The sequence below is a fragment of the Sipha flava genome, unplaced genomic scaffold (assembly GCF_003268045.1).
Source record: "Sipha flava isolate LNK unplaced genomic scaffold, YSA_version1 74_pilon_pilon, whole genome shotgun sequence".
Classification (NCBI taxonomy): Eukaryota; Metazoa; Arthropoda; class Insecta; order Hemiptera; family Aphididae; genus Sipha; species Sipha flava.
The window spans coordinates 579,749-717,891 of record NW_020273614.1 but is presented as its reverse complement, the minus strand read 5'-3'; the positions used below and the strand labels follow the sequence as shown (position 1 = coordinate 717,891).

Here is a 138,143-nt window from a genome sequence, read left to right as displayed (position 1 = left end):
GGGGGGGGGGGGGTAACCCCTTACAAGTTCCCCATAACTACGCCACTGTTTATAGTAAGTGGGCCCAAATTGTATCCAGTTTCCCGGTAGAGAAAATAGACCTAGTACGCGCCTGGTCACAAACTAATAACAATTATAACTTGTATATCTATTGTTAATATCTCCAAAGTGATGTTCTATAACTCTTTTAATTTTTATATTAATCTTCCAACACGATTTTATGGATCTTTAATGTACATGACAAGAAATTAATTAATGATAAATACATTTTTTAATTAATGTACCTATATACTTTTTTGTCTTATTTTTTCTCGGGTATGTTGAACTGTTGAAGGTCATGTTTTAATAAACTATAGTAAATAAATTATGGTCCATAAAATTAACTATTATGTAATACTTTTATCAAAGTAACGTAAAGATAAAATTAATTTGTGTATGTTTTGATATAAAATGAGTAATTTAAATATTTAAAAATAATAATACTTGTAATTTACTTTACTATACTTAGATTAAAGAACTCAAAAAATTGTATTGAAAAAGATTTTCGGTACATTATATAAAATAAATATTATATTACCTATAGGTAATATAATAATTTAATAAATAAACTCAATTCTAAAAATTTAAAAACATCCAAACATTATGTAATAAAAAGTATTTTTAATATTTTAAAAATATTTAAAAAGCTATTTTTTGATTCAAAAAACCTTCGGTGATAGAAATTTAGAATTATTTTTCCTCATCTAGAAATTGCGTTCTTAAAACAATCGAAAAAATCCCTAGAATCCTTTTTTTTTTTTTGTCTATATACTCGTACATATAAAAATGTATAAATTGTAATGGTCCAACTCTGGGCGTCAAGATCGACCCATTTGTACATGCATGCATAAGTATTATAGGTATATATGTACCTCAGGCGAAAATAAGGTTGATCAATCTTATTGGCTATAAAAATTTGTGATGCAACCAGTGTATTGCTATACATATCCATGGCCATAATTATAAGTATTATTATTCAGGAATTTATCCAAGAGAAACTTGAATTAATTTTCATTAAAAAGTTATAAGATCTCGGAGGCATCACATCATCTTAGTTATATCCCATTATTTGTTCTCCCTGGCTCGGTGTGTATATTATATACGCACATACCTACACATAGGTAACTTTTTTTATACTCGTGTATTATAAATGTATACCGCGTAAACAGTATATATAAATAAAATTTAAGGAATAAACATAACATAATTTTAAAATATATAATGACTTTAATATGTATACTTGTATATTTTTATGTGCCACCGTCACGGACCCACTCACTTCTATATAAAATACAGATAAGTTAACCGAACCACTTACCAAAAATAAACAAGGTTAACAATAGTAAACGGCAACAATATTGAGTGAGAAATATATAAAAAAATATAGTTATAATATAATTCATAATATAATATAAATATTTATTCCATGCAGTGAATTTATTTTTATTTATACTTTATCAACGATGTTCTGAGCAGTATTTGATGAGAGCTGTGTATACTTATTCGAATGTAATTGTCAATAGCGATTACATTATGTTATTGTCATTTTATGATATAAAATATTCAAATTCTCTGATTTAATAAATGTTATACCTTTTTTTTTATATATAATTTTTGTAGAATACTATTTTACTCTAAATACAATGAAATAGACCCTGGTCTCACGTGTCTTACGATAGTTACGTCACTGATAATAAGTAATATGATACCGATTGGTTATCAAATTGAAGACTCGATCTGCCGGAAGAGCTGTTAAGCCCTGTTAATCAGACAATATTTATGATAAAGATAAACGATTAATTGGGTGCGATTATAAAAATCATAGCATACTAGTTCGATCCGACCACTACGACAATAAAACCAGTAACTTACAAGTATTGATACACTTAATAATATTAAAAAATTAATAGATTTGAATTTGTAAAATAACTAGGACAATTTTTTAATCTAGAGTTATATCTCAGATATTATTTAGAGTAATATTTATACACACACCAGAATCAAAGAAAAAAAATATCTGTATAATATTAATTAATTTTTATGAAGTCATAATAAAAAAAAAATTATGATTAAGAAATTCTAAAGCCACGCGTAATGTACATGTGTGAGTCGAACCTACCAGGAACCACTACCGACAACGAATCAACTTACATCAGGTTTGCATTGTGTTCTTCGAAGAAACCTACTCTTTACGGAATGGCGCTATCGGCTCACAGGATGTTCGACACGTCGTCCAAATAATTGTCGCTATCGGTTCGCGGTAGGTTCGGCACGCACGGTTCCGTATTTTATAACGCAGTGGCGTAGCCAAGGGGGGCTAAAGGAGCTATATCCCCGCCCCTTATAGGTCGTGTTTATGTGTGTGTACTAAACTAGTGTACTACTACTATTTAGTATTTAAATATTTTAAAATTTTGGTACTACCTAACCGAATGTTGACGAATGACGGTTGTTGGTCATTACTAAATATATATATATATATAAACGTATTACTCTTACCATGATTATAACTATCTTTTTGGTGGTTTGGTGGCTCTTATCTAAAGGTATGGTTTCCAAGCTGCTAATCAGCGGCCCGGTTGCAATGACGGTAGTGGTTTCCTACATACGACCGAATGCTGCGGCTGGTATTTATTTTCACTTTAAGCTAGTTAGTTTAGTTGAACTCGATATTTCGTGGTGCACTCACGTGTATTTTTAAGAATTATATAGTGTATTATTTTTGTTGTGCAAACGCGTATTTTTTTTTTCAATTTGTCATTACAAAAAGCTTAGGGACTTCTAGCATTTGCATACTTTTTTTAATTATTGTTAAATATAGCAGAGTGCGAAATAAATTCGTTTCTCAGTGTCATGATATCAGATCTAAAATTGGAATGTGCATATTTTTGCATGTTTAATAGATTTTGCAAGAGAGTGCATATTTTAACATTTTTATGCTTGTTTTGCATATTCTGACAAATTTTTCAAATTTTATTATTTAAAATTAAAAACTAACGATACATATAACTACATATTTCAATCGATCGAAAAAAAATATACTAAGAGGACTTAATACTTCCAGTAATATGCTATTTGCAAACTACCTCTCATATCTCGTTATAATTTTTGTGTAATTATTAATAATACTCTAAACCCGTATCGACCGTATAACCCGATGGATATCCATTGGATGTCGATAAAGATAATAGTCCATTTAGAACAGTGGTTCCCAACCCGTACACCACGGTGCCCTAGGGGCACCACGAGCACTTCCTAAGGGCACCGTGGCCTACGGTCAGACTTGGGTAGTATTCCGAATACAATATTCGGAATACTGTATTTAGAATAGAATATTTTTTAAATAATTTTTTTAAAAGTATTCAATAAAGTATTTTGAATACTTATAAAGAGTATTCTGAATACTGTATTCCGAATGCCGTCAAATCACCTCTTTTTTTAATTGATTTTATTACTTCTCCGTCGTATCTTGTATAAGCTAATATCAGGTATTTATTATTATTGTAAACCATAAACTATAACAGTTATGTAATATAAAATTACAATAAAATAACATATATTTAGTCTACAATTTCAAATATTTCTGTTGAATGGACACCTATTATTTTTATATTATGAAAACTAGAAGTAGTTTAAAAGTATTCGGAATACTTTTGAAGTGTTCTAAATAATGTATTCGGAATACAAATTGTATAGAGTATTTGAATACATATTTGGAATACAATATTTGGTAAGTATTCAAGTATTTATTTTAAATACTTTTAAAAAGTATTTTACCCAAGTCTGCCTACGGTTTATAACAAATAGTTTAAAATGTATAGAATATTTTTTCCTTATTATTCTCGTAAAAACGTTATAGCGAATAATGTAATATTTTCTATCGTATATTCGGACATTTTCATTTTAACCTTATAATTTTATGTAATAATTGTGATCATAATAACAATAATTTTTATTTATTTATTTTTTAAGTTTAAAAATCCATTAATTTATAATTTAGTTAAATTTTAATAAAATTAATAAAATTGGTTATCTGTGAGTATTTTTGTTTTGTTCTGTCTTTCACGTTATTCAAAGCAGGGCACCGTGGCTAAATTGGTCCTAAAAAGACATCGCGGAAAAAAAAGTTTGTCCATATAGTGTAATAAAAAGTAATTTTTACTAAATGGATAAATTTCATGAAGTGGACGTCCACTTCATGAAATGGGCGATTTCATTAAGTGGATGCGATATATATATATAAACATTATAGAGTATGCATCCGTTATTTGGGATCCGTACACGACAGCTGACTCCTCACATCTAGAGCAAGTCCAGAGACGTTTCTTATCATCTGCCGCCAATATTTTGGGAATACAGCACAATAAGCACGATTACCTTCCTGTCTCTAATAAGCTTGGTTTGATTTCCCTGGTTGATAGACGTATGACAGCTAATTTGATGTTTTTGAGTAAGCTAATTAATGGCAGTATTGATGCTCCCTCCTTACTCTCCCAAGTTAACTTTAGAGTTCCCCCTCGCTCTTCAAGATCATGTTTTCCTTTTTTAATTCCTTTCCATCATACAAACTATGGTAAAAATAACCCAATTGATCGAATGATGCGTTTGGCCAATGAGCACCCTACCCTATTCAGTTTATAATACTAAATTCATTATGTGTTTTTTTAATTAATAATTACTTTATGTCATCAAAATACTGTATTATTTAAGTTATATTAACCAATACTTGTAATTACTTTCTGTTACCAAGTACTAGATTATATAAATGTATGTAAAATGTAATATTGCACTTTTGGGCCTTGTGCCCGTTGTATAATAATAAATAAATAAATAAATAAATAAATAGATATAAATGAAAATTTATAACTAAAAGTTAAATATTTCTGTTTACGAGGAAAAAATGTAAACACATGTCATTTTTAATATGAATCCCTTAGTTCCGGCGCTGACCGCACTGTACGAGTGTGAAATACAATTGTGCATCGTGTACACCTACACCGGTGCACCGGTGATCCCACTCGCGCACAAAACGAACCCCGTGCGCGGTTCGCACACCGCGACGCGATTTCCGTGGGAACCCGACACCGAGCGTTATTTAGTAGTACCGACACGCGCGCGCGCGCAACTCTGGCTCGTCGGCGGCGGCGGTGCTCGGGTTGTTATTATTATTCCGACCGTATCTGCGGCGGCGCGTGTTGCATGAAATGGTCATCCACCTTGTTGTTTGGTAACGATAATTCGCGGCGGCGACGAGTATTGTACCTTGTCCAGACGGACGCCGTTTGTTGTACGTTCGCCGGCGGGAAAAACCGACCCGTACGGCATTTCCGCGACGAAATAATAACATGTTGAACGTTATGACGCGATGCGCGTAAGAAACTGGTACACCGTAACACCGCGTTGCATACAGCTGTACCAAACGACAGATCCCCCCCCCCCCCCCTCCCCACCGTAGAGTCTCATAATGCACTCGCGCGCATACGATTATAATTCGCGTTGCCGGTGACGGACGGGTTAATTTTGCACACGTACTCCGGTTACGGATAACACGTCGCTGTAACAGGGCTCTCTGCAGACTTCGAGACACCGCGATGTACGGTTTAAAGAATAAAAAATATTTGATTTTTATGATATATTTGATCTAAGTTTATTCCTACTTGTTTTCTGCATAATGCTCGTCAGTTCCTGTACACTATATGCATTAAGAATAAACGTTCGACCGTAAATGTGTATTTATGCACGTGTGTAACATTCTTCAGTAACGCTTGGTCGGTTCGGCTTTGAGGTATATTTATAATAGAAGATTAAACAAGATTCGATATAAATGTCCAACGTCAACAGTTTCATAATTTTTAATACGATGAATAAATCAAAATAATTAAAATCCTTTATCGGTGAAAAGAGCTAACTTTGTTTATTTCATTCCGCGTATGATACGCGGCGTATCAGAATTATGTGGAACAAAGATAATATTTGCCTATATATATACTATATATGTACATTAATAGTTTATTGGTTTTAATAAATTATTATTATTATTATTTTCCTTTCAGCCGTTATTATTTTAAATTATTCAAAAATTCATCATGAAGTACGATTGATATCAACCAACTAATTTTTAAAGCTACCTGGTCTTATTTAAATGTTCGTCCCAGTGACCAAGAAAGTTGCAATGCGGTCATTACTTTTTTGAGGAAAACGAGTTTTGAAAACCATTTCTTTCTTTTTTTTTTACTGACAGTATAGTCTATCCAGCGACAGAAACGTTCTGCTCATGTTTCCTTTTTTTTTTTTTTTTTTTTTATTTAAAAGGGCTGAATTACATTCGTCAAATAGTTAGAGATGTGATCTGCAAATCTTATTGCGAATTAAAAGGGAAAGCGGAGGAACGTCAAGATTGGAAATTTGCTACAAATCAACCTTTGGGCAGTTGATAATATAAAATAATTTGCACATACATATATTACATACATGCTATTTAGCAATGACATTAGTGGTACACATAAAATGGTAAACTATTTTTACTCACATCCGGATCGTGAATATGATTTTACTCACATCAAACCGTAACCAAACTACTCACAACTTAATGTGTTCCACTGTTGATGATTATTTTGCACATAAATATCTAACATTTTTTGGTCTGCCAAAAATAGTATAAATATCGAAAATTCAGATATAGGACACAAGGACTGGTCTGTGATTAACAAATATCAACTAAATGATCATTATAATATACTAACTCGTACAAAACAAGGGCGTATTTGAGTTGAGACTGGGGAAGGTGGGGGATGAAACAAATTTTTCTTCAATACTAACTTAAAAATAATTTACAGTTCATTACTTACAGCTCATGTTCCTGTTGCTTATTTGAATGAATAAATTAAAATACAAGTAACGAATTGAATTAAATATTTATTTAACAAATATATTAAAACCTACTGCATATAAAATAAGTATAATAACAACACAAATAGTTCTTATATTAAAATCGTACCTTCAGTCTGAATCCTGTGTAAAAAAAACAACAAATAATCTGTACCTATTACTAGGTAGTACCTATTAATTATTTTTTAAAAAAACTTTAAAAAACAATTAAGATAGGTAACTTAATTTAACAAATATCTAAGTAGAAAACATAAAGTTGGTAAGTAATCAAATAACAAATTCCAAATTTTTTTTTTTCATTTTGGCGACTTTGTTGATTGTTTCATCAATGGATACAATAATATTTGTATGTAAATGCAGCAAAGCCAAATCTGTTAGTCTCTGCTGGCCTATTCTTGATCTTAAACATGTTTTCAATTTACAAAAATATATTTTTGGCCATTATTTGCAAGTTAAAGAATATGGAAACAAATATTGTCAGTTATTATGATTATTATTTAGGTTAGGGGCTTCTAACTCTATAAAATACACAAATATGCATGCATTTGTGCAAAAAAAAAATAACTAAATACCTATGCACAAAAAAAAGTACCAGATATTATGTTGCAAAAAAAAAAATAGACGAGTAAAATTATTAAAGAATAATATTAGCTCTAATAAATACAAAAATATACAATATGCATAAATGCACCAAAAAATGACTAACTAGTAAATATGTGGTAAAAAGTTTTACTTTAAATTACTTTATATTATTTGATAAATACTTCGGTTATGGTTATAAATGTCTATAACCATAGCAATATCTGTGGAAGATAACCACTATTCGTGGTATAAGACATTTGAATTCAATCACAAAAGTAAATATTTTTTAATTTAAAGTAATATTTTTTTATTTTAAATAATTTTCAAATAATTATATCTATAAACTTATACAATCATTTTTTTCTTAATGTAGTTTAAAACGAGTATAAAAAAGTGATTTTTTAAATACTTAATGTTATTTGGACTAATATAATAAATCATATGTATGCATCTAATTTTAGGATTCTGTCAGAAGAACTAAAATTATTTATGTTGTCAAACTATGATTTATATAGCAGCAAAAAAAATTTTGATGGTTATAGGAGCTATATGATGGGTAAACAAATTATGAATATTTAATAAAAAAATGATGTAGTTATTTATAAGAAAAGTGTGGGAACGTGACGCCACAGTTACTATAACATTATCGCTTGTGCTATTATTATCACTCTAAATTGTTATAACAATTTTTTCATGACTATCGATGATACTTAACACATATACTCGTATTACTATAAAATCCCAATCACTGAATAAATCTCATTTCTAATAATTAATACTAAAATTTACATTATGTGATCTATAAACGCTGAAAATCATATTTTTAGTAGGGCTTTTACTATAAATGTAATATATCATCCACTGATGTATACATTGTGTAGTAAAAGCTTATTAATAAACAACTAAAAATTAAACATTGATGTAAAAATTATTTGGTACCTTTGTTCATTTGGATTTTAAGTAATAGATCAATCGATTTGTATATAATGTAGTGTGTATCTTAAATTGTGAATAGTTTATATAATTTCTTAATTTTTTGAAATATTTTTTTTTTTTCAATTTAAGCTTGATTAATGTTGAAATATTTTATGTAAGGAATAAAACAACTTATCAATTATATATTAATTTTTTTTTTGTCGTGAATGTTTCAGTTTTCACTAACATAGTTTGTGCATTATAGAATATACATAACGGTGTTAATAAAAGCATGATTAAAAATTATTATTTTAGCTTTTACTACATATAAACAGTATATCCTATTATTAACCAATAAAACCTAAACTTTTATACATACAATACATATACATTAACCTCATACCATTCTTTTAAAAAATAAGTGTAAAATGATCAACAAATATAAAATACCTACAGAGAGTCAACGTTCTTAAAACCTTATAATAAACAAACTGAATTACCTGATATCGTCTGGAAGATATATTACTATTTTAGATTAGAAAAATTACGCGAATCCCTAACCCAAAAATTCTAGATTAAAAAAAAAACTAAAAATATTTGTATAATCGAATGTTATTAATTTTTATTGATTTATACTGAAAATAAAGAAAAAAACACAGTAGAAAAATATATGAGACTGATAGAAACGAATGCAATAATAGACTGGACTTTGGACAGAGAAAAATGGAAAGGCTAAATAATTATTTATTAAATAAAAGGTAAATAATTATTTATTAATAATTTTATAATAATTACTAGCTGAATAATCCGGCTTTACACGAAATAGTCTTGCGTATGTTATTATATGTCTTTTCAATTTTATTTAAAGTTTTCAGAGTGAATAATTTAATAAATTATTTTTTTTACACAATTAAACTTCGAGACTAGATAATGATTGATTACGACCTTATGATGGTCGAATTAAATATTATGGATTAAAATTTTAGTGAATAAATATGACAGTAAAACCAATACACTTTTAGTTAAATAATAGTTAATCGTTATTAGATAAGTTACATTAAATAAATTATTATTACGTGATAATTTTAAGATAATTTATTTAGTAATAATTAATTAGAATTAGAATTATTTCGCTGTAATTAACTGAAGTTAATATTAATTATCACTAAGCATTGCCACATCTAGAAAATTTAACGTTTAAGCTAATAAAAATGCGGTACCTTTACGTAAGTGGAAGTTCGAGATATTTTCATGACTTTTTTATTTTTCATAACCTTAAGAGCCCCGTTATAACAATAACGCCTGGGTCAAATATGCCCACTTGCCCCTTATAGATCCGGTGCTGATACTAAGTAGTAATTTAATCATAGAATTAAATGTTATGATGAGCGTAGAAGTACGTCAGTAGGTACTTTTTCGTGTTAATCTTATTTGAATGAATTTTTATGCATACGTCAACAATATGTATATTCTGGAGATGAATATAAGACTGAAGATACCCGTAAGGTCCAACAGTAAACAAAGTAAAAATTAAGATAAATTACTTCAATATATCATATATTATATCAGCTTGATTAAAATAAAATTATTGTACTACTAAAAGACTACTATAAGTCATTATGAGCAGTAAATTAACATGTGTATTCAGGGCCGCAGCTAAGGGGGGGCTAGGGGGGTCTTTTGCCCCGGGCGGCAAATTTTTAGGGGCGGCAAAATATAAAAACATTTTTTTTTTCTAACACTTTGAAATGCTACGATAATTATACGCGCGTACCGCCGACTTATTTATACCACAATAACGACGGTCGACGTCGGGTATCCGCAAGCCGCAATTTTTGATATGGCAAAATAACAATACAATTAATATTTGTCACTGTAATTCATTTATTCTGTAGTATAGGTAATAATATAATGTTATCGGAAGTTTTGCAGCTATCGTCGTATTCTGGGAAAAATTAGTACATTAATGTTATCTTTGATCGTGCGGTTGTTTGTGAACATAGATCTATGTTCATGAGTTTTGATTATCATTTTATATTTTTAATGTACTAGCGCGATCACACTATAATCATTTATTTTTATGATTCGTGATTCGACGACTGACGTGTAACGTGAAAGTGTACAAAGTGTCTACATATTCAACATCTTGGAGTTGTAAATACGGTAAGAAAATTTTTAATAATTAAAATTTATTTACGGTAAAAAAATTCGTAAGTGTGTTGTAAAACGTGGCTTGAGCCATGCGTTAAACCAACCGTTTATATAGTTACATATCGTGGGCTTGGAATCAAAGAGTTCTATGTGACAATATCTAAATTGTTCAGTAGAGCGTTTTTAAGGTTCAATAATTGAAATATCGTATTTTCGATTTTGAAATATTTGGAATCAAAAAATGCAGATTTGATGCATTGAAAGATGTTAATAGTAAATTTGGTTTTTTGAGTGGTTCTCAAATAAACGAAATAGATTCTACAACTTTACAAGTTAGAGCTAAAACATTAGCTGACAGTTACCCGGATGATCTAAATAAAGAAGAGCTTGTTAGTGAAATAGAAAGTTTTAAATTCCATGCCTTTGAAATTGACAAAAGTCTGAGAAATGCGACAGCGCAGTCTACTTTTAAAGTTATTTATGAGCAACATCTAGAAGAGATCTACCCAAATATTACGATAGCCCTACAAATATTTCTAACACTTCCAGTCTCTGTTGCTTCGGCGGAAAGAAGCTTCAGTAAACTGAAACTTATAAAAAATTATTTAAGGAACACTATGAAACAACAAAGATTAAACAATTTAAGTATAATATCAATTGAACATCAAAGAGCATCATCAATCTCATTTGAAGAAATAATTAAAACATTTGCAGCCAAAAAATCAAGAAAAATCAAATTTTTATAAATATTTAATATACACTTTTAGTTTTTAAGAATAGCTTTGTTATGTATATTTTGCCTGAAATACAAATAAAAGTTTTAGCATGCATTTTTATGTCTTAATTTTTCAGAAAACCTAACTTATCATTCAACAACAGTATAATAGCATATTTGTCACTTAACATCCAAATAAATATTAAATATTTTAGAATTTTCTCAAACTTATATTGTAATAACAACACTGAAATTTATTTGTTAATTATTGGGGCTGAGTGATGGAAAGAGGGGCGGCAAAATTAGAGCTTGCCCTTCCTAGAATAATGTGTGGCTGCGGCCCTGTGTGTATTATAGATGGATAAAAATGTTTTAAATTACCTTGAATATTTTATTTTCTAGACTAAGAGATGCTCGTTAACTGATAACACAATTCACGCTTTATAATCAAATATCGCTAATTTATATCCTTGGAGCTTATGGCTAAATACAATTACCGTATATTTTAAGTTATAATAGTATTCACACAATTAAGAGAACAATTCTTGAAAAAATTCTAGTCCTCGCCAAAAATATAATGTTTTGAGTACTAACTATACTTAGTAGTCAATTTATCATAAAATTAAATGTTATGATAATTTTAGAAGAGCGTAATTATTTTTGGCGGTAATTCAGACCTAATACTTTATAAAACTGTTTTTAGAAGAAATTAAGACTTAATTTTCATTTTTTATATTTGATTCCGTTTAATTTAAATCATATGTTTACGAAAATACCCAAATATATTTCAACTAAGCTATTTATCACAATTTTATATTCGATTTAATAAGACTTATAATACATTGAGTGTTATGTGGATTTTCTTAGGAAATAAGAAAAAATTTGAGTTGTCAAGTTTTTCGAGTTACCGAGATTTGAGTTATTACGATTCAACTGTACTATGAGTGCAATTTACTATACTATTATCCATCTCTTCAATATGGGTGCGATTTATAATCACGCATATAAAACATTTAGTGGTGATTTTACCGAATCTTTAGTTATTCTAGGTATTTCTCAAATTCTGTTCTCTATGGACCTAGGTATTCTTTAAATAGATATTCTGCACTTATTGTACTCTGATATAAGTTCCGTAGTAAGATTTCTTAGATAATCTTTACGGTGCAGAAAAATATTTATATATCTTGCATGTTTAATTTGACTATTTATACAAAAAATATCAAGCAAAGAACAAAAAATGGTGAGTGGCCAACGTCGAGATAGATGGATGAGTACATTTGTATAATTTTTAAAAATATGCTGCGAATTCTCTGATCAGTTTTAACTTTTTAATTGTATTTTTACCAAAATTTAAATACTTGTATTGAAATACCATAAAAACGGTTTCAAAAAAAAATTGATATCAATAAAAATAATAAAAATAAATCGTTGAAAACTAATATTATGTTTTTGTATAATAAAAGTAGGTAATAACAATATTACCACACTAAATACCACATTCAATTTTATATAGTTTCTGTATTGGAATTTTTTAAGAAAACTGAAAATCTAATAATTTTAAAATAGTTCCATATAAGTATTTTAATACCAATTTTTATTTTATTTTTTTCATTAAAATTTAATCAATATTAGTTTAAATATATTTGAATACAGAATGAAATATGTGAACATGTATAAATCTCTAAATAGTCAGACATGTTATATTAATTGTTAAAACCTATGGAAAGTAGTAACATTATAGGTACCTATACTGGTGTACAATATACATATATACAGTGCTAAAGTGGGGGATATGGAGGGATGGTATCCCTCTACTTTTGCGTAATTACAGTTTTCATCCCTCAACTTGTTTTGTCAAGAATAACGCATTTCTCCTAAGACTTAATTTTAAAACGTTTCGCAACCTGTATTATACCCATATTTAACCCGGACTAAGATAATATACCTTATATGAACTATAAAAAAAAAAAAATGTTTAAGGTACACAAGGTATAAAGAATGTTATAATGATATCATGAAATCTGAATTGAAAAATCATCTCTCCACTTATCTTGAGCCATTTCGACCACTGCATATATATTATATAGCATAAAATTAAAAAAAAATACTTGTATTTGTATTCAAATACTTTATGAATATTCGTAAAATACATTTTTATAATAGTATATTAAAAGTATTTTTAATACTTTTTTATTCGAATACAAGTATTAGTATCTTAATACTTTTTCAAAAGTATTTTTTACAAGACTATTATGTGTGAGTTCCATGCAAATCATTATCCGTTATTGTTATAATATTATCATCGGACGTCGCGACAATCCATGGCCCGACGATCGCACAGGGTCAATATAAAAAATTAATATGACGTCGATCTATAAATAAACATGTTTGTGATAAAATAAGAAGTTTTATTTATGTTAGTGCAATAATTTTCAATACACAATAGACTATTAATATTTAAAGCTTGATGAATTTTAGGAAAAATTATAAAACATTTATAACTAGAATTTATTAACTTTAGATAAAATGAGGAGGCTACAGAAATGTCTATGGGGGGTACAGCCCCCACAGCCCCATGCATATTGGTGCCCATGCGTTCCAGTTGCACCACCTTTACGCCAGCCCTGACTGAAACCGACGAGTTCATCACGCGTCGGCTCAAAAAAATACGACTAGGTGCGGATACAAAAGGTGGTATGGGGACGATGCCCCTCCTTTCAAACTAAAAAGTTTTCTTTTTAATGTACCTACTTACTTTTTCATCTTTTTTGCCCACCGTTGGAACGGGGGCTGGCGACACGGACGTCGAATCAAACGCATTGAAGGCGGCTGACTGTATATACGTATAACTATTTGTAAAACTAATTTGTTATTGCTGAAAAGGCCGTATTTGGGGGGTCCAGAGGTCCGCCCCCCCCCCCGAAATTTTCAAAAGTAGAAACATTTTATCGGTAAATATAGTTTATTAAATATAAATTGTATTAAATAATAATGTTAGATCCCTCCCCCCCAAAAATTTTTTCCAGTTACTGCCTTGATTGCTGATACTCGTATATTATAAACATTGATTTGCTTGATACCCATGCAGCATGCATGAAATAATATTATACAAATTACACAAATAACTTAAAATTTATTTTGATTATTTTTCCTATGCATTTTTTTCTAAATTAAACTCATCTTACGGGGAGGGGAGAGTGCTTTTGGAACTTGACGTTATAAAAATAGCTAAGGTTAGTGCCGCAATAACCGGATGTGTTACGTGTGTCAAACACACGTGCCCATGACACTAGCCTATAATAGGGCCCAGTTCCTATTTTTCATAAAAAATCGTACTACACATACTTAATATACAATGATATGATACAGAACCTCCTTCCATATGATTATAATTTTTAGTATAATGTCAGTAATAATTTTTAGTTAGAGCTATTTTTTATTAATCAAATTGCATATTAAAATTAGGTTACTACCAATCTGTTATTATTTTTTAAGCTGAAAATATACTTTTGTCTGGTATAAATCTGAAAACTATCTACAAATTATTTATTTTATTAAGGGATATATAACTTAATTTTTAATAGATATATTTAAGTCCTCGTCAACTGTCTTACTTAAACTGGCTTCCTAAAACACATCTTCATAGTAGTTTTATTTGTAAGTAATTAATAGGTACACATTTCACGAATCCAGCACACTTCCAGTTTCGGACTACACTCTTTGTGTTGGGGTTCTCCAAAAAATAGGGGGGGGGGGGGTGCTAAAAATAATTCTTGGAACTGGATGCTAATTATGCTAGACATGGCACTGCATCCACCTATATTACTCGTATATTATGTTGTTATAATGTTTTTACGCTTTGCTTAAACGTGTTAAACAATATATATATATATAAAAACTAATAAATCATTATACTTATATATTATAGCACCATTGAATAGAAATAAAAAAAATGTGTCATGGTTTTAAGTGCAATGTACACGAGTGTAGTGTATCGTGTCGTGGGCGTACAATGTTGTGAAAGGATATAATACTATTTGTATTATCTATTCTTAATATCTGAACTCATAAAACACGGTTTCGGGCTATTCAAATATCTTACCCGAAAAACATACATGCAATATGTATATAAATATATGTTTACAATTTAATATCTACGCACGCTCACAGTATTGTGTATATAGAAACCGCGTGTGTATAATATACCTAGTTAAGACCGTAATATAAATGCATATAAAATATGACACACGAACACAGTAGGTACACGTCATATCGTCAAGCACCCAAAGATAATCCAAACATTTTCATAAGTCTATCGCGATACCGTACTATGTACACGCAGCGTATATCGAAGCGCCCGTTCGATACGTCCGTACACGAAATAAATCAATTTGTTATGATTTACTACATCTGAAACTGCCATATTATTGAAACCGGGGTTAAATACAATTTGTTCATACTTGCGACTTATGCCTTAAATCATAATAAGTACGTACGGGTGTGTATTTTAATCATTAAAATCGTTTATTGTGAGTACACTTTATAGGTACGCATATATAGGTACTGCATGTATGTGCGCTATTTAAAATGTTTTGTCGTATATGTAAAAAACCGTTTACTCCGAAATATTTTAATGGTTACATAGTGTGCACAAATGAGTACGAGTCTTTAAAATAATTGTAATAACGATTCAAATTACCTATCGTTAAAATAATTATTATACCCGTCTATAGTGGATATTCCAAATAAATGCAGATACCTCCTTAATAGATGCATTATGGACCTATGACATTTACTAAAACGTATTATTATACTAATTTTATAACGATGGAATAAGTATTTGCAAAACAATTTGCTTAAGGGCACGAAAATACGATTTGATAAACAAAAATAATTATAGATTCGATGCTAATAGTTTTAACTGTGCTGCATAAAAACTTAATGCATTATTGTTGTCCGTGGCAGTACAAAAAATGCCGTAACTTATTTCATCGAGAGGATTAGTTCTTGCGAAACAGGCATTTTAAATAATGACTGACTGCAATTGTAAATAGTCCACATATTAATTTCTTATTGGTTATTTGACAAAAAAAAGACATTATTTCACTCCATGTTTGTCTTTGATTCTATTTTCACCAAAACATTTCCAACACTTTATTTGGTTTACTTGGTTCGGGCTTTCTAATGAAAACATGCAACTTAAAATATAACCATCAAATATTGACTTTCCCTTCGCGTACTACATTAGAACTTCTTTTTTTTTTTTTTTCAAAGAATATTTTTCAATTATAATTTTTCTATTATATTTTATGAATGCTTAAAATCCTTAAAAGTGTACGTAAATAATATTTTATCCTTATATCGTTTATCTTTATTGAATTTCGTTATGACTGTAAGTCTGTGCATTCCCTTCATAGGAAAAATTCTAAACACGCCATAGCCGTGAACAACCCAACGTTTCGATACATGGAAAAAAAAGTATATGTTTATACTGTATATAAATATAAATGTGTACTTGTGGCTATGTATATTAGAGGTCTTAAACGTTTTTATGCATCATTTTTTTTTTTTTTTTTTAAGAATCTCGCAGGCTAAATACTGATACCGTAAACAATTATAACGCAGTGCGAACACGCGACCGTTGTGCCCGAGGACCATGCGCTCTCGTTGTTTTCTATTAATCATCACGTGTACGTCCACCGTACGGCGAGAACCGTGTACCTCTTCCGCGACGTGCCCGCTGCTATTTGATACTCGGCGAAGGTGGTTTTGTTTTTAACAGGACTTCTGGACGTTGTACAAACACAACCTTGTCCCGGGCGGACTTCGGGAGCTACCGCTGCTGCTGCTTCTGCTATCCTACGCCGCCATCACCGCGGCAGCAGCTGCTCCTGCGGCCGATCCTTCCTCTCACTGCTTCTGCGTCTGCTCGTCCGTCCTTATCCCGTTGAAGCCGATGTAATCATGCGCGTCCGGACGATTCTTGTATAATCGTTTTCTTATTATGAACACACGCGCGTTGTTCTCGTTGTTTATGTATGTATATATAATATATACTACGTATTATGGTCTTTGTCGTTATTATTATTGTTGTTATTATTATCATTTCAACAGTTGAAAGCGAATAATCGGACAGATGTTGTGTATTATGTGTATACGATGAACCATCCTCGGGGTCTGTAGGTGTTCATTTACAGATATATACGTTGCAACTTACAACAATATCGTTGTATATGTACATATTGTTATATGTATCTACACACACGTCATTATAATTTCACGCGCGCACATGCACACACTCATGTCCGCTCATGTAACTAGCGTAACTTGGTGGTTCGCAATAGGAAGAGTAGGCAGTACCTAATGATATAAACAGAGGTGTAACAAAAAAATATAGCCTCCCCCCCCCCGCAAAAATAAAAAATGAGCCCCTAAAATATTGTTGATACGAAAAAAAATAAGAATATTTATTTAATATTACACAATTATTACTTAATGTATAAATACGAGTAATTAATTTTACTGAATTATTTTATTTAAATTTCTGCGATCTTTTAGCATTTTTTTTTTTTTTTTTGGCAAACTTATCAGCTAACATGTTTATATATAATCTACGCTTTCTCTCATTTTCAATACTCAATACACTTAAATCTAATAAACGTTGTTATACCATAGTACTTCTTAAATAATTCTTAATTAGTTTTAATTTAGAGAACGAATGTTTTGCTGTAGCTGATGTTACTAGTATAGTAAGAAATAATTTTAAAATTATGGTTACTTCCGGAACACTTGGTAACATGCAATTATTTTGAACAATCAATAATTCAGCTAATTCTTTAACGTTAGAAACTTTTTTTATATTTTTAAATAACACCCTTCTAAATAAAAGTATTTGCTTTACAAATGATATAGATAAATCGTTTGAATACTGTTCCACTAAAATTTTAACAAAATGAGTCAGTTCTATATCTGAATAAAATACTAAATTTTTGGCAAAAAAATATTTAGTATTTTATTCACAATATTATTCATACCAATAAAACGTGTGCGTAGTTGTTAAATTATAATGTCTATATTTGTGTAAAATACTTTGATTTTGAAATTATTTTCGGGATCAGTTAATTGTTGGTCAATACAAAGTTCGTCAAAAAACTGTTTTGATTTTCTGTTCCTTTTTTTCGAAAGCGATGTATTTATACCACAGTTTTTTGCAATTGTGATTGCTTCAGATTTTATATAATATGTATATATTTCATTAAACTAATTTCTCAAATTTTCTAAATTACATAATGAATTATCAAGTAGTTCACTCTCTTTTTCGATATTTATATTAATGTTTTGTAAATTTTTTGAAACATTATCAATTTTGTTAAATGTTTTATTCTGTATTATTACATTATTTAGAATAAATTCGAAAGTTTCCATGTACTTTTTCTATGAATTTGCTACATAACGTTCATCTTTAGATTTGCTCATAAGTATTGAACGGTTTAACGCTTTCATGATATCTGTATATTTAAAATAAACAGCAAATAATGCCAAGAAGACCATCTAGTTGGACAAAGCCGTTTTAGCATAGGACTTTTTGCTATTTTGCTATTACTACTTCTATTATTATGACTAGAAAATTAATTTACATTTAAAAGAAGATCCCACCTTTTTATACTTGAACTAAAAAATGTATAAATATTTTGTATATTATCAAAAAATAACTGAACCGGATACCTGAACTAACTATACCTTTAAGTACTAAATTTACATTGTGGGCGGCACTATGAACATAAACATTCTCTTTCATAAATTTGTTTTTGCTAGCCAACTCTATATGCCATTTATTACGCTTGGCCCATCATATCCTTGACCTTTAAATTTATTAATTTATAATAACTTCATTATTACATTTTCCATTTCTTTAGCACTCTAGTCTGTTATGTTAGTGAATCTTAGAAAACTCTCGTTTATGTTCAAACTACAAGGAATACCATTTGAATCCAATTCCTCCGTCACATATCGAATAACTTGTTGATCCTGCTTAATAATATCTTGTGTGGTACTTCAAATCATCGAAAAAAAAGGACATTTTAATATTTCCAAAATTATATGATTTTTTACTGAAAACGACAATAACTCAATAATTTCATTTTAAATGTTGGGACTTAAATATTTGATTTTTAAACTGTTATTTTATCAATTAGTTTTGATAAAATCGGATCATATCTACTTAAAAGTTCCACAATTGATAAATAATTATTGTTATTAGTTTTTCCAATAATTTTCTAATGATCTCAAAAGTCATATTTGACGATGTTAATGTAAATATTATATCAATAAGTCTTTTAAGTACTTTTTTCCAAAAATTAACACTTTCTTTAAAATCATTATTCAACGTCAAGTCTATACTTTTATTTTGCTTCCATTTACTTTATATTGCATACGCATGCATATGATTGTACAATATTTTATAATTTTTAATTTTTTTTAAAAGCCCCTGCTAATCACAAATTTCATATTTCCAATAACTATTAGTATTTTGGTATGAAAAAAGGCAACATGGTTCACAATAGTCCCTATTTAATTTCATGGACTAGCATAACCAAGTTCTTGGGAGGTTTTTTAAACTATTGTCAATAAAATAAAAGGAGTAGAAAAACAGCGCCCTTTAATATCACGAAAAAATAGGCCTTTGGGTTTGCAATAATCAAATTTCAAAATATTTATTTTTAATTCATTTTTTTATTATCTACAGGCAATATCGTCTTGTCGCTTCAACCAATCCTTTGTATTATCCGCTAGTCTCTTAATTTCTATACAGCTCTTTAGAGATAATAGTTTCTTCATATTTCCCAGATTGGTTTCTCTCGGCCGTCCTCTTCCTCTTTACCCATTTATCTTCCCTTCCATAATATTTGTAATTAACGTGTTATGTCACATAATGTTTCCAAGTTTCCGAAAAACTTAATTTTTCTTATTTTCATCATTCTGATAATTTGTCTTGATTCTTCTATCATATTTAACACTTCCCTGTTCGATTTCTTTTCCCTCCAGTCGATCTTCATCATTTTCCTCCATATCCACAACCCTAATACTTCCATTCTTCTTTTATCTAGAGTGCTTAAGTTTAATGACTTATTACCATATAACGCTACACTCCAAACATACATTTTAATAAAAAGCTTTCTAATTTTAATCGATAAGTGTCTGCTTGTTAAACTATTTTGTTTCTTAGTAAAAGCTTGCTTAGCCAAAGCTATTCTTTTCTTTATTTCTATCATGTTTTTATTATCTTGCGTGATATGGTTACCTAAGTAGCAAAATTATTTAACTTCCTCAATAGGTGTGCCATGTAAACTGATGGTTCTCTGCATTTCTTTTCCACGTTTGTCTACTATTAGGATTGTTTTTTTGGCATTTATTTTTAGTTAAACTAGTTTTAGTGCTACTGATAAATTTGTCAACATATTACTCAAATTGTATTCTAATTCATTAGAAATATTAATTAAAAAATTCCACGATCGGTAGGATAAGGTTCACTCAAATTTAATTAATCACTATTAATTGCGTTTTGAGCTTGATAATTTCATATATATTATAATTCATATATATCATATATATTTCAATAATTTCATCATTTTGAACCTTTAAATTAAAAATATATAATTATACTTAATTTTGAAAATTGTATTATATTTTTAATAATTTACGTACAGGATTTTTTTAATTTAATTTAATTTTGTACATAATAGTTTAAGATATTAAATTAGGTGTATTATTTTCAATTTGCTCAACATAACTGTATAAATATTACTAATCTTAGATTCGGAGATATCAACTAATAACGGATCCTAATATTAAAAAGTCAAGAAAAATTATTTATAATAATTATTAATTTAAAACATTTTAGGTTTTAGTATTATAAACAAACTGTTATATTATTATGTTTTATGTAAAAATTTATATAATACATAATTTTTAGATTTTACTATTTATTATATATATTGTAAATATTGCATTTGTTTAATAACAATTATAAGATAAAAAAGCATTTTAATTATTCTTATTTACCTGATCTTCCTGTCTTTGAAACACAAATATAATTTTTGGAAATTTTGAAATTATTTTATTTTTTCCTTCTTTTAAATTCCTTTTTTGAGAACCAGATAAAACTTTATTTTTATTCATATTGTTAATATACTCGTATAGTATAATATTATAAAAAAAATGTAAAGTATATATTTTTTGAATTAAGCAATTTTTAAAATATTTAAATATATAATGTATAAAATCTATAATCAATGGTAAAAATATACACATTACACATGACACGTATACTGTCACACTACATAACTTTGTAGGGGTGCACGTTAACTCCGCCACAAGTATCTTTTTTTACTGATAACTCCACCAGAAAAATAAAACAGATAAAATTGAGTTCATGTAAACTCCGTCACTGAAAAATATGAAGTAATGTCATGTATGTAAACTAAAATAATGTGATACAATTTGTAAATATTCTAAGTCTTGTATTACTCCATTTATGTAACTATTTATAGCATCCTGTAACACTGTTATTTTTTTTTATTTCGAATTTTTTAGCTTATTTACTTGAGATATGCCATTTAGTTTTATATAAGTATAGGTTTGAAATTCGGTAAGTACTTTACTAAAAATATGAACATTCGGTTGACTTTTATCAAATGAATTTTTTAGATGACTATGAAAGGATTCACATGCGAAACACAAAAAAAAATGGCGGAGTTTACATATACCCATTACAGGTAATAAAAAAAAAAATTGATGGAATTAGACTTTCTATTACCTTTTTATCTTAAAGCGGTTGAAAGCTGGTCGTTTTTTCGTATATTTAGACCAATAAGCAAAAGAAAAAAAATACACTTCCAGAAGTTCAATTTTCATTTTGAAAAAATGTTTGAATTTGTTTACTCCTTGTCTGTGTTATGTAGGAAATTAATTTTTTATTTTATGTTTTTTTATTAACAATAAAGTAAAAGCGAATTTTGGAAAAAAAGAAAATTAATTTGGTACTATAATAATTAAACAATAGAAAAATCAATATTCTGTCGGAGTTTACAATCGCCCGGGTATAACATATATTACTTAGTTTTTGTATTTATTACTTTTAGTAAAAAACATTAGTGACGTGGAATATAGTTAACGCAATAAACGTAAAAAATATATTTACACCTAGTTAAGTCGTTAATACACGAAATTTGAAATATTTCCAACAAATAATATATAAAATAAAATAACAAGATAAGTGTAATTTTGTTAATATTTTACCTATTTTTACCTACTTTAGAGTCATATTAAGGGGGAAAAAATTGGGTACCTATCTACTTCTTTATTTTTTTTTTTATATATTATATTTTATTATATATTATATTTTTTAAATGTACACATTATCAAATTATTTAGTATCTTCTTTCATCTTTAATTTCCGAATATCTTCGAATAATATTGAATTCTAAGTAACTCATATTTACATTAGTCGTCAATTTAAGCCACTCATTCATGCAAAACAGACAAGTCTGGTCTAAATTTATTTTTTGATTTTCATGAATATGAATATAAATTATTGTGACCTTGAACGTAATGAAATCAGTATATTAATAATAAAGCACAATATTCTACAACTTAGTTCAGAATAAAAAATGCATAAAAAAAATCCTGTATCAGAAAATCAAATGGTCTTTCTACCTCCTCAAATTACTAAAGCCTATGGACTATGTAGGTGTATTACGATATATACATACTCTTGGCATGCAAGAATTCAAAACTGAAAAATGAAAGGGTCGATTTCAAAAACAAGAAACAAGTTCAAAAATAACAATTCAAAGTGCAAGTACAAAAACCTTGAAGTAAAAATAAAAAAATGCATGTACCCTAAGTCAGTTTTAAAATAAAATTAAAAATATCCAAGATTAAAGTTTTTAAGAACCTCAAATCCCCAACCATCATATTATTATTAAGATCATCCTAAGAGGGCAAGGATCAATTGTTTAACTATACACTCGTCGAAATAAAATCTGTATTAAGCATAAAGCTTAGCAGTGGCGAATTTAAGGGAGGAGGGCCGAAGGCCCCTCCCCCCATTGGCTTAAGTTAAGTTTTATTAATTCAATAGTGTCAAGTTTTTATTGTAATCTTTACAATTTTATCTTTTTTATTTTTTCGCTCAAAATAATTATATAAATGATATAATAATATAATGCTATAATGATATGAGAATTTCCAAACATTCGTCAACTTTTACTAATTTTGACAATATTACCTGTAACAACATCGACAAGTGAGCGTTCTTTCTCAATGCTAAAAAGCATAAAAACTTATTTAAGAACAACAATGGGGGAAAACCATTTAAACGGGTTAGCTTAATATCCATAAACAAGTTAATATAATACCTGAAAAAATATTAGACATGTTTTCAAAATCTAATCCTAGGAGATTACAATTATCTTTATCGTTATACATTTCTTACAATATTATTATAATTTAAATAGAATCTTTAACAAATAAAAAAATAAACTAACCCCCCCTCCCCAAAATAAAAAAATAATTAAATCCTGGATCCGCTACTGAAGCTTAGAAATTGTAGTAATTTTTTTTACTTACTAATGATTGGATTTGATAAATTTTATTGTTATTACTTTTAAAACTGTAGTTTTAAAGATTAAATTAGTTTCAGATGATGCTAAATGAATTATACAAACCAATGTAACAATATTGCATTACAAATAAAGAAAATAATGAAATTATAAAATTTCTAACTACATTTTTAAAAATAAACAAAATACAACTAAAATTTCGATAATGCCTTAAACAGGGCTCCTTTGAAGTTTTAATTTTAGTAATGTTTGACTTAATTTGTCAAATAATGTTCACTGCATAAATATATTCTTCACAGACCTCAATTGTTCTTAAAAAAATAATATAATAAGTACACTTACTAACTTCATTGTATTTTACTATACAAAGTGGAATAATTATCATTAATTAAGTTAAACTATAGATGAAAATATTCTATTATCTGTAAAAAAAAGTTTAAACAGAATCTATCAAATCCATAATGATTCAAAATTATAAGATTTTTCATTTTAAAAATAAAAATAAGGTATATGCGCGTGTGCCTGCATATTTAAATCATTATAACTTGCAAATATGCAGTTTTAGTGCACAATTGTATAATTATATCTATTCCTAAATAAATTATATAATTACAAATTAAACTGTTGACTACACAAGTATAAAATATAGAAAAAACTAAAAATATATTAATAGACATAAAAAATACTTGTATTCCTTTAACCAATACTTATTTTTATTATTACTACTTCATTTTTTAATTCTGAAAATGAATGAAAATAATTTTCTATTTACTAATAGAAGAAATATTCTTATATCTACTAACTTTAAGTATAAAATCAAAATATACTAATAAAATATAGTAGTATAAATTATAATCTCTTTTACAAAAGTATTACATTATAAGTATACAACTTATAACTATTTTGTAAAAACATTTTTGAGCATTATACATTGAATAATATACTAGTTTCTTAAATTTACTTATGGATATTCAAAAAAATAAAATAAACAAATTCTAACATTTTTAAAACTATTCCCAAACTAAAATAGGTGAAACAATAAAAACAACAAAAATGTTAATTTTAAAAAGAAAATTAAATAATTTGTTTAGCCTATAAATAAACCCAAATTCAAAAATAACAATAATAAAATAACAAATTATTTTACACCTTATTCATTTTCAGGAGTAACATTACCTCGATCAGCTCCATTGTAATTAAATTTTTCATTTAACAAATCTAAATTCCTGAAACAATTATATAGTTAATTTATATTTTATTTATTATTATTTATATTAATATAAGATCAAACTATCCAAGTGTTTGTTTTAGACTCTAAGAGAGTTTGAAATGTTTGCAAGGAATACTTGAATGATTTACCATCATAAATTACATTTTAAGTTTTAAACATTTTACAATCTGTACAATGTCTTACAGGTGAAGATTGGATTTATTTAAGAAAAAAAATATGCTACAGTGAAAATTCAATATCTCGAAATCACAAGAGACCAAAAAAAAAAAAAAAATTCGACATACCTAAACTTCAAGTTACCGAGGAACTATGAAAGTAGAAAATATGTAATTTTTGATTGTTTTGTTTAGTAGGTAGGTATTAGAAGTATTTTCAATAAACTACTCAAACCATTTAGTGTAGAAAAAATGTTGTCAGAAATTTCTGACTGTTGTTGGACATATTTTCGATGTTTATTAATCAAGTCCGTGTAACATTAATGTCGTTATCAGCCACTAGCTAAACTATAATTAAATATCAACGTTATTACAACGTTGTGTGTACAAGCTCAATGTCATTTACTTATAATTTATAGTCTGAGAATTTTATACTTTATTTAATCTGTTATATATTCGATTTAGGAAATCGCAATAGGCGGTGGGTACCGGATATTGAATTCAAATTATAGAAAAATTTGACTTATGAAAATTCGATATACTAAAATAACTTAACACGTAGTCCAATACTGAATGATCGGGACTAAAAAAAAAATTCAACATACAGAAATTTCGAGAAACCGGAGTTAGAGTTATCGAGGTTCTATTGTATTTAAATGCACATTTACCTGTCATTAACAGCTTTCAATAATTCTGGAAGTTCTTCCATTGAAATAGCTAAACGTAATGTACTCCAAATAGTATCTGATAAAGCAGGCGTTTGAAACTTTGCACTTATAGCTGATGCTTGTTGGTTTAGTGCTTCTAACAAATGCTCTATAGCTTCTCTGTTATATATAAATGCATATTTTTAATACAAATTATAATTTAAAAACTAAATTTCAGTAAGTATCATTAATTTATGACCCTTTTTTAAGAGAGTAAATATAAAACAAAATGAAAATAATATTACCTAATAAAAAAGATATTATAAAATATAAAGAAAAAAAAATAAGAAGAATAAAAGATCTTTTAAGACCCCAAACAAGATGGAAGAATGTAGGAGAAAAAGATCTTAAAATGATTCATGAAACCATATGGAAGATGTGAATAATAGGATCCAATAGAATGATGATGGCAGCGATGGACCTACATGGACTGCTAAGCTGTTGAGAAGAAGAAGAATATCACCTCATTTATAGTCATGTAACTGTATAATTTAATTTATATCATACAACTGAACATTAGGTAAATATTATTAGTAAAATGAATTTACAAGTGCCACATAAACACTCTCCACTAGGTCTATATAATAGAGCTATTTATACCATATTTTTACCATAATATTCCATACTCTAATATTATTTTATTAATTTGTGAATGAACCATGTACCATAGTACAATATTATCATAAGAATCTATATCAAAATTAATAAAATTATTGACACAGGTTATTACATTTGTTCTGCAATATAATGATTATAGATACCAAATTAATTGTGTGCTAAAAAATTAACAAACAATTCCAGTCATAAGAAATTTTCTGAGCAACAGAAATAAATATATTCGCTTATTTATTTGGTTCAGTAACCAAAAAGAATAATGCTATTTAAAAGCTATAGAAATTTTGTCCAGATGCATTTATTGTACATATTTTATTTTATATTTACTTAAAAATGCGTAATTTCATTAGTCTAATTATTACTACTTTTATTAGTAGTATGGTACTTTTATTAATTAAATAGTACCTACATAATATGTGATCTAATAAAATAGAATAATAACCTGTATGTATCAAGATGTATACAAGTAATTCCTAAATTATAACGAGCCCTTACAAAACCTGGGCATAGCTGCAAAGCATTGTGGTATGCTTCTATAGCTTCTTCACACCGACCACCATTGGCCAAAGTGGCACCCAAACGATTCCACAAACGCGCATCCTGAAAAATTTATCAATTACGTTTTATAGAGAACATATATATTACTATATTATTATTATTTACTCAATTAATTACCTCAGGTCTTATTTGTAGAGCAGCTTTAAAACAATCAACTGCTTTATCATTCTCGTTATTAAGATTTAGTAATACGCCCAATCCATTTTGAACATCAGCATCAACATTCCCAGTTTCCAAACTCCTTTGAGCAGCTTCTATATACATTTCTTTTACGTTATCATAGAAGCTCCTAAAAAAATTTAAAATAATATAGTTTTACAAATGTAACAAGACACTGTATTGTTAACATTTTAAATAAGACTTATGATTAAACAAATACTTGATATTTGTTTTTTTCCTAAAACTAAAGAATAAAATATACAATACTACAATAATAAAACATCGATACATACGAGGAGAGCAAATAAGGTGTGATTTTAGGTATTGGTTTTGATTCCACTATATCTCTGTACTTAGGATTTTGATATAACCAATCCTAATTAACAAATATTTATATATTTAATTAATACAACGCCAGGTTTCAATAAACATTACTTTTAAATATTTTAAATAAATTATATTTTTACTTTAAGCGTTTGGCAAGCTAATGTATGAGAACTTTCATTTGTGTAACAAGCCGCCAAACAAAGCATAGCATTCAAATTTTCTGGTTGCAATTCTATGCATTTTTTTAATGCTTGTATAGCATAATGATCCTAAAAAATAATTTTACTTATATTTAAGTAAGTAAAAATTGTACAACCATAAATCATTATTTATTTAATAAACTCCATATTACATTTTTTCAATAACCTCTAACAATACATTTGGTTTATTCAAGAAAACAAGAAGAAGTATTTTATACTTCTCATAATTTCAGTAATGTCTTCTTTGAACATTTTTTTTCTTATTCAATTTTATCTAACAAATTGTAACTTTCAAGTCCGACATGGTTTAGCATTTTTATATATTTCTACAATTAATGCCGAAGTACTATAAGGTTCCCATATTATTAAATGCTTTCGCCTCAGATCAGTCTATTCTAAATAATATTTAAGTAGGGGATTATGCTAAAAATAAGCCACAATCTCGACGGATTACCCAATAACAGATTCAGCTGTTCTACAGTTCCATCTAAATTGAATAGTTAACTGGAATAATAAACTGAGTTAAAATAAATAGTTCTGAATCATTCCACACTATTTTTACATCAAGACTATAATAATGCCTACAAGGTTTTATAAATAATATTCCTATTCCAACCTTTGACAACAATAGATATTTAGGACTTAATCTTGATAAAATATTAATGCTTAATGCACACTCTTGTATGCTCAAAATAATCATTTCAAGTAATAAATTCAGAAATATGAAAACAAAAATGTATAAATTACTTCTAAAATCCACAAAACGTGCAGCCGAAAAATCAAATACCAAGAAAATTAAAACTTTTAAAAACATTTCATTCTAAAACATCACAAATGACCTTAAATATTTCAAATTATACACTCGGCAAAGATTTCGATATAAAAACAACGAAAAAGCCAAAACAATTTAGAATCTATGATATTTTACTCCAAACCACTGTACCAATAAAAACCTACTCATAAGACATTTGTTTATTCCAACTATTCCTTAAAATTTCCGTCGTAAATGGTAATGAATATGGTAGCGTAAGATCCTACAGTTTTACTGTACCTATTTAATAATAAATTTAAATCTAATTTTCAACTACTGAAGTATTTTTAATGCCCCCCCCCCTTAAGTAACAGCTTTTTTAATCATGACTTTCACGTTCATTGTATTCAATTCTCAAATAAACTTATTGTGCTTTTTTTGTATAATGAATTTAATTTATAGTTATAATCAAAAAATAAATAAAAACTATTTAAGAGCATTAATAAACTTATAATATTTCATACGCTTTAGAATTTAGAAACAAATAATTCTTAAAATTATTTTGATTGATATTGAATATATGCTTTTTATTAACTACTTTCAAAAATATTTATAATTTTAAAAACATAAAATGTGACCAACAACACTTATAAAATATAAAGAACCAACTTGTTCATTTTCAGCTTGGGTGGTTCCTAAAAGCTGCCACGCTTCAGCATTAGAAGGATCTTGCTTAACAGCTGCTTCAAAGCATAATACGGCCGTTGGCAACTCACCATTTTCCAACCGTCTTTTTCCTTCAGCTAAAGGATTTTCTATTGATTCCATCTCGTTGCCCGGCGTAAATGAATAGTTCTATACAAAAATAAAATCCACCAATATAATTCAACATTTGAACAGAGGATACAAATGGTTTTATATAAAATGAAATAAATGTACCGATGGCGAATCAAATCTGATATCAATATCTCTCGAGGTATTACCATACACCGGATTATAATTAAAATACTCGTTTTTCATTGAACTAGGGTCCACATTTTCAATAGTTCGATCCAATTGCTTAAATTGTTCAAACTGATCTCTAACCAATATATTTTCTATTCCTGGAGTACTTGGTGACATTGTACTCGACGCATTATTTGTTTCTGTTGATTGAAATGTATTTTCAAATGCCATAATATCATGCCGATACTCTTGATTGTCCGCAAGTATTGGATTATGAAATAATCCAATTCCCAAATTGTTTATTGGTAAATGAAAATTATTCTCATAAGATACTTTTCTATTAACATCCTGAAATAAATAGATGTTACATTATAAATATTATTTAAAAAATTATAAGTACCTATTAAAATGAGAATCCAAAAATATTTCTTACTTTAACGATTTAATTCATATTAAATATTAAAATATAATACAATATTTTACCAAAACTAAAATAATATTATTGTGAATCCCATAATGATAAATATTGTTTTAAACAAATATGAATGATTCACCACTGTTTATTATTTAAAAATTTACCATAAAATCATCACGTGTAATAGATTCAAAATCATCAAACTCTAAAACCTTTTCTTTATTTCTATCAAAGTCAAATCGTGATTTGTTTACGTTGTTCCTAAAATGAATAACAATTTATAACTTACAATAGATAAGTAATGATTAAAATATATATATAGCATAGTTTCAACAAATAACTTACTTTTGATTCTCATAGGATTGCTCTATTTCTTGTACCCATTCAGGAGTATAGCCTAAATCATAAACTTCGTCTTTTACTAGCATTTTATTTTCTGAAGAGCTCCATATATTTGGATCAAACTGCTGATCCTGATGAAATAAAACCATAACATTTTTTTTAAAAAATAGCATAATTAGTGCCTCTCACGTCAAAACATAATACTCCTGTATTTTATAAGAAATATCATCCAAATAAAAAACCCAATAGAAAAAAAATTAATTTTAAAATAGCCTATAATAATTAGAAAAAATGTATAAAGACTAAATCTAATATATCAGATGTATTAGAAGCATTAAAATATATTTAAATTAAATAAAACATATTACTGTAGAAAAAAAATGATTCATTAATAATTACAATTATACCCCGGTGTATTAAATCATCACATTTTTATCTATTAAAAAATAAATTATAATAATATCAATCACAATGTTATGAACTAAATTATAAATAATTTTTTTATAAAACACTATAAAAATCCCGAAAACAAAATATTCACTAACAAGTTCACACAAACGTTTGATCATGACGACATATTTAATATACAGTGCTGTACTCGTATATGAAAATTTGCTCCACTAAGCTATTAACTATCGTCGTCATTGATATTGAATTAGAAAAAAATCATATAGGTACCTAATTTTTTTTAATTTCAATTATGAACAAGTTAAAAAAACTTAATCTCCGAGTGTGCTAAATGTTTGGTTTTTAAACCTATTTTAAACAATTAACTATGATTTCCATACACAGTTTAAAAATAATTTGGTAACTTGTAAGAGTGTATTATTCTTATGATTAGAAACCTAAATAATCAAAATATCTTAATTCATAAATAAAGCATTTATACTTTGGTTATATAGATTATATAGAAGTACTGGCTTGTATAAATTTATTAATAGTAATAAATATATATATAGAAAATACTCTCTTACTTTCCTCTCAACTATTTAAAGTCAGCTACCTTTATCCAAAGTCTCCAATCGTTTCGAATTATTACATCTCCTATGCACACACCCAGTGGCGGTTTTACGGGGAGGGGCAGGGAGTCTGCCCCCCATATCACGCGTTTAGGTTGTGATATATTTTATTTTATATATTTTGTCTTGTAACTAAAATGCTATGCACTATGTTTTTTTTGTAATTGTAAGAATTACATTTTAAGACTTTAAGTAATAAATTATTAATGGATTAAACATTTTTTTTATCTACATATATAATAGGGTAATGTCAAAGGAACTCCCCCCCCAGAAAAAATTGAAAAAAAAACCACCACTGCACACACCAACAGCCCTGACATCATTTTCAATAGTATCCAACCATCTCCTTTTTGGTCTTTCTCTTCCTCTTTTCCATTCAACGTTAATTGTCCACATTTAATTTTAATTTTAATTTTTCATTATCATTTAACCACTCTTATTGCTTTTGTTTTATCTCACCTCATCATCTCAGATATCTGCGCTCATCTTGTCCACTATCGACGCAACACCAATACTACCTCTCACATATTCGTTCCTTTTCTATCTTCTCTTGTCACTCCACTCATCCATCAAAGCATTCTCATTTCCGCAACACTTATACTCTGTTAAATTCTCCTGACGACCACCCAACACTCCGAATCACATGATTTCACTACACTCCTGTACAATTGACCTTTCAGCTATTAATTTTAATTTATTTTTATTTTTTCAACTATTATTAAATTTAAGCTTATTTGAATATTATTCGTTAAACTTAAATGAATAGACCGAAACTGAAAATAATTATTTTCATATGAAGATAACAAGTATATTAACAAGTATATTAATTATAATTTTAATAAATACATATAAAATATAAAAAAATTTTTTTTTAATTTTTAATATTTGCTAAAATTGAAAAATTACCATTCCGATGTAGTATTACCTATATAATTTTATTATGATTATTATTACCAATAAAATAATGTTGATTAAATAGGTACTAACATGTTTATCGATTTTTTTCGCAAACTCTGTTGGCCAAGCTTCTTCACTACTACCCAAATCGGCTTCAACACTTCTCATTTCAGCTAAAATGTTATCCATTTTGAATGTTTCTGTTTCGACGGAACTAAAAAATTGATCCGCCAACTAAAAAAAACATGAACAAATTACTATACAATATTATTCCATATAATTAGATTTACCTCTCTTGTATTAGTTTGCAAAAAAATTTGATCATTATTTTCGTTATGTGTTGATTGTATAAGATCTTGGTCCTTAAACGCATGATCTTGGACTAAATGTGTCGATAATTTAACCAATGAATTGCTACCTCCACAATCACTTTCAACTAAATCACGCAAAGACATTTTGAACTGAAACACAATGTTTCTATAGATATTATGGAAAAATGGAAATATTGACTTGAAGCGCATGCGTAATAAAGTTAAAATTGGAATTTTAATAATAAAAATTCCACCAACATTTTTTTTCTTTTTTCAATTCTTAATCACAAACATTATAATATTTATGTATACCATAATCATCTATAGTATAGATTCTATACCTAATGCAACTACAAGGGCGAATTTGTGGGAGGGAGCGAAGGGGCATTCGCCCCCATGGCTCGTATTTTTTTTTGAATATAATACATTAATTCATTTAAAAAATGTAATGTATAAATAACTAAGAATATAAATTACTAGTCTATCATTATAATTTGATAATAAATTCAATGATATATCAATTTGACCACGGGTATAAATTGTTGTTTATCTTCATATATCATACCATTTTTGGTTGTGGAACGAATAGTGGTATTATCTTCCACAGATATTGCTAAGGTTATAGACATTTACAACCACAACCGAGATATTTATGAGATAATATAAAGTAATTTAAAGTAACCCTTTCTTTACCACATATTTACTAGTTAGTCATTTTTTGGTGCATTTATGCATATTGTATATTTTTGTATTTATTAGAGCTTTATAAGTCCTTAATAATTTTACTCGCCTATTTTTTTTTTTTTTTTTACAACATCTGGTACTTTTTTTTTTTTGCATAGGTATTTAGTCATTTTTTTGTGCACAAATGCATGCATATTTGTGTATTTTATAGAGCTAGAAGCCCCTAATTCAAATAATAATCATAATAACTGACAATATCTGTTTCCATATTCATTTACTTGAAAATATTGGCCAAAAATGTATTTTTGTAAATTGAAAACATGTTTAAGATCAAGAATAGGCCAGCAGAGACTAACAGATTTTGCTTTGCTGCATTTACATACAAATATTATTGTATCCATTGATGAAACAATCAACAAAGTCGCCAAAATGAAAAAAAAAAAATTTGGAATTTGTTATTTGATTACTTACCAACTTTATGTTTTCTACTTAGATATTTGTTAAATTAAGTTACCTATCTTAATTGTTTTTTAAAGTTTTTTTAAAAAATAATTAATAGGTACTACCTAGTAATAGGTACAGATTATTTGTTGTTTTTTTTACACAGGATTCAGACTGAAGGTACGATTTTAATATAAGAACTATTTGTGTTGTTATTATACTTATTTTATATGCAGTAGGTTTTAATATATTTGTTAAATAAATATTTAATTCAATTTGGCACTTGTATTTTTATCCGGATTTGCTGAAGTATCCGGGTTTATGAATTTGTTTTTTATATAACTTATAAATATTCTTAATTTCTAGTAAAATAAATCATTTTATTTTATTGTCACAAAAAATTAATATTATATTTTATAAATTTCAATTTACTTATGATGATTTCAACAGTTTTTATAATGTATTATTAGTAACCAAAATTACAATTTATTTAATTGCTGGGTTCACTTTATACCTCTATGACTTACAGTGCTATCATGACTGAACACCCAATTACCTTATCTTAACTTCATTATCTTTGAATGGTTATTGGATACAATTTTCTGAAGATAAATAGAATTTATATTACAATACAATATAAGAATGATACAATAATAATTGTTATCGATGTAATTATTTACACGGACAAGATTTCTTACAATTAACAAATAAAAATTATTTTTAAGTATTAAAAAGCATAATTTGGAGATATATTGTAGAAATGGTATTTGTAATTCAACAGAAAAATTGAATTGAATAATCCGGATAGTTCGGGTAATCCATCAAATCCAGATATGCCCATCACTAGTTCATACATATTCATACACATCCTACCATCTGATCACAAAGGGTTTGTTGAGCACATTTTTTTTTGAAATTACAATTTACTTAACATGATATTATTCTATGTCTATGTACCGAGTCAGAGGTTCAGTAAGGAGTAACATTTCCAGAAATTTGTGGTTAATAGTTTTAGTTATTTAATATTTAACACTCGAAAATGTTATATATATATGTATAGATCATACAGTAACAGTGAAAGGTTTTTTGAAATTATACTACATTATTCGAATGAAATGTATTACAATCGCTAAAAAGTCGACATACCTCTATTATTTCCTAAATAAAAAAAAAAAATTGATCCTAACTCTTCGATAACTACATTACATATATATATTACATAATACACGTATATTACATTTATTCAGGGCCGGACTGGCCCACTGTACTACTGTGCTGTAGCACAGTAGACCGCGGCCCTGAAAAAATCTTTAACTGAAATTACAGAACATTGAACAAATTATCTGTTTATAGCCCCTTGGTACCTAATTATATTTTTTAAATGATCTCAAGGGATGATTATAGAAAATCCTAAGTACATTATAAATTATGTTATACTGAAATCTAGTCTGAATCAGCTTTTCGGCAGTAAATCTAGTATTTACTGTGCTTAATGCATATCATATATTGTGTATATTGTATATATTTATACACGTGTTATAATAATTAACGTTATCACAGATGACAGAATAAATAAATTGATAACTAAACCCGTGACAGTATTTTTAATTATATCCTGTGGTTTTGTTCTATCGTGATACCTATTTTTGGCTTTTATTTATCAAAATAATGTTGTTTGAGTTTTTCTAATGGCGGCCACGAGAAAGGCGTGTATAATAAGATGATAATGTAAAAATGACATGATTAATCATGTTTGTTGATTATAAAGGTTATAAGAAAGTGTCCCTTTCTAACCTCTTTAAATCCTACCAAATATCAATTTGTGAGACAAACACATTTAAAGATTTCCGAAATAATACATTGTGGATTCTAGAATCTTATCTAGAATAGTAGGCCGGTGCCCACCCAGTCCGAGCCTGCATTTATCCTCAGAGTAGCGTAAATCCCTTCTATCCAACGCCTGGCTCCCGTTCTTTAAACCTATATTTTATAATTTGATATTTATTATTGAAAATTAGTGATGGGCCGAACTGTTCGAATGTCGAACAAAACTGAACCTAACATTAGATGATCGGTTCAGTTCGTAATCCGAACTCAAAATGAAAGAAAATCTAACCGAAATATTTACCATTTAGATATTTTCTTAATTTGAACTAGAAAATATTCTTAATCAATTTAAAATTAATTTTCTATACTTTATAGTTTGTAGTAAGTATCATATTAACATTAAAAATGTTTTTTATATTATTACAATTAGATATGATGAAATAAAATAATTCCATGTTGAAGCATGTAATTTTGTAAATATCTATAGGTAATATTATCATAGATTATTTGTCATACGATGCGTGATGATATGATCAAAACCACAAATCTATTTTTAGTAAAGTGAAAAGGAAAAATATAAATATTGTTTGTACTCTTTATTTTTAAAAATGTTATCAAAATAATAGAATTTAATGTTAATAAATAATTATAATAATATATTTTTAGATATATTAAATTGTGTACAATGTGAGTAAAAATTTTATAATATCGGTATATTTATAAAAGGAAAAAAATGATGAGTTCCAATTTTAGTTCAATAAAAAATATTAATAGTTCAGTTCGATTCGGGTTCGTAATATTGACAATGTTTGGTTCGAGTACGGTTTGACACCGGAAAATCAGGTTTGACCCATCACTATTGGAAATCCAATATAGGTACTCTATTTTATTGACCTAAAATTGTCAGGTATTACGAAAAATTTAAAAATTATTACAAAAAAAATGTTAAAGAGATACATATACCATTACAATTCTAAATAGAACACCAAAGCTCATTGTAACGATCACACACATATGCTACCGTCCGCTACGCCGCGCCACCCGTATCACGCACGTCGACACGTCGATCTCGCGCTACGACGGTAAGAGATAGCGCTGACGCGACATAATATTAAAAATCTAAATTTCGCACCGCAATTCATCAACTTTCACTCACTCATAGCAGTAAAGGGATAATATAATTCAGAAGCACCCTCAATGCACAATAAATTAATACCTCCAGAAGCTATATATATTACTCTGTGAAAAACTTATTAAGTAAAACATGTACTTTTTACTCACCCGGGGAATCAAATCAATAACCACCGAATATGGTATATATATGTTACCGGAAATGTTAAAGCTTTAGAAATGATGAAAATATCTAGGATGGAAATGATATCGTTACCTAAATACTTTCAACATTTCGGCAATTTATTAGGAAATCTTATCAAGCATTACTTACTTACACGAAAGCATAAGAACTCGTGATGCAGCAAGTCATGTGGGAACCGCCTTTACAATATAACTATAAGAACGATAACTAACTCGTAACGGCGACATACTGAAACCCGTAATCGTCACCCGTCGATGATTAAATGGTTGAGTAGTAAGTGCCTATCGCATATATCTATCGCAATCTTTATGTGTTTTATTAAAAGTGTCCCTAACATGTACATGTCGTATACCACCTTTAGTAGTGTGTTCTTCTTAGTACAGTAGCAATAGTATTTGTTATTTACACATTCAGTGCACTTGTTAAAAATGGATCTCAATGAAATGCGAAATATTGGTTTACCAATAGATAAAATCGGCTCTTTGAAATATGAGGAAGATATAGAAAGTATTTTAAAGTCAAGTGAAGACGAAAAAGTCGAAGAAAATGAATCGGTTACTAGTGACTTTGAACTTGGTAAAAAAAAACGTAATAGTTTAATATATTTAAATATAATTTACTAACTATAATATTATTATTTAGTTTATCAACAAAAACAAAATATACTGAATGCACGTTCAATCATCTCCGCAAAATTTAGAAAAACAGGCTCAAAAAAATGATTAAAACATCGAATAAAAAATATGATGAACTTAGTGTTGGAACTACAGTACACCTGAGCATTCCTGATGTAGACCGCGTTCGTGGATCGCTGAGAAATATACTAGCGGTTATAACTGAAGTTAAAGAAGATTTATACAAGTTATATTAGAATTAATTTAGTATTTTTATAGCATATTAATCATCGTCGTATTTAAACGCATAATAGAGATTCATTATAATTATTTTTTTTTTTTTTTGTTAATTATAGGCACTGAAAAAGGATTTTTAAAACATATGTACACGAGACTGGAAATAAATCCTTGCAAGGCAAATTTATTGAATCTAACTACTGTTTTAGAGTTAGCAGGTCACGCAGAAAAACAGATATCACTTCGGGAGACAGCTACTGTAAATAGTATTTCAGGGACACAATGATATACCCGATGTCAATGTAAAACAAAATGCAAGACGAACAGGTGTACTTGCAGATCGGCATCTAGAATTTGTCATTCTAAATGTCATGGAGGTTTGCCATGTGAAAATAAAACTGAGTAACTATGAAAAATAAAATGTAAAATATAAAAATTCTGAAATTATACAAATCAAATTGATAAAAAAAAGTTAAAAAAAAACTACTCTATTTTATTATAATATTAGTAATTAACATTTATGTATAATAAAATAATTATTTTAAGTCTAATTAAAAACCAAATTAAAAAAAAAAAAAAATGGTATCACATGTATGAAAAAATATGGCATCATTGCCTGGAATTGTAAGGAAATGATAACATATACTAGGCAATGACATCATTTCCTTCCGCTACTAGGAATTGTCATACTTTCCTAAATGTCAACATTTCCGGTAACATATATATATATAGTTGAGCTCGACGGATTAACTCGATACCTATTCTGATCAAATTTCGGTTGCGAGGTATAACTATTGGTTTCGGAGTCCAGGGTGCAGCCTTAACACCCCGTCTGGTGGACTATCAGGTCTAAAACATATTTCCCCGCCGATATCAGCGTTTCCCACATAATCCCAGTTCTCTTTTATACAACACGTTCGGCGTATAGACCACGTTTTAGTCTTAAAACAAAACCCGGCGTGAGTATGGTGATAGTCTGGTGTGACCGTAAAACCCTACACCTTTGACTATTTTACCACCCAGTGAAGTAAGTTCACAATGCCAAGTTCCGTGACCCGTATCCTTTTTTCACGCCGCGACATTCAGTATTGTAAATTTTACAAATAACCGTTCGACTTCAAAACGCTATAAAGCCGTAAGTTATAAACATGTTAAATTTTCACCTTGTCAAGCATATTTGGTTTTATATTATATTCATTTTATTTTGTTCTCATATAATTATGTATTTATATATATTCTTATGCATTTATTGTAAAACAACTGTTCTTATGAATAAACCTATTTTGTAAGGATAAAACTGGGAGTATTCAGTTCATAACATCATTATAAATAAAATATGATGTATTCATTAAGGCATACATTTAATATTTTATATTAATACTGCATTTATACGTCAAAATAATACATAAGAGTTAATTATTATTCTATTAAAATGTACAAGGTTACCACTGTAGTAGATTTGAAATAATCTCTTATAGGTCGAAAAAGATCTAGGGAGGGGCTTGACCCCTATGCCCCTCCTAAACAGGTACCTGCTTGTAAGCGTAGGCGGAAGTAGACGCTTTCATTAGAAAAAAGTCTAATTGACTGTTCTAGTTGAGTGTGAGTTATAATATACTTCTCTGGAGCCCGTATTTTTTAGTTTAGTGAATTTGTGAGTGTTTATTTTCACAACAAACGACAAAAGAAAAATTTAACTATTTAAAATAAGAGGGCCAAAAGAAAGCGAATTTTATAAATGAGGACTTCAAGCCAGATTTGGTCAAATACCTGGGTTACATCCAGGAATACCAGTGGGAGTAATATTTATTTTCGAGTGTTTGTAATATAATAGTTAAAAATAATGTAATAAGAGTTAAAAATTGAAAGGCAGTTGGTTATAGATTGTTCGACGTAATATTTAGGGTAGGTTGTTAGGCAAAAACTAGTTTACTAGAATAAATAATCATTAAAAACATGTTATACAAAAGGAAATAAATAAATATTATATTCATTTTTTAAACAACAAGTACCTACAGATTATTTTCATATTATTTTTTTTTTATAATATTTATAATATAGTTAAAACTCGAAAACAAAATGCAATAACCTAGAAGAATGCGGAGTAAGAGGCATTGGTAAAGTTTATAAATAACATTGGTTTCATTTAAATAAATTATATATTGATATTTTCATGCCAGTCATTGGACCTTATGAGGCCCAGGGCCTGTGTCTGATGCACACCCGGTTTTTACGGCACTAATATGAGATATTTCCTGAAGAGTGTAGTTTGAAGAGTACTGTACATAATTATTATTAGATAGGTTCAGTGTACCTGTTCAACATTAATAATTTTGCAAAGTTAAAAATGTACTCTGACTGTTGGTCATACACCTTATTGTGTATACACTTATTATTAATGATCAATTTTAAAATCATTATGAGGTGTTTGTTGAATACGCAATAAGCATTCCAGAGACAATGTGCACGTCATCCTTAATTGCTTAAACTTACCTGTAATAATTATTTACTAAATAATTCAAAACATTTATGAAATAATAACAATAATTATGTATGAGTGTTAGATTAATTGGTACCGATTTAATATTATTTCGTGTAAAAATAAAGGTGTGCGAGCATGACGATGGTTAATTACATGTGAATAGTAATTATTATCATACTATTAAACAATTATTTTGATAAGTTCTCCAAAAAGGTACTTTCTATGTTGTTATTGACTTTATATAATTACACTCGTACAAACAAAATATTTGCTTAAAAAGGAGGCAGGTACTTTAAACTATTTAAATGAAAAATAACACATTCATTATATTTATGGAAGCCATAAGTTTTGAAAATCATACTTGTAAAACCACCAACAAATATTAAGTATATAATGTAAAATTGTTTGCAATATAATGGCTTAAATACATATGAATTCTATATTGCTATACAGCAAGTTTTTTTTTAATGTACAAGAAATCCTAAATGCATTACGAGTACGCAACTAGATTTATCTTTAGAAATAATATTTATATAATAATTATAGAAGCATCAAGTAAGTAGGTACCTTCTTAATTAATAACTAGGTAATATTCAACGTTGTTAACGTAATAAATCAAAAATGTCAAACCATGAAAAACATCCAAAATTGAAAAATTAAATTAAATTAATATACGACATACCAAAACTTGTATAAAAACTTAAATTACCTAATTTGGTCAATACTAGAGCTTCCTATTTCACGTGTACACATTTTTAAGTATTCACGTGTTAATATTTTGGCATTCGTGTAGCAGGTTAGGGGGTGGGTTAACTGCGAATTCAAGACGAGTGATCTACGTTTTAATAGTATAAAAACCTAAATAAACTAAAATCTTAATTCATAAATAAAAAAACATTTATATTTTGGTTATATAGATTATATAGAAATATTGGCTAGTATAAATCTATCTATAGTAATAAATTTATAGATTAAATAATAATATTTTTATACTTTTTAATACTGACTAGTATAAGTATCTATAATTTAATTTCTTCAATTGTAACAATGTACTGATTACTAACGAATACATATAAAGAATAGCAATATACAAAGATCAAATGTACGTTTAGAAACCTAAATCTTTTAAATTATGTATAAATGTTTTTAATTAGTATTAACAAAAATATTTCGCATGAATTTGGTTAAAAGCAAAATTTTATTTTGATAAATAACAATAGTGATGGGCCAAATGTTTTGGAAATAAAACTGATTTTATAATTATTTTAAAAACCCTAGTTTAAACTTATTTAATCAGACCTATACAAACACTTGAAACAATTAATGTAATGAATGCAAATATTCAATGCACAATATTAATTTTATCAAATTTGAAAAGTATTTTATTTTTACACATATTCAAATTATATCCTGAGAATAACTTAAAAAAGTAATAAGCAATATTATCTTAGAAGTAGTATTATTTAAAACACATAACACTTCATTTAAATGATACTTTTTAAATTATAACTGGATTAGGTATTTAAAAAATAATTTTAATTTTTACACTTCATTTTATGCATTTAACCACCTAACTCATAAAAACATAATTTTTATTAGTATTATTACTAATACTATACTATTATTATTCATTTAAAATTAAGTTTAAGACCATATATCTTGATGAGTCAATTAAACATTTCTATATAAAGATGAAGAAATGGATTCACCGACTGATGAAAGAGACAAGACGCAGTGTCGAAGTAGAAAAATGTATATACTAGAAAATATAATAAATATCATATATACCTGTTTTATATTCAACTGCACATAAATAAAATTTTAAAACAATTATATTTTAAAATTAACTTCACTTTTTATTTTGTTTGGCAATTACATCATACACCAAAAAAAAATATTTAAGAAATCTGATTTATTTAATATTAAATAGAAACACTGTATGTTTGATACAATTGAAATTACAATTTAACAATAAATAATTAAATATTGGGTACATAATAAAATACAAAAATCAACATTTCATTAAAATTTTTTTTAATCTCCCAAAAATAAAAATAATAGTAGGTACTCATTACAAATATTTTTATATTAGTGCATAATAAAAAACAATTATACACTGACCCACATATATCCATATCTTAAATAATTAGATCAATAATTAGGTATATTTATATATACATAAAATAACAGCGTATTATATATTATTTACTTTTATACAACTTTATTTACAGTTATATCAAATTTTGAGTTTAATATTAATGTATATTACTTACAGTTAGATATGATTACATTAATGTAAATAAAAAGTATTAATTATTAGTTATGTAGTTACTATTAAATATTTTAATAGACTACTAATAGCGATAGATTTGGTATGAATACAGTTTTGTCAAAAATTTATAAACAATTGAATACCATGATAAAAATATATTAGTTATATAATAGTTGTAACAGTAACATGTATATAATTTATTTTAGATACTAATTTATACTATTCTATCTAAAAGATAAATCATAAATAATTATTTTAAATATACATTTTTGTATTTAGCAACAGGAATTTGTAGCAACTAATATTATAATAAATATATATAGTACTTACTAAAGAAAAACATGACGAACTGTTTTTAATTAAGATTTTTATAATTTTTTTTTTATCAATTATTGTGAATGGAAATAAAAAATTAATGTTGATAATCAATAAATTTCAGAGCAAAATTATATTCATCAAAACAAAAATATTAATACTTCAAATAAAAAATTTGTTGTTAAAAATAAATAAAATAAATATTTAGATAAATGAGTAGTAACATTGTTATTCACTAGCCTATAAAATGGTCAGATTACCAACATTTTTAAAAAATAAAATGAAAAATTTTATTTTTTAAACATTGTAATAGGTGCTAAAATTAACAATAACAAATCTAACTAATTATTAATTAATTACACACTGTAAACTTATTATTGTATATTAATTTATCACATTTCATTTTTAATATTCTTACAACTTTTGTTATATACCTTTTGAATGTAATTAATAATTAAAAATTGTAATGTACTTCACAATAAAAATAAATTATTTCAAATATTGTTCACAAAATTGTAAAAAAAAAAAATTATATAAAAGCAAAATCAAAAGGAAATCAAATTGTTTACAATAAAAAAATAGTTCAAATTAGTTAAGTTTGTTCAATGGGTAACAAACTGAAAAATGGCTAAAAAGCAAATAAAATATAAAATTTATAAGAAAGAGAGATCAAGACATTTTTAGACCAATTTTATAATATATACCTATCGAATGTTGGTAAAAAGATTTAGTTTTGACTTAGGTTCTTTTTGAGAACGTGCTTTTGAAAATATATTCCAAAACCGTAATGTCTCATCTCCAGCTCCTGTTACTATTGATTCTCCATCTGGAGACATAGACAAATATAATACCCTGAATGTATGGCCAGTAAGTTTGGCAATTTGACTCATAGAGGGATATTTCCAAACAACAATTTGATTTTGAGAATATCCGTGTGTACTAACCAACTCTTGAGTGTTCCTCGACCACGCAAGATTACATACTTGTGATCCAGTATCAATACATTGCATTGGTTGTCCAGTAAGAGTGTTCCAAAAACGTATACATTTATCAGCTGTACCTCCACCACTAGTCAATAAACCTCTTTGATGAGGAGACCAGGCAATTGCTTTTACTGCAGCAGTGTGTTGGTTGTACGTAAGTTGTGGAGTATACGCATGTGTGTTCCAAACATACAACCTATTATCATTTCCTCCAGATGCAAGATATCTATTATCGGGAGACCACTTTAATCCACATACCTCTTGACGGTGGCCTGAATACCGTCTACATGTAGATAAACTAGGCCCTCTCATATCTCTTAAAAATATGTTACGATCGCGACTTCCTGATGAAACAACATCACCATTCCATGCAATAGCACCAACTCTGCCAGCATGACCAGTTAAACTATTCACTTGTTTTTCTGCTGCAATATCCCAAACTTCTACAGATCCTTCTTGAGTACCAAAGGCTAAATAATTACCTTTATCATTCCAGGCCACTGAAGTAACTACATTACCATCAGATGACAAATCACTTATTCTTGTTACTTTACTTGTAGTTGCTGACCATAGATATACACAACTTCCTAATCCAACAGCAAGTAAATTTGAAGATGACCAATCTACTAAATTTAAATAAAAGTCGTCTTGTAATTCAGGTGCATCAAGAACTTTATAAGGTACTCTTGAAATTTTTCGAGGTATTTTACGAGGCGATCGTAGAATTTCTTGACTTTTAGCACCAAGTGGAGATAAAGAATAAGGAACTCGAGATTGAATATTATCAACTTGTTCTGGACTAGAAGAATAAAATTGAAACAAATTACGTTTTGTAGCTAAACGATCACGATTTTTATCTTGAATGCTTATTTCACCGACACTAGATCCAAGAAGTTCATTGTGAAGAATGGCTTTATAAGCCCCATCTTTGTTGGCAGATTCACTTTGGAAATCTTTTTTGCCATAATCCATACCATTTCTTATATCTGATATAATATTAAACCTTGCAGCAAGATTATGTGATTCTCGATAAGGTATAAATCTATCAGCTCTGAAACCACTAAATAAAGCCTGATCATATGTATGAATAGTTGTATTTGGTTGATCAGTTTTAAGTTTCTTAAATGATTTTAATTGATTTGGATCATCATCTACCTCCATATCTTCAAGCCTTTTAAAACCCATCAATGTATTTTCTTTCTCAGCAGACTGTGGTTTGGAATCTGCTGCTTGCATTTGGCGGTTTTTCAATACAACATAGTCCGGACTTCTTGACAGCTGCGCCCTCAGTCTCATTGCAAATGTCGGATCCATCCCTTCATCCATTTCTGTACTTTATATATGCCTAACAAATAAATTCCAATTCCATATAAATTCCCAAAAATGTAATAAGACTTTATCAGTTTAGTTCTACTTATACATTTAAGATAAATAAAATAAATAGGTATTTAGTCATTAAAAAGCTAAATATCAAACAACTGCTAAAAAGCACTTTAACCTATGATGCAGAGTATTTAACAATAATTTTCTAAACATTTTAATATAATTATAGGGAAAAATGAAGTACAAATGTAAAAAAAGTAAAATAAAAATTCAAAAATATATTATTTTACATAATATTTAAAATTATAAGATTAACCTTTAAGGTTTTGGATTAAAATATTAAATTTAATTCAACTTAAATCATATTATCATATTGAACTACAATATTATATATGAAATAGTAATAGCCTTATTTATAATACAATTTGAAAATAAGATAAGACAAGCCTAGGTTAGTATTTCAATTTGTTGTGAAAAAATTGTTTCAATTAAATATATATTAAACCACTGTACATAATATAACATTTTCTAAAACAATTGTAATAATGTTTTTTTTGTTTATTTGGCATTCGTATAGCAGGTGATCTACAATTATTATTACCTATTATTATATTATATTATATTATACTATTATTATATGCACATTATCACAGAACTCAGTGGGATAGTATTGCGATAACAATTAATGGCATTTACAATATAACTACGAGTCATTAGCAATGTTGCTGGATAGGTTAGTTACAAATTGTTCGTTGGTCGGAGTTTGTCTATAATACGTGCGTCTGAATTTTATAAAATAATTGTTGATGAAAAATGGCACTACATGGCACTACATCGGAACTTTAACATCGTCATCTGATTGAAGCATGGTGGATATCAGTTAATCCTCAAAATACTTTTTTAACATTTTTAAATGATACTAAAAACTTTTACTGTAATTGAAATTATAATTATATTTGGCTAATTATTATTTAAATTTATATTTAACAAATATTTGTTTGATATGACATACTCGCTGAAAATAATATGTTTTTATACTATTAAAACATACATCACTCATCCTGAATTCACAGATCATCCATTCCCCGGTAGATCACCCGCTACACAAATGCCATTTATTTTTATAATAAAAAAAGATTATCATGTTAGACTTATTGAACAAACTAATAAAATATAATTAGAAATTTCATATTTTAAAAGAAAATAATTTAAAAGAAAAATCAAGAACAAAATGAGTTAATGACCTGTAAATTGCAGCATATTTTAAGGCTTTCTTATTAAAATTAACTATAATATATAGTTATAAAGTTATAACATTTTATTTAAACATTATTATAGCAATATTTTAAACTACTTTGTGTATATTAGATAGATATTAAAAGTAACATCAGAATTTAAAAATGTATCAATGATAAATAATATAACCAACTAAAAAAAAGGAAATTTATATCAAGTTATCATTAATCACAAAAAATATTTCAAAATATTGAAGCAGTAATAAAAATTAAATGTAAATATGTGAATGTAAAAAATTTGGTCTTCATATGGAATATTTGTTAATGATAAATAAACTAAATACAAAAAATTACCTACATCAAGAAGCAACAAGAAATTTTTTTCTTAAGACAAACTAATGCATGCTTCTTTTTACAAACACATTTAAAATATTCTATATTTGTTATTTTATGGTGTACTCATTGTATTCAGTTTAAATTAAATTAAAAAAAAAATTTGTTATTTTGGCATGTAACCAATTTTATTCAATATTACCATACATTATAAACTCAATTTCTAGAGTAATAAAATTTAAAGTTTCAATAAACACAAAATTATTTTTAAACTATATTAAAATAAAGTTGTTTGACTTTAAGCCTAAAAATGGTTTTGATTTTTATTTTTAAATGATCAACACTTAAATTAACTTACAAATAAATTATATAATATATCTTGTAATATATTGACATCAAGGCTAATGGGAAGATGTTAGAGATACACATCAATGCATCAAAATTGATTTAACAATTTACACTATATTTATAAAACAGTTGGCACATAGTAAATTTTGTAATTTTATTTTACTTATTTAATCTAAATACAATTAAGTAAACTTTAATTTTTTTTTTTTTTTTAATCTAGAGAATTGTACAATCTGTAAAGTAAGATTTACAATAAGCACAAGTGAAGAGAGAATTAATACAGAAAAGACAAAATAATGGATAATGTAACAAAAAATAAGTCAAGTTACATCACAATTATTTACATCAGTTCAGGTAAAGGGAACTTGATTGAAGAGGCCATCCATTAATGGAACTTCTTGACATAAGGGGGTGAGGTTAGTCTAAAAGTAGATTATGACACCATGTTCGTTTTAGAATCCTTCTGGGGTCACTAGGAATGGTGGGGACAGATAGATCCGAAATTAAGGGGTTGCGATTATTGTGGAGATTGGAGTGCATACGTCTGTAGAAAGTCTTGTCAACGTTTTTTACCGTTTGGATGGATAGATCTTTGTGGAGAGTATCATTGGAGACATAGAATGGAGCTTTAGTTATTTGTCGTAGGCATTTGAATTGGAAGGATTGGATTTTAGTAATTTTGAAGGGTTCGACGGCATCCCATAAGTGGATGCCATAAGTCCATATTGGTTTAGGAGTAATTTTTATAAGTTTATTCTTGAGGTTTATATGATGTTTAGATGTCAAAAGAAAACGCAACTAACTGACAGGACCGATTATTTAGAGCAAGCTGTTTGGTGTGAATAGGCATAACCCAGATTAGCCGGTGATCTAGATAAAGACCTAAGTAGCGAACGGTTTGATCAGATGGGAGTGGAAGGTGATTAAGATACATAGGAGGACAGACAGCTTGTCGGAGCGTGAACGTGCAGTAAACGGATTTGGATTCAGTAACTTTTATCCCCCAGTCTTTATACCATGTTGATAAAAGGTTTAAGTGGTTTTGAATGAGGTTGAGGCCATTTCAGAGTTTGAGTGGAGAGCCAAGATTGCCTTGTCGTCAGCAAAGTCCCCGGTAATTGTATTGGTAGTAATAGGCTGATCAGAGGTGAATAGGTTAAACAGTAGTGGAGCAGCAATCGCTCCTTGAGGGATACCGGCACATATCAGATATATTTTGGAAATGGCAGATCCTGTACGGACAGAGAAGTGTCTGTTTTGGAAGTAAGATTTAAACAGTAGATATTAGTAAGGGGGAAAAATAGTTTTAAGCTTAAGGAGGAGGCCTTTATGCCAGACTGTGTCAAAAACTTTAATTTAAAAATTTATTTATTAATTTTTTTTTTTTTTGTAAAATAATACAATTATTATCAGATACAATAATATATAAAATGAATAACAAAAAATTACATTTTTGTACGCATATTGGTTTAAAAAGGTATTAAAGGGTAAAATTAAATTGCAGTAACTATTCAAAAAATACAAGTATAAAATAATATTAATTAATTTCCTAATTTTTAGTAAATTATGAGATTTAATACAAATAATCATTCAAGAACTTGAATGGTTTTTATGGTCAAGTATTAATATATACAGAAAATTTTAATTTATTTTTAAATGAATGATAAATACCCAATTAGTTGTTGTTAATAGAATGTGGTTAGCAAAATATAAGTATGTATAGTTAATAATATTCTAAAAAAACTTTATTTAAGTTAGCCATATTGTAGAAATTATTTCAATAATATGATGAAATATTGGGATAATTTCTTGCAGTATATGAAACTCAAAAATGAAAACTATCAATAGCACTAAAATATACGAATTCTTAAACATTTAATGTATAGAAATAAGAGAGAGTAATTGAAAACTTCTAATATTTAAATTATAAGTAATATACACAATTGTAGGATACAAATTTGTTACACTGTGTATTAAATTGGCACTGTATTCAATTGTTTTTGAATTTTAATTAAAGATATGATCTTAAGGTCATTGACTTCTTAGTAGTAGTTAATATAATATTCCTAAAGAATAATTTAATGTTGAGAATATAATAAACCTTTATAAAAATAAGAATAACATTATTGATTTTAATTAATTTAAAAATTCTTAATTTAACACTTCCTTCTATTAATATAAATAAAAACAATTTTTATTTGTAAATAATTTATTCAAAAACTCAAAATATTACTTTAAATATTTATAATTTCTCTACAATCAGATCAATGCAAGAAATATTAAGAAATATACTGTATATTGTATACAAGAACAAAGAAGCTGTAACTCTTTATTATCACTGTAAGAGATCTCAGGTCTTATATAATAATAGATGCCAGTGGGTAAGACAGCAGGAGGTACCTAAAGCTGCAAGTATCAACAATGGAAAACTTGTGTGAAAAACAGCAATTAAAAAGATACTGAAAGAATGCCAATTGATGATGTATTACACGATCATCTATGATAGATCAAGGACAATATTTGTAACTAAACTATAACTATGACGTCATCAAAAATAGTACGAAAACATAAAACTCTCTAAAATCGTAAATTATCGGACAGTAGTGGAATTTTCTTTCATATCTACGTTCTTACATTCAGAGCGCATCCAACGATGTAGCGATTAAAGATAACTTAATCTGACGAAGATATATAAAAGATATGCAAAAAAAATTAAGCATACACACCTAATGATTATTTTATACACACAAAATGTATACCTGAACACATAACTAACAAACACGCTTATTAAAACGGAAATGAATACCTAATTAACTGTAGTAAAAAAACTCTGATAAAGATAAAATATTTCAATGATTCAATTACAATATCTTTAAAATACAGATAAACGTTAATCACAAGTGTAAACGTTATAGATCCTTCACGAACAACCCAACAGTCCAGTTTTAGATTTGTAGCGATTGTAAGTTGCGTTTAACATTATGTTCCAGTCATCTACCAATAGCCTTAATGTCAATATATATAAACGATTAACATTATAAAATAAGGTAAAATTACGGTTAATAAATTATTAGCAGAAGTTTTGGTAACAGTTGGAACATTGATAATATCGTGTAACGTAGAAAAAAACTCACAAATGCGACGGTACGGAAGATTTCGGTTCAGCCTCGAAGACGGTCGTTAACGGTGTGTAATGGCACAAATCGTAATCCGTACACACGCTCACAGGAACATATTCATTTCAGTATTATTCGACTGGGTAAAATATTGGATTAAGATGAAATGTACGATTACGATAATTTTTGATTGGAACGTGTACAATGGACGTGCCGACGTCAACGGAACGACGAATAGATAACGAAACAATTGTGAGGACGGACGACCGCGGACATGGTAAAGGAATAATAATGTGAATAATAATAATAATAATAATCGATTGGAACACACGCAGATAACGACGCGCTGTTGGCCGGTAGACGGGGAAAATGTTATGATCAGTTGTTAGGGTACACTTAGTAGCGGGCCGCGGTGGGAGTCGTTGTGGCAGTGATGTCAGTCGAGGAAGTGAAATCCGCACACGGCGCACGTATTACGACATACGGTACATCCGCCGTCGACCGTATCGATTCTTTACAGTGTCGCCGCGTCTACGACGATAATACATTCAACCGGGGTTAAGGACCGCGTGTAGACAAAATAATATCACAGATTCTATTAAGTTTCATATAATATGTGATGATATTAATAATTTATTTCGCATAAATGTATGATTAAAAATAATATGTACGGTACACCATGACAAAACGGATCTATTTTGTCATGATATACATTATGTATTTAGCGATTCCGGTAACCGGTACGCAGGACCGTCCCGAAGGGGGATCTTGGGGGGTGTCTCAGCCATCCAACAAAAACACCAGTTGGCAGTCGGACTTGTTTCATTATAGCCTAGAAGGACCTAATTTTACTTACGGAAAACAAATATAACATATTTCGTAATACAGTGTATACACGAATAAAATTTTTATAAATACTTATTATACAATATAAAATCTATATATATAAAAATCTCGTGTCACAGTGTTTGTGACCATACTCCTTCGAAACGGCTTGACCGATTTTAATGAAATTTTGTATATACATTTGGTAGGTCTGCGAATAGGATCTTATCTATTTTTTAAACCCCTAAATGCTTAACACATCGTAGTTTAATTTAATAATTTTTGACCCAGTCGATTACTGCGCAATTGAAAATGAATTATTAAATGATATTATTAAAAACAATTAAAAAACTATTAATTTTATTTTTGGTATTAAATTACGGGTATTGCATAAATATTAAACAACAAGATCACGCAACAGGTGCAAAAACAAACAAGAATATTAGTTCGAAGGAATATTATGCATATTGGTTGATGATTAGATGCGATCAGGACAACGTTAATCTACGATGTCATGAGCTTGGTCAACAATTTATGGTTGGCATGTATGTAAAGATAAAGAACAAACGATTACGACACTTGCGATTCAATCAAAAAAAGGTACACGTGAAAGATTCTCAAAAGAATTGTTAGATATCGGTGACGGGAAAGTTACTACAAATGAAACGGGATGCATACAATTACCAACTGATTTCTGCACAACCATTGAATCGCAAGATGTTCTCATTGATCAAATATTTCCCAATGTACATAGAAAAAACACAAATCATGAGTGGCTGACAGAAAGAGCAATTTTAGCAGCAAAAAATGTGAACATCAACGAATAAAATCTCAAGATACAACATTTGTTACCAGGAGACTTGGTGTCATACAAATCTATTGATACAGTTTGCAATGCTATTGAGGCTGTAAATTATCCAATAAAGTTTTTAAAGTCATTGAATTTACCAGGCATGCCATCGCATAATTTACAATTTAAAATTGGATCTCCGGTTATTTTGATTCGTAATTTGAACCCACCATAGTTGTGCAACGGCACGCGATTAGTCATTAAAAAATTAGTGAAAAATATTATTGAAGCCATTATTTTAAATGGCAAATTCTGAGTTGAAAATATATTACTACCGCGAATCCCTATTATACCCACAAATGTGCCAATATAATTTAAACGCCTTTAATTTCCAATTAGATTGGCATTTGCAATCAATAGGTCTCAATGCCAAACGATGTCTGTCTGTAGTTTAGATTTGAACACCTCATGTTTTTCACACGGACAATTATACGTAGCGAGCTCTCGAATCATCCAGTTTGTTAGTGTTGGCGAAAGATGGGATAGCAAAAAATATTGTACACTCTGTTGCATTAAGAGATTGATATTGTTTTTTACTTATATTGTCATAATTAGCAATATATATAATTTTAAAGGATGAATTTTGATAAATTATTAAAAAAATAAATGTTTGATGTTTTTTCATTTTTATATTTCGTCACCGTTCACAGCACTCCATACCTCTTCCACTTATAAACCACATCCTTACACACTTTTATTAAATTAGTTATATTTTTCTAGCAAAATATTCTATAGAAATAATTTATATGACAAAACAACGTTTGTCGGGTCAGCTAGTATTATATATATATATATATATATATCAGTGGTTCTCAATCTTTTTAGGACCGCGACCCAAATTTTCTTCCAAATTTTCGCGACCCTATTGTCTTACATTTACAAAATCAATAAAAATAATTTCAAAAAACAAATTTTTTTCTCTTTTCTTACTTATTTAATACTTTATAATAATAATAATAAAAATAATAAAGTTTTTTTTATTATTATTATTAATATTTTTATTATTTTTATTATTATTAATATTATACTCCGATTTCTAAAGCGTTAAGTCTCGATTATGACGCAACTAGAGCCCAAATATTAGAGCCGCTGAAATTGTTGCATAATATTTCACTGTAATTATTATAGATTTACTTAAAATAAAACCAGGTGTGTTTAATTTGAACTCAGGAGTGATAAAGACCCTCTTACGCACCCCCCCCCCCCCTAATCGTACCTATGAGTCGCGGCAAAGTAAATTAAATTCCCCGTTATACCGAAACCCAATTGATAATAACAATTTAATTTATTCTTTGATATTATTCCAGAATGAAAAACAATTCCGAAATAACAATCTTCTCATATAGTCATATAGCCATATAGTCCAGACGGAATTCATAATTTAGTATACTGCTAATATTATAATTGGGTACCTACTTAATTCCGAATTAATAATACACGACCATGACACTAATATTGTATTATTACAAAATATATGGTATAATATTATTATGTATTTATTAAAAATATTATGTATTATGTATTTAATATCGGATTTATTAAATATTGCTAGCGAAACATAGGTCCATACACTACGGTTTTAACGTGTGTGTACTACGGTCTACAAAACAAAAATTAAATTATAAGTCAACTACTAGGAAATATGAGTATTATTGAATTTTTTAAAATATAATTATATATATTATGTATGTAATATATTCCTTTTTCTAAGACAGTAGCGAGACTAAATTTTCATTTAAAGCAGTAAAATTAAGTGTGCAGTTCGAAATTGTACAAATAATAGGGCCTGCATATGTCCGTATATTCTTAGGTCGCGAGAAACAACAGTCACTGGTCAAACAGTTGATTATCAGGAATTTACTACGAGTAATAATAAAAATGAATTAATTGGATTTTGTCATGTTTAATCCTCGTCACCAATTTTGACATTCTCTCCCCATCGTTATAAACGAATTTTTTATTGGTTACTTATTCTTGCAAGTCTCCAAGGGCATATTGATAACGTGTGGTAATCAGACGGTCGTCATATTTTGATAAGAAAAATATTTTTTCGTCCTCGTTTTTCTCCGTATTTCGTTTCCGATAGAATATGTATTAACTGTAGAAATTAGTGTTGGTCTTCTCATTAAATAAATTCGGATATAACTATCAAAATGGGTGTTTGGAGCTCACTGAAAATTGGAACCGCGATCACCAAATGTGTGGGTTCGAAAAATACTGAAGGACTCAAAACATTGGGTAAAAACTACAACTTTGCCTTAAATTTTCAATTTTATATTAAACAATACGATAATAGTTCATAAAATTAATGCTTAAGTATTTTATTCCAATTATTATTTTTCAATTGATCTTGTATAAAAGGTTCATGTTATTTGTCATTCTAACCCTTTAAACCCTTCATTAAATATAATATGCATTTATGCATTTTATTAAAAAATACATTTAAAAACAAAAAATTACCTACAAAAATGGTTTATTTAAATTTTATATTGCTTATAAACCCTTCATTAAATATAATATGCATTTATGCATTTTATTAAAAAATACATTTAAAAACAAAAAATTACCTACAAAAATGGTTTATTTAAATTTTATATTGCTTTTTATTACTATATTATATGTAGTATGTATGTTATGTATGTTTGCATTTAATGTCCAAGATACAAATTTATAACTATTTTATATTTTCAAAAACTCATTTCATCAAAATTGTATAATAATGAATAAGTGATGATATTTTTTTTAGTTACTTAATATTTAAAATATATTGGTTTTTATTTATTTCGATTAATTATTCTTAAAGTATTTATAATTTTAAACTATAGGTGATAATCATTAAATACAATTTAAATCTTTATTTCATTTCTTAATGTTAAAATTAAAATATCTATTTAATAAGGCTTATTTTTTGATTACTTAATTGAAATATGCAAATATATCAAATTTTGAACCACAAACATTTTGTTATAATCATGATTATTAATATATAGTAAAAGTAAATGATATTTAGAAGTAGAGTACAGTTTTTGTAATAATAATTATAGTATATAACTTATCTATACAAAAAAATTCTATTTATAGAAACATTATAAAATATTTTTTGCACTAAAGACTATTTATTATATAGAATATTAAAAATTGTTTATCTGAAATTTTAGGTATTGTACCAGTCCGTAACATGAGTGGTCATAATATAATGTCCATTAAAGAGACTAAGTGGCAATCTAAAAAATTTAGGGATTTAATTCATTATTATGTCTTAGTTGGTGTAATACCTTTGACATTGCTCATTACTTATGTTAATGTGTTTATTGGACCAGCAAAATTAGCACCGATACCTGATGGATACAGACCTAAACATTGGGAATATTATAAAGTCAGTTATTTTTTTATGTTAATAATTAGATCATATTATTGTAGATTTACTAGTGCTTGAGATTGAAATTGTTTTTCAACCATTACAATATTAACAATTAAAAACATTAAATTTGGTATAAACAGTATATGACATATTAGTTCTCATAATTTTGTGTATTATTCATTTTTTAGTTAAGATTTACCAAATTTATTATTTATATTTAGAGCATGTAAATCAATACAACATTGAATTAAAATTTCTGTTGTGCATTTCATAAATCTCTGAAAAAAAAACTCTAAATTTACCATAATGTTTTTACAGAAGGCATTATTTTTTACTTATTTAGATTTCATCTATAATATCCTTAATTCATTAACTAATAATGATTGTACAATAGTGTTATTTTTTGATAACTTATCACTAATTACAATATAAAATAGTTATAAACCCTTCTATCCATAATATTGATAAAATATTGGTATAATATAAATATAAACCAATAAAAATAGTTCTAAACCTTAAATGCCATATATGTCACTAAATAAATTTGAAAATGATCAAATCATAATTTAATATTTAGTAATGTTTGCAGTATAAAACCATAGGAAAATTATCTTATATAATTAATTAAAATTATGTCTAATTGTATTTTTTATAACTTAACATTCAAATTTATGTCATCTAATGCATCTTTAACTACAAATATTTAAAAAGAAAATTGATTTACCATATATCTGTTGTCTTTGACATACATAGATGGAAGTTTATAGTTTTATTAATTTAATGCAACTAATCACTCATAATTTTCCTATAATAGCTACCATAATATTTAATAACTTAAAAAGCAATATCCCAACAAATTTCAAGCACGATGTATTAATAATTTGCTTAAAATATATTTATAAACACAACCAAATATCCTTAACCTATTATCAACTACGTAAATCTATGAAATTTTTAAATAAATATCCTAGTTTACATTAAATTGTTTGTGTAGTCCTTAAAAGTATATTATTTTTAGCATCCAATAACTCGATGGATGGCACGTTATATTTACCCTAGTCCTCAACAACAGTATGAAAAGTATCTGCATCAATTATATGAAGAAGATGAAAAATTTAAAGTCAGGTAAAAATAAAAATAGTATATATCTTACTAAATCTTCATAAGAAAGTATAAAATACCAAAATTTTATTATTATATTATTTTGGTTAAATGTAATTATAACTATTTAAATTTTATTAGTATCAAAATGTATGTACAAAATAATATTATAATTATATTTTAGTATTAACTGTTTTACATGTTTATTATAATTGGGCACAAATTTATACAAATGCCTAAGGAGACTACAACTCTCCAGAAATATTTAAATATAATTTAAGTTTAAAAGAAAATATCACTACCATTTTGCCCCTTTAAGGTTATCTACTCTTTTAAATGTAATAAGTTTATTTGAAAAACTATTTAAGTTTTTGTATCTATTATACACTTATCATATAAAATGCATGTTCCATATTTTATTCTTTATGAAATTTAATAGGATATCTAATCATTCACCATTCTTCTCCCTCATCAGATAAATTGAATATTAATTATTTTGTACTATTTATTAATTAACTTCATATTTATTTCTAGTAAATAGGTAATCATTAGGGCAGAGGATTTATAATTTATAGCATTTGTATATTTTTTTAGCACAGTTACAAAAAAAGCAGAGTACAAAACAAATACATTTTATGTTTTCACACAGCTAGTTTTGAAATTTTATTTTGCATATAAGTGCATATTTTGAGTTTTTTTAGTTTTTAGGGCATATTTCTTCCATTTTGTACTTTTAGATGCAACCAAAATAATGTTATTTAATAAATAATGGTATTAAATTCTAATGTAAAAAATTTTTTTTTAAAAAGCTTCTTCTCGTGTAGTAATATTTAAAAATACAGCACCTCGCACCTGATCTTTCACTTCCTCCAGAACCTATAACTAAATGGTTAAAATACATAAGCCCATAAATTCAAATAATTCAATACTTGTAACATGTAAGTTGTACTTTAACTTTAAATAAAACATATTCATTAAATTAATAAGTCCATACAGAAGAAAAAAATCCATATTTTTTTTCCAAAATATTAATTTTAAAATGCATATTTTATGTATAACTGCATACTTGGTGATTTTTTAGAGCTACAACTCCTCTGTCTTAGTAATCATAATTTTCAATAAATCAAAATAACTTCTAATCCAATGTTAGATTTAATTGTTAGTAGTTCATCTATCATTATTTTTATTTACACACAATTTCCTTACAAACATAATCTGATGAAATAATTTTATTTTACATTAATAATTTGGAACCTAACTACTTTTATTCTCAACTAATTTCACATAGCATTTGTGTATATTTTTTCATTGACCAATCAACTATATTATGATCTAAATATTTAGAAACTAATTTATTATTATAATACTAAACAAAATTATGATATTACTTTCTATTAATATTGTCGATTAAATTTAATGAATTAAACAAACGCAATCATTTTATAATAGAACAAACATATAATTATTTCACATTACATAAAGTTAGTATTCTCATTATGATTTGAAAATTAGTTATTATAAGTTATTTGAAAATTGTATATATATTAATATTATTTTTAATTTATAAATACATAACTAGTTGTATATATATTTAATTATGATAATGATTGCTTACTAAATTTATGATATATTTTCAGTGGCGCAACTATAGGTGGGGTTTGGAGGTTTTAATCCCCAAACCCCAAAAATTTTTTTGAGATTTTTACAAATTCTATGTAGGAAAAAAAATGGTTTATCTTAAACACGCGAAACGGCTGATTGATATGAAATGTGAATATTATTCGTATTATAATTGATAACATGACAATTTTTTGTACGTTCCGTTCAACTTTAAAACATTAATAACCTTAATACTACGATTTCTTGATAGTCAATTGTATAATATTTTTTTTGTGGTATCACAATATGAAATAGAAATTATACAGTTTAATTTATAATTTAAATATTTAACTTATAAACCTAACTTAACCTTACCTCCTTATCCTCACCAAATACCTGCAGAAAATGTTTATTTTTTCCAAATCCCCCCTCCGTAAACCAATCCTGGTTGCGCCACTGTAATTTTTAATAAAACCATAATTACTACTACAATCGGTGATTGTAAACTGTGCTCAAATAAAATTAAAAAATTCATTACTATATATATGTTAAATCAAATAAATAATAAAATTAATAAATATAACAACAAAAAGTTTGTTTCTATCAAAATATGGTACTCATGCTAAACATTTTACCATATTTTTATACCTTTTTGTCAATTGTTCACAATTAAAAAAACTCCCCTTTATTTAAAGTACTAAATTAGAAATATTTTTTTTATCAGAAATCTCTCTTGATTGTGATGATCAGAACACTTCTGGTCAAAATTATTTACACCAACAAATTACATGATTTACACTAACTACCAATACATAACTTGTTTCACAATTTCATAATAAATCAATGAGGTCCAGTAAAAACATTCTTTTTCAAATCTTTATATTTTAAAAATAACAGTATAAAAATAAAAATAATTATTTGGTAATTACAATTAATTTATATTAAAAATTACAATATTAGGAGTATGAAAATAAAAGTTGACAGGGTCCAGAGTTTGCCTTCCAAGGTCCTGAGTCGGACCACAGTCCACCAGTGGCCTACCCCTGATTTTAACTATTGTAATTGGAGCACATAAAAAATAGTTATTTGGGCACAGTTTACACATACCACTATAGTTTTTATGAAAATTATTTAAAATTTAAAAACATTAACAATTTTTTACTACCTTTCTATTTATTATGATGATAAATTTGTTAAAATTTTATTACTTATAGTTAACATATATATATTATTTTGCTTTATTAATTACATAATTTCTCTATTTTAGGATGTTAGCCAATAAAATCAATGATATGATGAAGGACCGATCAGACTACAAATCATTTTATTATCGACCAATTTCGGCCAATTATTATAGAATTAGCAAAGAAAAATTAGAGGAGCGTGATAAAACTGATGGTTACAATTAATAATACACTTTTTGTATAATTTAACTAGAAATTGTTTTTAGTATAGGCATCAAAACATTATAATATAAAAATTAAATTTAAATACATTGTACACAAAGTAGTTTTTTAAAGAATCAGATCAGTTTTTTTTTATATATGTATGACTAATTAATCCAAAAAGCAATAAATTAATTGTCTAACCAATTTAGGTCCTACTAACATACTATATTCTGTCATTAGTTCATCTTGATTTTCTTTGTAGTTAATAGTTTTGTATTTTGAATAAGTCATCAATGTACCACAATACAATACTGGAATCTACAAAACATGGAAATACCCAAAAATAAATTAAATTTACAGATAACATTTATTATTATAAGGTACAATATTAAATGTTCTCAAAATAGTATTTATTATGAAATGATTTACATTATCTATCCTCAAAGTATCTCCATCATCCTGCACATCATCAGACTCATTAAATATTGAATATTTTTCGTTATCAAGTTTTTGAATGCATCTTTCAACTGCATGCCATGTGTACCGAAGTGGACATAATAAATATGATGGTCGAAATTTGGCTTTGTAACGCATTTTTGCACATGTATGTATATAAAAGCCCATATAATAATACTTCATATCAGGTGACATACTATATAATTTCCTTACTAAACATATTTCCCTACAAAATTGCTAGGACATTAATTAATTTAGTTAAATAGCTATGGATAAATTTACCTTAATGAACTGTAAGTTCCTAACACCAAATGATGATAGTCAGGATCATAAAATAAATATACAGATGATATACACTTTGGTAAAATATCAATTACTCCAACAGCAATTAGTTTATCACCAAGCCAATATTGTTGATGAAATGAGCCATACCCTGGATGATCAGAATGATTTGCTTTTTCTGCCTATAAATAACATATCAAACAATAACTATTTATATTTTAAATATTAGTAAAATCGGTGTATCAATCAGACCGACAACATTAAAGAAATTATTCAAAACATTTCTTGCTGTTTTAGTCCAAGGAAATGAATGATACCTGCAAAGGTGAATTAACAAGAAATTCAAAGTATTGGCTCATATCACAGTCATCAGGTTGGTCGTTGTGTACAGCTATTTGATATTTGGCAAATAAGGATGCTCCAGCGGTGAATGTTTGAGAAAATTCTTCCGTGCCGGTCTGGACCAAGGACACCTTATTCACAAAATGTGTTTTATAAGTAAAGAATTAAAACTTACTCTAAAAGGTGAATTGACAAGGAATCGAATAAATTGTTCTCTTGTACAATTATCAACTGAATCACCATGTACAGCAGTTTGATACAATTTGTAAACTGCATATTCAGACTCAAAAGAATTGCTTGATGGTGTCAATTTTAAGAGTTTTATCTAAAGTTGAATTTTTTTTATTAATTATTTAGTGTTTTGTTAACAATTTTCTATATAATTTACTGAACTAATATACATCGCTATACTGTAACCATACTCATTCATGTCCCTTAATTATTTTACAAACCACATTATTTTTGGGAGCTAGAATCAAACATTCTAGCCATTGGCTAGTTTGAAATTTCCAATATTTCCAGGTAGACTTTTGAAATTTATTCATCAGTTCCAGATAAAGAAGTGGCAAAAGAAGCATGGATTATTATTGTAGAAATATTCTTCTATTGTGTCTCGTTTTCAATATTCACCAGATTCCCAGAAAATGTGGCTGAATTGCCGTCAGTCCCTAAAACTACTCGCATATTCGCTGAGTTTTAAAATTTGAACAGTTTAATTTTCTCTGACATTGCAATCTTTTTCCTATTCACTTTAAGCGACCGATATCAGATTTCGTTTTTGTGATTTTATCATTCTGTTTTTAATAAATAAAAATAAAAATAATTCTAAAGACCCATGTGCAATAAGTTACCATTGGCACCTAACACGTACTTTTATGTGGCAGCTTGCTCCTTCATTTAACTATGGTGGTGGGTGTCTGGTGTTATGGTGGGTTAGGTGGATAAATTTACACTCTAGTTAGTAAATCTTAGGAATGTACAAATTAAGTGACAGTCGACCTGTAGATAGTAGCATACTATGATGCGATAAAGAAATTCACCTATCAATGCATGTCTTTATACCATATCAAGTATAAAGACATACATTGACATTTATATCTATTTCACACACATAATAAAGCTAAACACCTCTAGATTCTCAGTGTTTAAAAGTGATTATAGAGCATGCAAGTATATCTTTTAAACATTTTTAGATAGTTACTTGAATTACCAATAACCCTGTGAAATATTTTTGAAACATCTTTTTTTTAAATTACAGTTCAAAAAAAAATAAAATAAACTGTTTTTTATTTTACATTTCTTTAATTTTAATAACATATTTAACATTTAAATAATTACAATAATCAAGCCTATATTTATATACGCTTCAAATGAATATTAAGTATTTTTTTCTAAAACCACTATGAAGTAGGTGAGTAATAAGTAAGGTATATAGGTGATAATTAATACCTACCTAATTTATAATTATCATTTTCAGTCTGTATGATTATTGATTTATTATAAAATAGGAGGCATTTTACTCGATCATAATTTATATTATTATTATTATTATGTGCTGTTTTAAGTGGCACATTTAACAATAAAATAAAACAATAAAACAATAAATTAGAATACAATTGTATTCTAAAATAGACTTAATAGTGCGGGCTGTTGATTATAACCCCTTACCCTCTAGATATGCTGCTGCTGAATAGTACCTACCTAATAGATGACATTGGAGTGATTAATTGCGAGCGACTTTATGATGGTTAAATTTACAATGTAATCATTCAATCATGTAACCTGTCATTATTTTGCTCTAAACTTTTTGAGTAGTGGTAATAATAAAATTTTATACTTTGCCCCACTAAATAAAATATAGGTCGGCACTACTATAAGTTACTACAGACAACCAGTAGTTCTCAAACTAATGTAATCTCACATGCGAACAATAAAGTTAATATTTGCAAAGCTATGATGTAAGATATTCAAAAAATAAAAAACATCCAAGAAGAATAATTTACAAAACAAAAAAAAGCCAATGTAATCAGTTAGATAGTTTCTGAGATTAACTATTGCAAAGAAAAAAATTGCAGGTTTATATATATATATATATATATATACATGGATATTTAAAATAATTTTAGTAAAATAAAAATAATTTTTCAATTTCAAACCATCTTACTCTTAATTTTTTTGATTCATCAATAGATGCTAAATCATTCTCTGAAATAAAATCTTCCAAACTTTTCTGCTGTGGAACTGAAGTTGTAATAACAGAATTTGGATTCTTGGCCAACTTTTTCTCAATACGTAGTAATTTTTTTTTTTTGCACTTTGGCAAATTTGGATTAGCTCCTTCACCTAAAATATTAATAAATATGAGTATTTTTTTAATTATTACATGAACTAAACTATACTCAAATAAATAAAAAATAATTATACCAGGTTTAACTTTTTTATTTTCTTTGGTAGTTTCAGGTTCACAACTTAAATTAACAGATAGAACTGTATTTTTAACTTCTTTAAAAATAAAAATATATTTATTATTAATAATTAATTACATATTATACCAAAATAATATTTTATAATTACTCATTAATTCACATAATGAATTTTATCTTTAGATTACCTTTATCGGTAACTAATGTACTACTATTTTGTAAACCAGTAACAGATGAACATGGTTCTTCAACATATAATTGATCAGTGTCAGTACTAGTAACTTGCATCTTATCGTCATGATTATGAATATCTATAAAAAAATAAAAACTTCTTAATTATATTAAACATATATTCATTTGATATATCTATTTGGTTTAAAACTTAGCTCTTATATAATTTAGATATAATTAAAATATTTTATAAATTGTTTAAATCATAATAAAACCTATTTGAAGTAAATATCAGTCCTCCAAATGCTGACCACTGGTATGGACCAAGGGTGTGCAACAGGTCTTTCAAAATATGAGTTCCAGTTAATTATGACTCCCTTTCATTAATTTTTTAATTTTTCAGGAAAAAATTATTTTTATTAATAATAAACTAGTAAACCCATTTGCAAAAATTCGCAATAGATAATTTATTTATATAATAAAAACTATAGGTCCAATCAAATCTTTACATAAACACATTTTAACAAATCAATAAATGAGTATAATATCGAAATGTGAATAACATATCGAAATGACAGAGAGTGTTTATTAAAACTAATTGGTTAGAGCCAATGAGAATGAAGTATTTGGAAAAAACTGAAAGTAAAGTTGATTGTACATACATAACTTTCCTTAGATTCAACAAATTTAAGCAGTTAATAGCTCAAAAATAAAAAAAGAGCATGATCCACTGAATGTTCTTAGACTTGTATCAACAGCCTAAGTTAATTAGAACTCTAGTTATTGAGGTTTGAGTGAAGGAAAATATTGAAAAATGTTTGAAAAAATTAATTGTAAAGTTAATTGTGCACGCATAACATTCCTCAAAGTACTTAAGTAATGTGGGAGTTGAGTAAATTTCAATGATTGATGACATATTTGTGTCTAAATACTTGAAAATGAAAATAAAAAAAAAATATGAAGGAAATCGGCCGGATAGAACAGCCAACGGACTGACATTAGTTTTCATACATTTTTATATATATTAATTTATTATTTATTATTTATTAATTATTTTATATATATATATATATATATATATATTTAATATATAAGATTATATTAATAATAATTAATTAAGACAATATTTAGTAATAAATAACTATGAAAAAAAAAAATTGTACACTGAAATTTAGTAGCTATGTAGGTATATAAATGTTATCTAATGGATATTCCATGTTAAATAAGGGTATTTTCATGTTAGTGTAAATTGATGAAAAATATACTAAAATATATGTTATTTAAAATTGTAAAATTAAAGTTATTATTACTTATTAATATTTTAAAAAGAAATAAAGGAAATGTAACATGCAACATATATGTATAAAAATATTTTTATTTAGTCAACCATTTTTTTTTTTTTTTTTTTGGTCGATTGTGACTACCTAGAAAAACTCAGAAGATGATCACAAGTCTATAAAAGTTATCCACCTTTGATATTGACTAATTAAGACAAATATATATATAATAATAATGTAGTTTTAAAAAAGAGCTTTAATCATCTTATCAAGTAAACAATTTACCCAGTCTAGAGTAAATGTATCAAGTGTATTGAATAATCCATTCAAAAAAATGAACATTTATTTAATAAGCAATTATAATATTTATTTTCTATAGATGATAAATGTTCAAAGATATGTGCTAAATCAACTAAATCATACTTAAGCATTATAAATAATAAAAAGTTACTGAAGTAGTAATAACTTATTAAGTACTAAATAACAGATATTTTAATCAACTTTTTAATATTTAAAAACTTAAAAAATACAAATTACCATGAGTTTCAAAATTCATGAGAGGCTCTCTTTCTGCTTGTTCATTATCAAATGTGTTTGTCTCATATTCTCCACATTTTAAAAATTTAGTTACTTTTTTAATAATCTTTTTCTGAGATTTTGATAGTTCAAAATTCAAAGCTTCACATCTATTTAAAAAAAAAAGTTGTGTAAAAATATAAACAACTTAATAATGAATTACAATAAACTAAAATTACTTAATTTATATTTTTCGAGTCAAAAGAGTTTGCATGAAATATATTATGTTATATTTAATGTTTTGACATATATAATAAGCAATATTGCATTCTCGATACTTAAAAAATATACATTAACATGCATTACCTTTTTTAAAAAAAAAAGACTACCTTATAGTATACAAAGGGCAACAAGTCTTATCCATTGATGCTTTATAACAGTACTTGCCACTACGTCGCCACCCACGATCTATCATATCTTGATATGCTTGTACCGAAAGACGAGAAGCCCACATACCTAGTAGTGCATAATACACATGCTATAAATCAAAGTATTTAAAGATTGATTATAAATATGTAATCTTACCGTGACTACAACTAGTTTTGCCTTTCTTGCAGTAACCACAGTATGATTTTTCACGAAAACCATTGTAGAAGATTATGCTTTTATTATTACTACCAGACATACTTCACAATACTCTTTCCAATTAAATTATACTAAAAAGAAATATAAAAAAAAACCAAAACTAAAAGTTTGATAAAAAACAAGTAACCCAGGGCTAGAAAGTTAATTACAATAGAATGAACTATTAACGAAAGTTAATTTACGGAAAATGGGAAAACGTAAAGCTTATCGCTGTTATCATTCACAAAGATTGAAGCACAGAATAGATTAAATAAAATTTTAATTAAATTAAATTTAAACTTAATCTATTCCATATTTAATTAATCTAGACCACACGATAATAAAATAGTTATCTATAGAAGGTACACAATTAGTGCAATTCTGTGACTGCAGTGTTGCATCAGTCAAAATAGAATTGTAAGAGTGGGTGTGTCAAATGATAATGAACTTAACTTTAGCAGTTAATAATAATTATCCTAACAAGGGTGTATTTTAGGGGGGCAAAGGGAGTGATCGCCGCCTCTGAATCCGTATTTAAGGAATCGATCATATGTGAGATACACATTTCAAATTTATTCAATGTGGTTTATTTTATAACGATACTTAGTGAAAAATCAAATAAAACAAGCGTAACTTTCAAAACACAGATAGGTTTTAAAAAAGAACTGCACAAAGGTCGATTTTAAGTGGATCCGGCATTAGATTAAAAAAAAAACCTACAAATATTAAGGATTAACCTCATTTAAATATTATCAAACATTTTACTTGTAAATTTTGAACCAGAATTAAAGAAAAAATTTGAGTCGCCCCCTCCTAGAATTAAGTCTAAATATGCCCCTGTACTCTAGTCGGTTGAACTTAAAGTTTTAGGACCAGGATAACGGAGTACCTCAACTAATTTTCATAAAGTTAGCATCCCCCTACTATAATTATGTTATAATTATGTTAACTTCTCCAGGGCGAGAACGTTAAAAATCAAGCCACCGGACCGAGAATCGAAACCGAATATCTTGCTTGTCGGGTGATTAATCTATCATTAAGCTACCCGACCGTATAAACCTAAGACGTTACCCTCCTCCCCAGGCCGTATCCATAAATGATTTTTTTGGGGAAGGGTCCAAATATGTTTATTGTAATTTTACCGAATTTAGGTTTTAAAATTTGATTAAAAATAAGACCAAAAAAGTTTTAATTTTCTTTTAATAAAATATATAATTAAATAAACAAAATTACTTTGACATCTTGCTACCTAGGTATACAAAACCATAGAGTAAGATAGAGGCGGCGTTAGCTATCAAAACCATGTCTCACAATTGAATCCAATCCGTCGGTCATTGACCCTAATTGAAGAGTCCAAGTAAGATAATTTTCTCCGTTAGTCGCGCTGTTTTCAGCGAAAAGTATGTTTATACATATAACTTTTCATTCATTGAAGGCAGCGAAACTAGCGGAGAAAATTATCGTACTTGGACTCTTCATGGGGGCAATGACCGACAGATTAGCTTCAGTTTTGATAGCTAACGCCACCTCTATCTTACTCTATGATACAAAACATAAAAACAAAATTAAGTGATAACAAACACAAATTCAATATATTTTGAACTAATAAAATGCTTAGATTTTTTTGAAAAGCAAACTGGTTTATCACTTCTTCGGGATTAACCGTAATATCTCTATGCAAGGCTGGGCAAGTTAACGATTTTTTTTTAACTCGTTAAGTTAAAAGTTAACTTTGGAAAAAAAAAGTAACTTAACTTAATTTAAAGTTAAAATTTTCAAATTTGCAAAAATAAAATAATTGCACACATAATACTAGTTTTCTTACTGAAGAAATTTAAAATAATGCATATAAGTATTAAATAACTAATTAATAACTATTAATAATTAATTAATTAATAAAGAAATAATAAACTTTCACAGAAATATAATAAGCTAATAAAGTAATAAACTAATAACAATATACAGGGGCGGATCCAGAGTCGGGGAACTGTGGGTCAAGCCATTTCAAGAGGCCATTTATTAGGGATGAAACTGAATTAGAAATGAATACCTTGTAAAAAAAAAAACACAATATGCTCATAAAAATGTATAAGTATATTTATATTACTTTTTTTTTTTTTTTTTTTTTATAATAAAATATCGTTTATTGAATATTTACAATCTATACTAGAATATGTACAATAAGTAAATTTGTTGGAGGAATGACGGTGATGGGACGGTGAAAAAAGAAGCTCACAGTAGAGCTACCTTTACATGAATATTAAATTAATTTTAGGTGTTGAGAAGATCTCTGGACCATTTCCGATTAAGGCGTCGGATAGGGTTACCTGGAAGTGTATTAGAGTGAAGTTGAGATATAAGTTGGTTTGGGTAGCTTTGCATTTTGAATTGGAGTCTTGAGTATAAATTGGCTGCAGTCTGGTTGATGGATGGGACATTGAGGTCTTCGTGTAGAGCGGCGTTTGTGACGTACCATGGGGCTTTAGTGACTATGCGGAGGCAGATGGATTGGAACGCTTGAATTGTCCTGAGGTTTGAGGGTTTGGCAGTGCCCCAGAGAGCTATACCGTAAGACCATATTGGTTGTAGGAGACTTTTGTATAAAAGTAGACGGTTGGATAAGTTCATATTAGATTTGAGGAGAGGTCTGATTAGGTGTAGGCGAGAGTTAAGTTTTTTGCTTTTGAGATGGGGACCCCAGGTGAGTCTCCTGTCGAGTAGGAGGCCAAGGTATTTAGCTTCCCTTGAGTGGGGGATTACTGAGTTATTGAAAGAAACTTCAGGACAGTCCTTTGGTCTGAGGGTAAAAGTGACGTGTGTGGATTTGAGTTCATTTACTTTAATTTTCCATGTGTTGCACCATTTTGAAAACTTGTTTAGATGGTTTTGGAGAAGGTGACTGCAAATAAGTGGATCATGGTCTGAAGTATCGTCAGCATGCGTACCAATGAGAGTGTTTTCGGAGGAAGGAATGTCCGATGTAAATAGGATGTACAAGAATGGGGCAATATCACTTCCTTGCGGGACGCCGGCAAGTATATCGTGAGAGCCGGAGAGAGTAGAATCGATTTTGACATTGTAGGACCTGTTTTCTATACAGGATTTAAGAATGAGATAGTATGGCGCAGAAAAGACTTTTTTGATTTTGTACAGCAGACCGGTGTGCCAGACCGAGTCGAATGCTTTGGCAACGTCGAGGAATACTGCAGAACAATATTTCTTCGTTTCGAGGGAGGTCGCAATTAGATCAAAAACTCGATGTAGTTGGTGAAAAGTAGCGTGTTCTGGGCGAAAACCAAATTGGAATTCAGGTAACACATTTTTTTTCGTGAGAAATTGAGAATAGACTTTTAAGGAGTAGTTTTTCCAGGATTTTTCCAAGCACTGGTAAAAGACTGATAGGCTTGTATGAGTCTGCTTTGTGTGGAGGCTTATTGGGTTTAAGGATTGGAATAATGATTGCTGACTTCCATGTTTGAGGGAAGTATGATAGTCGTAGAGTAGCATTGTAAATATGGGTGAATAGAATGATTGTTTTGGCCAGGGTATTTTTGACAATTTTGTTGCTGATTTGATCGTGGCCTGGTGATTTGTTAGTCTTAAGTGTTTTAATAATTGATGAGATCTCATTAGGAGTCGTGTATTTGGCAGTTAAGGCCATAGGTAGTGGTGAAGAGATAAATTCGTTCACTTTGTCTAGATGAGAAGTATCCGGGAGGATCGAGTGCAGTGTATTACATTTTAGAATTAGTGATACCACCGATAATGACTTATTTACAATTAATAAATATATTCTAATTTTATCAGCGCAACAAACGTACGGAATAAAATACGATTTACTTAACCTTCTACTAAAACAATATAATTTAAAATATCAATTATGAATATACATGATATTCATTTTTCAAGTAACTCCGATGGGCCAACTGTTCAAAAGTCCAAATCAAGGTCTAAAAAGAGATAAAAATTTCCAAGAGGCCAATTTTATCAACAAATATTAACTGTGGGTCAGCTAACCCCCTGAACCCCCCTAGATCCGCCCCTGACAATTATTATAAATTCTAACGAGATGTGAACAGAACATATGCTAGTTGTATTATAAAATTAAATTGGAAATTATACCACAGTTGTTTTGTTATTAATCCCCCATCGACACTCGCTCTCATGGATTACGCTCTTAGGATTTCCATGGGTTTATAGTGTTTGTACAATAACAATAATATAAATATATTATGATAAAATATAGCCCATATAATGACTATTAAAGTTATTTTTCATATTATTTTCGTCTACAGGAAATTCATATTAAAATAGTAAATTATAAATATACTAAAAACCTCATTTAATAATTTGCATTATTCTTTGCACTAAAATTAACTTAATTTAGATACTTATTAATTATTAAACTATATATTATACTTAGTAGAGATAAATAAAATTAACTTAAAGTTAACACGTTAATCTTAAAAAAAAGTAACTTATTGAGTTAATTTTAACTTTTAACTCGTTAATGCCCAGCCATGACTCTATGTACACTTAATAGAGCTAGTCCAGTTAGTCTTTCTTGCCCTGTAGATTTAGGTTAGGTTAGATACGTTTTAATGTCGAAAAAGTTCGTTCAGGAGTTACTGTAGAAACCAGCAATGTGACCAGTACTTTTAATAAAAAATTAATATTCAGAAAAATTTCTGGGTTACAATAATTTAATGATTCTATAGTTATATTTGGACGATCTGTATCTTTAAATGCAATCCATTTTCTTTTCCTCAATTTTATTTCTGAAAGTAATGAATCTGTATTTATAAAATTTGGATAAAAACTAAAATCTGGTTCTAAAATTAAAGATTTTACACACATTTTTGATATTAATAAATACAAAGACGATAAAATCTTCTTGTGTTTGGAAAGTCGTTCTTTGAATCGTTAACAAATAAAATCATTATAGAAAGGAATTGCAATAAAAATACGAAAATATTAATATATTATATAGATATATAATACATAAAACAATATGACATACCTTTGAAAGTTTAAACAAAAAAATTGAATAGTACATTTTTGTTCTCACGTTTACTCATTATAATGAATTTAAATTTTGATATTTTTCGACGTATTTGTCACAATATGACGGATGACAGTATATTAATTATTATTACCTAAAATAATATTTTTAATGTACACAAAATTAATATTATTGTTTACAGTGGCGTATCCAGAATTTTTTTTTGTGTGGGGGGGGGGGTATAAAAAATGGAACATTCAATTTTTTTTTTAATTTTCGGGGGGGGGGGGGGGGGGGTTATAACCCCCTATCCTCCCCCTGTTTACGCCACTGGTTGTTTATTGCCATTGACCGTCACCAATAGCGATCGTTTCTTTCGTCTATCGATAATAATCTATTATTAAACGCAGTAATAATATTTTCATATTAGTCAGCAGTTTATTTAATTGGAGTTTAAGCCATTTATAACTGAAAATATTTATGTTGGTATTAAAAATAAATAGTTATTTTAAACATTTGTAAAATACTGAAAAAAATTCGAGGGAGTCCAGACCTCTTACTCCCCCAATTAACGGGAGTTTACAATTATAACGCTTAACAAGTTTTAGAGACTTTCATTTTTTGAAAGCAAACTAAGTCCTCATATAATTTTGCCAAGTCGAGTACTGATAAGAACAAACGGTGAATTCTTTATCGAATGCAACTATAAATCTAAAGTGGATGTGAACTTGTTATTAATAGACAATTTTAAATATATACTTTGAAGTATAGTAAAAATTAATGACGTAAATAGAACTTGCTTGAATACGCACATATCGTTATAAAAGGATATGTGTGGTTTTTCAAATCAAATACTTCTATCGATACTTCAGTACTTGAAATAAATGAAACAATATTGTTCTTATTTCCCATAATTGTGAGCGCAGAAATTTTTTGGCTATTATTCTGTATTTATTCCAGGCACGTAAATAAATGCTCATATTAAAGAGGGGAAGGGTGATTAACCTATTTCAAAATAAATAATGTGTAATAAAGTGGTATATGCTGCATATCTATTTTAATTTGAATGAAAGACGCTGGAAAATGGTTGAACATGCCCCGAAACACTAAGAAGAATTGCATAATATAATATTAGAGGGTATGATAGAAGGAAAGAAAACTGCAGGACGTCCCGGGAACTCTTATATAAAATAAATTAAATGTGATGCAAAAGTCAAAACCAATAAGGAACTTAAAGAAATGGCGAGTAATCGGTTAGAATAGAGAATTGGAGTTGTAAACCAACCTTCGGGTTAAAAAAAAAAAAGACAATCTTAATTTGTATTTACTACAATACGATATTAGGGCTATCGCTCCTACCACTCCCTAAATTACAAGCCTGGCTTATTAATCATAAAATTAAAAATTATATAAAAACTTGACCGATTTAGAATAATAACATCTAAAGATTAGTCATAATGTAGATATAATTTGGGAGAGTACATTGTGTACCTAGTTGTTATACTCATAAAATTGTATTTTTATATTATGAATGAAAATACATGTTATGAAAATTATGTTTTTAAAATTAGCTCTACATTAACTTGGTTTCTAATAACCCAGTTATTCAATATTTACCTGATATTATATTTAATACAAGTACATATTAAAATGTAATCAATTATACAAAGCCATGTAATTATTATTAATTAAAACATTTATTCTATTACAATTTAAAAGTGATAATTCATTTTTATTTGAAATATCATAAAATAAAAATGTTATGAAAAAATATACAATCTACTTAAATTACTAATATTTATAAATATTATTTTTCAGTTATTATTTCCAATCAAAATTACAAATGTTTAAAAAATAACAATTTTTACAACTAGATTTAAATATTCAGTCTGTTTGGATGTTTTTTAATAACTAATGTTGATGTCTGTTCGGTTGTTTCTTTTTTTCTTGTACTTCTCTTCTCTCTAACTTTTACTTCAATATCTGCTTTCATTGTAGACTTAATAATATTCTCTTTTCCAATTTTTTTCTTAGCAGTTGAATCTTTTTTTAGTTTTTCAGTTTCTCTTATTACAGGTGATTTTATTTTATTTTCTCTTGATTTAGGACTTTCTAATGTCATTCTTAATTTCCTAACCGTTGGAGTGACAAACCTTGGCAGAGCTTGTGGCTTTGTATTAACACGAATTTTAGTAGCTGGTGTCTGGTATTTATACGCATGGGATTCTACTTTAGGGGAATGGTTAATATTTGGGTCAGGATAGCTCATAATTTCATAAATTTTAAGTGATAAACTCAATTCATTTACATATAACGATAACCATTTATCCTTGCACAATTCCTTAGCTTTTTTTAAGCAATCCAAAGACTTGGTTGAATTATTAAAAAAAACTAAATGTTTTCCATAATGATATTTTGCAAGTGAATTTTGTCTAGCTGTTAAAGTATTATAAACTTCATTTTTATTAAACTGTGGTTCAACAAGTTCCAATAATTTAAAAATCATTTTAAAATCATTTTCAGCTTTATTTTGTTGGTTGGCCATAGAACAGCAAATAGCTTTAATAATGCATACTTCAATAACTGAATATAATATTATTGAATCATAAGTTACATTGCCACTGATAACACTTTTACAAAATTCGGTGATACTCATCTGTGTACTTTGATTATTAAATTGTTTTAAGGAAGGAGATGCCATTTTACGCACTCTATTGTTAGGCACACACCTATAATCTGACAATGGAGAAGACAAAATATTTGTAGAGTGACTTATAGTAAGTGATTGTATTTTTGAATCAAATTCATCTTCCTTAAAATCCAGTAGTATCATCAAATGTTCTAACTGTCCATTAACATTTTCTAAATTGCAACACATTAATTCATTCCAGCAACTCATTATAAATACATTTAATGCTCTTTTGGTGAGAACAGATTTTAAGACTATTTTCATTTGGACTTTTAAAAAACAGCGGGCTTCAACCGGTTTTAAAGTATTAACAAAGATTAAATTCAAATAAGAACATATACTCAATATTACAAAATGCATAACCAAATATTCATAAAAAGAATCTAATCTTTTAATTAGACCATGTGCAAGATTGTAAGCTTCAATGAATATAGAAAGACATTTACTATTGTTAAAGTTTCTTGATTCAAAGCATAAACGACTTCTCAGATAAGAATATTCTGCTGTTAGTATAGTATAATTATTTAATTCTTCTTTATCAATACTGTCCAACAATATTTGTGCATCTTTATACTTGGATTGATTTAAGAAAATAGTAACTAGTGTCAACTTATAATTAATAGCCATTTTAGGTAATTTTTTAGCTAAATTATCCAATTCTAAATTATCACATTGATCATTTTTTCGACCAATCTTCATTAATTCTGAAAGGGCTATAAAAATATATTTGTGAGACTTAATATTAGATGCTAATTTATATAATAATTGCCATACTTCCACTTCTTTTGGGTCACAATGTAATTTGAATACAAAGGCGGCTTCATGGAGACTTTCAAAAATAATTTTAACATAATACTCATCGCTGATTGTATCATTAATTAAATTAGACCAATTCTTAACAGCACAATTTAAGTAATTAAATATTTTAGGTTTAATTTTTAATGGATGTATCCAAGCCATAGGTTCATACTGCATAATATTTTGTAGCTCTGTACCACGTTCCAATCTTTCTTCTGTAAATGAATCTAATTCTTTACTAACACGGTTCTGTAAATGTTTAAACGAACATATGAAACTTGCATAGTATAAGCAGCCCATAACCAATGGCATACTATTTTTCTCTATTGATGTTTCTACTTCTAGTTTACAAATGTAGTCCTCCAATACATCAATTACAGATTCTAAACCATCTATATTATTTGAATAAAGTATTATATAAGCAACAGTAACAACAACTCGACACTTTAACTCTCTTGGTACTATACTACTACTCATTAAGTCTTCAAACAATTCTAGAACACTAGTCATGTCTTGTTTCACTTTATATTGATAATTATGGGCTTTTAATTCCAACCACATTATTTCAATACAATCAGATTTTTTTAAACTATAAACTGGCCATTTTTTTTGCAATTTATCATCAAACATTTTCAAAATTGTTTGTTTCACAAAGCGATTATTTTTTTCTTCTTTACACTTAAGACAAACCCATTGCTGGGCAGCAAGATCAGAACGAGTTTGAACACACCAATAGGCAATACACTTTAAAGCATCATCATTTTTATTATTATTATATAAATAACGACTTAATAAAATTGCTACGCGAGCTACAAGATCTGGATTAATGCCACTAGGATCTAGCATCAAACATACATTTTCCAAAAAATCCATACATAAATTACTCAACTCACCAACATTTTTTTGAATACACAAATTGTAAGCACTTGTTAAAGAAAATTCAATGAAAGGAATTTTATTCGAGCATTTTGATTTACATACTCGTTTAAATAAAGATGTAAACAAATTCATCCACTTTAAGACATCTTCTGAATTTAAAAATGTAACATTAGTACTAATAATGTGTCGTATCATTATGAATACAATATTAATCAAATTCATTTCTGATGTTGAATCCTCATAGAGATCACAGTTCTTACTTTTACAACATATCATACTAATTGAACCATTTTTACTTAAATAAAATAAATTTTGCAACAGGAGAAACATTTGCGAAACAGTTTCAGAAGAGTTAATTATCAATTCATCATACCATAAGTTTTTCAATTTAGTAATAGTAATTATAGCAGCTTTCATCACATGATATGACATAGTATTTGGCAGTATTGTACAGGGTTCATACTTCTGAACAATAGTAATCATTTTCCTAATTTCAAAATTTGAATCCAGACCATTTTTCACTGAATTGTCGATAAATTTGAATAATAAAATCAAAAATGACAGATCTTCTTTTTCAGTTTTAGTCAAACTACAAACATCAATCATTAATTCAATATGTTTGACTAAAAATTGTATTTGTATCTGTTTACGACGCATCATATTTTGCATTACAGCCACAATATTTTCAATTAACTTTGAATATAAATTCATCATATTATCTTGATCACTCTTTTTCCTAAAAACAACAGATGATAAAACCGATTCTAAAGTCATATCTAAAATAACTAAATCCATAGAGCGACCTTCATGTAATATTTTTCCATTTATATTTTTTACAAGCATTGCTAATGAATATAATGCATAATCTATTTCTTTTTCGGTATATTGTTTCACTAAGTTTAACGCGGCATCCCACATCAAAATAACATTTAATTTTTTCAAATCATCATCAATTGGACATATATTATGTATGAAATGTGCAAATAATTGAACTAGATGCTTCAATATATCACAAGGAGAAGATGAATACTTTAAAAAATAATTACTAAAACGAACAGCTTCAATTACATAATTATACGAAAGTAAATATCTAATAATTACATATAGACTATTTTGCAAATGTTGTAAATCTGACAATTTAGGCATTTCAAAACAACGATCACCAAATTTAATAACATAATCAACGTTTTTTCTTGACTGTATAGTTTGGTTATTAGATGACAATTCAGATTGAAGTTTTTGAGCCAAGGCACTAATTACACTAACTGTAAAATTTTGAAATCCTTCAATATCCTTAATATTTTTGTAATGGGTGTTATAAGTAATAAATGCTTCTTTTATATTTTCCTTGGCAATATCACTATGTATTAAAAGATAAATTTGCTTTAATTCACCCATCCTCTGAAAAATATATATAAAATAGCTATAAATATTAAAGTAATTCAATTCAATTTAAATTATTACTACAATATATATAATAATAAAATACTTATATTTTTTTTTATTTATTGAAATATTAACATAACAAGTACCTATGTTATACTTTAAATTATTGATTTTTACTTAAAATACATGAAAATAAAATATATTCATATGTATATTATAATGTACTAAATATTTTATTTTAATATCAATAAGAGAATTTTTGTAAGAATTTTTAGTGTCGAGTACATTTTTGAAGACGTATTATGAAGCAAAATGAATTTGAATATTTATTTTTTAGAATCAAAAAAATTTAAATCCACCACTAAATATTAAAATTTTAAATTTATTTTAAGTATACTGACAATGAAACATCATTTCTGTTGCTGTATCAGGCATTTTTAATACAAGTAAATTTATATTTTAATTGTATTTGAGGTAATATTAATTTTATTAACTACTTACTTAATTAATACAATATTCTTAAGTAAGTTTTTTTTTAAAAAAAATCACAATATTTATGTCATAAAGTATAATCTACCAGCCAAATAATAATTTTTTTATGAATTATATCCTATGGAAACAGGATATCAAGATAAATTAATATCAAATTGAAAAAAATAAATTTGAATTTACCTACTCCAAATGTAATAATTAGATAAGACTTATAATAAACAATCCATTTGAATTTTCAAACTTAAATAAAAATTTAAAAATATTTAGTACCGACTTTAAATAAGTTTAAAATGTGGATATTTGTTTAATATTTATATTTATATATATTTTTTATTTAGAATAATGATTATAATTAATATATATATATAGGTTTTTCTTTTCATTCGTAAGTCATAACTAAATAATTTACCTTAGCCTGTTGTTTAATAATGAAAGACAATAATTCTAATATTTTTAATTTATCAATATTTAAGACATATTAGAATAAAAAAAACACAATACTTTAACACAATAATAAAAATTTTAATAACCAAATAATAAATTTTTTATAAATCAGCGTAATAAATTATAACAATTTAATTTCGTTCGTGTTTCATTTCTAAAACTCTATCGAGACTGAGACGTGAGAAATTGTGTACATACCACATAGCTTCTTCAATTATACAATTTTGAATATTAGTGATGCCATAATAACGGCCATAACCATTATCAAACATTTTGAAACATAGATAAGCCATTCGTTTACTCCTTTGTGTAAAAAAAAATCTTCTCTACACTGTAATCTCCCATAAACATAATAGTTATAGTTATTATGTCTATTTTTACTTCAATATCAATTTTTATAATAAACTTGGAAGGATAACAAGATTTTAAATAAATTGAAAGACAATTTAATAATGTTAACCATGATTGAACACCAAATATAAAAACAATAAGAGTGAGATTTCCTTATGGTGTCAATAACTGCATACTTAATCCTTTGTTTTAATTATTTCACATATTAAATTTAAAATATTTATTTTTTTCTACTATAAATTACAAATTAAACAATAATAGCACAGATTAAATTAGAATATATTATAAATTCATATAATCTGTGATAATAGTGTATATTTTTACTCCATAACTTGTTATTGTACATTATTTTTGTTTATAAAGTTAGGTTACGTTTATCATGTGCTCGGAAAAGATCAACAAATTGAGATAATTTCTGATAAGAGTAACAATTCAAATTCTTTGCTTGCATTTTACGATTTAAAATTCTAATGCAATTGAGTAATTAACTATTAAAGTAAAAAATCCTTTTCTTAAATTTTATTTTAAATTTAAAAATGAAGCAATTAACTGATGAACGAATGAAAATATTTTTTGAAAAACTATCGAAATAGTAAGTTATTTTATCTACACGTTTCCTATTTTAATACGGTTATTATTAACACCATGCCATACTGGAATATAATGGGATAGGTATATATAATATATATATATCCATTACCTTCTTTATTAATATAGTTCATGAATGATCATTACTTATGGTAAAATAACTAAAGCAGTGTTAGGAAATCATTATTTTATGTACAATAATGATTGATGTACAAACTACATGCCAATATTTTATTTCCACCTTTTTTTAATTTTCTACAAATTGTATTCCAATAATATTATTAAGTATAAAATAATGTGATATTTATTACAAAGCTTGCATTAATAATGTTTAAATTTAATTTTAATGACATTTTTTATATTTTTAATATATATGTAATATATTATGTATTTATTAATATTATTAATATATCTACCTTTATAGGTTCACCTTTTATTGGTACTTAATTATACATTGGTATTTAATTCAACCACATATGGTTTATGTAACATATATTTGCGTGTACAATATACATCTATATACATGTACTTATAATTTTTGTAAATTTAAATGTTATAATATTCTTTTTTTTATTTCCGTTTAGCATAGGCCAAAATATAAAACTATTAATTGATCGTTCAGATGGAAAGTATTGTTTTCGTGAAAAGAAAGATAGGGTTTATTATGTATCTGAAAAAGTATTGAATATGGGATCTATGATGAATCCTGATAACATAATTAGTATTGGCACATGTTTTGGAAAATTTACAAAATCTGGAAAATTTCGAATACACATAACTTCTTTAGATTATCTTGCTCCATATGCTCAGGTAAAAATATATTACATGTACTGAAATATTGTATTTTTTCATATTAATTAAAAGTTTTTTTTAGCACAAAATGTGGATTAAACCTGCAGCTGAACAACAGTTTCTATATGGTCATAATATATTAAAGTCTGGTCTCGGACGAATTACAGAAAGTACAACCCAATATCAAGGAGTAATTGTATTTTCAATGAGTGATGTGCCTTTGGTTAATATAATTTTAAAATATTTTATTTTTAATATTATTTATTAGTTAATTGCTTCATTGTTTTGTTCAAACTTTAGATTCTGAATAATAGTTAGGTAAATAACCAGAAAAAACTTAAAATTGATTACTCTTATGATCTAAAAATGAAAGAAAATATGTATTAATTATTTTTTCTTAATAATTTATTTTTATTTATTTTTCAATTTTTATAGTTCATATAATAATTTGTACTTAACTTTCTTTTTATAATTATTATATTTCAATACATTAATACACAAAATAAGTTATATATATCAAACTGCTTATATCTCATTTAATTCTAGTTATTTGTTTTCAGGGTTTTGGTGTTGCTGCTAAAAGTACTACAGAGTGTAAACATACAGATCCACTCTCTGTTGTATGTTTTAATCAAGCTGATATTGGCGAATTTATTCGATGTGAAGATGATTTAATATAATAGATTAATTAATATAATTATTTTTTTAACACAAATAAAATTATTATGATTATTTTTTTTATATATTTTACTTAAAGTAATTAATATCATATTTGGTTAGTTACTATTATCTTTAATTTTATCATAGTATCAGAATTTAATGAAAATAATATTACACTGTTCAATATAAAGTCAGGTACACATCGAAGCATTTAATTGTAATGTAACAGAGTTCGTGCTCGTTTGAATGTTAAATGTCATAAACAACCGGTGTGTACGTTTAGGGTCAAGCATTACTTTGAATCGTTGTTCGCTGGTCTATCCATCAGTTATTACAAATACATATCAAATGAATATACGAGTATATCACCGAGCGATTCGCTGCGAGCAACTGGTTTACAGTCTACAGTGGCGTTGTGTTATCATGTAACATTTCTTTAATATTTGTCAAAATACTGACACTCAGGTAAATCAACAACATCGCGAGTCTAAAGCCGGGTACATACGGGAGCATTTAGGTGTAATGCAACAGAGTTAAGCTCGCTTGAATGTTACAAACAACCGGAGTGTACATTTAGAGTCGAGCACTACTCTGAATCGGTTGTTCACCGATCTATCCATCAGTTATTCACGGTTTGTATTCATGCAACAATGTCTTCTATCAATTTACAAGTCGCTAGTACATCATTTATTTTAATTCATTTTATTTTAAAAAGAAGAAAAAAACAAAAAAAACATGAAAGGAGATGGTAGCAAACAAATTTAATGAAGTATATGGACATATGTAGTGGAACAGATTTATTAAATAACCTTCAGTAACAGGAAATAAGTGGACAATACAGAAATTTCATTAGAATTTTGTCTATTGATTTTGAATATTTAATTTGATCGGTCCAAAAATTTCAAAACAAGATTCAAATTATTGTAAGAGATAATAATTAATTCTTGATGTTCGTCAAAAAACCGACACTTGGGTGGATCGACGACGTCGCGAGCTGAACACACGCGAATGATACAGTAACACCGTATACACCTGAGCGTTACAGTTGCACTACACCTAAATACTCCGGTGTATATCCAGTTTAACATTTGTACAATATTCTTTAAACATGCTGTGAATAAAATATTATTCTTATTTTTTTATTTATTAAGTATTGCTTATAAATGTTATTGTTTTCATTTCTGTAATGAAGTACATTTAATTTTGCTCAATGTAACATTAAGTTAAAGGAAAAATTGTTTAGTAATATATGTATATATATTATGAAAATTTTCATGAATAGAATATTATTGTTTATATGCTAATTATTGAACTAAAAAAAATTAAGTCTTTCCAAAAAATCTTTAGAATCAATAACTCTGTAATGAAATTCAATATTTATTTAAGTTTTGATGGCACCTCTTATTTAATTTACTAGGCTTATATTAATATACCCACTAAATTATTAAATATTACTATTTAGTTAATATATAGAATATTAATATATTATTGATAGAAATATTTCACTATATTTTAAAATTTTAATTTTAAATTACTTACTTGTGTTAATGTATTAAAGTATGTAGACATATATGAAATAAGGGGTTCATTAATAACTTGCATATTATGTAAGTAATCTATAAATTAACTAACAATTTCATGTGGTTTTAATTTACTTTTTTTTATATTATTGAAATTTACTTTCTATGATTAGACAACTTATTTATATTGATAGATTAGAGTGATTCCTATGTTTTCATGAATAGGTACCATTGATCAAGAATATCAGATTTTAAAAGTACCAAATTTAGACATGGCTAAAAATATAAGGAAGAGTTGTATACTATGTTTAAATGTGAAATTAAGAATATAAGACCCATTTTTTTTGGACATCGTTTATTTATGAAAACTTTATTTAATAAACGTCTATACCGATATTTGTAAACTGTTAACTCTGAAACTTATTGTCCTGAGACATCTCATAAAAAAATTAAATATAACCAGCTGACCCGGTAATGCTTCGCTATTGCAAGATTTGTCAGATATTAATTTGCTATTTATTTTATGGATGTTAAATAATTATTTTTATTTTAGACCATTTTTGGTCACGTCTCAGTGGTACCTAATGTATCCATATACATTTAGCGTCGCCACCGCGGATTTTTCATAATGTTGAAAAAAAAAATTATATCGCTTGTGTCAATAGAAAAATTGATGCTTATTGCAAATTTTTTTTATTTAATAGATTTAATGTACGAAGCGCTAAAATTAGAGTTCGTGTATGTAAATGTTGTAGGATGGAACAAAAGATATGAATTATGCCAGTATTTTGATAATTCAAAAACTTAAAAAGTTTCTTTGTAAACAACGTTATCAACTTTTTCTAAATCGGGGGCAAAAATATACAAATAAAATTTGAATGTCACACGTAACAGGGCGACGTATAGTTGACCATGAGAAAAACATTGAACGTTTAGGTAATTTCAGCAACATTAAGTGTTTGTCCCTATGTTTTATTTATAGTCATTGCAAATGCTAATTTAACGGGAAATTGAATACGTTTAAACTTAAAAGGTAAATCTGAGAGTATAAATGGTATTATTGGTATTTAAAAAGTTTTTCCATTACCACAACCCGTTAATATTATGCACGCAAGCAATGAACTACTCAATTTTTTTGATTTGTAGTCTTGTAACATTGCAAAGTGTGGGTGAGCTCATTTTCTCATTAAAATAATAGGTACCTCTATTTTTAAAATCAATGTATGTGGTGGAATTCCAGAAGGCGTTAAAGAGTTAAGAAATTCAGTTGGGAAATGGACTGCATCTTCCTTTTCTAAAACTGTATCAACTGAATAATACATTTGTGATTATACGTCAAATATAGATAGAATCAAATCATTTAATTTGTCGACTTGCTCATTTATTGGTGACAAAATAGCCCTTTCTTGAAACCATTTCAGTAATTTAGCAGATATATTTTGAATGTTTGGGTTTACGTTTAGAATTAATTTTGTTATAGTGGGTACTGAATTACAGAAACTTTTAATATTTATTTCATTATCCATTGCTTGAAATTGGCCGTTGCCTATTAAAAGTAAATCTTTGGCAAAATTTATATTATCTTGATCTGTACATAGCACTCTCATATTAGTTTTAAGTTCTAATATTTTTATAAAAGGCCATAAGTAGGATTTTTTCAAAGACGCGTTGACTTCATCAGCTCTTGTCCCTCTTGCAATCATAGGCAAGATCTGACGGAAGTCTCAAGAGAACAACACTGTGCAGCCACCCATAGGACTATTATTATGACGTAAGTCTCGCATTGTTCTATCTAAAGCTTCAACTGAAGTTTTTTAGGACATTGACGCTTCGTCTCAAATAATTAGACTACAGTCCTACATCAATTTACTAGTACCACTTTGTTTTAAAACGTTACAGACACTCATAGCATCGTCACTATCATATTTCAAAGGAAGTTTAAATGTAGAATGAGCTGTTCGGCCCCCTACTAATGGCGTAGCTGCAATGCCAGATTATGCTACCACAAGAACAATTTTTACACCATATCTAACTTTTGCAAGAATTAAATTTATCAAAATAGTTTTACCCGTGCCCTCAGGCGCATCTAAAAATAATATTTTGCCTTCATTATTGTTAATAGACGACATCACTAAATCATATACAATTCTTTGTTTACGGTTTAATTGATTTCCATTTTGAACGAACAGTAATAGTTAATGTTGATCATAATTTTTTTCTCTTTAACACTCAATATTAATTGTTGTCCTACTCATGTTTATCGGTAAAGAAAACCCAAAATGTACTATAGATTATCCCGATAAAACTTTCACTTCTTTGTTTAATTCAAATAAAGCTTTATCAAATATACTTTGGTCAAAACTAATATCATTTGATGACAGTTCCAGTCGTTTCCGATGTAGTATATCGTCGATCATACTTTCATGATAATTTTGCCAAAGCATCAAAGGATCAGTAATTTGACAAAACGTTAGCATGATAGCAAATAAACATCTGAGTGATTTAGGTGTACAACATATAGAAGCTTTTTATAGCGTGTTTTTCCAATGAAACTCGTCTTCCAATAAACCCAACGCTTTGCATACACCTTGAAAAGTATCATAATGAAATTTTGCACTGTGCGAAGACTTTGAAAAGAAGTTGGACCTTTAACTATATGGAGCAGCATTCTTAAGTGAAAACACTCATTATTGTTAAGATGGATTGTATATACCCTGCCCAGAGCATCGGTTATTTTGATACCAGGTTAGGTTTTGAAGCTACAAGTAGCCGTCTTTAGAGCGTTAGGACTGTGGACCGGTTTTAGAACTACAAGTAACCGCCTATTTTGTAATACTCAGCTGTATCACTTATAATCTTGTTTATTCATTCAACTTTTTATTATTGAATTTGTGAAGAACATTATAATAAACGAGCTAACACTTCAACCACAGACCAAAATTTGTTATTATTTTTAAGTTGTATTGTAAAAAAAAAAAAAGTTCATCAAATTCTAATAAACGGAATAACGGAAACCATAGGTTGCCCATCCTGCCTAATAGTAAATACGACCCTGGATTTTCCCTTTTTTTTTTAGTATTTCCCGCGTTTTTCTTACTTTTCACATTTATATAATTAAAATAATGCAATCATTTTAAGAATACGGATGTTAGTATTTAACTAATGTTATCTAAATAATAATAAAACATTGTTTAAATTTGTTTTCAAAACTATATCTAATAAAAAATATTATCCATTATTAGTCTATTCTATGAATCTATGTTCAATTTTCAGAAAGATAGAAATTCGTAAGTTATTTCCCATGATAATCTGTTAACAGGTATCTGATTATGATGAAAACAGTATAGTAACATGTAAGTAAGTAGTAGTAAACAGGCGTTTAATTATTGAAAAACAATTTGCTTTAAATAAATTGTACTTCAATAGTACGTTATATTACTATCAAATACTTGTAATAATTTTCCATCTAACTTTAATACTAAATTAATCATTTAATTTATAATAATTTTGTCTTAAATTTGATAGTTAGCTACCGTTCTACAAATTGATTTACCCGTTCATGAGTCAATCATTTATCGAACATAATCGACCTTACTAGTATTCTTAAAGGTAAGTCCACTTTTTAAAAAAACATTTTTAACTATTACAATTTACATAACAGATTAATTATTATAATAATAGGTAAGTGATAAGCCACATTAATATTGAGATTAATCTACCACCCAAGTAAATTAAAATAAGGCCTTTAAAGTACTCAATTATTTATTCTATTATTGATAATTATAGATATCTTATTTGATTGATTTTAAAAAATATTTAAAATACAGTTATTCCAGCAGTTTTTTTCAATAGCAATTGATATTCTTGAGTAATTAAAACTATTCAATCTTAGTACAATTTTTAACATTTTATCTTACTAGATTATGTTCAATATTTATTCAATGTATTTAGTATATTAGTATAAAACAAAAGCCACTAATTTAAATGTTCAAAGTTTATTAATATTGAATAAGCATGGACCAAGTATCATAATTTGTCCTCAATTGGTCCATTTTGTTGTTAGTAAACTCAATCATAATTATTTAAATTTTTATATTATCCATATTATACTATATTCCAATTTATAATCAGTATCTTCAATTAATTGTTTATGTATAAGTAGTGATTGTTTTACAGGGAAGGTCCAGAGGGTCAAGCCCTCCCTCAAGTCCTGCATTTAGGCTATGACATATGTTTTCAGGACACTTTGGTTTAAAATATTATGTTATGTTTTTTTTTTTTTATATAAGAATTCAATTTTTAAGTAATAAATTATTAATGGGTTATACATTTTTATGTCTTAATATATTTAAATATAAAATCAAAGAACTTCTAAAAATTCTAAAAACCGCTAGCGTGTATAAGTTATTAATACCAACATTATTACATTATTAATCTCTCCTAAAATTTATTTTTCAAATATAAATTTATACTAAAAATAGTTATTGTGGTTTCTTATTTTTCATTAAAAATGTATGTTCATTGAGAATAAAAAATTAGAACCTACCTAGTTATATATTTTTTATTTAAGTTTAATTTTTACTAGATTTTATTTTAATTTAAATTTTTTTTATGTTAAAATTCCAGGAACACTCATATTATTTTCATGGAACCTAAATCTGAATCTGATCATAAAAATATTATTGAAGAAGTTAATACATTTATTTTCGATATGCCAGTAGAATATTCCTTAGGACACTGTGTAGCTAGTGATATGCGCATGAGTGCTGGTATCGCAATATATTTCAAGTTAATGAACAATTATATTAATTCTGCCTAATATTTTTAACCTAAATTTAACCTCTAATTTATAATAATATGTAAAATATAATTTTAGATCCATTTTTGAAAGAGTTGGCGAGTTGATGGATCAAAGACCAGATGTTGGAAATGTAGCTTTTTTACAACAAAATGATCGATTTATTTATTATTTGATTTCAAAAAAACTCAGTAATGGAAAACCTACCTATAAAAGTCTAACAGCAGCCATAACAAAATTACGTGATTTTATTGTGATACATGGTGTAAAAAAATTAGCTATTCCACGTATCGGCTGTGGTCTTGATAAATTAGACTGGTGTATAGTAAAAAATATCATTAAATGTTTATTTCAAGGTGTTGGATGTGAAATTAAAGTTTGTCATTTTACACAAGTAATTTATTTTATACTTTTTTTTTTTTTATAAAATCACTAATATTTAAAATTGTTGTATAGAATATGTCAAATGAAAAAGATCTACTTCAGATTAATCATCCTACTGTTTTAAGAATGTCAAGTCAAAATATCAAGGATATAAAAAAGCGAGAATTTGAAAAATTAAATATTATTTTATATTCGCTAAATACATCTTTACCAGTATATTGGGATAAACATTTTCAATCAGTCAATGAAAAATACTACTTCAAATTACAATATTATAAAGATAACAAAATTAAACTTGAGGCCGGTCAATGTTTACACTATGAAACAATAGAAGCTCATATATATGTGATCATCATAAATGAAAATAAAATAAATCATTTTTCGTATCAGAACTTGGAAAAAGGACTAATTAAAATAAAAAGTATGATTAAAGATATTCAATGGCACCCAACATTTGTAGTACATAAAGTGAATAATCCAATATTTGAAAAACTGATTAACCAAAAAATTATATCCCTCATTTGTTCAGTATTTTTAAATTTAACTCCATGTGTGATTATTGAAATAAGCAATGTTAACAATTAAATGTTATTACTCTTTTCTATGTTTTGAAGTAAAATATTTATGCACAAAACAATACATTTAAATTATACTGCTATAATTCAATTTTATTTATTTTTAAATTTAATTTAAAAAAATTGAAGTGAAATATAAAAATTAAAGATATACTAAATTTTTTCTTTTTTTATTTACGTTTTGTTTGACCGGATGTAGCTCGTAAAACAGCACCAGGACTAGGATAAGGTCGCATTTGAAATATTGGTCCTGAGGCTGTGCTGTCCACTCCAGATTTAGCTTCACTAGTCAACCCATCACTCCAGGAACCTCTGCCAAAGTTTTTTTTATTAAATGTATGCAAGTTAAAATAATTTGATTGACAAAATATACAATTTTATAAATATAAAATTTAATTCAATAATTTATATGACATACTAATTGAATGCTAAATTATTAAAATATTTTATAATATTAATATATAATTCAATGTTACCTGGCAATGTCTGAATAAGAAGCAGGATCCATTGGATCAAGATCATTGGACTTTATTACTCTTCTTGGGGGATCTTTACGTTTTGGTTCTCTTTCGTACCTTACTTCTTTGGCACGAATTTCTTGAACAAGTGGTAGGGAAGGATTTTTTTTTCTCTTTTGACGTTCATCCTCACTATCATCACTACTACTCTAAAGATATACAATACGATAAATCAACTTTGATTTATTGATTTATAATTAATGCACAATAGTGAATAAATTAGTTTATATCAAGAACTAAATAATACAGCTAATTATAAAGTTTAGCCTAAATTACCTTTAGCAATAGTCCTTTTCATTTTTTATTATAAAAATACTATTATTGCTATTAACATCTATACAGTTTGGTAAAATAAGTAAAGTTTTTAAAAAGAAGGACTTGGTCAGAAAAGTGTACAGATGTAAAAAACCTGTATAGACTTAATTTGGTTTGATTTATCATTAGAAGATTCCTAGAACAGCTTTATTTAAGGCATCTAGTAGAGTTTTTAGGTAGGAACAGAGTTTCAGATAAATAGGGATAATGAATTATTAAATGATAATGTGGTAATTTTTTTAGTATACTTGAGTATTCTTTGGTAGTATAATGTTGAAACAGTTTCATTGATATTTGAGATTTTTAAGTTATAGTAGCTCGCCATGAAAATTTAATACATGAAGATTCAGCTAAGCTCTAGATGATCACCATCGATATCACATCATAAGTCAAGAGTGTCCAATCCAAGGGCTGCATGTGGAATTTTTTTTTTTTATACCGGCAATACACCCACCACATAGAAATGACATTTAGCAATGCTACAGGTGAATGGGAGCATAATTAATTAATCAAAATTTTTTTCTTTTAATTATAAAAATAAAAATATATTTTCTTTCCTAACCAGTCTCCAAAAGGTTGGACACTAATGTCATAAGTCATATATTTTTTAATAGTAGCTATAGTTTATTAAAATAAGTATTTTCCAAAAGAATGTACAGAATCAAATCATAATTAATATTTATTTATTAATTTGATATTACCTAAAAATAAATTTTAATTCATTCTAAAGTGTACTTGAGATTTATTTATATTTTGCCTAATATAAAACAAATAAATTATTATTAAATTATTTTATTTTATTAATTTAAGCAGACTCCAGATAAATTAAAAAAAAATAGAAAAGCTGATCATACAAAATGTTATAGCAAATAAAAATATATTAAATAGAAAATATAACTAAAAATAACTATAACTATAACTAAAATATAACTCTTATGTTGGATGTGTAATAGTTAGATATTATTAATGATTTGAATCCTATCCACTTAATAAGTCAACATAATCACATGTACATATATTTTTAATATTGTATTAAATACCATTTAGTACAACATTTTAATTATATTAAATTAATTACCTCCGAGTCTGAAGCCTTTTTATCCATATTTTGCATAATAACATGTCTTTCAAATCGAAACTGTGCAACAGAATCGGTAACTATTGAACGAGGGTGGCTTGGTGGTAGCCAGGTAACTGAATCATTTACTACATCCCAGTAATAAAATCTGCCTCTGAGGATAAGAAAAAATAAACTATAAAACTACATTAGATAGCTATCATTAAAACCTAGTGTTATTAACTAGATACTATACATTTAATTACAGGTACAGTAAAGGTTAATACTGGCCTATTTTAATGCAAGTCATTTCAAATATATTACAATTTAAATACTTTATTACAGATACTAAAATATTATTTTTTAAGGAATTTGTTTTAATTTAGAAAAAAATGAATTTAACGATTAATACCATTAATTATGTAATAATTAATATTTTTACCCTCCTAAATGAATATTGATTTCATAAATAAAAATAATAAAAAAAAAACTTCTGAAAAATATTGCATTTCTAATATATCCAAGGTTAAGTTAATAATATATGCAATAATATGCTTACCACTGTCAAATAATTCTTTGGAAATCTATCAGATAACATTATAAAGTAATTTATAACCTCCAACATTCATTTCATTCATAATTATAACAATATTTTACTTAGTTTATTCATCTAATTTGGTTTATAAATTTTACTACTAAACAATAAAACATATTAGAGCAAAATAGGGATTTTTTTTCCAAAAATTTGTTAAATATTTTAGTATTATAATTTTATAATTAATATATGTATATTTAAACTTATTTAATCCAAAATGGGTTATGTACAAAGTAAATTGTAAGTACACATGAGTCATGCTTAACAAATAATTAAGAAACAAAAATAAAAACAAACTAATTTAAACATAAAATGTAGATATGAATAGTACGTTTTACTATTTGTTAATTTATTAATTTGTAATTAATCTAACAAATTTAAAAAAAAATTTCTTACGTTCCAGGATCATATACTTCATGCCAATTTTTGGGTAAAGGATATTTTTCTAACATAGCATTTCTAGATTTCAAATATCCATTTTTTGGTCGTTTAATACCATTTTTCCACCTTTGTTCACAAAACTTTGTGCATTCATGATAAACATTTGACTTGTTTGGACAGCCATGATGACCCTTCATATAAAATTATTATGGAACTATAAAATTGCTTATGCTTAAATTAGTATAAAAACTTATACTTACTTTAAATTTATCTAAGACTTTGGGATCAGGTTTGTCATTTTCTTCATCACTGTCTTGTGAATCTGAACCAGATACTTCATTTGTATCTTCAATATCATCGTAACATTCTGCTATAACTTCTTCTTCAACAACTTTTGTACTATTTTTTGCTAAATTTATGACAAATAAATTTCAACCTAATTAAAATAATCTTGAAAAAAAAATATGAATACATGTTGAAAAATTAAATATATAGAAAGCAGTGAACATTTTTTTTTTTTTTAATTGTCATAATTTAAAAATAAAAATTCTTGATTATTTTGTAACTTTTAATAAATATTTTGTGTATATATTAATTATAAAAGCATAATAGATATGTTTTAAAATATTATTTACAAGACAAGTTATGAATATTAAAATTTTACCTTCATTTTCTGAGAGAATTCCGCGAGTTGCTAGCTTCTTAGCCAACGCTGGAGGCAAAGGCATTGCGTATTCGATAGTAAGTAAATATAAAACTATTATGATTAGGTAAATTAGTAATTTAATGTATTATATTTTGAATAATTAGTTCAATATAACCGAAATTAAATTAAATTTGTTTATTCAATAATATTCCAATTGATAACACAGACTTATAAGCAAGTTATGATAGTGGGCGTTATCTAAACATATAGCCTTAAAAAAATGTTCTTTTTGAAAAACAACAAAAACTATACTTTTTGAAAAAATATTTATATAATTTATAAATTGAAAATTAAATGATTATTTAAAAATTACTATATGGGTATTTTATAAATTCAAATCAAAAAATTTTAAGTAATCAAATTTTTTGTTGAGAATTTTTTCTACCAACTATTAAACGTTTGCCTCACTGTAGTGAATGGCGATACCCCTTCTCCACAATACAAAACTGTTTGGTCATCCAACGAGTCGAACATTCTAGAATATTCCCTCCGATCGATTCACTTTTGCCGGCTCTGATTCGCGTGACTCAGTTTGTTAGTTATCATTTGTGTGTCAGTTCTCGCGAGTTATTCTGTGCGGCATTTCTCTTACACACGTGTTTTTTTTTCGATCAGTTTTAATAAGTTATTGACCACAATGTCCGTAATCGGCATAGATTTCGGAAATGAATCTTGTTATGTGGCTGTAGCCCGTGCTGGTGGGATCGAAACGATCGCTAACGATTACAGCTTACGAGCGACACCATCATGCGTGGCCTTCAGCCCCAGAAATCGCATAATCGGCGTGGCCGCTAAGAATCAAATGGTCACAAACATGAAAAACACGATTCACGGTTTCAAGCGACTTCTTGGTCGTTCCATCGATGACCCGTTCATCAAACAGGAGCTCAAACACCTGCCATTCAATGTCGTTAAGTGCGATAACAATAAAATTGGGATAAACGTCAATTATCTCAATGAGCAGCACACCTTCAGTGTAGAACAGATTACTGGCATGCTACTGACCAAGCTGAAAGAGATTTCCGAGACATCTCTTAAAACAAAGGTAAATGATTGTGTCATTTCAGTTCCTTCATATTTTACCAATGCTGAACGTAAGGCACTTCTTGACTCTGCATCAATTGCTGGTCTTAATGTTCTACGTTTGTTTAATGAAACTGCAGCCACTGCTCTGTCTTATGGTATTTATAAACAAGACTTGCCTAATCCTGAAGAAAAGCCTCGCAATGTTGTATTTGTTGATTGTGGGTATACTTCTCTACAAGTTTTTATTTGTGCATTCAATAAAGGAAAACTTAAGATGTTAGCCAGTACATTTGATTCACAATTAGGTGGTAGAGAATTTGATTACATTTTAGCTGAGCATTTCAGTAAAGATTTCAAATCTAGATATAATATTGATCCTAGAACTAATGCCAGAGCATTTTTAAGATTATTAGCTGAGGTGGAAAAGATAAAAAAACAAATGTCTGCAAATTCTACTAAACTGCCAATGAACATTGAGTGTTTTATGGATGATAAAGATGTACATGCAGATATTAAGAGAACAGAATTTGAAGAACTGGCTATGCATTTATTCAATAGAGTGGAAGTCACATTAGAACAATGTCTCAAAGATTCTAAATTGAGTAAAGATGACATTTATTCGGTAGAAATTGTTGGTGGTTCAAGTCGTATTCCATATATTAAGAGCTTAATTGAAAAAATATTTGGAAAAATACCAAGCACAACTTTAAATCAAGATGAAGCTGTATCTCGAGGTTGTGCTTTGCAATGTGCAATGTTGTCACCTGCTGTTCGAGTAAGAGATTTCAGTGTAACTGATATACAAAGTTTTCCAATTGAACTTCTTTGGGATCCATCTGACAATTCTGATGATGGTCGTGCTGAAGTTTTTCCTAAAAATCATCCTGTTCCATTTTCAAAAATGCTCTCTTTTTACAGACTAGCTCCATTTACTGTGAAAGCACATTATTCTGGTCCTATTCCTTATGCAGACAGCTATATTGGTCAATTTACTGTTCGTGATGTCAAACCAACGTCAGATGGAGCCAGTCAGAAAGTTAAAGTTAAAGCTAGAGTTAATATACACGGTATATTTAGTATAAGTAGTGCAACACTTTTAGAAAAATCTGAAGTACAAGATGAACCAGTGACAACTTCGGAAACAATGGAAACATCTGAAAAAGAAACTCAGCCAGTAGAACCTGAAGAGAAAAAAGATGAAAAGAAGAAATCTGTTACAAAGACCATTGATTTGCGTATTGAGTCAATAACACATGGATATTCGACCATGGATTTAAATAATTACATTGAACAAGAAGGTAAAATGGTAGCAGCCGATCGTCAAGAGAAAGAAAGAATTGATGTTCGTAATAGCCTTGAAGAATATATTTATGATATGAGAGGTCGTATTTCTAATGAAGATGATTTAGCACCTTATATAGTGGATGCTGACCGAGAAAATATTTCTAAACAATTGGAAGATCTAGAAATTTGGTTGTATGAAGATGGTGAAGATTGTATTAAAAATATTTATTCAGAGAAGTTGGACGTGTTAAAAGGTGTTGGTGAACCAATTAAAAGACGTAAGGTTGAGTACACAACTTTTCCATCTGTAAAAGACCAAGCTGTCGAATTAATTTCAAAAGCTGAAAGGGACATTGATGCATTTAAAAAAGGAGTCGAACAGTTCAATCATTTAGATGCTGCTGAAGTAGATAAATTAGCTGAAACCCTGAATAACGCCAAGCGGTGGTTGGAAGAAAAGGCAGCCCAAGTATCTGCTACTCCTTTATATAAAGACATTCCGATCAAATTAGATGAATTTGTTAGAGAAAAACATAGTATAGAAGAAAATGTAAGTAAAGTTTTGTACAAACCAAAACCTGCACCTAAAGTGGAACCACCACCACCCAAGGAAGAAGAGAAAAGAGAAAATGAGCCAATGGAAACTGAACAGCCAGTTGAAAATGGTAAAGATGCCTAAACAAGTTATTTTTAACCTTTTTTTTTCTTTTTTTTTTAATGTATTTAATTTTTTAATTTCAACTGTCACATATATTTGTGTAATTTTGTTTTCACAATTATGGATTAATTTTGTATACAATATTTGTATAACAAGTGCATAGAAAGAAAAAAACAAATTTACTAGAACAATCATAGGAATATTATGTTTCGTGATGATCCTTGCTCCTTTCGTTAATTATTAATTCACTAACTTGATATTTGATAAAATAAAATATTCTGTGCATTAATGGTGGTAACACTTTGTATTATTTTTTAATAATATAGATCTTAAATTTAATTCACTGTATCCCATATTATTGAATGTATGTAATTAAATGTAATCATTTACAATTGTTTAGTTGTTTGTATCATCTTAACACATTAATTGATAAGTTTTTATCATGTACTAACCAAGTATAACAAAAGATCTCAAGTAGTGTAAAGTTAAGTGCACACCATAGCATTTAAGTGTAATATGAATATTTTAAAGTTCAGGCTCAGTTGAATGTTTTATGATACAAAGTACGTTTAGGGTCTACTACTCTGTATTGGTTGTATGCCAATCCAACAGTTATTCACAGTTATTGAACGTGGTGTGCAATGTCATATATATATTATATTTACATTGCATTAAAATTAAAAATATAGGTATATATGTTAAATGATTTATTTGAATTATATTTTGTTTAATTTGTGTAGCACTTAACAAGGTCTTACACCTTTTTCGTTTTTCCTCTATATTAGTAGTTCTCAAACTTTTTTTTTCGAAGAGCCCTTTTATTTTTAAAAAAAAATTTCAAAGCCCCAAAAATAAGGAATATCTGAGACTACAATAATAGATACATAATAATCAGTGCCACAATTATGAATTATGAGACTCGTGTGTAAGGATTAATTTTGAGGCCCCGAATGAATATTACATTTTTTTACTTGATTTTTGTATTACTACAACAATTATTAGGTATTTTTAGTATTTTAAATTGAATTGAATCATCTATAATCTGATACATATACTACTCTAATTTATTTGAGAAGAAGCTTGTATTATAAATTTTTTAGTTAACTATAGAGGTATCTAATATAGTTATTTAATATAAAACGAATAAAATGCCCAAAATCAATTTTAATAATGGAATCACTAATTTTAACTCTAGCATTTAAATTTTATTTTTTTAATACAACCAATCAATTTCAATATAATAATCAACTATTTATTAATTCGCATTAAATTTAAATTATTTTAAAGCGTTTTTTTTTTCTAGTATTTGCATTGACAAAGTCTATTATAATTTTATCAATATTGAGTTCTCATGTCCGCTTGTTTTCTATATTCAAAATGCTTATATTTTTCAATCGATCTTGTGATAAAAAATTACGAAGATAATTTTTTATTAATTTAAGCTTAGAAAAGCTGTGTTCTTCAGACCCAACACTTATTTGGTAATGTTAAAAAAAAAGACATGCAGTCAATACATCTGGATAACTTAAAGACAAATCCATTTCAATTATAAATATACATAGATAATTTATATTTTTAAGGTTAATTTAATGGTTAATAAAATGATTTTTTTTAAGCATACAATTTACCGCTTGAAATCTGCAGTAACACCGCCACTAGCAATAGGTAACAGATAAGGTCCCTGTGATAATGATTAATATTCCACAAATTATGCTGTTATACTTTATAATATTATTTTCTTGTAATATGTACGTCAATAAAGTCGAGGCCTTCAATAAGTGAATATAATCCACAAGGCCGAATTAAGCACCTATTGGGCCCTGGGGCTGACATTTTATATGGGCTCTTTTAACAAAACATACTTTACAAAGCTGCTCCTTACACTCGCAGAACGATACATTTTTTTTAACTATTTCACAAATTGTCAATTGCATTATAAAATTGTAAAATTACTAAGTATATACATTTTATGTCTATAAAACTACTAATTTTAGTATGATAAAAAATGTTTGTTGGCTTAAAATTTTTTGGACCCCTTACACTTGGGTACTTGAAATGGTCCCGGGGCTACCACCCCGACTATACCTCCCCCCTTAATCCGGCCTTGGTAATCGATAATAGCAACATTACAGACAACAAAACTATAAATAGGTACTAAACTACTAAATAATATAACAACCATGATCTTACTATTACACCGGGTTCCCATGTAAAAGAATTTCTGATATTATTGATACCCGTTTACTGTATACCCGAATTATTTATTGATCCATTTTAAAATACTAGGTACTTGCATAATATTAATTATCATCTACTTATGCTAATAATTAATGTATTGAAAATCAACTACAAAAAATCAAAATACTTTCGAAGCACGAGTCACGATAAAGCAATGAATACCTATATTGGCTAGATTTATTTTGAAACAGACTATCTTCAATTTTTAGTCTTTGCTTTAGGAGGCCCCTTTGAACCGGAGGCCCATGTGCATTGCACACGCAATATTTGCGGCACTGACAATAATGATGAAATAATATTTCATTCATATTTATTTATATATATATGAACGGGCTAGGAGCCCAAAAGTACAATACAATTTATAATAATAAATACGAAAAATGTAACAATAAAGTAAGCAACGCCAAACAATCTAATAGACGATGGTAATTATATAAAAAAAATAAAACAAATGTAAACTAAAGGTAAAAATAATTATAACATATTGATATTGTTTATCAACTAAGATAAAATTGACCGATGGCTGAATACACTTCAGAACAAGCTGCTCAAAGATTTTGGCAATATTTTTGGATAGTAATCGGCCTATAATTCCTTACATCAGTTTTATCACCAGTCTTATGTACAGGCGTGACTGAACTAATCTTAAACATAGATGGGAAAGTTTCCGTGTTAAGGGAGCGATGAAATATCAACCATAAGAGAAAGCAGAGAATGGATCTTATATTATATAGAAACATCCCTGGCATACCATCAGGATCGGTAGATTTTAAAGTTTATAACATAGATAAACACATTTCGACTTCATTAGTGGTAAAGGAACAGTTACTTGGTAGATTAAAATGTAAAAATGAAATATTAGGAGTTTTGTTGGAAGAGGAAAGTGCATACACACGGTAATTTGGTTCTAAGGCCTCGGCAGTTTTGATAAAAGCTGAGTTAGACGACATGGTGATTTAGTTTTTTGAATTTAAGATCATACCTGGTTGAAAACGTCCCCAGAATCTCTTAACAATAACTCCATTGGGCCAAAATGACGGTTCAAGTACATCCTGAAGTTTATCAAGCGGCAAGTGAATATGGAATGATGCATATGTAGGTGTCAACATGATGGTCTTAATGACCATCTGGGTCACTGTGATGTCATCGAATTTGGAGAACAGTTCAGATTTAAGTAGATCGACAGTAATACTAGGGTTCAATCGAGAGACGAACAGGTCGGAGAATTTCTGTGTCAGAGTAGCAGATAAGCCCGTAGAGGTAAAAGTATCTGAACCAATAATAAACTTGGTACGGTTAGGCGCATTTACTCGATTTTTTGCTAGAACTGCCGAAATCGTGGGTTAGTGTTTTGCTACTTGACAAAATGTATCACTGGAAGAGGTTCCAGTAGAACAAGGGTCCATCATACTATTCAATTTCATATTAATCACCCGATTACTTTCGGAAATATTCTTTAATTCGGTTACAACTGATCGTAATATAGTGGCAACATTGGCTGTATTGTCCGAGGAATCAGGCCCTATATTGTTGGTATTGAGGTGCAACAATAAACTGTCGCTTACCTTTACACCCACAGGAAGTGTTTTATTTAAAATAAATTCATGGGATTGGTCCATTTTCCAAGCTCAATTACAGATATTTCGGGATTGGCAGGAATCATAATGAACATTATACAGTTGAACCCGTTTAAGATGCTCTCCAAGGAACCAATTACAAATAGCGTCTTAAGCGGAAAATTGTATTACGCGGGAACAAAAAATTTTTATTATATTTTACAATACATCCATGTTATATACATATAAATTATATTTTTAACTTTACAGAGTGAATTATTACATTTATATTACCTATTTCAAGAAATCGTCTATCTTTCATGTTTTTTGAATACAGGAAGTTTTCAATTTTATTAAGATGTAATGTTTCGTCAGCGTTGTCAAAATATGCAATTAATCTTCTTAGCTCATTAATATGATCAAGTGCATTTTTTATTATTCGTTATCGTTATTATTAGTAAGGTATTTCTTTAAATTTTATACAATGTATAAACAATATATTTTTATATGAACATCATCGACAAGATGAGCGTATTATCCGGGAACATAGGGCGTATTATCCAGAGTTAATTACATGCTAAATGTTGTCAAAATTAAGGGACTCGTAAAAATGAGTGTATTAGCCGGGAAATCGTCTTAAGCGAGAGCGTCTTAAACGAGTTTAACTTTATTACTATCAATAGTCGAGTAAGTAAACAGAACGCCGTAACGATATAGGTAGGCAAATTATTTTGCACTAGGTACAAATTGCTTAACCAGTTAAGACGATCGGCGACCTTGACACGTGCCGTATTAAGGATCGAGATAACTGGTTGACACGCACCAGCACGATAACACGATCCATAATTGGTAGATTAGAAATAAAATAAATGAAACTGTATCTTTAAGTGACGAAGAAAACTGCCAAAAGGGAAGAGATTTTGGGCTGACTGACACGACAACATAAGTATATAAGTGCATTATTATTGTTATAATGGAATAAAAATCACAAAAAACAGAAAACTATTTCACAAGAAAGAAATTAAATACTACGAAGCAATTTGACACAAAAGTATATTTACATTTTTATTTTATATTTATTTATTAATTTATCATTGGTCGATTCTAAATATTCCTTTAACAGGACGAAAATATACATTTTATACAGAAAAAAACAGCCCAAAATTTAATTTTTTTTTTTTCAAAAGGTTGAATTTTATAATTTGCTGTGAAAACTGGTAATTTTACCTTGTATTGATTAATTAATTAAATTTAATTTCGTGAATAATTTAATCAAGTAAAGAAGTCGAAATAACCCGTAAAGGCCCGTTTACACTTATCAAAGTATTCATGTCCATGAACCACGAATTAGTGGCACGGATTCTACTTTGATAATATAAACACACTACACGTACGTGTACAAGATCGTACAAGTCGTGTTGTCCGATTTTTGCCGGCATGGACATGTATCAAAATTCTCGTACGTGACGAGAATATTTTAATATGACTTGTATTCATTCAGTGAATTGAGCAATTAGTTAAATATATTATTAAAATGTTTTGTTGTTTAAAATATTAAATTTATAATATAAGTTCGTACATAATATTATAATGGCAGAAAAAAAATGGTCTGAGGACAAAACTATGAAATTTATTCATTTGTACGAAAGCCATGAAGTTCTGTGGAATATAAGTATATCTGAATATAAAAACAAACACGCTAGATAAATAGCGCTTGAAAATATATGCAATGAAATGGCCATAGAGAATTTTGGTGTAAATGAAGCAAAGGCAAAAATGGTTCCATTTTGGCTACTGACAAATTTACTTGGACAGACAAAATATAATAGTGTAGACAATGTCGTCAGTGCTCGAATCAAAGTTACACTGATTCGTAGTTCACGGACGTGACTACTTTGATAAATGTAAACCGGCCTTTAGGTATGTTACATTTAAAAGTTCCAGTGTGTACACGGCTTAAGTGGGTTGATTTGGGTTATTATACAACTAATGGCATGATTTTGTGTGTATTATCAGGGTCAGCGTTAAGGGGTGTGCAGTACCCCAAATTATGAATGGCTTATTGGTATTATCTATAAGGTCGGCAATCATCAATAAATTAAGAAATCTTAATATTGTAAGATTTTGTTTTAGGAATCAGAAAATTTGTTTATTTATAAACTCCTTACATCAATATTGGCCAGCATTCGCCTCTTTAATTGTTAACAGATTAACAGTAGTAGGTACAAATATAATTAAAAGAAAACATTTTTACCAAAGAAGACGAAATTATGATACTGTCCAGATGCCATTTGACATTGGGTTTTATAAATATAAAATATATAAAAATATAATTATAATATAATGAGATAAATATAATATATTTCAAATCTACCGAATGCCAATGGTTTGTTTTCTATGTATTTATATACTTATGAATAGGACAGTACAATTATTGCATTAAAATATATTAAAAATTGCAATGAAAAAATTTTATTATAATCAATAAAATCAAATATATTAATACATAATTATAATTAAAATTAAATATGAATATTGCTAACATTATTGCATTGCACTAAAATGATTTTTTTAAGTTTTCAAAATCGAATGTTATCACACAACAAATTTTTGTATCTGGAGAAACTTCTTTTTGCGTCAGTACCTAGTTGTTATTGTCGTGTACTTGAACTAGATTAAGTCATTGCTGATCGAGTCTTCTGACGAGCCCTCCATTGACGGTATTTCTCCGCTTATAATTTTTGATATACGAACAATTGTCTGATATCCTTAATTTTTTTGTAAAATAGTTTTGAATTTCTAGTTTATTAATACTCCATTTTGTCCCATAATTTTTTCTATTTTAGTTTCAACATTTTTAACTATGGATAAAGCTTCGATAATTGGAACATGTTGAGTGCGAGTTTAGTAATTTCTGCTAGTATGAAACAATAATTGGAATAAATAAATATCAAGTTGGTTTCCATAGAATTATCAGACAAAAAATATATTAAGTTATATAATTTTAAATGTAAACGAAAATTATGAAAAATAGTTAAAATTACAATAAAATTAAAAAAATGTATTTACATTTATTGCAATATAATTTTTTTTTAATTTAAATTAAAAGTTTAACGAAACATATTTTAAGCTCACTCAGCAATAAATATAAGCATTTAAAAAAAGCATGCAAATTCAGCAACTTCACTGCCCTATTTATGAATATACGTTTTTACTCGATGTCTATTAATTTTGCTGTGGAGCATAGGCGCCCGAAAATTACTATTACATTCCTCCAGATTAATTATCGTTTTATATTGTATAAATTTATTATTTTCAGTTATTGGGATATTTTTAAATTCAATTCAGCTTTTATCTTCTAACATAACAGCTCTTAGTGATTATAACTAATAATAATAATTAAATTATTTAAATTAATTTAATGGCATGGGGATAAAGCCTCAACTTCTAATTGTTGTTTAATAATAAATAATAGTAATATTAAATATTAAATAATATATGTATACAACGAGATAAAGTTTTATAGAAATCAAAAATTGGTATAAATATATTTCAACGAATCTACATATATATATATATATTTTAAAATTAGTACATAGTTATCGAATGGTTGAAGAAATCTTAGTACACGTTTGAATTATGATTTGGAAAAAATTATGTTGGAGAAGGAGCACTATGTATAAGAAATCGAAAATGACCTATATAATTGTGGAATCCATAGCTATCGGTGACGCTAAAGTGATAGATAAAGACACTGTATTGTCATTTTCACATGGCGTCACGTCGCAAGATCGAAGTAGATAGCTTTGAACTCCACGCAATGAGGTTAATCTTTTCAGGAACTTCTCACGCAGCAGAGTGATTGTTTTTCTTGAAGTGTGACAAGTTGAAACCAAGCATTTTTTATGTTCATTTGGTCCAAATAAGCCCAAAGAAAATTACTGAGTTCAGTAGCTATTCTTGTATGGTTACAAGATGGCGCAACTTGTTACACTTCAGGAGAAACAATCCCACTGCTGCGTGAGAAGGACCCAAACAGACTTATCTCGTTGCGAGGTCAAAGCTACCCACTTAGATCTTGCGATTTTTATTTTGAGCATGCGCAATACAACCTTTGATGATAGAATACTCTGTTATTTATGAATACAACTTGCATTTTTTTAAACAGCAATACCTACTTTCAACAATAGACATGGATAGACTGATTTTCTTATGTCAAATTTGTCCTTTTATATCATAGCTGTAAAACCAAAATTGATTGAATGACGAGTTAAAATTTTGAAAGTAGGTGTTGCTATTAAAAAAAATGAAAGTTGTATTACGAATGCACAAAATAAAAGGGTTAAGAAATGTAAAATTATAAAAAAAGTGTATTTTAATAGTCCCGAACTATTTAAAAACACCCCGATTCAATACAATACCACTAGACAGAATTATTTAATGTAACTTTTAAAAAGAATCACACATATATTGTACAATAAGGATTCACAGGTTTTTATTTCGACGACAAAGCAACAAGTGCCCGTTAGAAGTTAATCCGTTAAAACACGTAGGTAGTATGTTTCATACCTATGGCCGTGTGATGTGGTGCGTGACGATAAGGAGTTCCGCGTCCAAGCATCTAAGAGACATGTCTCACGAACAATTTAATCAAGAATATCTCAAGATACCTATACCTATTTATCTCTAGATTGGTTATCGCTAAGCATACGCACTTACCTTATCTCATTATTCTTATGATGCGTAATGATGTACCAACATTAGTTGAAAAACGCATTAGTACATCATTGTGTTTTCATACCATATATTAAATTGATATCAATATTGCGATTATATAAACTGGTCTCCGAAAAACAAAAGCTAGGTGCAGGTTTTAGATTTTCTTGACAAATTTATTATAAATAATTATTAATAGAAATAGTGTGTATATAATCTACTATATTTTACCATTCAACGTTTATATTTCAAATTTTTTGTTCCCTAATCTAGAACAAAAACTTTGCCACTGACTTAGTTATTACTAACTGAAACTTTACTCTTGCTCTCAGGTTGTTATTAATAATAAATACTTTATAAATATAGTCAGTTTTCTATTGGTTATTTAGCAATACATTATTAGAATTAAATGATTTAACCTGTAAACTTTTACTCATTAAATATGAAAACAAAAAGTATTTTGTGTTAAATATTGATATTTTAACAGAGTAGTTTTAATTTGATAGTTAGAATTTAATATTTGTAACATTATTATCTATTAAAGTAACATTTATTTGATTAAATTTCAATTATATTGTACAGAAGTAACTAAAACAACATCATTATCCAAAATCAATAAAACAATATCATGGTTTTTGTAATTATTTAAGTTTAATATTTATTATACAACCCGTTAGACAACACACCAACTATTTCTGGACTATTTCCATTACTTATATTTGAACATAAAAGTATACTTCAATTAATAATATTTAAGAACAAAGTGTTAAATATTTTAATTAATTATAGATTTGTACTCACCATTGCATTTGTGAAAGATAAAAACATATTACAAAAGATTAGAACTCGCCAACAAAAGCTAAAAGAAAATTGCATATCATATTAACTATACTAACAATTAATTATCAGAGAACATTAATAATCAATTTAAAAAATAATAGTTAATTAGTAATCACAATACAATATGTATTCCAACAAGAATAATATTCTTGAAGTTCATTATATTTTTGTATTCTTGTATATTATGCCCAAAATATTAAGCCTATAGAAATAAAAAATGTTATTAAAAGATAAATGATCAACAGAAATTTTAAATTAACACATTAAATATATTTTAATTGCGAAATATTAATTAATTTTTATAAATTATAAATATTAATAAATAATTAATTGAAAATATTTAATTTTTAAGTATAATAATTACCAAAATTTTAAAATTCAAATACCATGTTTGATAAATAAAATAGTACACTATAAAAACAAAATTATAATTGTAATCCGGCTCTTAAAAAAAAACTATTAAAATTAATAGTAATCTATTTTCATACAGGATTAAGTTTATTTACCATTAAAGTTTGAGAAACGAGAAGCATATTAAAAATATTTAATAAGTTAACAATACGATGAACATATTAATAACTTATTAAATATTTATAAAATGTTAATTTAATTTAATATTCTACAAATATTGATTTTTACATTATTGCAATTCTTACCAAATTTTTACTTATCATTAATATTAAACAAAATAAATTTTCTTTTACACTATTTTAAATCTTCTTATCATATCATACAAGGAAGGAAAAGGAGAGTGATAAACAATGATCAAATGTAACTACAATTCAACAATTTAACATTAGTGACTTAGCTATTTATATTTCAAAATCTGATTCAACCCATTGTTCATACTTTAACAACTTTTAAAAAGTAAAAATAATAATTATTTTTCCTAAATATAAATACCATAATTTTTTTCTCTCCAATTATGGGTTAAAATTTAAAAACTGATGAGATTGTTTAATTACATAATTAGTAACAGTTTACAAGTAATGAATGTTCTTATAGGGTTTAAGTATTAAAAAAAAGAATTTGAAAATTGTTTAGCCACTAAGAAAAAAAAAAAATATTAAAAGAAATGTTCTGCTCATCCGACATATTAGTCATCTGCAAGCATTATTTATCCAAAGCAGTGTTTGTTTTAATGGCAATTACACATTCTTCACCACAGGATTTCAAAACAGTACACTAAAATATAAAATTAAATAAAAATCAATAAATAATACTATCAAGATTATAAGTATTGATTGTATTATTAATATTTATTACAACATTTATAACCAATGATATATATAATATATGCTATGTTATAAAACAATGTTTAATGTTTTTCTTTAACTCACCAAAAGCTCTTTTCCATTGTCATATTCATTTTTCAATTGTACACCAATATCACCTTCAGGAATCTTCAAGTCTTCACGCAAATCACCATTGTCAGACATCAAACACAAATAGCCATCATCAGATATGTCAGTCAACTAATGAAATTAATTAAAAACTTTAAGTAGAGAGCTATTGGTGTTTAAGTTTTTATTTAACAAAACTTAAAATTAAAAAATTTATTTTTAACTTAAGAATATAAATATAATATTATAAATACAAATGTTAACATAATGTTAAGTGATTTCCATTAAAACTACACGTTTATTTAATTTTGTAATGACAAAAAAAAAAATTAAGGTATTATTGAATATATATTAATCCAATACACTAAACCAATAAAAATATTAAAAACATTAATTAAAAAAAGATCTTATTTAAAAAAAATTAATACCAGATATATTATTAATTTATTTTATTTATGTATATTCTTCAGGCAATAATTAAACTTTATATTCTAAAATATTATGTTAGACATTTTAACCTTAGATAAAAAATTTAGATAAAAAACTTATTAATAAATAGAATTTGATATAAAAGTAATACAATTACTAAGTAATTAAATTATTTAAAATTAATAATAATGGTCACAGATTTTGGAATTTAAAACTAATGAATTTTATTTTAAAATTAGAATTGGGATGTTAAACATTAACAAAAATAATTTAAATATACAAAATCAAAGTATAAAACCCAAAATAAATAAACAAATGCTTCATATCCACTGAAGGTATCGGTAAATACTTTATGCAAGAGGTTTCATTTAAATCTAACCTATGATAATTAATTTTGTTTGATTAAATGCCACCAGTATATCATTAATGTCTATAAATTGTTTCCAGCCTTTGTTTTTCATAAGAATATGATTAAGTTAACCCAAAATTGCAGTTGCAATATCTCCATTAGCTTAGTTTAACATATTTTCTGCATCTAAGACAATATTTATACATTTTATCAGTAATCTAACTGTTTGCAGATCGATAATCTATATGTTTAATAAATTTAACAACTAAGCCGAAAAAAATAATAATTCAATACAACCATTTAATCCGTATTCTGGGTTTACATATTTCTTATTGATTAAATACAATTTTTTTTATTACTATAATATAATAAACATACACGTAAGTATAAAAATTCCACAGTTGGAATAAATGGAAAAGCAATAAAAAAGCAAAAAAAAAATTTACCAAAAAAAAACAAAAATAAATTTGATTTGGAAACTGAATGACATGAAATTAATTTATATTTAAAAATTAGAATTCTATCTCATATATAAAAAAAGAAGCATTTGCTGTAAAAACTGAGTTCTACATATCATATTAGAAAGAATAATAATAAATAAATCGCCTTTATCAATTACCTGATAATCTTCACGTTTTACAAATGGAACATCCATATTGTGGGTGGACGGGCATATATCTTCATACTTCTTACCAGAAAAAATATCTAGGCCAACTAAATGAACCTTGGCATGTCCATGCTTACCAGTCTTTGATGTAGACATATCCACAATTTTGCATGGACGAGCCTAAACAATTTTATCAACAATAATTTAATTAAAACATATATATTTGTTATATAATAGTTTCCAATTATTAAATTAAATAAGATTTTTAAAGAATTAAGATATTAATTTACAAGCACTATTGATTACTCGTTATTTTAACTCTATAATTTACATTATACATACATCAATCTTAATACTAAAATTAATAAGTCATATTATAATAAAGTCAGAAGTATATAAATACACAAAAATATTAAGCATTATCACATAAATATCATCAACTTTTTTAGTTTTGTAATAGTTACCATTATTATAAATTTAAATCTTATAATGATTATCAATTCAAATGTATTTTTTTTTTTTAATGGTAAGCAACTAAAAAAGTTAATATAAATAATTTATACAACATATAAGGTACTTAATATATTAAAAAAATGTATTTATACTATAAAATTTTAATTCAAATATTAGAAGAAAAATTTTAAAATATTATTTCAAACTACCAAAAAGTTCACAATTAAACTTAAAAAAAGTATTACTTTCAACATGACAAAACCATTCTTTCGTAAAGCCGAACATTGCATAGGGTACGTTGTAGAAGCACCAGAGTCTCCAGTGTCAAAGTGAGTATCTTCGATATCAGCCATTTTTCAAAATAGAACTAAAAAACAAAGAAATATTAATTACACCGAGATGAAATGGTATGAAGAACAATTCCGTCGTGAGTAACTAAAATATTGATGACATCCTGTTAACAGAATTTAACCTAAAAAACCTCGTGAGTTGTTTTGTGTAGACTATCAGCTTCTCAAGACCCAAAATAAAAATTACAAAATATAAATTACTTACTCTGTTCACAGAACGAATAACAAAATTAACTATACTACTTAAAAATATAAGTTAAAAATTGGAAATATAAGGATACAAGGAAACTTTTTAATTCAAAAAAAAGTACTGAGCCTTTGGGCGACACAACAGAACAAAAAAAGAGATGAACGATAAGTCGGCACTATTTTGGTATGATTACCACCACCTAGGAGTCAACAAAATACAGTCATGGAACAAAAATTAATTTTACCCGGTAAAAAGTATTTAAATATGTGTAAAAATGACTTTAGATATGATATTAATCACTACAAAAGAATGAACTGCTTTAACGTAATGTTACATTCAATAATAAAATATTAATGTAATTGATTTTAAATCATTAATATACTGCATAACGCATAATATCTCAAGCAAATTACAAAGATAATTAATATCGTTACTTTTTAAATACTGATGGTTAGGAATGCAGTACTTGATATAATCGTAATATTGAGGAATATTTTTAAACCAATTTAAATAATATATATATAATGGATTATACGAAAAAATTTACAATTCTTATACAGTTCTTATATAAATAGTAGAAACCGTTTGTAATGAAAATCAAGGGACTAGTCAGAATTTGTCATAATGATAAAAAATTTAAACTTAATCACAGGCGTAAGCTGGGGGGGGGGTGCGAGAATAAGCAACTTCCCTCTCTAAAAATCTAACGGAGCAATGCCCCTCTTGGTATTTTTTATTTTTATTAGAAAAATATTTAAGAAAAGGCATTTTAGATTTGTAAGAATTCACATTTGATCAAGATCAATTTTTTGAACTATGAAAAAAACTAAAAAAAAAAACTTAATGAATTAATCAAAATGTATTTGTTCATTCGCATTTTTCATCATAATACATCATGATGCAGATTAAGTAGTCTGGTCTTTAAGTATATATCAACATAAAATAGAGTTCCTCCACCCCATAAAAATTGTACAAGGTACTCCAATGAACTTCATAAATATACTGGGACGGTTTAAGGTCAAATAAACCAATAGTGCCCAGTAAACTTAAACATAATTTGTTTTTTAAGCATTCACATTTGATCAACAAAAATATTACATATTTTCAACGTTTATTAAATTCACAATCTCAACAAAGTAAAAATATGACAAAAATTGTGAAGATTTCTAATAAATCTCAAGAAGCAAGTTATGTAGTTGCAGAGCTTGTGGCTAAAACAATGAAACCACATGCAATAGGTGAACAAATACTAATTTAAAATAAAATATCCCTAATACTTAAGATTAAAGCAAACCCTAACCTCCCAGCTCACGCAGATATCTTAAATCACCCATATAAAAGACTGAAATCAAGAAACCCAGTCTGGGAATTTCTTGATACTAAATTGGGCACGGAGAGACGGTAGTTAATGCAGTGAACGGAAGCCTCAGTCAACAACTCAGTACTTATCAAAGATCCCACTAAGAAACTACCAGATTTCGAACTTCCACGCACGATCTGGACAACAACTAATAGAATTAAGACTGAACAGGGTAGGTGTAATTACCTGCTTCATAAGTGGGTAATGACTGAGTCTCGGCTTTGTGATTGCGGAGAGCTTCAGACGGTGGGATATATTGTAGACTCCTGCCCCTCTAAGGAAATAAACAAGAGGGTGCTGGGTATTCATTTAGGTGGAAGTGCTGCAGCTGAATGGTTAGCCAACTTGGATGTTCGACTGTAATTGTTATTTTTACTTACGAAGAATTTTTCTGTACTTTTTATTTGTTACATATATATATTATTTTCATTTATTCATTTATTTATATATTTATTTTTGTGTTAAGCCGATGCCATATGCTAATATAATATATAGATGGGCTATTATTTATACCTGCTTGCCGTGAAATTGTAAAAATATTTTTTGGAATAGAAGCTGAATAAGAAATATTGAAAATTCCTTTATTTGATAATACAAAGGCAGTAAGATAGCTCCCTAGGGGCAATATTTTATCATGACTTTATATTTTGAGAGAGGATTTACTTGTATTTTTACCCATGGAAGAATCCGAATTAAACTTTCTTGAGGATGAAATGCGGCGGACAAAGTTATCCTTTCTTAACTGATTTGTTTGAGCATCTCAATAAACTAAATTCAAATATGCAAGGTTGCAATGAAAATATGTTAACATCTTCAGACAAAATAATGGCTTTCACGGAAAAATTTAATCTATGGAAAACTAAAGTTAATCAAGGTAATAATAATTATGTTTCCACGTACTGCTTTGCTAGTTGCGGATGACAACATTTTATCATTAATAGTCGAGTCTATCGTACTGTTGGAAGTAAAAATGAATAAATATTTTCCAAGTATTAATATTTTAAATTACGTCTGGGTACGAGACCCTTTCAAAGTGTTTATTAGGGACTTGGTTGATTTAAAACTTGCTGAAGAAGAAAATCTCTGTTCAATTAAAAATGATCGAACAATGCAATCACACTTAATAAATTCTGGATATATGTTTCTGAAGAATATCCAGAAATATCTATAAAAGCATTGACTATTCTTTTGCCGTTCTCAACTTCATATCTCTAAACAGGGGTTTTCAGCACTTACGAATATAAAAATAAAAAACGAGAATAACTAAATTCAGTGGATGAAGGAATGAGGATATGTCTGTCAACTATTCGTCCAAAAATTAAAAATATTTTTAACGCCCATCAGGCACATATTTCTCATTAAATGCATGTATAAACTACACTATTTTTTTATAAATAAATTTAATAACTAATACAATGTAATTATAATTAATAAATTTGTTAGCCCATTAAGCACACATTTCTAATTAAATGTATATAATTATAATTCAAAATAATTTTGTTAATCTTAAAAAAAAAGTCAGTGTGCCGTGAATATTTTTCGAAGAGTACGGTGCGCCGTGTTTAGTAAAAGTTTGAAAACCACTGCTTTAGGAAGTATTTTCCCGTTTCTGCGTCAGTAGATTTTTTGTTTATTATAGGATTGATAGACTTTGAAAGCTTGTTGTAGATTCGTTGAGTTGTGGGACTTCCTAACTTGGCTTTTTATTTAATTTTACTCTGACGTGAGGTACCTATCTAACTTTCAATATCTAAAGTGAAATATTATTGTAAAATTTTAGCTGTGTGCATAGACCTCATGTATAGTAAGAGTAGGGTAGCGGCGTAGGCTAAAAATAACTTCTATGCTTTGTGAAGCGTTTTTTTGAATTTTAATTATCTCAATAAAATCGTGTTTAAATATGAATGCGTACAATTTCAAAGTTTCTTAACAGTTACATTTCCCAGGCTATCTCCCAATATGCGGTTGACCAATGTCTTGTGTTCTACCTATAGCTAGGAATCTCGTATCATTATTACAGTTCATTCAGATTCCTGGCTTGGATATAGAGGCATATCTAAACAAATCATGTACATGAAATTCTTATACCAAAAATATGTGGTACGAATGAATACTTATTAGAGAGATAATTAACGTTTTTTTAAACAAAAAATTACATTGGCTTCTTCTCGTGGTGGTTATAAGGGAGGGAGCAATAGGTGGAGCACCCCCTCCTTGGGTTTGGTTTTATTCATTTAGTATATCGCTGGTCCAACAATACCTATCTGCAAATTTTATATAATTATTATAAGATAAATTTTATAAGTCTATACATTTATATCTTTCTTTTAATATATTAATGTATATTTTATATTACATGTGTGTACATATGTAAAATGCTATGAGGTGTAGGGTTAGCTTTATTTTCTCCATTCCTTGAACATCATGTATAACCACCACTGGCTCCTTTAATTATGAAATTTTTTTGTTTGTTCATTTAGTTACGATTTAACACACCATTAAAGTACACAAAAACACACAAACAATTATATGTTGACTGCAATTGAGTACACAAATGTCAATAATGATAAAATTATCTAAATTATATGATAAAATTTAAAAAATACATAATACAAGAATTATTTTAGACCTTATTCATCAAATTAATATTTAGTCGTTCTACCAATTTGCAATTGTGATGTAGGTATCATATGTATGTATGTTATACATAGAAATACATTTGTTTTTAATAGAAAACTATACTTAATACTTATATAATTACATACTGTCTCATTGTCAGGGCCGACCTTAGGATTTGCAAAGTCCAAGGCGAAAATACTTTTAAAACCTTTTAGGTATATATTTATATCTATGATCTATCTATAAACATATAATGATAAATACATTTTTTTTTTTATTACTTATATTATATAATTCATTAATCATCACTTATTGATATTTATACAAAATTTAATGTGCACTTCTACTTTTTTCAGAATTAATATCGTCATTATCGCTCAATTGGAGATTCGCATTTATTTGACTTTCAATTTAACTATCGGCTATAGCAGTGGTCGACAACCTTTTTAGACTCTCGGGCCATATTTACAAATTAAAAAAAGTTGGCGGGCCAAACAAAAATGAAAATATTTTATTCTTAAATTATTTATTATGTAAAAATACTAAAAATGCTTCCATTTCCACATTGAAATTACTTGTGCCTGCTCAAAGAACATGGTGGAGATGATCATCAGTTATACGTGATCAGTATTGGTTTTAAATTTTTTTCATGTGAGAAAAGGCCTGTCCACATACGTAAGTGGATCACAACATACCTACTGAAGTATTTTACAGTTACATTTTTAATTTTTGAAAATGAATAAGGAAGTTCAGCGAAAAAAAGTAAAGGCGATGTTTTGAATCAGTTTTTTAGGATATCTTGTGACTGAAAATCTGTTATTTCCTCAACCGGCATATCGTCAACATCAATATTAAACGGTTTGATTAGTAATTAAAACTATTGTAAATTTAGTTTGAAATCTTAAAATCGATTACTAAATTCCTGTTGAAGTATCGAAATAACTTCAACAAATTTAACTGTTGATAATGGAAATTTTGATGATTCAAAAAGATTTTTACAATTTGGAAAATGTGTTAGTTCGTTTTTTTTAATGCGAGACCGTAATAGTTTAAACTTTATTTCAAAAGATTTAATATGAGAAAACATATCAAGAATAAATTGATTTTTACCTTGTAGTTTTATGTTGATTTAATTTATATACTTTGAGACATCAACACAAAAAAACAGTTCAGAAATCCAAATTTGATTTTCAAGCATAGAAGCGTCTTCCTTCTTTTTAAATAAATTCTGCATCTGTAAATAGTTTTCCCTCATTTGCAATTAACATACTTACATTCACACTAGCAGAAATAATGACTTTATTTTGAATACCTAGTTACTTTTGAAAAAATTGTTTTTTTTTTCTATTAGTGCTTTTTAACTTCAATTTCCCTTAACTATCCGCATAAGGTGTCATATTTAACTTCAGGTTAGGTTAGTTTTTTAATTTTTCAAGTTATTTAAGAAATAATTTAAACACATTAACCTTATTTGTAGAATTTTAATAGATTATAATAATCTACTTTATAATCAGTGGTAAAATTTAAAAAAAAACAAATTAAACACAAAAGATATTTTATTTGTTAGTCAATTAAATAGTTAAATATAGCAAACAGAGGCATGTGATCTGATGGACATACTCTGTTTGGCATTGCTGGTATTCGTTGGCATTCAGCAATGTTGGGAAGTTTCATATAAGTTCTTAAATTTATATCTGTGTTTCTAAAATTGGATGTAAATTGTAAGTATTAAATTAATTAATATAAATACTTGTTCATTTATAAAAAAAAATCTTACGTATAAAATATATAATCAACAATAGTCCAGCGGTCATGATAAGTAGAACAACTTGTATTGTTGTAAACCGAAGAAAATTTAAAGTTGTGGTATATGTTTCCAGTCCCACATCTAAAAATGTATTTGAATAATAAAAAATATAAACAAATATAAACATTTAACATACTTAAAATCTGATGACTGAGTTGGTACTTGATTGTTTTTTCTTTCACTATGATATAGCTGGAATTAACCAAATATATACATGATTTACACGGAATTTTAAATGAATTGTATTATAATTTTATAGTTTTGAAATTACCTCTGAATAAAGACTGTCATTTGTTTGACGTTTATGATTATTTGTTTTTCTTAAATCTAAAATATTCGCATGTTGGCTATTTTCAGTTATACCTAAACTTTTTGGAATAAGTTCATTTCCCATGCTAGGTCTAGTGCTTTGATAATTTAAAGACCAAAGCGTTGGTCTTTGTAAATTACTGTAGTATAACGTGCCATTGATTAAAAAATCATAAACAGCAGTATTAGGTTCCAAATTAAAATCACCAGTCAATATGATTGGATAATAAACAGGAACATTAGTATCATCAACTCTAGTAATATTATAAAACAGTAATAAAAAAACATAAACCTGGAAAACTTGAATTACTTTTTTTCTCCTTTATAAGAAACACGTTCAATTTCGGCAAGTAGTAAATGTACTTGAGCTAACTTAACATCATGTCTTTTTTTGTTGTATAAAATGTGTGTAGTTGAAACAACAAAACTAGCTTCATCATTATGTCGTGGAGACAATCTCAATACAATACCAACATTATGACGATCTAATATATTCACTCCGGGTTGGTTATATTCTACAGTGACCTTTTCTTTAAGGATAAACTTATTATTTCTATAATAAATTGCACAACCATCACAATGATCATGAGTTCGTTTTTTATACACTCCATTATAACCTAAAATAAAATAATAAAATGTAAAACAACTACAACATATAAGTACAATGATTTTTTATATAAATGTGAGAGTTAAATAATTTACCTAAATTTGATAAATTGTAAGAAAACCAATTCAAATGAGATTCTTGAACTTCTTGAAAACAAATTATCTACAAACAATAAAAATTTAGATGTATCACATGATATAATATTAAATAATTGCAATAAAATACTTAAATTACCGTTATTTTATAACTAAATAATATTTCTATTACAAGTAAAAATATAGTAAAACTAGTCTATTTAATATTATAAGCTTCTAATTTATAATAAAAATTCAAAGGAACCAAATTTGAATTTGAACAAATAAGCATAAATAATATATATTATAAGGCAATCATCAAACTAATATTTTTTTAAAAAAAAGGACAAGACAAAATGTGATAATTATAAAGGTATATCGTTTTTAAGCATTATGTACAAGGTTTTTCAAAAATATTACTGAATCACGTTGTTCTGTATACAGAGAACTGCTTAGGTAACTAATGTAACAATGTAGCTTCTAGAAAGTTAATAGAAAGCTTTACAACATGTTGAAACTACCATCCGTAGTAAGTTTTATTAAGGGTCAAATGATACAGTAGATACAATAGATTACATAATGAGGAGAGGGGAAAACAAAATAGTGAGAGCAACATTAAAATTGAAAACACAAGGTAAACAACCTAAAGGAAGATCTAGGAAAAGATGAATGGACATGGTTGAAGAAGATTTTAGGAGTTGAAAATTGGAAAGAAGCAATCTAAGATAAAGATAGATGGTGAAATGTAGTAATGGCGTTAAAAACTTTTAGAGAGTAAACACGCCAGAAGAATAATAAATACTATATTATATATATAAATTATGAACATAAAGTTAAAATATTTTATTGAAACTCAAATTATTTATTGTGTTATTATTTAAATGTAAGATCAGAATGTTATAAAGAATATCTTTAATAAAATATATTTTATACAAATTAATTATGAATGTGAATAATAAAATAGAGTGTAATAAATGATAAATTATATTACACATAATAATTTTTTCTAATAAAATATATATTTTAATGTGTTTCAGGCTGAGAATCTTAACAAAAAATTATATTTTTTATGGTATTGATGAACCTTATTTCTGAATGAATTAATTTTACTTTTGACAATTTTTATACATTTTTAAATTAAAATATATAATATAGTTATGTTTTCATAAAATATAATTTTTACCAATAAAATAAATGCGAAAGTAATTCTATCTATCTTTCAATCTGTCTGTCTTTTACATCTAAACCACTAAATCTATTTCAATGAAATTTTAAACAAAAATAAATTGGATTTTGGATAATACAATACATTGGTGAAGGATATAGGCTACCTTTTATCAAAAAAAAAAAAAAAAGGAAAGTAAAGCATCAGTATTACATCATAAGTCGCTAATTGAATAGGCAGTTTTTGTAGTTTTGTTGTTGCTATAATGACATGAAAATAAAAAATAATTTAAATAATCAAAGATTTTTTTGTTTTCTTTTTGTTCTTCGGTAAAATATAGCAGTTTTTCTAATTCTTGTGGTTTTTTTTATTGTATTTTGCATATTTTTTATTTTAATATAACTCACTCGCAAATCTAATTTACAGTATGTAGTTCTACCAAAGCTCACACTGTAAAATAAGCTAGAAGACAAGAATCTTTAAATCAAACTCAAGCCCATTTCACTTTAGATGCGTCATAAAAATTAAAAAACTACTTATAGTGTAGATCAAATTCAAGCATATCAGTATTTAAATGCTTAATATTACACATGTCTTAGAATTACAGAGATTTTAATTTATTATTTAACTTTGTAGTTTATAAAAGTATGTTAAAATAAGATATTTACAATAAATTACAGCAGTTTATAGTTAGTTTGTATTTATATTATTTGCAAAATTAGTCTTTAATTAATATAACTATATGTAGCATGTTCAAGTGTAAGGAATACTTCTAGTGCCATTATTTTAGCCCAATAAAATTGTATCTAAAGATATTTTTCAATTAGGTGAATAAGAAAAACTAAAAAAAAAAAAAGAATAAATAAAAAATAACAAAAGAACAAAACAAAAATAATTAAGTCTACATTTTTATTTAAAAAATTAGTTATATTAAAAAGACCTAATACAATTTATTTCAAAACTGTAAATGGGTGAAGCTAAGTAATTCATCTAGTACTACATAGGTATTTACTATATTTTTTTGAAAAATTATATGTAAATTATATATTCTCAAATAATTTATAAAGAATTGTTTTAATAATTAATTAATAGTAAACATTAATCAAATGTATGATAATTGTAAAAGTAAATTAGTTACAACTAAAAGATCAATAAAAATGAATTGGCAGCAGTGACCACAGTGTATATAATTAATACACAATTAATTCAAGTATTGGTTTATTCATAAACAGATTTCCTTGTATAATTATGCTTTGTTGACAGTAGCATGGCCAAGAGGGGGAGGTTGAGGGTACTGCACCCCTCCAGAAATGTTAAGAAAATTATATTATAGATCTATGAAAATTGCTAAAAAAGTAAAAATGTTTAAACATTCTAGTATTAACACTTTACAGCTATCTATCTGTAGTAGTAGGTATTTTATGCATATAATATTGTGCTATAATTATGTGTATAATTCTGAATCGTGAATTCAACTTCAGAGTTAAGATTTTTCAAACTCATATAATTATCTATTAAAAGAGACACTGAAACTTCAGACGATCGAATATTTAATACATTTGTTAACAGCCGAAAGATTCAAAAGTTAAAATTGTCATTTAAATTGTTGGTCATTTAATAATAAAATTAATTAAAAATGTTAAAAAGTAATTAAAGAAGTATTGTTAATTATTTTTATTCATCATATTATATTCATGTTTATTAAATAGGGGTTTGTTTTATTATATAAAATGTTGGTCTATTATTTTATGTCCTATAAAAAAAAAAAAATTAATTTCTATTTTTTTTTTTTAATATGTAATATGTGTAAAATAACTATAGTATAAATTTATTCTATAAAATACAAAAACTAAAGTATTTAAAGTATGTAAGAGTATTATTAAATCAATATATGTTAAGGATTATTGGAACTAAAATCTAAAATATAACTTTGGCATCCACATGTTAAAATTATAGAAGAACCTATCTAAACCACTACTGTATAAAAATTGATCAACCCCCCAAAGAAAAATCTTAGCTACACCACTGTGTTGATAATCAATAGTGTGGATTCATATGCATTTGCATATTTATTTTGGTTGGTCATGTAATATGTTAAGTTAGTACAAAATTTGTTTTATGACATAACAATTTAAACAATTAAACTTTTTTAGTGCAGAGATTTGCATATTTCAATGTATTTTTGTTTTAGATATCTTTGAAATATTTACTAGGTATTGTAATGTAAGGAGTAAATTAATTTATGAACAATTTAGAAAAGTATTATTAAAATTGAACGCTACAATATACTTACTAAAATATTAATTATTTTAATTAGTGAAGGTGAATTAATTCAAACTAGCGAAGATTTATTTCCAAATTATATGATATTTTTTAAATACACACCTTATTTTGTAGATGTGGAAGTAATTTACAAAATATAAAAATTTGTAGACTGTTAAACACCAATATATTATTTTGAAAATATAGCAATTATGATTATCATACTACGAAATTTAAATTTAGGTAAGAACATTTTTTTTTAAGGATACCTTTTTGATATTAATTTCTTTTTTTTTTTTTATAGATTAAAACTATTTACAAAATAATATCGGTAAATAAATTTCTTAAAAAGAAGTAGAAAGAAAAGTCTTTATAGTAGGGTTCCATAATTTTAAATGTACAGTTTTTTTTTATTGGCTTATTTATAAGTGCATATTTTTATTTTTTTTCATGCACATTTAATATTTTTTAGCACATATTTGGTTGGTTTTTAATGCATATAAAATCTCACTCTAATTATCAAAAAAAAACAGCAAATTAAATACTTACAAAGATTTAAAAAAAGTAAGTAGTAAGTATATTGATTGCCTAAAAATTAGATAGCTGGAAAAACAATTATAAAATCAAAAAATTTCTTGATTTGGTCTAAACCAGTGCCATGATTAGCAGGCAGGCAATTTAGGTAAATGTCTAAGCTGATCGAACCTATATAATATTATCAACTTTTATGTTCTATTAGCAATTTAAATTACAAGAAAACTATGGAGAAATAATAAAATAATAATATGTTTTTTGATTAACAGAATTTTAAGTAAGTCTTTTTTATTAACCAAAGTTAAAAAAATATAAAATATACCCTTAAAAATTATAATTAATCAAAATGAATAACTTACATCAGCATTTATTTCTTTTATTTCATTTAACAAAAGGTTTTTCCGAAAATCCCAATTCAATACTTTTACATTTGACCAATCATATAAAAAAGCATTTTTTTCTAATAAATCTTGAGCTAATACATTATATGATAACACACTAAAATCAAATAACTTATTTTTTGCTGAAAAATAAAAATTTGTCAGTTGGAATTGGATTTATCAATTCATTTTAATAACTTACCATCATTTTTTACATGAACGAAAGGTCTAATATAATTCATGTAATTCTTTAGATTGAAGTTTGAATAATAACCATTTCTTCTGAAATATGAGTAATTAGATGAAAGTTTTTTAAAATATTTAACACTTACTGCATGACTGTTGTGGATGGCCGCCAGAGAAAACTAGTGATTGGATATAAATTATCCAATAGACATAATTTATTAAATATTTTGGTAAGATACATAAAAATAACAGAAGTGTCATGAAGCACTAATAAATATTATATATATATATATATATATATATATATATATATATATATATATATATATTTAATGTATGTATATAAATTCAGTCAAGTCACTTTAAACAGGGATTTATGAGCACGATGTAAAAAGAATGCTATAAATATACTTAATAATAGGCAAAACTTAAAAATATATTTGTGGCAAAATAGAGGATAAAATGTATTGATCCAGTATTTATTTATTTGGCATTCGCTGCTCACCACTTCTCAATTAGTTAAGCAAATAGCAATTTCATTTAGTAGAAAAATGAAGTATGCATTATCGCAAAGCGACGTCGTATTATTAAGTAATTAATACTCTTTGACTGTATCTTCGGTTAAAGATAAGGTAATCTTATCTTTAATCGTGATTGTATCACTAAACAACTATGATAGGTACTATCATCATCTACATAAAATATTTATATAATCTGTGATAAAACTAATAATAGAAACTGATAAGCTTAACGAGAGTCACCGACTGAATTATATTCCTCTGTGGACTGACGATTAAACCATAGTCAGGGGCGTATTTAGAAATGTCTTATGGAGGAGGGGGGCACAAACAAAAAGTTTAAAGTATACATAGTTATAACTTTTCCATCCAAAAAAACTGTCGTTATTTATAACCAAATAATCAAAATACAAGTGTTTAATAGAAACAACATTTTATTACACAAATTTATAACAATACATATTTTTAAATATAATTTTTGTAATTACAATAACTGAAGACGTCTAGGGTGTTTATTAGCATATGCATCAACTACTTCTTCAGGTTTTATAATTATTTCAGGGTGTATATTAAGCAATGCTAATCTGTTTAATCGATGGTACCTATCATACAGTGGCGTATTTACTGGGTGGATATGGGGGATAGATCGCCCCCTTGATCTTTTTTTTTTTTTATATAGGTAGTTAAGTTGTCTCATTTTCTGTATTTCTCAAATATGATATTACTTTCAAGTATATCTGCTTTCTAAATGTTCTAGTCGTGGTTATTGTACCGTCCTGATATACTAATCGCCATGATAAAATAAATTTATTTTATCATGATAATCGCTACTAATCGTTGGCGGTATATGCGACTATCGGGCAACAACAATATATTCCTATATAATATATGGTGTACTGTATTTTGTTTCTGCGAATTATTTTTCATGCAAGTGTGCTTATAATAAACCTGATAAGCAGTTGCTAAATAAAACAAAATGGCTATGATGACCATGGAATTACCTAGGGCTGGTTTGTTTTTAGAAAATTTGTTACTAGTTTATTATAACATGATACGGTCGTCAACTACCAATTTAAGACCTTATGGGTGTGTTATTAATTATTATATATTTTATCTCCCCTCCTAGCAAAATTCCTAAATACGCCACTGCTATCATATTATCATTATATATTGATATTCCAGCATTTCACCGTGTGCCCGTGAGTGAAAAATAAGAGGGCCTACAATAATAAAGTACAAAATACGGTGAATGGAGGGGGGGAACGGGCCCCATGGGCCCATCCCTTAAATACGTCCTTGACCATAGACATATAAAAGATCTTTAATATATCTATGGATTAAACGGTTATTGTTTATGCAATGGGGTATTTTCCAATTTTTCTAGGGGAAAATGGGTTAATTTTTTTTTAAAAAAAGGGATTGTATAATATTATGAAAAATACAAACAAGGTATATAATCATATATGGTTTTTTTATATTATAATTATCATATTTTTATTATAAATACAAATTAAGAGTTATTTATATCCACCAGTGACGTAACAAAAAAATATGGACCCCTCTCCAAAAATAAAAAATGGGCTCCTAAATAATGTTTAGGTAGGTATATTAGTTTAAAAACATTAATCTGATATAGGTAAATTACTTATTTTAATTACAATTTTGTTATAATATGATAAAAATAACAATATTTATTTATTATTACCATTGGTTATATATAATACTATAGTATATATACATACTATAGATTGCTCACTGGCCGGTTTTCGATGGCATGAAAAAAAAATTCTGATAGAGGGCGATTTAAAACTAATAATAATAAAATTTTATACAATTTTGGCCGTTGTATCGTAAAGATAGTAGAGACGGATGTGTATCGATCAGTATATTATACGGGCACCGTGCACGAAAAATTATCAAATTTTGTTTAATTTGTTGAGATTATTTTGTTCGGTGGTTTACAAGCCCGGGTTAAGAAGGGCAGAGGGGGCCATGGCCCCGGGCCCACAATGGATATCAAACAATAGTAGGTCCCATGGTGGATAGTAGGTTTTTTATTCGTTTTTTTAACTCTTTTTTTGGCTTGTATAAAAAACAAGCATAAAAAAGTATATAGTTTGATCGTTTTGTGTTCAGAGAGTAATGTTTTAGAGGCAATTAATACCGATGATATGATTAGAGGATTTGCTTCTCAAAAAGAAAGAAAAAAATTGTTTATATAAATAACATTTTTATTTTTTGTATTAAAAAAAGCAAAAAAGAAATTTATAAATTAGAATATAATTCTTTTTTGTCTCTGAAATATATTTATGTGTGAGTCATTCATATTTTGATTATGGTTATGGGCCCCTAAAACTGTTTGGTCCCGGGCCCCAATTTATCATAATTCGGTTTAACACGGAAGTTTGAATATACAAGAATATACTAGACAGTCGAAAAAATTCACATTATATTTTTTATTTTGAGAAAATTATTTATTATAATATCATTTTGAATCTCATAAGGACATTTTAATGTCTTTAAGATTCCCCAGGGCAGGTTAGTTACATAAAATAATAAAACTCTTAATATTCGGCGATACTCGTTAACTGACGATGTTATTGTTACATTATGATGAACTGATAAACGTGCTATACTGTTGACATAGTGCGGATCAAAGTGGATGTATGTCCACCTTGGTGTGGATAATTTATTTAATCTCAATACATAGTATTTTATTTTTGTGATAAACTTATCCTGCCAATGTTGCATAGTTGTCTATTAACGCTTTGCATTTCTGTGATAATACATAGTTGTAGAAAAGTAAATGATCTACGATCACGACACTGTAGGGCAGCGTTTCTTAAACTGTGTTCCGCGGAACCATAGGGTTCCGCGAAGCGTAAGTAATTTTTTAAAAAAATTACTTTAAAATTTTCAGTTAAAGATTAGTAATGGTGAAAAACTGTTTGCATTATAGAAAAAAAATCTTTGTATATTAAATAACAATGTATAAGCCATATGGCATGGGCGTCACTAAAGTCCAAATTTTGGGGTAACAAAGTTTATTTTTAAAAAGTTAAAAAATAAATTTTTAAAGGTTTAACATGATAACTGACTTACTTCACTGGCTAACTCTTCTTCATAAATCTTGGTATAACGTATAGTGTATACACTGCCTTATTGTCTGTATTGAATTTATCTCAAAATATATTTTGGATACAATCATAATCATAAATATGGTCTATGCTCGTACACACTTGAATAATAAACTTCGAATATATTTTTAAAATCTATAACTTTTTTGAGGTAGCGAAAAGATACCTTTGCTACCCCACAAAAATTTCTGGGGTAGCAAAGATACCTCTCGATACCCATTAGTGACGCCTATGCCATATGGAATAGTCTAAATTTATATTTAGTCTAATTAAAGTAATTATTATTAAAGTATTATAATATATGTATACAATTATTATTATTTTAATTTTTAATTTTGACATATTTTTTGAATTAAATACCTTTAACATAATATTATTATATGATTATAATTAATTTACAAATAATTTTGAAAAAAAGCTAAAAAGCTAAAAAAAAAAAATAGGGGTTCCACGATAAATGTGGACATCAAAAAGGGTTCCATGGATAAAAATGTTTAAGAAACGATGCTGTAGGGAGTTCAAGACAAATTTCAAGTAATCCACAAAGTGATATATGTATATGACACATCGGTCGAATAATTACACACTGACGAGGTACTGTCTCAGGTTGCCAGTCTAACTAAGTATGTCTAACTATATAAATCAGTCATTACTACATTACTTTATAATAACAAGCTCCAATAAAACAATAATTACTGGTTCAAGTTGGGAAGCTAGTACAATAGGACAGTAAATTACGGTCGTAAATCATATCCGCGGACTTCATCGTGCAGGAACGGTCGCCGTGGCCGTATATCGTCAAGACACCCAGTGCAAACGGCGAATACCTACATAAATCGTATTGTACAGCGCGTATCCGTTACCGGGTCCAAACCAGAGTTTGTATGACGGGAGATCACGTTCATGCGTCGTGTTATAGTCGGTATTGTATTGAAACGACGAATTGTCATGCGAGATAAAGAGAGAGGGTGTGAGAGAGAGAGGGAGAGAGAGAGAGAGAGAGTGAGAGAGAGTGAGAGAGAGAAAGAACGCACGTTGAGGAATCCCAACGAGCGATCGTATGAATTCCGATAGTAAGATACGCGGAAATACGGCAGCAGATCACCGGAGCTGTTGCTGCCCCGGATAACAGGTAACGAGTCACAGTGGTACAATAACAAACCACGTACCCCCACCGCGGTGGACCGTATTACGACGTGTATATTATCAGTTCGAAGACCCAACATGGCGGCGTGATCTCAACGATTGCTCTCGGCTAATCATTTTGGCCTATCGGTACGTATCGGTGCCTGTACTGGTGCGCACGAACGGTAAGCAGTATCGTGTACCCGGGGAACAGCAGCAGCTGGCGGGACGACGACGCCGACTACTACTACGGCGGCCGCCTTGGTGGTGGTGTGGAAGGCGGTAGTAGGGGAAACGCGCGGGGCCTGTGCATTATTAAAGATTATTTATGTGTCGTTCCCGTCCGTCATACGTGTGCGTGCGTGCGCGTGTTTTGCTGGTTGCTCTGTGCTGAGTCGAGGGACAACAATAACACTACCATCTCGTCCTCCGCCCGAGTGCGAATCATCACCGTACCGTGTTTTCGTCGTGCGACAGTTTGTTCTTTCTCGGCCCCGTCCGCTACGCAGATGGATGACGAGAAACGATCTGTTCGTTAGCGTTTTGTGGTGGAGCGCGATGATGCCGCGGACTGAACACGACAACGATCGCGGTTGATCTGCGTATTATTGCGCCATAGCTGCTATAATTGTGCTTTAAGTGATAACGTTTCGTGTTGTGTCCTGTTCTTTTTTGTGTGATCATTTTTTTATGCAACACGAGTCGCATCGACAGCCGAGGTGATGGAGGAGACCAAAGTGATCTATCATATCGATGACGAGGACACGCCGTATTTGGTCAAACTGCCGATTGCGGCCGACAAAGTCACGCTGGCTGATTTTAAGAACGTCCTCAATCGGCCCAACTATAAGTTCTTCTTTAAGTCCATGGACGACGACTTTGGGTTAGTGATAAGAGCCATGGTTTTGTTTGTCTATTGACGAAATAGTACTTTTACTGCTGTTGATGCCCGTTGATTAACTACCGACTATGGTTACCCCCCTCCATATTGGTTTGATTGCTAAATAAACTCTTGGTCTTGGAAAATTTTTAAAAACTAGACCACACCTTTTGCAGATCCTTAACCATAATTGTCTGTCGTTTTGGTAAAAAAATTAAAATATAAACAGCATACCAAGGATACTGTATTGATGTTACACATGTTTTTGAAATATATTCAGCCAAAATCAATTCAATAACAATATTCAGACTGATAAATTATTCCAGTTGTTGAGTTTAATTTGGGAAGGAGTTTTTCTGAAATAGTTTTTAAAAAATTTTGTTATACAAGAACATGGAATATATTATTAATATTTTGAGCATTTTTATACTATTTGTTCTTAAGTTAGTTTATCTTAATTTTTATTAAATATTTTTTTGATAACAATTTATATTAACATTGGTATAATTTGTTTACGACTGATAAATCTTGTCTGTATTTGTTATTAATTTATACTTTTTGTATTATTTGTATTAAATTAGTAATTAAATACCTGCAAGGTTTAATTATAATAAGAAAAATATTAAATGATAATAACACTTACTAAGCATTTACTGAATTGCTGTTTTGAATATTTAAAATATAATCATATCGATTATTTTATAGACTGAAGATAAACCATTCAAATTATTATTATTACTTAGTTATATCTTTTCTATTATGTTGTATAATATTTTATTACTTTTTATTTTAGAGTGGTCAAGGAAGAAATTGTTGAAGATGATTCTCCATTACCATGTTTTAACGGTCGTGTAGTTTCATGGGTAAGCTAAATTATTATAATTCATGTATAAACCTATATAAGTTTTTAGGGCACAAAAAATAATTTTTTTTTGTTAAATTATAGTTAGTTGCTGCCGAAGGAAGTAATATTTCTGATGGTACTTCTCAAGGTACTGATTCTGGTCATCATACGCATAGGACACAAGCTGATAATCAGTTAGTATTAAACCATTAAATAAACTTAGAAATATATATATACTAATAATATTATTGTTTTTAATATTTGAACATATTATAAAAAAAGTTATTGACTTCTTTTCTTTTTTCTTTAAACATTTTAATTTTATTTTTATATCTCTGTCAGTAGTTTCTGTAATAGCTGAAAGTACTTTTACTTATCCCAATAGTAATAACATTTTTTAATTAAGTTGTTTAGAATTTAAATTATTATTTCATGATTTTTATTTATAATTATTAGAGCTGGAAAAGCAGCATTATCACGAATACATCAAGATGATATTGGGACATGTACTGATACTGAATCATCAATATCAAGTTCTATACGTCCTGGACATCATCATATGGCTCGGGAAAGTCATCATCGTCTTGCAAATCCAAAGTTTCTGAAATATAATGGTTTGGGTATGAATGGTCATCCCAAACAACATAGACCGTATGGTTCATCTTCAATGTTGAGTTCTGAGTTAGAAACTACAAGTTTTCTAGAATCTGATGAGGATGATGCCTCAAGTCGAATTACTACCACAACTGGACGAGCAACTAATGTTTCAAGTGGTAATTTATAATTTAGTAGTTAAAAATGCATGTCAGTTTTTTCATATTCTTAACATTTTTTAATATATGTTTTTATTAATCTGATAAATTGATTTGAAAAAATCTTAAATTTTGGATGAATAATTAAACAAATTTTAATTCAATTGTTTTAGATAAAAACATTGAGACTTTATCTGGTTTTGAGTGTACTATAAATTATTATTGTTATTATTTTAATTTTAGAATGGCAACGTTTAGCTGGTAGTGGTCGGCGAAGAACTCAACAAAGACGTAAAAGACATCAAAGGCCTGCTGGACCAGGAGGAATGTGTCGTACATCTTCATTTTCATCAGTTACTGATTCCAGTATGTCATTGAATATAATTACTGTGACATTGAACATGGATTCAGTTAATTTTCTGGGAATATCTATTGTTGGACAAAGTAACAATGGTGGAGATGGAGGAATTTATGTAGGATCTATCATGAAAGGGTAATCCATAGTATTGATGACTAAATTTATTCATTTTTTTAATATTTTTATAATTTTAAAATTAGAGGTGCAGTAGCTTTGGATGGTAGAATTGAACCGGGTGATATGATTCTACAAGTTAATGATATAAATTTTGAAAATATGTCGAACGATCAAGCTGTTCGTGTGCTGAGAGATGTAGTGCAAACACCAGGGTTTGTATAAAATAAAATAATATTTTTAACGTAAACATGTTGAATGTTTAATTGTATTTTATTATTAATTTTAAAATTTGTAGATTTTTGTTTTTAACTATTTAAAATATAATTTATACTAACATCAGGTTAAAAAATTTGAAATCTTAATTTAAATTAAGAAAAATAATTTACTATTAATTTATACTTATTTTAATCAAATTCACCTAGACTTATTAATATTTAATGGTATTTTTTTATACATTGTTAATTTTTTTTATCCAGGCCAATTAAATTAGTTGTAGCAAAATGTTGGGATCCAAATCCAAAGTCATATTTTACTATTCCTCGAACTGAACCTGTTCGACCTATTGATCCAGGTGCATGGGTAGCCCATACTGCTGCCATGAGAGGTAATATTAAATGATTATTATAAGATATTTAAATGATATTGTTTTGAATACATTTTAGGCGAAACTTACCCTCTACGACCACCTTCAGTATCAACCGTTACATCCACTAGTTCATCGTTAGTATCTACCATGGCTGAAACAGAAAGTATGTTAATATTTTATTTGGCTTATTTTTTATTTTTAAATATATATTTCTTTTTAAATTACTAAAAAAAATAACATAACTTATTTTTCTACAGTAAATGCTGTTCCAGCTAGTACATTTAAAGACCTTCAGTTGGATGTACGTAATACAGACATGCTTAGTATTGTTCGAGCTATGGCTAGACTAGACTCAGGATTAGAGATCAGGGATAGAATGTGGCTCAAAATTGTTATACCTAATTCTTTTATAGGTTAGTAAAATTTAAAATGATAGTCTTTAAGTGTTTACTAAAAAATATTTAATTTTAGGTGTTGATGTTGTTGAATGGTTGGAGACACATGTTGAAGGTTTCCAAGATCGTAGGGAAGCTAGAAAATATGCTTCACATATGCTCAAAGCTGGTTATATTAAACATACTGTTAATAAAACTACATTTTCAGAACAATGTTATTATGTTTTTGGTGATCTCCTTTCTGCAGGTATATTTTTATGTAATTTATACTATTGATGTTTTATTCTTATTGAATTATCTTTATGTAATAAATGTTATGTATATGATAGGTATGGAGCAAATAAAAATTGAGAGTGATCCAATTGATAATTCAGGAGTTGCTAGCCATGGTGCTTGGGATATGCCATACTCGGGAACATTTAATCCCAATTCTTCGCCAATGCCATTTAATTATCCAGGAGAGCCTCCACGATATTTGTTTGATAAAGATGAAAGTGGTTCAGGTAATTTTTATAGTCATAATAAATTATCAGTAAATAAGTTGAATTTATATTTAAATTATTATGTACTATTTTATAGTTTTACTATTGTGTGGCTACAATATTAAATGTATTTGTGTGTTTATATTATTTTAAATTTCATGTAAATTTGAAGACCTTCTTTTGTAGTTAAAATTTAAGTTAAAACATAAAAAGTTATGGTTTCCTACAATCATACATTCATTTTTTGTGTAAAAGTTGAAATATCGAAAAACAGTCACAGATAAATTATTTTATATATAAAGTGAAACAATGTTTATTTTTATTAATAATTCATGCTCATGATTGTTAATTGTAGTTCTTAAATCACGCAACAAATTCCACGAGGGCAATGTATGGGTGAAACTTAGTGTAGGATTATATTATTATAATGTTCTATTATTATATATGATCTAAATTGAGTTAAGTTGTCCATTAAGTATCTTAAGATTAGAGTGTTAAAACAATTTTTTCTGCTCCATTCACTAAACATTTTGTCATTTTCATCTCAAAATTAATTTGCAAGTAGTAATAGTTCTTCATCTGCTTTATCCTACAAATTATTGCAATGCATAAAAATGTTAATTTTTACTTACTATTAAATATTAACTGTCAAAAAAAAAAAAAAAAAAATTGAATACTATACTACACAGTCATAAACAAGCATAGATTATCAAAATACTTCTATCATGCCTCCACTAATTTTAATGAAAGTGAAGGCATTACTTTTTTTAGAAACCTGAATGGTTACCCATCCAGGAGTTAGATATGTTGTATGTAGTGGAAGAACTTCAACTAGCAATTGTAACTAGTTACTGTATCACATCATGCCTTCCTTCAGTTAGTCATTTGATTTATTTTTACATGTTAGTGGTATTCATTTTTAATTAGACTTATAAATGTTATATTTAATAATTATACATACTTTAGTACTTAAGTTTTTATTTCATAGAAATAAATAATAGAAAATTTAAGAATACTTCATTAGATAAAATATATTTTATTAATTTAAATACAGAAGACATTTTTTACCGTGACAGTGTATTTTACAATTTATCTGTTATTACTACTATCAACTTATGGTCCTGATGAAACACTTTTGGTTTACAATAATTTTCATGAGTTTTTTAATTTTTGATTTTTAAAAAAACAATTATTTAGTTAAATTTTTTTTTTATTTGCTTAGAAATATTTCATGAAAGTAAATCAATATTTGGACAAAGAATAAAATATCAAGATCATGTTTATTTTGTTTTTTCCTGTTAGTATTTAAAATATTTCATATTTAAAATTTTTAAAATCCTATTTCTATGATAACTTTTATACCTATTTCAATTGCATAATACACGTGTTAGATTGGTAAAAGCGCATTAAAATTAATTATCTATTTTAAAATTTTATCTAGTATTATTTATCTTGAAAGCTATTAGTTGAGTATTGCAACTATCTTAATTTAAATAATATTTATTTTAATACATAATTATGTAACAGATGGATATAATATATTTAATTTATTTATAGGTGGTAGTAGATCTGGTTCAGATATTATGAAGCAAAACATGATAGGGTTAGCAATGAGTGATCATAGTGGTGGCACAGCTCAACAGAATCCAGTTGCCGCCCCATCAACTGTGGATAAATCTAGTGGTTCAGAAAAATCTCAAGTGATGGGTCCACCTAATGTACCTACTGATCTGTCAGCTAGTCAACAATCATTCCGAATGGCAATGGGAAATCCTTGTGAATTTTTTGTAGACGTGATGTAAATTGTTTATTAACAAAACAAAACAGTGTAAGTTAAACAGTAAAATAAGGATTTAATATGTACAGTATTCACTAGTTTCAATGTTCTATTCACATTTTTCCTTCTTGTTTACTTAATATTTCATTATTGACGTATGCATTATTTTCCAGTGGAAAATTTATTTCATGTGAAATATATAATATATTGTAATTGGTTATTATTTTATATGTCTAGTTATAATAATTGTTTTATTTTTTTTTATTTTTATTATTTTAAGTTAACTTAGACAATATTTAATGTTAACAAGTTGACAATTTTGTAGAAAAAACTGCAATAGTTTCATGTACTGTGTTTTTAATGATTCAGATCTGTTTCAATGTATTTTATTTTTATTATGTTTATTTTTTTTAACAAAACATAATTCAATTATTCATAAAAATAATCCATAAATGACAATTGGACCGTGTTTTTAAGTACTTTAAAAACATCAATCATTATTTAAATATTAAATGTATTCCAGTAACTGGTTTTAATATTTTTCATTATATTAAGTAAAATAAATTTTTTTCGAGATAGAATATAAATATTTTTATTTTATTATAAATAAATGTAATATTATGTATATAGTTTTTACATAAATTGAATATAAATTATTGCATTTTGCTGATATTTTTTTAATATGACTGACATTTTATGTCTTAAGAAATAGAGAATATAAACAAAAAAAATTGTCATTTATGGAATATAATTTATGTATTAAATTTTTTTCTTTTAATGCACATAAACAAAAATTAAATGGTAAAATAGGTTATAAATTGTAAACCTTATAAAAATTATTGTATTTAATCGGTTTTGTATTTTTATTGGCTGTAATCTCCTTTAAAAGTTCAAAATTTAAGAGAGATACTATATCAACATCTTTTTAAATGAAACAAAAACAATATCTGTTTTGATTACATAGTATTTAAATAATGTTATTCTTTTAAAAATCAATATTTATAAACATCTATATGTTTATAAGTTTTTCTTTAAGTATCATCAACAAATATAAATCATTCTTCTGTTAGTTATCACATATTCTCATTGAAATAAGTTACTTTATAATATTTAAAAAAAATTGAATTTTACACTTAAATCTAATTGCTGTTATTATGGTTTTTATGTATTGTACTGGGTAGAAGCATTGTACAAGCAAGTTCTGCCTGATCGTTGATTAAACGCAAAAAAAAAAAAAGTTTTGTAAACAATATTATAATAACTGTAATAACTCAATTAAATTTGATTAATATAAAATACAAGTTTGGCATAAAAAAAGCTAGTCAATCGTTTACTTTTTGTATTCTTATATATCAAGTAGGTACTTATAAATATTGTAGTACTCATTCAATAGTTTATTTCTTATATTTTTGCCTAAGTACATTTTTAAAACCCTTTTTTTTTTTTTTTATTAGCATTTAAGTTTTTAACACATATTCTACTGTTACAACATAAGACTGTGATATAATAATCCAAACTCAGTTTTTCAATTTGGTTAATCGCTTTATTTTTATGTTTATATAAGTTTTCCAATATGAAGGCATTTTTGTTTTTTGATACAGGGTAAGAATTATCAATGTATACGTTGTGTGTTTTATGATGGTATAACCTTATGCTTTTAATATTTTATTAATTTTATTTCAAGTATTTAACATTAAAAACAAGTAATAAGTAATATCTGTTGCATGCCAAAGTAATATTTATACGTCGAGTGAATTTTTTATAACAATTATTGTAATGTACCTAACAAATCTTTCTGTAGCCAAACCAAGACTTATTGAATAAAATTAGGATAGATCAATAAAATAATTGGTTTTTATTTTGTTTTTTAAATATACTCCAAAAACTAAATTATTTTACTTTTGTTTCCTGTTTTCCGAATATTTTATTGGCATAAAATATACATTTTTGTATGTTTTTGATGAAACATAAAATGTTTAATCATAGATTTTTTCATTGCATATTATAGCAATATCTAAAAGTAGTTTTAAATATACTAGTTTGATATTAAAAAAAAAAAAATCATGTATTTTTAATATTGTAAAATCAATTAGTTAAGTTAATGTCTTCAATTTTCTTTTGTTCTATTTTTTTATGAATTATACAAATCATTTTTTCATAGTTCATATCTTGCTTCTACCTGGGGAGTTGGTGCTCCAATAACCATTAAAGTTGGGGTTTTTAAATTATTTAAATGTCACCAGTCACCGAAATATCTGTATTTTATTATAACATAATGGCTATAGTTGTGGCAAATTTATGTAGCGATTCATCTTTCCAGATTGCTAGGTTTCTATAATATTAAATGTGTTATGATATAGTAGGAAAAATGTGGATACATTTCAGAATTTGATGAAAATGCTAAACATTTTATTAGAGGTGAATGTTAAATTAGCATGTTATTGGTGTAATTATTACCAAAAAACCAAAAAATATAAATTATATTAGTTGAAGGTAGATTCACAAACTACACAATCAGTGGCAAAACCAGAATTTTTTCTAATGAGGTGTCCACCAGTAATATAATCAGTGGTGTATTGGTAAATATATATTTGTGGGTATACGCACTAAAAATATATGGATATTAATTCTAAAATAAATTTTCTTGCTTCGCTCGACAATTGTTTTCTCTCGCTACGTTCGAAAAAATTTAATTAATCCTTTGTCAATACATGTTTATATCTTCTATTAAGACTATTAAATATAACACTACAAGATATACATTTGCAGTGCGTTATAAATCACATGATGCAGATTTAAGATCAATGGATTGAATGTTCACAATCCATACTATTTTATTCAATGTTATTCGCTACAGTTACCAAAATACATTGAACTCAGCGTACACTGTAATCTTTAACCCTACAATGCATGGTGTTGCTCCTCGGCAACAACCGATTAAAAAGATTATAATCAGATATTTATCTATGTTAGTTGGTGTATATTAGCTTTAATCAAAATCAAATATGATAATATATTATGTAATTTACTTTCGAAACGATAGATAGCAGTATGTGATTGGAAAAATCAAACTATTTATCGACAGACCGGTACATATGAATGTGACAAAATTCTGGGTTTTTTTTCAATAATTTTAAATCATAAGATATGACTATGGATAACAATAAAAATATACCCGTGTTCATATATATCTAAACTTTAGATAATTTCCAAGATTATACAGATAAGTCAAATATTTTATTTGTAAATCAATAATGAACGGTTGTTGCTCATACGCAACATTATGCATTTAGCACTACACGGGACGTATATTTTTTTCGACGTTTTTCAGTGCCGTATTTTTTGCGCGTTTTATTATTTTACTTTTTGCATCACAAATTTGTACATTTTTTCATTATGTGTAGAAGACATTTGTTTGATAGAGAAATTGTACAATTGCTGGAAAATGAACCTCCATCTGATTCTGAAGACGACTTGGAATCTGGCGACGAACAAGGTATATGTATAGATGATGATATAGTTGGTTTAGAGGAACTCGATAAATTTTTGGAAAATATTGATGACGATGAGTTAGATCCGTTCCTTAATTCTATAAACTTATTAGATAGTAATTTGGATATAAATATTGACATGGGAGATGTTGAATGTGAACCTGACGGCCAATCGATATCTCATCCAAACTTTATTTCTGTACAGCCGCATACAAAAAATGAAATAAATAAAACTCCAGACCTCAAAATTAAAAATTTAAGAAAAAAATCCAAATTAGATATAACCACACCTCCTTTTGTTGCTAAGCCTCAGCCTAAAATAAAAAACAAAAGTTGGATATTTCATGGAAACATGAAAAATTGTCCACCCAAAATATAGAATTTACTGGTAACACTGAACTTTCAGATGAAATTTTAAATTTAAGTACTCCGTATCAAATATTTGGCTACTTTTTCCAAGATGATTTAATTGAACATATTGTGTATGAAACTTTGATATATAGTGTACAAATAAATCCAAATAAAAATTTTAAATTAATTTCAAATGATGTGAAAAAGTATTTAGGAGTCTGTCTATTAATGGGCTTAGTAAATATTTCTAATATTCGAAAATACTGGTCTCCAAACTTAGGAAATCAAATTATTCAAGAAACGATGAGCGTTAACCAATTTGAACAAATTCGACAGTTCATACACTTCAATAATAATAATAATATGTTACCTAAAGGCCACGTGGGCCATGATAGGTTACATAAAATTAGGCCAGTTATGGAGACTTTAAAAAAACGATTTGCTTCTATACTGTTAGAAGAAGCTTTATCTATAGATGAGCAATTATGCTCAACTAAAGCTCGTCATTTTCTCAAGCAATATTTACCAATGAAATCCCATAAGTGGGGATACAAATTTTTTGTATTATGCGGTGTATCTGGTTTTTCCTACAATTTTGAAATGTATAGTGGCCAGGAAAACAATGACGCTAATAGGTATTCATGGGAACCAGATTTTGGCGCTTCGGGAAATGTAGTCGTTCGACTATGTAGAATAATTCCAAAAAATATGAATTATAAAGTTTATTTCGATAACTACTACACGTCTGTACCATTGATGGTGTATATGAAAAACCGTAAAATATGTTCTTTGGGTACGGTTCGCAGAAATCGCTTAAATAATGTAATATTACCTAATGAAAAGGATTTTTTAAAAAAACCACGAGGTTCGTCAGATTATTGTTTGGCAAACATCAATAACCAAGAAGTTTTCGCCACATACTGGCGTGATAACAAGGTGGTAACTTTACTATCTACATTTGTGGAAATCGATCCTATGTCTAAGGTAAAAAGATTTTCAAAAACGGAAAATAAATCCATTGAAATAGACTGTCCACATATTGTAAGTGTATATAATAAACACATGGGAGGAGTAGACCTATTGGATAGCTTGTTAGGACGACAGAAAATTAAAATAAGAAGTCGTAAATGGTATTTAAGGATTTTCTATCATTTACTTGATGTGACTGTTGTTAATTCATGGCTGTTACATAAGCGAATAATTGCTCAAAAAAATAAAACTAGGGGCAACGTTGAAAAACCTATGACATTAGCTGCGTTTAAAGAAGATTTAGCCATATCTTTGTGCAAAGTTGGTCAGTCAACTTTTACTAGAGGAAGGCCATCAAATACTATAGAGAATGCACTAATACAAAAGTCCAAGAAGCCGAAAGCTTCGAAACCACCAAATCAAGATCTACGCATGGATCGCATTGATCACTGGCCGATCGATGCACCAACGAGGAGTCGTTGTAAAATGCCAAGTTGCAAGGGATATACATGGCAAGCGTGTGAAAAATGTCAAGTTGGATTATGTACTGGAAAAGGAAAAACTTGCTTTAAAAAATATCATACTACCTAATAATATTGAGTAATTTAACTATGTAATAATTTAAATGTGTATAAATTTGACAAATTTTAGGTATATCTATTATAATAAGACAACATTTTAGAAAAATTTAAAGTTTTCAAAATTTCAAAATTGTATTAATAAACTTGTAAAAATATGTAAAATATGTTGACACATTGTGAATATAATAAATGAAAAAAAAAGTTTTTATTTTTCGTAGTTACAAATGCATAATGTTGCTCTACAGCAACAACCAACTTTTTCGACTTTTTCAACACTTGAAATCAAAATAGATTTTTTAAATTATTTTTTACGTATTCTATAGCTTTAGTACTATCCAAAAACAATTTTTTTAATAATAAATAAAAAATCATGCATTGTAGGGTTAACAGCTAAATATTTCAATCAATTTCATGGTTCAAAACAATTTTTTCCAGTGAACTATAAAATTATTATGAGTTTTTTGTTTTCGAATTATTTTAGAAACATATAACCGTAAAATAATATTTTACATTAGGTATACGCTGAAAATCGAAAATCTGCTGATGTGTATACGCCGTATACCCGCGTATACGTACCAATACACTCCTGAGTATAATGTGTAAATATACAGCTGCACAGCTATTTTTTAAAATCTAATAGAGAATTTCGAATCACTACCATTTAATATTTATTGTATTATCTTATTCAAACCTACTAATGTAATTATTTCTGTCTGGCATTTATTTGATAAATTAAAAATCAATGCCAAAATTTATTTTTAGATACAAATCACATATAATTTATGTAGCCACGTCAAATATAAAGACATTTTTTTAGGGAGGTGGTGGCCAGACCCCACCCTTGTTTGCCCCAATGTGCACATTAGTTTTGATTTCAACTCTTGACGCAGTGTGTTATCTCCCCATAACTGTACAACCATAGACATGCGTACAGATGATGTCAGGTCCCCCCAGAATGTTGTAAATGGTGCCCTACAATTAAAGTCGAAAAGGGGTTTGAATTTTATCTGATGTTGCTTAAATTAAATGTAATTTATTATAAAATATTTTGTAAAAAATAAATTATGTTTCGTACCTAATAGAAAAAAAAGGGCAAAAGGTTTTACATAAGGTATCGTGCAAAAACTTCTTATGATAATAAAAGGTTGGACAGTGACGTGATTTGTATTTTAGTCAATTGTTATATTATATGTTATTACTTATTATTAAGCTGTTATACAGGGTGGGGCAGGGATGAAGCGAGTGGGTGGGCAATAGGGGCAGTTGCCCAGGGCCCCGCGCCTTAAATTATAATTAAGGCCCCGCTGTTCTGATTTAACTGAACTTAAAATATTTTAATAATATAAAATATAAGACCCAACATTTATTTTGCTCAGGGCCTCGCAAATTCTAGCACCATCACTGGGGTTGGGTAGTTGGGTTCTGTCGAATTTTAATGGAAGTTTATTAATCAATTATTAGAAATATCTTAGTTTCTGAGACACAAAATTATTAATTGCATTATCATTAAGGGCGTTAAGTGTGAATGTATTTTCTAAAGTGGAAACAAACAAATTGCATTTTTCATGTACTATATTTATAAAATTGTTTCCGGATTTTAGAGGCGGAATTTCGTTGTCATTGGGATTAATTATTCTTTTTGTCGCTAACTAAAGATTAGAATCAGCGGGATGTATTGAAGATAAATATTTTTGATATGAGTTTATTCTATGTTCTTCGAGTAGTAATTTTACTTTTTTGGTGAGGAAATTTAGGTTCTTACGATTTTCTGGCCTTCTATGAAGTTACCATTGTTTCCTTTACAATTTTTTGTATTGATGGGGTAATTACCGATTTGTAATTTTGACCCAAAGTGGGTTTTGATGGTATTGTACACTGTTCTGCAGCATTGGAGATTGTTTCTCGAAGGTGAGATATTGCTACATCAGCCAATAATGTATTAGCAATATTCTTAGGAATTGTTATATTATCTGAAATGTATTGTTTGAATTTATCCCAGTCAAGTTTCTCGTTTATAAGTTTGCGAGTTGGTTCAGATTGTATTAGAGATGCACCAATTGATATTTTTACTGGTAAATGATCCGAATCTAGTTCGAATAGGGGCTCTTGATTAATTATTAAAGAAGTTGATTTAAGTAAAAAAACGTCTAAAATATCTGGGCTTTAGTTAGGTTCATAAGGGTAATGAGTGGGATTATCAGGTGCAGAGATGATCGCGGAGAAGTTAGATAGATACTTATATAATTTTCTTCCATTCGCATTTGTTGTGTTACATTTCCAGTTTACGTGCTTTGAATTTAGGTCACCAATGATAATAATTTTATTATAGTTGATTAAGATTATGTCGAGGTCGTTTGTGTACATATTATAACTTGGAGATTGGTATGTACTAACTGTAGTAGTATTTATATTATTAATTAATAGTGTTATTGCTACGGCTTCCAAAGATCGCAGCCGTGGTATATATGCCTGTTGGTGTTTTATTTTTGTGCGAATTAATATCGCGACACCACCTGCGGGCCAGACAGCTGATCTATTGTTGCGATAAATTGAGTAGCCATTAAATTTAATCGAGTCGGTTGTACATAAGTGAGTCTCACTTTTACAGGATATATTGACATTGTGTTGAGATAAAAATGCAGCGAAAGTATTGAGATTTTGTTTAATGCCGTTTGCATTCCAATTAATGATGACGATGTTACTAATATTATTATAATTAGTTGACATTGAGATTGTTTAACAATGTAGGAAGATTAGTAATTACTTTTTTGATTATTTCTGAGATAAGAGATGTGAATAACGGCATTAGCGATTTAATGAGTTCATTGGTAATATTTGTGCTGTACGTTTAATCATCTGCTGTTGTTTCTTTTTTGCTTAAGTTTTTTTTAGCTTTACCGGCGTAAGATTCATTTTGGGTAATTATTGTTTGAGAACTTATATAGGGTTGGAATACATTTTGTTCTTTAGGTTCAGAAATAATTTGTAAATGTTTAGGTGGATTTCTATGAGACATAACTTTACTGTGGTTTTTAGTTTTTTTAGATTTTAATACCTTTATAATTTGCTGGGTAATTTTCATTGAAGTTTACGCATGTTGGTGGGCTATTTTTATCTTTAGTACACTCCGAGTAGTGGTGTTGTTTTGGGCATTTAACGCATCTAGGAGGTAGTTTACAGAAATTTTTTGTATGATTAAAACGTTGGCAATTTTGACATTGTGGAATGGAGTTATCGTTTTTTCGATTTTCCACCGTTATTATGCACTGAAGAAGACAATCTAGTGGAAAAATATTTTTCGCTGATTTATCAAGGATAACAACGACGATTGGAATTGGTGATTTATGACGGTTTTGTAATCGGGTTACAAAAGTGACATTAAATTTTAGAGCAGATAGTTCATCATAGATTTCTGCTTCAGATATTGAGGTTGGTAGATTTCTTATTATAATAGAAAGATTTCTATCTTTCGTGAGTTGGTATGTAGATATTTAATATTGTTATCGGAAAAATATTTTGTAACAGAACGATAGTCATCAACGGTAGATAGATTCAGTTTTAAGAATATATTTTTATTAAGGAAGTTGAAATCTGTAGTTATGACTGGCGAGATTTTATTTAGAAAAGCAGTATAATCGTTAATTTCATAAATATATAACGGAGGAATTTTTTGCTTTACCTCTTCGGAGATCAAATCAGTAATTTCTGTGTTGATGTCATCTGTGTCATTAAGATTTGAGAGTGGAGCATATCTATTTTTGTTGGCCTGCTGTGGAGAGAAGGCGACACTGCTAGGACGTTTGTATTGTTCTTTGTTGGAGGACCTGGTATTTGACATGCTTGCGTTGCACCATGCAGTGAACTTTGTATTTACGCACGGCAATATTAGATAAGCGAGTGAATTTCATAAACACGACCGATTACGATAAACGTCCCACGAAGACTCATCACATGCACTTGAACGAGTTCCTTATTTATTTATTTATAATTATTTATTTTGATAAACGCCTGGTAGGCTCAAGTACAAATTTATAACATAATTAACAGAATTTCGTAAAACAAAAATGTTTCAGAAGTGTGATACAATCATATAGGTGTGGTATATAAGATAAGCAATAACATAACAAATACATATAAATATTGCTATTTGGACAGACTAGTGATTTAAATAATGACGTTTTAGGTTCGACAGATTATTAAAAAAAAATCAAAATTTGATGTAT

At 27.5% G+C, this 138,143-nt stretch overlaps 11 protein-coding genes and 1 pseudogene across 23 annotated transcripts; 7 read left to right on the top strand and 5 right to left on the bottom strand.

Annotated features, from left to right (window-relative positions):
- Nucleotides 1–24,990: 24,990 nt before the first annotated feature.
- Nucleotides 24,991–50,506, bottom strand: LOC112692507 (fizzy-related protein homolog). 2 transcript variants are annotated; one of them, XM_025567176.1, is made up of 13 exons: nt 50,089–50,506; nt 32,525–32,695; nt 32,325–32,468; nt 30,322–30,449; nt 30,141–30,237; nt 29,556–29,909; nt 29,286–29,471; nt 27,806–27,934; nt 27,632–27,714; nt 27,297–27,468; nt 27,064–27,221; nt 25,968–26,126; nt 24,991–25,139 (listed from the first exon to the last, which is right to left on the bottom strand). In XM_025567176.1, exons 2-13 carry the CDS (start codon nt 32,687–32,689, stop codon nt 25,064–25,066), a joined length of 1,851 nt encoding a protein of 616 aa, XP_025422961.1. In that variant the 5' UTR covers nt 32,690–32,695; nt 50,089–50,506; the 3' UTR covers nt 24,991–25,063. The 2 variants fall into 2 exon arrangements, with proteins under 2 accessions (XP_025422961.1, XP_025422962.1); XM_025567177.1 differs by lacking the exons at nt 24,991–25,139; nt 25,968–26,126; nt 27,064–27,221; ... (7 more) ...; nt 32,325–32,468; nt 32,525–32,695 and adding an exon at nt 43,298–45,060 and having other exon boundaries at nt 50,089–50,497.
- Nucleotides 37,531–38,069, top strand: LOC112692574 (annotated as a pseudogene).
- A 3,259-nt stretch (nt 50,507–53,765) lies between the features above and the next one.
- LOC112692530 (NADH dehydrogenase [ubiquinone] 1 beta subcomplex subunit 5, mitochondrial) lies at nt 53,766–59,328 on the top strand. The gene is made up of 4 exons (XM_025567222.1): nt 53,766–53,983; nt 54,904–55,121; nt 56,125–56,231; nt 59,074–59,328. The coding sequence occupies exons 1-4, from the start codon at nt 53,899–53,901 to the stop codon at nt 59,213–59,215; spliced, it is 552 nt and encodes a 183-aa protein (XP_025423007.1). The 5' UTR covers nt 53,766–53,898; the 3' UTR covers nt 59,216–59,328.
- A 22-nt stretch (nt 59,329–59,350) lies between these two features.
- Nucleotides 59,351–65,834, bottom strand: LOC112692529 (arginyl-tRNA--protein transferase 1). 2 transcript variants are annotated; one of them, XM_025567219.1, is made up of 10 exons: nt 65,247–65,834; nt 65,051–65,177; nt 64,683–64,831; nt 62,886–63,008; nt 62,699–62,776; nt 62,439–62,617; nt 60,450–60,599; nt 59,933–60,114; nt 59,624–59,876; nt 59,351–59,512 (listed from the first exon to the last, which is right to left on the bottom strand). In XM_025567219.1, the coding sequence occupies exons 1-10, from the start codon at nt 65,344–65,346 to the stop codon at nt 59,363–59,365; spliced, it is 1,491 nt and encodes a 496-aa protein (XP_025423004.1). In that variant the 5' UTR covers nt 65,347–65,834; the 3' UTR covers nt 59,351–59,362. The 2 variants fall into 2 exon arrangements, with proteins under 2 accessions (XP_025423004.1, XP_025423003.1); XM_025567218.1 differs by lacking the exon at nt 60,450–60,599 and adding an exon at nt 60,250–60,405 and having other exon boundaries at nt 65,247–65,828.
- A 6,274-nt stretch (nt 65,835–72,108) lies between these two features.
- LOC112692557 (polyglutamine-binding protein 1) lies at nt 72,109–90,348 on the bottom strand. 4 transcript variants are annotated; one of them, XM_025567266.1, is made up of 7 exons: nt 90,174–90,348; nt 89,770–89,918; nt 89,525–89,700; nt 88,555–88,708; nt 87,120–87,310; nt 86,822–86,955; nt 75,961–76,054 (listed from the first exon to the last, which is right to left on the bottom strand). In XM_025567266.1, exons 1-7 carry the CDS (start codon nt 90,235–90,237, stop codon nt 76,044–76,046), a joined length of 879 nt encoding a protein of 292 aa, XP_025423051.1. In that variant the 5' UTR covers nt 90,238–90,348; the 3' UTR covers nt 75,961–76,043. The 4 variants fall into 4 exon arrangements, with proteins under 4 accessions (XP_025423048.1, XP_025423049.1, XP_025423050.1 ...); XM_025567263.1 differs by lacking the exons at nt 87,120–87,310; nt 88,555–88,708; nt 89,525–89,700; nt 89,770–89,918; nt 90,174–90,348 and having other exon boundaries at nt 72,109–76,054; nt 86,822–86,904; XM_025567264.1 differs by lacking the exons at nt 86,822–86,955; nt 87,120–87,310; nt 88,555–88,708; ... (1 more) ...; nt 89,770–89,918; nt 90,174–90,348 and adding an exon at nt 77,174–77,400 and having other exon boundaries at nt 72,109–76,054.
- On the top strand, nt 77,741–79,421 carry LOC112692559 (60S ribosome subunit biogenesis protein NIP7 homolog). The gene is made up of 4 exons (XM_025567272.1): nt 77,741–77,918; nt 78,499–78,724; nt 78,789–78,929; nt 79,267–79,421. The coding sequence occupies exons 1-4, from the start codon at nt 77,863–77,865 to the stop codon at nt 79,384–79,386; spliced, it is 543 nt and encodes a 180-aa protein (XP_025423057.1). The 5' UTR covers nt 77,741–77,862; the 3' UTR covers nt 79,387–79,421.
- LOC112692558 lies at nt 83,999–86,715 on the top strand. Of its 4 annotated transcripts, XM_025567268.1 has the most exons (6): nt 83,999–84,033; nt 84,160–84,239; nt 84,412–84,495; nt 85,513–85,674; nt 85,763–86,078; nt 86,141–86,715. In XM_025567268.1, exons 4-6 carry the CDS (start codon nt 85,532–85,534, stop codon nt 86,651–86,653), a joined length of 972 nt encoding a protein of 323 aa, XP_025423053.1. In that variant the 5' UTR covers nt 83,999–84,033; nt 84,160–84,239; nt 84,412–84,495; nt 85,513–85,531; the 3' UTR covers nt 86,654–86,715. The 4 variants fall into 4 exon arrangements, with proteins under 4 accessions (XP_025423053.1, XP_025423055.1, XP_025423054.1 ...); XM_025567270.1 differs by lacking the exon at nt 83,999–84,033 and having other exon boundaries at nt 84,045–84,173; XM_025567269.1 differs by lacking the exon at nt 83,999–84,033 and having other exon boundaries at nt 84,045–84,243.
- Nucleotides 90,349–90,676: 328 nt separating the features above from the next.
- On the top strand, nt 90,677–93,290 carry LOC112692555 (heat shock 70 kDa protein 4). Its single transcript, XM_025567262.1, has one exon. The coding sequence runs from the start codon at nt 90,853–90,855 to the stop codon at nt 93,202–93,204; it is 2,352 nt and encodes a 783-aa protein (XP_025423047.1). The 5' UTR covers nt 90,677–90,852; the 3' UTR covers nt 93,205–93,290.
- A 10,032-nt stretch (nt 93,291–103,322) lies between these two features.
- On the bottom strand, nt 103,323–106,309 carry LOC112692534 (eukaryotic translation initiation factor 5A). Of its 2 annotated transcripts, XM_025567228.1 has the most exons (5): nt 106,270–106,309; nt 105,960–106,081; nt 105,274–105,441; nt 103,874–104,008; nt 103,323–103,718 (listed from the first exon to the last, which is right to left on the bottom strand). In XM_025567228.1, exons 2-5 carry the CDS (start codon nt 106,065–106,067, stop codon nt 103,647–103,649), a joined length of 483 nt encoding a protein of 160 aa, XP_025423013.1. In that variant the 5' UTR covers nt 106,068–106,081; nt 106,270–106,309; the 3' UTR covers nt 103,323–103,646. The 2 variants fall into 2 exon arrangements, with proteins under 2 accessions (XP_025423013.1, XP_025423014.1); XM_025567229.1 differs by lacking the exon at nt 106,270–106,309 and having other exon boundaries at nt 105,960–106,166.
- A 5,462-nt stretch (nt 106,310–111,771) lies between these two features.
- Nucleotides 111,772–117,841, bottom strand: LOC112692573 (protein angel homolog 2-like). Of its 4 annotated transcripts, none has more exons than XM_025567288.1 (9): nt 117,700–117,841; nt 117,574–117,653; nt 117,351–117,514; nt 113,052–113,118; nt 112,660–112,966; nt 112,312–112,603; nt 112,177–112,232; nt 112,011–112,121; nt 111,772–111,935 (listed from the first exon to the last, which is right to left on the bottom strand). In XM_025567288.1, the coding sequence occupies exons 1-9, from the start codon at nt 117,816–117,818 to the stop codon at nt 111,797–111,799; spliced, it is 1,335 nt and encodes a 444-aa protein (XP_025423073.1). In that variant the 5' UTR covers nt 117,819–117,841; the 3' UTR covers nt 111,772–111,796. The 4 variants fall into 4 exon arrangements, with proteins under 4 accessions (XP_025423073.1, XP_025423074.1, XP_025423075.1 ...); XM_025567289.1 differs by having other exon boundaries at nt 117,574–117,650; XM_025567290.1 differs by having other exon boundaries at nt 117,704–117,841.
- Nucleotides 117,842–122,455: 4,614 nt separating this feature from the next.
- Nucleotides 122,456–128,731, top strand: LOC112692560 (segment polarity protein dishevelled homolog DVL-3). The gene is made up of 12 exons (XM_025567273.1): nt 122,456–123,220; nt 124,011–124,080; nt 124,164–124,255; nt 124,518–124,834; nt 125,057–125,306; nt 125,372–125,500; nt 125,765–125,892; nt 125,951–126,037; nt 126,132–126,287; nt 126,346–126,516; nt 126,599–126,772; nt 128,309–128,731. Exons 1-12 carry the CDS (start codon nt 123,060–123,062, stop codon nt 128,551–128,553), a joined length of 1,980 nt encoding a protein of 659 aa, XP_025423058.1. The 5' UTR covers nt 122,456–123,059; the 3' UTR covers nt 128,554–128,731.
- A 3,193-nt stretch (nt 128,732–131,924) lies between these two features.
- On the top strand, nt 131,925–133,930 carry LOC112692501 (piggyBac transposable element-derived protein 2-like). Its single transcript, XM_025567171.1, has 2 exons — nt 131,925–132,218; nt 132,353–133,930. Exons 1-2 carry the CDS (start codon nt 131,925–131,927, stop codon nt 133,928–133,930), a joined length of 1,872 nt encoding a protein of 623 aa, XP_025422956.1.
- Nucleotides 133,931–138,143: the final 4,213 nt, after the last annotated feature.

Coding starts and splice junctions, on each gene's coding strand:
- LOC112692507 (XM_025567176.1), bottom strand. CDS start 32,689: ATGTCTTTGCGTGATTTAGTTGAAAGTGATTGTGGAGGTAGCAATTCA. Junction 29,910..30,140: donor TTACACGTGATGATTTTATG/GTAAATTTTTAA, acceptor TATTTATTTCAG/GATGTTAATAGAAAAGTATC. Junction 27,715..27,805: donor TAGCTTGCCAAACGCTTAAA/GTAAAAATATAA, acceptor TTTGTTAATTAG/GATTGGTTATATCAAAATCC.
- LOC112692530 (XM_025567222.1), top strand. CDS start 53,899: ATGGGTGTTTGGAGCTCACTGAAAATTGGAACCGCGATCACCAAATGT. Junction 53,984..54,903: donor TGAAGGACTCAAAACATTGG/GTAAAAACTACA, acceptor CTGAAATTTTAG/GTATTGTACCAGTCCGTAAC. Junction 56,232..59,073: donor GATGAAAAATTTAAAGTCAG/GTAAAAATAAAA, acceptor TCTCTATTTTAG/GATGTTAGCCAATAAAATCA.
- LOC112692529 (XM_025567218.1), bottom strand. CDS start 65,346: ATGTCTGGTAGTAATAATAAAAGCATAATCTTCTACAATGGTTTTCGT. Junction 62,618..62,698: donor AAATAAAAAAGTTAAACCTG/GTATAATTATTT, acceptor TTAATATTTTAG/GTGAAGGAGCTAATCCAAAT. Junction 60,115..60,249: donor TTGTTAATTCACCTTTGCAG/GTATCATTCATT, acceptor TGTTATTTATAG/GCAGAAAAAGCAAATCATTC.
- LOC112692557 (XM_025567263.1), bottom strand. CDS start 76,051: ATGGGTGAATTAAAGCAAATTTATCTTTTAATACATAGTGATATTGCC.
- LOC112692559 (XM_025567272.1), top strand. CDS start 77,863: ATGAAGCAATTAACTGATGAACGAATGAAAATATTTTTTGAAAAACTA. Junction 78,725..78,788: donor ATCTTGCTCCATATGCTCAG/GTAAAAATATAT, acceptor AGTTTTTTTTAG/CACAAAATGTGGATTAAACC. Junction 78,930..79,266: donor CAATGAGTGATGTGCCTTTG/GTTAATATAATT, acceptor ATTTGTTTTCAG/GGTTTTGGTGTTGCTGCTAA.
- LOC112692558 (XM_025567268.1), top strand. CDS start 85,532: ATGGAACCTAAATCTGAATCTGATCATAAAAATATTATTGAAGAAGTT. Junction 85,675..85,762: donor GGTATCGCAATATATTTCAA/GTTAATGAACAA, acceptor ATATAATTTTAG/ATCCATTTTTGAAAGAGTTG. Junction 86,079..86,140: donor AAGTTTGTCATTTTACACAA/GTAATTTATTTT, acceptor ATTGTTGTATAG/AATATGTCAAATGAAAAAGA.
- LOC112692555 (XM_025567262.1), top strand. CDS start 90,853: ATGTCCGTAATCGGCATAGATTTCGGAAATGAATCTTGTTATGTGGCT.
- LOC112692534 (XM_025567228.1), bottom strand. CDS start 106,067: ATGGCTGATATCGAAGATACTCACTTTGACACTGGAGACTCTGGTGCT. Junction 105,442..105,959: donor ATGGTTTTGTCATGTTGAAA/GTAATACTTTTT, acceptor AAAATTGTTTAG/GCTCGTCCATGCAAAATTGT. Junction 104,009..105,273: donor TAAAACGTGAAGATTATCAG/GTAATTGATAAA, acceptor TAATTTCATTAG/TTGACTGACATATCTGATGA.
- LOC112692573 (XM_025567288.1), bottom strand. CDS start 117,818: ATGACACTTCTGTTATTTTTATGTATCTTACCAAAATATTTAATAAAT. Junction 117,515..117,573: donor CGTTCATGTAAAAAATGATG/GTAAGTTATTAA, acceptor TTTATTTTTCAG/CAAAAAATAAGTTATTTGAT. Junction 113,119..117,350: donor TAAAAGAAATAAATGCTGAT/GTAAGTTATTCA, acceptor TATTGTTTGTAG/ATAATTTGTTTTCAAGAAGT.
- LOC112692560 (XM_025567273.1), top strand. CDS start 123,060: ATGGAGGAGACCAAAGTGATCTATCATATCGATGACGAGGACACGCCG. Junction 125,501..125,764: donor GATGTAGTGCAAACACCAGG/GTTTGTATAAAA, acceptor TTTTTTATCCAG/GCCAATTAAATTAGTTGTAG. Junction 125,893..125,950: donor CCATACTGCTGCCATGAGAG/GTAATATTAAAT, acceptor AATACATTTTAG/GCGAAACTTACCCTCTACGA.
- LOC112692501 (XM_025567171.1), top strand. CDS start 131,925: ATGTGTAGAAGACATTTGTTTGATAGAGAAATTGTACAATTGCTGGAA. Junction 132,219..132,352: donor CTCATCCAAACTTTATTTCT/GTACAGCCGCAT, acceptor AAAAAACAAAAG/TTGGATATTTCATGGAAACA.